The 105,000-nt window shown below is 43.6% G+C and overlaps 4 protein-coding genes across 10 annotated transcripts in view; 3 read left to right on the top strand and 1 right to left on the bottom strand.

Moving 5' to 3' along the window:
• Positions 1-1,545: 1,545 nt before the first annotated feature.
• s1pr3b (sphingosine-1-phosphate receptor 3b) lies at positions 1,546-12,295 on the top strand. Its single transcript, XM_036936878.2, has 2 exons — positions 1,546-3,855; positions 7,442-12,295. Exons 1-2 carry the CDS (start codon positions 3,209-3,211, stop codon positions 7,803-7,805), a joined length of 1,011 nt encoding a protein of 336 aa, XP_036792773.2. The 5' UTR covers positions 1,546-3,208; the 3' UTR covers positions 7,806-12,295.
• A 3,361-nt stretch (positions 12,296-15,656) lies between these two features.
• Positions 15,657-62,957, bottom strand: shc3 (SHC (Src homology 2 domain containing) transforming protein 3). Of its 2 annotated transcripts, none has more exons than XM_090191455.1 (12): positions 62,885-62,957; positions 37,991-38,061; positions 34,120-34,183; positions 31,779-31,898; positions 31,590-31,655; positions 30,938-30,989; positions 30,725-30,854; positions 24,670-24,811; positions 23,344-23,446; positions 18,897-19,094; positions 16,254-16,549; positions 15,657-15,868 (listed from the first exon to the last, which is right to left on the bottom strand). In XM_090191455.1, the coding sequence occupies exons 2-12, from the start codon at positions 38,029-38,031 to the stop codon at positions 15,740-15,742; spliced, it is 1,341 nt and encodes a 446-aa protein (XP_090047581.1). In that variant the 5' UTR covers positions 38,032-38,061; positions 62,885-62,957; the 3' UTR covers positions 15,657-15,739. The 2 variants fall into 2 exon arrangements, with proteins under 2 accessions (XP_090047581.1, XP_036792772.2); XM_036936877.2 differs by having other exon boundaries at positions 59,967-62,952.
• A 21,739-nt stretch (positions 62,958-84,696) lies between these two features.
• Positions 84,697-90,714, top strand: zgc:86839 (CDC28 protein kinase regulatory subunit 2). Its single transcript, NM_001165235.2, is given in 3 exon segments — positions 84,697-84,878; positions 88,021-88,148; positions 89,806-90,714. Coding segments are annotated over 3 exon segments (264 nt in total). The 5' UTR covers positions 84,697-84,786; the 3' UTR covers positions 89,850-90,714.
• Positions 90,715-96,023: 5,309 nt separating this feature from the next.
• Positions 96,024-105,000, top strand: part of sema4d (sema domain, immunoglobulin domain (Ig), transmembrane domain (TM) and short cytoplasmic domain, (semaphorin) 4D) — a 74,976-nt gene continuing 65,999 nt past the window's right edge. For 3 of the 6 annotated variants that reach the window (XM_036936875.2, XM_036936865.2, XM_090191445.1), the window contains exon 1: positions 96,094-96,250. The gene's annotated coding sequence lies outside the window, so the exon portion shown is untranslated. Of the gene's footprint in view, positions 96,251-105,000 lie in introns of all 6 variants that reach the window. The other 3 variants (XM_036936870.2, XM_090191453.1, XM_090191448.1) reach the window with 3 other exon arrangements.

The following is a 105,000-nucleotide window of genomic DNA, read 5'->3' as shown; positions in this document are numbered from 1 at the left end:
TACGGGTCTCGTCCCGTGTATTGTTGTTACAGGTCTCGTCCCGTGTATTGTTGTTACGGGTCTCGTCCCGTGTATTGTTGTTACGGGTCTCGTCCCGTGTATTGTTGTTACAGGTCTCGTCCCGTGTATTGTTATTACAGGTCTCGTCCCGTGTATTGTTGTTACGGGTCTCGTCCCGTGCATTGTTATTACGGGTCTCGTCCCGTGTATTGTTGTTACGGGTCTCGTCCCGTGTATTGTTGTTACAGGTCTCGTCCCGTGTATTGTTGTTACGGGTCTCGTCCCGTGTATTGTTGTTACGGGTCTCGTCCCGTGTATTGTTGTTACAGGTCTCGTCCCGTGTATTGTTGTTACGGGTCTCGTCCCGTGTATTGTTGCTCACTTGTTATTACGGGTCTCATCCAGTGTATTGTTGTTACGGGTCTCGTCCCGTGTATTGTTGTTACGGGTCTCATCCCGTGTATTGTTGCTCACTTGTTATTACGGGTCTCATCCAGTGTATTGTTGTTACAGGTCTCATCCCGTGTATTGTTGTTACGGGTCTCATCCCGTGTATTGTTATTACGGGTCTCATCCCGTGTATTGTTATTACGGGTCTCATCCCGTGTGTCGTTATTACCGGTCTCATCCCGTGTATTGTTATTACGGGTCTCATCCCGTGTGTTGTTATTACGGGTCTCATCCCGTGTATTGTTATTACGGGTCTCATCCCGTGTGTCGTTATTACGGGTCTCATCCCGTGTATTGTTATTACGGGTCTCATCCCGTGTGTCGTTATTACGGGTCTCATCCAGTGTATTGTTGTTACGGGTCTCGTCCCGTGTATTGTTATTACGGGTCTCGTCCCGTGTATTGTTGTTACGGGTCTCCTCCCGTGTATTGTTGTTACGGGTCTCGTCCCGTGTATTGTTACTCACTTGTTATTACGGGTCTCGTCCCATGTATTGTTACTCACTTGTTATTACGGGTCTCGTCCCGTGTATTGTTACTCACTTGTTATTACGGGTCTCGTCCCGTGTATTGTTACTCACTTGTTATTACGGGTCTCCTCCCGTGTATTGTTACTCACTTGTTATTACGGGTCTCATCCCGTGTATTGTTGTTACGGGTCTCCTCCTGTGTATTGTTACTCACTTGTTATTACGGGTCTCATCCCGTGTATTGTTGTTACGGGTCTCCTCCCGTGTATTGTTACGCACTTGTTATTACGGGTCTCCTCCCGTGTATTGTTACTCACTTGTTATTACGGGTCTCATCCCGTGTATTGTTGTTACGGGTCTCCTCCCGTGTATTGTTACTCACTTGTTATTACGAGTCTCCTCCCGTGTATTGTTACTCACTTGTTATTACGGGTCTCGTCCCGTGTATTGTTGTTACGGGTCTCCTCCCGTGTATTGTTGTTACGGGTCTCGTCCCGTGTATTGTTGTTACGGGTCTCCTCCCGTGTATTGTTACTCACTTGTTATTACGGGTCTCGTCCCGTGTATTTATTAGAGGTTTTACTTCGCTCATCCCTGTTGTTGTATACGTGTTTGTTTTGGGCTTCCTCCCTGTGTCTTTCATGGCATGTTGTATTTTTGGGTGGAGTATTAAAACCACCAATGACCTATTCCTGCGCCTGTCTCCAATCCTTTATACAACGTGACCACTTACTACTTTAGAAACAATGGTTTGAGCTGTGTTTTGTTTATACCTGATGAAGATCTGTTTTGGATTTAAAGTTGTCAATAAAGCGGTGAATTGCGAGCTTTAACCGTGTGAGAGCTTTAACAGTGTAATCTTCATTATAACTAGGCAATAACTAGAACAAGCTTTAACCATGTGAGAGCTTTAACAGTGTAATCTTCATTATAACTAGGCAATAACTAGAACAAGCTTTAACCATGTGAGAGCTTTAACAGTGTAATCTTCATTATAACTAGGCAATAACTAGAACAAGCTTTAACCATGTGAGAGCTTTAACAGTGTAATCTTCATTATAACTAGGCAATAACTAGAACAAGCTTTAGCCATGTGAGAGCTTTAACAGTGTAATCTTCATTATAACTAGGCAATAACTAGAACAAGCTTTAACCATGTGAGAGCTTTAACAGTGTAATCTTCATTATAACTAGGCAATAACTAGAACAAATTCTTATTTACAAAGACGCCTAAATTGTATCATGGTATCTGTATCCTACCATGATCAAAATACTGGACTCAGTATTGATCCAAATTACTTTGAGTAATGCATGTCTTTAATAATGTCTGCAGTCTTCTTGTCAATACAGCCCTCCCAAGTTTTCCCGTCAGTCTCTCTCTGGAAGGGAGGGGTGTGCCTTCAGCCATTAGTCAGAAATGGGAGACAGAGGGATAGGCTACTTCATTACACATGTAGAGAAATGTGTAAAGAAAAATAGTGAAACTTCTGCAAGAAGAACTTGGGGGTGAAGGAATAACGTTGCAGACTCGTATTATTACTAAATGAAGAGGATTTATCATCACCACTTGAAGAAATGTACAACTATGAAATTATATAAAAGAAGCTTGGATGAAGTCGAGTAACTGTCGCGCGCCGCTGGAAAGGATCTCTGAAATCGGCTCTAGACTAGAGCATCTTACGGCGAGTCTTTACTATTTACATATATAGCTGTACGGGATTCTAATTCGTTTCAATAGTCTATATTAAAAACTATGATTAAACATATATTTTGTTGGCTGTAGTCGCCGGTATAAACTATAGATAATCTTAAAATCACATTGTATGTGTATCTTTATTTGAAATGTAACATAATTCTGTGATATTACATTAATTAGATTAATTGTATTTTTTCTGGTTGTAAGTTATTTTGTGGTTAAACACATTAAGAACAAAGGGTGTGCTTGTCGAGACCCTTTGAATTGACACTAAGATTTAAATTACAGTATACTTCAATCATAGACGAAATCAAATGTTTTTCTAGAGCAGCAACTCTGGATAATTAACGTCTCAATTCCGGATAGATGCTACCCAGATGCATTCATTAATTTTCGATCAAGAGAGAGGGATCAAAAAAAAACTAAAGTGTTAATAATCAACTTTAGAAAAAAATCTAGCTGGTCCATCACTTTCAACTCAGCTGTAAAAGGTGGGATATTCGGCGATCTCACTCTAAACAGGACTTTTAATACGCCTCTTTACTGATCTCTGCTGGACATTCGTGGAATAACATCTTGACAACCAGAGACGATGAACAAGCAGATATATATCCACTATAACTACACAGGGAAGCTGGAAAACCGTCAGAATGGAAAAATCACAGGTGGTGGCGTCACCTTGGATGCTAAAACCATCGTGTTCCTCATCATCTGTTGCTTCATAATCCTGGAGAACCTGATTGTTCTTGTAGCAATATGGAAAAACCATAAGTTCCACAACCGCATGTACTTCTTCATAGCCAACCTGGCGTTGTGTGACCTTCTGGCTGGGGTGGCTTATATCGTCAACCTCCTCATGTCAGGGGAGAAGACCCTTCACCTGTCCCCAGTGTTGTGGTTTGTAAGGGAAGGGAGCATGTTTGTAGCTCTGGGGGCTTCCACATTCAGTCTCCTGGCTATAGCTATAGAGAGACATCTGACCATGATTAAAATGAGGCCCTACGACGCCAATAAGAATTACAGGGTGTTCTTGCTCATAGGGACCTGCTGGCTCATAGCGATATCCCTGGGAGCATTGCCCATCCTGGGGTGGAACTGCTTGGACAACCTCCCTGACTGCTCCACAGTCCTACCGCTCTATACCAAGAAGTACGTGGCCTTCTGCATCATCATCTTCATGGCCTTGCTGCTGGCCATGTCCGTCCTGTACATACGCATCTACATGTTGGTGAGGACCAGGTATGCATTGATGCTATCTTATGGTGATCGATCGGGTCCGGTCCGGTCCTGCCTGCCTGCCTGCCTGCCTGTCTGCCTGTCTGTCTGTCTGCCTGCCTGTCTGCCTGCCTGCCTGTCTGTCTGTCTGTCTGTCTACAGTGGCCTGCGAAAGTACTCACCCCCCTGGTATTTTTCCTATTTTGTTGCCTTACAACCTGGAATTAAAATCGATTTTTTTGGGGGGGGGTGGGTTTGAATCATTTGATTTACACAACATGCCTACCACTTTGAAGTTGCAAAATCTTTTTTATTGTGAAACGTACAAGACATAAGACAATAAACAGAACTTGAGCATGCATAACTATTCACCTCCCAAAAGTCAATACTTTGTAGAGCCACCCTTTGCAGCAATTACAGCTGCAAGTCTCTTGGGGTAATAAGTCTCTATAAGCTTGGTAGATCTAGCCACTGGGATTTTGCTCATTCTTCAAGGCCAAACTGCTCCAGCTCCTTCAAGTTGGATGGGTTCCGCTGGTGTACAGCAATCTTTAAGTCATACCACAGATTCTCAATTGGATTGAGGTCTGGGCTTTGACTAGACCATTCCAAGACATGTAAATGTTTCCCCTTAAACCACTTGAGTGTTGCTTTAGCAGTATACTTAGGGTCATTGTCCCACTGGAAGGTGAACCTCCATCCCAGTCTCAAATATCTGGAAGACTGAAACAGGTTTCCCGCAAGAATTTCCCTGTATTTAGCGCCATCCATCATTCCTTCAATTCTGACCAGTTTACCAGTCCCTGCCAATGAGAAACATCCCCACAGCATGATGCTGTCACCACCATGCTTGGGATTTTGTTCTCTGGTGATGAGAGCGTTTTCCTTGATGGCCAAAAAGCTCAATTTTAGTCTCATCTGACCAGAGTACCTTCTTCTATATGTTTGGGGAGACTCCCACATGCCTTTTGGCGAACAACAAACATGTTTGCTCATTTTTTTTCTGGCCACTCTTCTGTAAAGCCCAGCTCTGTGGAGTGTACAGCTTAAAGTGGTCCTATGGACAGATACTCCAATCTCCGCTGTGGAGCTTTGCAGCTCCTTCAAGGTTATCTTTGGTCTCTTTGTTGCCTCTCTGATTAATGCCCTCCTTGCCTGGTCCGTGAGTTTTGTTGGGCGGCCCTCTCTTGGCAGGTTTATTGTGGTGCCATATTCTTTCCATTTTTTTTTATAATGGATTTAATGGCGCTCCGTGGGATGTTCAAAGTTTCAGATTTTTTTATAACCAAACCCGTTATCTGTACTTCTCCACAACTTTGTCCCTGACCTGTTTGGGGAACTCCTTGGTCTTCATGGTGCTGCTTGCTTGGTGGTGCCCCTTGCTTAGTGGTGTTACAAATTCAGAACAGGTGTATATATACTGAGATCATGTGACACTTAAATTGCACACAGGTGGACTTTATTTAAGTAATTATGTGACTTATGAAGGTAATTGGCTGCACCAGATCTTATTTAGGGGCTTCATAGCAAAGGGGGTGAATACATCTGTACACACCACTTTTCAGTTGTTTTTTTTCCCCAATTTTTTGAAACAAGTCATTTTTTTCATTTCACTTCACCAATTTGGACTATTTTGTGTATGTCCATTACATGAAATCCAAATAGAAATCTATTTAAATTACAGGTTGTATTGCAACAAAATAGGAAAAATGACAAGGGGATGAATACTTTTGCAAGGCACTATACATGTTGGTGAGGACCAGGTGTGTATTGATGCTATCTATATGTTGGTGAGGACCAGGTGAGTATTGATGCTATCTACATGTTGGTGAGGACCAGGTGTGTATTGATGCTATCTACATGTTGGTGAGGACCAGGTGTGTATTGATGCTATCTATATGTTGGTGAGGACCAGGTGTGTATTGATGCTCTCTATATGTTGGTGAGGACCAGGTGTGTATTGATGCTATCTATATGTTGGTGAGGACCAGGTGTGTATTGATGCTATCTATATGTTGGTGAGGACCAGGTGTGTATTGATGCTATCTATATGTTGGTGAGGACCAGGTGTGTATTGATGCTATCTATATGTTGGTGAGGACCAGGTGTGTATTGATGCTATCTATATGTTGGTGAGGACCAGGTGTGTATTGATGCTATCTATATGTTGGTGAGGACCAGGTGTGTATTGATGCTATCTATATGTTGGTGAGGACCAGGTGTGTATTGATGCTATCTATATGGTGGTGTGGACCAGGTGTGTATTGATGCTATCTACATGTTGGTGAGGACCAGGTGTGTATTGATGCTATCTATATGTTGGTGAGGACCAGGTGTGTATTGATGCTATCTATATGTTGGTGTGGACCAGGTGTGTATTGATGCTATCTACATGTTGGTGAGGACCAGGTGTGTATTGATGCTATCTACATGTTGGTGAGGACCAGGTGTGTATTGATGCTATCTATATGTTGGTGAGGACCAGGTGTGTATTGATGCTATCTATATGTTGGTGAGGACCAGGTGTGTATTGATGCTATCTATATGTTGGTGAGGACCGGGTGTGTAGCTCTCTATATGTTGGTGAGGACCAGGTGTGTATTGATGCTATCTATATGGTGGTGTGGACCAGGTGTGTATTGATGCTATCTACATGTTGGTGAGGACCAGGTGTGTATTGATGCTATCTATATGTTGGTGAGGACCAGGTGTGTATTGATGCTATCTATATGTTGGTGTGGACCAGGTGTGTATTGATGCTATCTACATGTTGGTGAGGACCAGGTGTGTATTGATGCTATCTATATGTTGGTGAGGACCAGGTGTGTATTGATGCTATCTACATGTTGGTGAGGACCAGGTGTGTATTGATGCTATCTATATGTTGGTGAGGACCAGGTGTGTATTGATGCTATCTACATGTTGGTGAGGACCAGGTGTGTATTGATGCTATCTATATGTTGGTGAGGACCAGGTGTGTATTGGTGCTCTCTATATGTTGGTGAGGACCAGGTGAGTATTGATGCTATCTACATGTTGGTGAGGACCAGGTGTGTATTGATGCTATCTATATGTTGGTGAGGACCAGGTGTGTATTGGTGCTCTCTATATGTTGGTGAGGACCAGGTGTGTATTGATGCTATCTACATGTTGGTGAGGACCAGGTGTGTATTGATGCTATCTATATGTTGGTGTGGACCAGGTGTGTATTGATGCTATCTATATGTTGGTGAGGACCAGGTGTGTATTGATGCTATCTACATGTTGGTGAGGACCAGGTGTGTATTGATGCTATCTATATGTTGGTGAGGACCAGGTGTGTATTGATGCTATCTACATGTTGGTGAGGACCAGGTGTGTATTGATGCTATCTATATGTTGGTGAGGACCAGGTGTGTATTGATGCTATCTACATGTTGGTGAGGACCAGGTGTGTATTGATGCTATCTATATGTTGGTGAGGACCAGGTGTGTATTGATGCTATCTATATGTTGGTGAGGACCAGGTGTGTATTGATGCTCTCTATATATTTTTGTATTCTGTTTTGGATGAATGGGTGGCCGGTGTCTATGTGGTTTTATTTATCACTCTGTCGTTCTATCTATCCAGCAGTCGGAAGGTGACCAAACATTCCAACTCAGAGCACTCCATGACCCTCCTCCGTACTGTCATCATCGTGGTCGGCGTCTTCATTGCATGCTGGATGCCCGTCTTCGTCCTCCTCCTCATCGATGTGGCCTGCGAGCACCGCTGCTGTCCCATTCTCTACAAGGCCGACTACTTCATAGCCCTGGCCGTGCTCAACTCTGCCATGAACCCTGTTATCTACACCTTGGCCAGCAGGGAGATGAGGAGAGCCTTCTTTAGCTTGGTCTGTGGCTGTCTGATGAAGGGGAATGTCTCCAGCAGTGGTGAGCCCAATAAGCCCAATAACCTGGAGCACAGCAGGAGCACAGCAGGAGCACAGCCATAATAATCCTAACAACCACAGCAGGAGCACAGCAGGAGCACAGCAGGAGCACAGCCATAATAATCCTAACAACCACAGCAGGAGCGCAGCAGGAGCACAGCAGGAGCACAGCCCATAATAATCCTAACAACCACAGCAGGAGCACAGCAGGAGCACAGCAGGAGCACAGCCATAATAATCCTAACAACCACAGCAGGAGCGCAGCAGGAGCACAGCAGGAGCACAGCCCATAATAATCCTAACAACCACAGCAGGAGCGCAGCAGGAGCACAGCAGGAGCACAGCAGGAGCACAGCCCATAATAATCCTAACAACCACAGCAGGAGCGCAGCAGGAGCACAGCAGGAGCACAGCCCATAATAATCCTAACAACCACAGCGGGAGCACAGCAGGAGCACAGCCCATAATAATCCTAACAACCACAGCAGGGCAGATGAGCAGCAGAAGGACATGGACAGTAGTCTGAATATTATAGTGGCACAGACCTTGATAAAGAGTCCAACATCATTGTGCGCCAATGTGGCCAATGGGTTAAGGTTTTCTGCTGGGCCCTGAACCTCCATATCTGAATCCTTCTGAGTGAACACAAGAGACTATGAAGTGTGGCAACGCGAGACATTGTAGCCCTATGCTGTGCATAGGATGGAGAGACATTGAAGGCCTATAATGTAACTATACTGAAAAAATATATAAACGCAACATGTATAGTGTTGGCCCCATGTTTCATGAGCTGAAATAAGAGGCCCAAAATTTTCCATGTGCACAAAAAGCTTATTTCTCTTAAATTTTGCACACCAATGTGTTTACATCCCTGTTAGTGAACATTTATCCTTTGCCAAGATAATCCATCCACCTAACAGGTGTGGCATATCAAGAAGCTGATTAAACAGCATGATCATTACACAGGTGCACCTTGTGCTGGGGACACTAAAAGGCCACTCTAAAATGTGCAGTTTTGTCACACAACACAATGCCACAGATGTCTCAACTTTTGAGGGTAGTGTGCAATTGGCATGCTGACTGCAGGAATGTCCACCAGAGTTGTTACCAGACAGTTTAATGTTAATTTCTCTACCATAAGCCGCCTCCAACGTCATCATAGAGAATATGGCAGTATGTATGATGCGTTTCTATTTTTGTTCAGTATATTTAGCCAAATTACTTCATAACCACAAACAAGCACTTGGCTCTCCCTCTCTGTGAGGGTAGAGGGTCCAGAAACTGTCCAGACCAGATACAGACTGTGCCATCGAGATATAGGGCTAGATTAAATTTGGCACCTTTTAAAGGTAAAGTTTTCTGCAGTCACAGAGACTGCATCGTAGACTGCCACTATACTGTAGGCCCTGTAAAGCACGCATGGTGGGCTGGGATGGTAAACAGATGGCTATTTTACATTAATTGTAAATGTAACTCTTGAAAAAAGCTATTTATTATTTTTTAGTTTGTCCTACTTTGACATATGTGTACAGCTTTTCTAAATACTGTTACTCTACATTATAAACTGTGTGGTTCGAGCTCTGAATGCTGATTGGTCCGACAGCCGTGGTATATCAGACCGTATACCACGGGTATGACAAAACATTTATTTTTACTGCTCTAATTAAGTTGGTAACCAGTTTATAATAGCAATAAGGCACCTTGGGGGTTTGTGGTATATGGTCACTATACCACGGCTAAGGGCTGTATCCAGGCACTCGTCGTGCCTAAGAACAGCCCTTAGCTGTGGTATATTGACCATATACCACACCCCCTCGGGCCTTATTGCTTAATTATACAATGGTAGCATGCTATTTGTTTTATTGTGTAAAACGATTGTATTTAACCAGATGATTTGCTCAACATTATGCTACTACCTGTACTGTAGCATCATTTAACTGTTAATATGTCTATGAGCTCATGGAAGCTTCCTTGTAGCAGTGCTAAACCCGGTTGAAGTGAAGCTTCCCTGTAGCAGTGCTAAACCAGGTTGAAGTGAAGCTTCCTTGTAGCAGTGCTAAACCCGGTTGAAGTGAAGCTTCCCTGTAGCAGTGCTAAACCAGGTTGAAGTGAAGCTTCCCTGTAGCAGTGCTAAACCCGGTTGAAGTGAAGCTTCCCTGTAGCAGTGCTAAACCCGGTTGAAGTGAAGCTTCCCTGTAGCAGTGCTAAACCAGGTTGAAGTGAAGCTTCCTTGTAGCAGTGCTAAACCCGGTTGAAGTGAAGCTTCCCTGTAGCAGTGCTAAACCAGGTTGAAGTGAAGCTTCCTTGTAGCAGTGCTAAACCCGGTTGAAGTGAAGCTTCCCTGTAGCAGTGCTAAACCCGGTTGAAGTGAAGCTTCCTTGTAGCAGTGCTAAACCAGGTTGAAGTGAAGCTTCCCTGTAGCAGTGCTAAACCCGGTTGAAGTGAAGCTTCCTTGTAGCAGTGCTAAACCCGGTTGAAGTGAAGCTTCCTTGTAGCAGTGCTAAACCCGGTTGAAGTGTTGACTGGAGGTTGCAGGGCACCACCCTCTGCTGCTATGTACTAAAGCAGTGGTCAAAAAGGGAAAGGAAACCGCTCAGATTTTTTATTTACATGACTTAAAAAATGTAAGCCTATGCAACATCAACCAATTAAAAACAGTACTGTAGTAATGAGGTTTGTGCAGTAAGCTATAGGCCCAATACACTATCACTGTATATTGGCTAGGCTTGAATTGCCCTGCCAATGTTGTTTTTCAACAGGAGACTCTAAAATGATATTTCAACATTTTAGGTATATGATCAGACTGGTAATAGCTCATTTGATGTGTTACTTGAGAGGCACAGCTGAGTGACAATAATTATATATACTTTTTTTACTGTACTGATGTCCTGCATCTGATGGTCAGTCTGAGGGGAGGGAGGGAGCAGCCGTGAGGCTGGCTCTCACCTAACACACCATCCCTCTGCTAAGATAAGGGGACGTAGACATAGACATTTCTGCCTCATGCACCAGTTCATGTTGTTACTCCCATGACCAGAGAAAGTGAAATATTCCTTGATATTGAAAAAGACACAAGCTGCTAAAAATAACAACTCAAGCTTATTAAAACCCTTTGCTACTCATTCATTACAGCTGCAGTGCTGGTTGTAGGGTGAGTGGAAGTAGTACTATACATTACAGCTGCAGTGCTGGTTGTAGGGTGAGTGGAAGTAGTACTATACATTACAGCTGCAGTGCTGGTTGTAGGGTGAGTGGAAGTAGTACTATACATTACAGCTGCAGTGCTGGTTGTAGGGTGAGTGGAAGTAGTACTATACATTACAGCTGCAGTGCTGGTTGTAGGGTGAGTGGAAGTAGTACTATACATTACAGCTGCAGTGCTGGTTGTAGGGTGAGTGGAAGTAGTACTATACATTACAGCTGCAGTGCTGGTTGTAGGGTGAGTGGAAGTAGTACTATACATTACAGCTGCAGTGCTGGTTGTAGGGTGAGTGGAAGTAGTACTATACATTACAGCTGCAGTGCTGGTTGTAGGGTGAGTGGAAGTAGTACTATACATTACAGCTGCAGTGCTGGTTGTAGGGTGAGTGGAAGTAGTACTATACATTACAGCTGCAGTGCTGGTTGTAGGGTGAGTGGAAGTAGTACTATACATTACAGCTGCAGTGCTGGTTGTAGGGTGAGTGGAAGTAGTACTATACATTACAGCTGCAGTGCTGGTTGTAGCGCTGAGTGGAAGTAGTACTATACATTACAGCTGCAGTGCTGGTTGTAGCGCTGAGTGAAGTAGTACTATACATTACAGCTGCAGTGCTGGTTGTAGGGTGTGTGGAAGTAGTACTATACATTACAGCTGCAGTGCTGGTTGTAGGGTGAGTGGAAGTAGGGAGAAAGCGCATTTTATGCTTTATAAAAGTGTTGAACAAAGTGTTGCCGTTGCTGAATAACGACTTCAACATGAACTTAGTTAGTAAAAACAGCAGCTCTTTGCTGTGTTCAGCGAGTCTCTCGAGTCATGGTTTTAAGTGTTTTGAAATCTCACAGTATCAACTTAGCGCGTTCGAGGCTTCTTTTTACAGCCTATGGCTCGAGGAAACTGCAGACACGGTAAGCTGAGCTATCTGATTGGCCAGCGGTAGGCCTATAGGGGCACTTGATTTGGTCTCTGGGCCTGCTGGGTACGTGGAGTTCCACCTTCAGACACATGAAACGGTTCAAGATTGAAACACTTTTCCTTTCCGGCGCTAGGGCTGCGGAATCATGTGCACCTACCACCAACAGCGCTAAACAAACAAATGAAATAAGGATGAAGACTTTATCATTGTTTTTAACAGAAATGTTTGGTGATCGACTATGAATGCCTTGGAGATCGACCACTGAACTAAAGAGACTTTCAGTTCATCTCTTCAGCTGACAAATATAAACATAAACTTCTCAAATAAGACAAATACAGTACATTTTACACATTAAGTGGTTCAGTTGGAATGCAATTAATCGGAATGTATGTATGTAGAAAACAGCATTTGATATAAAACAATCAATTGATGTTATCACTGATGTTATCACTAATGTTATCCCTGATGTTATCCCTGATGTTATCCCTGATGTTATCACTACATACGTTTGCTGTGCATTGAGGCACATATACAGCTGCTTAAAGGGAGTCAGTGGAACTGCATGGAGAAGAGTATGACTGTTCATCAAACAAAACAAAAGGACATTCACGGTTTTATTGCCAACAGTCATACAGAATGATGAGAACTCATACAACCAAAGACTAAATCTGTAAACATTGTTTGGACTCATTTCTTTGTTTTTATTTATTTTTTTACTTGTTCCAAAATGTGTTTTTGTGGTCCTTCTGACAAAAAGACTCATCATATTCAGAATTTGGAAACTAGAGAGAGAGAGAGAGAGAGAGAGAGAGAAAAAAAAAAACGTTGAATCTCAAGCAGCAACACTCAAGCAGTACTGCGAAACACAACTCTTAGAATGCGTCCCAAATGGCACCCTATTCTCTATAGTGCACTACTTTTAACCAGGGCCCCCTGGTCAAAAGTAGTGCTTTATATAAGGATTAGGGTGCCAATGGGACGCACGCTAATGAACGGCAGGGCATGCCCATGAAGAAGTTCCAGCTATTGCACTTTGAAGAAGAAAAACACCATTGGTACAAAGAAAAGGCACATTTTCATCAACAGAAATCTGAAAAAGCCATGTTCTAGTGTGACTCCCTACTGTATACATGGGGATGTTGAGTTGACTCACAGTTCTTTGTTGAGCTAACGTAACATTATTTATGCCAAGCTAAGTACTGTAATGGTGTAAGATCGTTTGATTATTTGTTTAAACGTTTGAATAGCATGCGTGGACCTCCAGGATTTGTCCCTAGGAGTTCTGGGGAATCTATTCTTCAGTTATGGTCCTTTCCAAAAAAGTCACTGTACAGATCTGCCAAACCAAATGTATTACCATTCTCTTTTGTCTGTTCATAAACTGCCACAAAAGCAGTGGGCTGTCAGGAAATGTAAACAATCTAGACTAAAATGACATGAAGCTGCTTCAGGCTAGACAGCAACTGTATCATATCTTGATGGGGAGGTTATCATATCATAACATTGCCTTGATCCCCTTTAAAAATCAGAGTAAGACTTATTTAAAAGACAGTTCTTGGAGTAGATTCACGTACACTTCCTCTTGCTGCAAAATACAGGTATCCTACAGTATCGTAAATAACTGTCTTCTTGTCAAACAAATGAACTGGAAACACAGGTTCTGTTTTGGTTCAATCCTAAATACACATCGTTATCTAACAGTGAAATGCATCAGTGTCCCGTTTGTGTCACAGGTTTTTGTTAATGGTCATAATATTTAGTTTCTGTACTTATGCATGAACGTGAGGCTAAAACATATTTTCAGCTTCTCCTCCAAATGGCTGTTTTACCTATGCAATTACTGTAAAAAAAATTAAAAAAGTTCTAAATATGAATTTGTAAATGATTTAATGTATAGATTTCAAGTGGTTGAATTTAAATACAACTCCAATATTCATTATTTTAATTTTATTACAATGTTATTTCAATAGTTATAACAAATATGTAACATATGCTATATAACATGATAAATATAATTGAACTATTCCTAGTTATGTAAATTCAGTCTAAATGCATAGGTAAAAGGCCAATTTAAATGTTCCGTCAGTCAGTTCTTCTGACCATTCTGTGATGTCAATAGACCTATCGAAATCCATACATTGAGAAATGAGAATTAATTTATAGTCAATATTGTTACACAAGAGAAAGTGATGTCATATCCTTATTATCTAATTAAGAGTGCGCTAGGTGAAATCGAGAGGATTTTTCTAAACCTCCCCGTCGAAATAGTGATTTAGGTTAAAACACGTTGGTGAGTTGTTCTCAATACAATTAACACAGATAATCTTTTAAACTTCTGATTGTGCTATACATTTGTGATAATAATTTTGTCAAATAATACACTTTTAAAAATCCACTATAGAGCCATAAACGCTAGAAATGATGTGAAGAATATTCATTTGCATGATCGAAGCTCCAAACTAGTTGACTTACTACACACCCAGTTTAAAGAAGGATCCAGAAACCAATTATGAAATAATATTTTGAAAAGCAATAAATAGTTTTTTTTCTTCTTTTTTTCTTTTTTTTACAGTGTTAGCATTACACAAGTAACTCCCAAGGGGGTTCAAGGTCTATGAACAATGTCCACAGGAACAGTTAGATTTGTCAAGTCATGCGACTGCAGTGACACAAGAAGAGTACTTCATTATTAAAAAAAAAAAATGTCAGTGGGTCAATCTCAATAGTGATAACTTGATTCCTCATGCCCCTCCCTCCTTGTTTCCTTCTCAAAGCACATTGGAGCAGAAGATGTGAGGGTCCTCCCCTCGGATCTATATAGCCTCATGAAACCAGACTGACCGCTGAGCTCACATTTCGTGAAGTGAAACAGAATGTGACATTGTCACATTTTTACATTGACATTTGAGTCATTTAGCAGACGGTCTTATCCAGAGAGACTTACAGTTAGATCAGTCTGGTTTCATAAGGCTAATGGAAGGTTTTGGGGGCAAGGAGAGAGGATGCAAGGAATCAAGGGAGTACAACTGAGATTCACCCTGTATCTTTAAAGCCATGTTGACAGCACTATGAGGGGCCAAAGGTTGCGACCCCTGACCCCAACACACTGTGACTACTGTAAAGCAAAACACATTCACGTCTTTAGTTCTTATAAAGCAGATTCATTTTTAGCCTGGTCACAGACCCGTGTGTGCTGTCTTACCAACTCCTATGGGCTATGGTCATTGTCCCACCCTCAGGTGTTGGCAAGACATCACAAACAGGTCTGGGACCAGGATAGATGAATTAGTAACCCCAAGGGAAGATGTCGTCGCGCTATAGCTGCGATAAAGGACAAATAATCCTAAAATAGTTTCAATATAAACAACAGCATTTTCAAATAGTTGTTCTCCTCTATGTAAATCCTACTTACCAATGACTGTGTAAATCTGGTTGTGCTTGATAGACAAAACTCAAATTCAGGGTTTTATTCGAAAATACTATTTTCTTTCCCCTCTGATGTCGATTTGCGCTTCGTCATCTAAACTACTAACAGTTGTTTTTCTTTGTCTTTAAAACACCAAATCAACATATATGTCCCAAATGCACCTATATGTCTTCTCAAAAATATAGCATTTCAATCATCACCAGAAAATAATAACAGTTCTATAAATATTTTTTATATCAGCAAACCTTCTTCTTTCTCATCCTCCTTTTTTTGTGGCCCGGGAGTTTGCTCAGCCACAGACCACTTCCAAGACACTGTCATCATCGTTAAGTCACCTTTTTTTTCAACAATAATATATTCTCTATTTTCATCTTCAAGTTTCAGGTTTTCAGGAGGGATTGGAGGTTTAAGTTTCAGAACTCCATCTCCCAGCAGGTTTAGTGAGTGGATCGTCACTATTTCCTGTTGCCCACAGGCTGCTTCAGACAAAGTTCACTTCCTGCTGACACTATGGGCAAGCTGTTGTCACGGTGATGGCCTATCAGGTGACTGATGCTGTCAAATATGTGATCTTTTGTCCGCACCTTTTCAAAAGATACAAAGATGTAAAAAAAAAAAAAAAAGTTTAAAAGTGAGTGACATGGGAGATATTAATATTATTATTACAGGTAAACATATCTCTCTCTCTCTCTCTCTCTCTCTCTCTCTCTCTCTCTCTCTCTCTCTCTCTCTCTCTCTCTCTCTCTCTCTCTCTCTCTCTCTCTCTCTCTCTCTCTCTCTCACACACCCACTGGGCACACACTAGTTGAATCAACGTTGTTTCCACGTCATTTCAACAAAATTACATTGAGCCAATGAGGAATAGACCTCTGTGCCCAGTGGATATTCACTCAATCACTCACCCTTTCTCTTATTCGCCTTTTCACACTAGTGTAACTCTCTCCCCCCTGCTTCTCCCTCCCTGCTCACCGTGCCCTCAGGATTCACCAGCAGTAGGTGTTTGGCCAGTCCATTGTGCATGCCCGTCAAAACGTACGACCCAGGGTTGGTGGTGCTCTTCCTAACCAGGAAGTCTCCGTCATCAACCAGTAGTTTCTCTGCGTCTCGTCGGCTCATCTCGCCGTGGTACCAGGCCTGGCCTTCCAGCTCCTCCTGGGCCTTGAAGGCAGCAGAGCGCACCAACAAGGGGCTGGAGTTATCCACAGATCCAGCCTTGTGAAGGGCAGGGACCGCTGACTGGGTCAGGATGGCATCCTCAAAAGGCTCTGTGGTGGTGGGATAAAGAATATATGTAAGCAGGGAACACAATATGGTGAAAATAGGCCTATGCAGGTACAAAGGGGAGGATGGACAATGTAAGTTGTGTAATGTATGTTACACCATTGCATCGTTGAATACTAGTTTCTGATTGGCTTGAAAAGCATTCTATAGCATGCATTATTTAAGTGAAGAAGAAGCCGGTGTTTGGTGGATATATTGGCATGGGTGTTCTTAGGCCCGAGAAGAAGTTCAAGTAACAGACACATCTCAACATCAACTGTTCAGAGGAGTCTGCGTGAATCAGGCCTTCGTGGTCGAATTGCTGCAAAGAAATAGCTCCTAAAGGACACCAACGCGTCGTGGAACCCACCTTCCACATCGTTTCTACATTTTGTTTTAGAACGCATAGCCCCTGGTTGATTATAACTTCCATAATGGATGGTGAGATGTGTTACTATGCTATATGTCTGTGTAGTCATACATTAATACTTCCCTAGTTTTATTCCTGGAAATAATTACACTATGTGTAGGCACTCGGTAGTAATTGAAATATTATTCAGTATATTGTTCACATACTGTAAAGGAGGAGGAAGAACCTGGATGAAGGAACCTATTATAACCAAGATGTCACCTCATTCCCCGCCTCCATTAATACACACATGGTTCTTCATTAACCTCTACACTATATTCATAAGGAGCAACGTGGCATACATGTCATTTGTTTGACAGATATATCACCTATATCTGAATAACATGCAGTTTACATGTTACCCTCAAGTTGTGGGGAGGTGGTGGGAAGCCACGACAATCATAGTGTCTACAGCACAGGAGGCTGCTGAGGGGAGGACGGCTCATAATTACGACAAGAACAGAGTTAATGGAATGGCATCAAATACATGGAAACCATGGGAACCATGTGTTTGTTAACACTCCACTTATTCCGTCCCAGCCTGTACCACGAGCCCATCCTCCCAAATTAAGGTTCCGCCAGCCTCCTGTGGTCTACAGTGATATCTCCCTTTTGTTTTGGACCTGACACAATGTAATTATGGCACAAAGCAACCCCCTGGAAACAATCGCCAGATCACCTCTATAATTATAATCATGTCTTGTGGTTGGACTAGTGTTATTACTGTTAACAATTGGCGATTAGTGGTAAGGTTATTCTTATACAGGTTCAATAGGAATTATACTAGTGTTATTACTGTTAACAATTAGCGATTAGTGGTAAGGTTATTCTTATACAAGTTCAATAGGAATTATACTAGTGTTATTACTGTTAACAATTAGCGATTAGTGGTAAGGTTATTCTTATACAGGTTCAATAGGAATTATACTAGTGTTATTACTGTTAACAATTAGCGATTAGTGGTAAGGTTATTCTTATACAGGTTCAATAGGAATTATACTAGTGTTATTACTGTTAACAATTAGCGATTAGTGGTAAGGTTATTCTTATACAGGTTCAATAGGAATTATACTAGTGTTATTACTGTTAACAATTAGCGATTAGTGGTAAGGTTATTCTTATACAAGTTCAATAGGAATTATACTAGTGTTGTTAGCATAAACATTTTAGCAGTAAGGTTGAAGTATGTTCAGCCGGTCCTAAATCACTCCCTATCCATCCCCCTTGTTCCCTTACACCTCTATGTTAATATGTCTAAGGATAAGTATAAGCAGAGTAGTGGTAAAGCTACAGATCTGTAAACATTGAAGGGCTAGGGCCAAGGGGAGGGGTAGAAATCGTAATAGGACCGGATCATTGGATAGGATTATGCTAGTGTTATTAGCATGAACATTTTAGCAGTGAGGTTCTTCTTTTTATAAGTATGTTCAGCCGGTCCTAAATCACTCCCTATCCATGCCCCTTGTTCCCTTACACCTCTATGTTAATATGTCTAAGGATAAGTATAAGCAGAGTAGTGGTAAAGCTACAGATCTGTAAACATTGAAGGGCTAGGGCCAAGGGGAGGGGTAGAAATCGTAATAGGACCGGATCATTGGATAGGATTATGCTAGTGTTTACAGCAATTAGCGTTAGGCAGTTAGTTTCTTCTTCTTGTCGATGTTGAATGGGAATATTCTAGTGTGATTAGCGATCCGCGGTTAGTTCCTTCTTCTCATAGATGTTGAATAGGAATATGCTATTAGTTATTAGCATTAGCCATGTCAGCGTTGGGTTAGTTCTTCTTACTCATGTCAGACAGGTCTTTCCTGGGACTGTATTTTGCTACGCCTGCTGCCCCCTCTGCCATGCTGTACAATAATGTGAACATTGCTTACAGGCAAACATATCTATTTCTCTCTCGTTACTGTTAGCAATAAGCAGTTAGAGGTAGATATTCTTACTCATGTCGAACAGGTCTTTCCTTGGACTATCTTTGGCTGCTGTGCCCGCTGCCCCTTCTGCTGCCATGCTGTCCTGTTCAGCCTGCAGGACTGCCAGCACCTGGGCGTCGATCTGCTGGGTGTTCACGTACGTAGGCACATCCCCCGTTTTTGGTACTGTACTCTTCCCCTCGGGCAGACTGTAGATGTCACATGATCCTAGACATCAAAGCAAAAGTTAAAAGCAAGAAAGACTCATTTATATTTTCTGTCATCTGAAAATAAAATAGACAATAAAGAGTCTCTCTCTCTTCTTACCTGGGGGGGGGGTTATGAGTTAATAGAAACGAGGGATGCATATCTTTCACTTTCAAGACGCGATTAGATACGTATCTATGGGCTCTGACACAATACAGGAACGATACGTATCTACTAGATACATGGGCTCAAATACAATACAGGAATGATACGTATCTATGGGCTCTGACAAAATACAGGAATGATACGTATCTGAACTCATCAAAAAAAAGAAACGTCCCTTTTTCTGGACCCTGTCTTTTAAAAATCCAAATAACTTCACAGATCTTCATTGTAAAGGGTTTAAACACTGTTTCCCCATGCTTGTTCAATGAACCATAAAGAATGAATTAACATGCACCTGTGGAACGGTCGTTAAGACACTAACAGCTTACAGACGGTAGGAAATTAAGGTCACAGTTATGAAACTTAGGACACTAAAGAGGCCTTTCTACTGACTCTGAAAAACACCAAATGAAAGATGCCCAGGGTCCTGCTCATCTGCGTGAACGTGCCTTAGGCATGCTGCAAGGAGGCATGAGGACTGCAGATGTGGCCAGGGCAATAAATTGCAATGTCCGTAATGTGAGACGCCTAAGACAGAGCTACAGGGAGACAGGACGACAGCTGATCGTCCTTGCAGTGGCAGACCACATGTAACAACACCTGCACAGGATCGGTACATCCGAACATCACACCTGCGAGACAGGTACAGGATGGCAACAACAACTGCCCGGGTTACACCAGGAACGCACAGTCCCTCAATCATGCTCAGACTGTCCGCAATAGACTGAACTGAAGGCTTGTAGGCCTGTTGTAAGGCAGGTCCTCACCAGACATCACCGGCAACAACGTCGCCTATGGGCACAAACCCACCATCGCTGAACCAGACAGGACTGGCAGACAGGACTAGTCTTCACTGACGAGTCTCGGTTTTGTCTCACATGGGGTGATGGTCAGATTTGTGTTTATCATTGAAGGAATGAGCCTTACACCGAGGCCTGTACTCTGGAGTGGGATCGATTTGGAGGTTGAGGGTCTGTCATGGTCTGGGGCGGTGTGTCACAGCATCATCGGACTGAGCTTGTTGTCATTGCAGGCAATCTCAACGCTGTGCGTTACAGGGAAGACATCCTCCTCCCCCATGTGGTACCCATCCTGCAGGCTCATCCTGACATGACCTTCCAGCATGACAATGCCACCAGCCATACTAGTCGTTTTGTGCGTGATTTCCTGCAAGACAGGAATGTCAGTGTTCTGCCATGGCCAGCGAAGAGCCTGGATCTCAATCCCATTGAGCACATTTGGGACCTGTTGGATCGGAGGGTGAGGGCTAGGGCCATTCCCCCCAGAAATATCCGGGAACTTGCAGGTGCCTTGGTGGAAGAGTGGGGTAATATATCACAGCAAGAACTGGCAAATCTGGTGCAGTCCATGAGGAGGAGATGCACTGTAGTACTTAATGCAGCTGGTGGCCACACCAGATACTGACTGTTCCTTTTGATTTTGACCACCCTTTGTTCAGGGAAACATGATTCCCTTTCTGTTCATCACATGTCTCACGTCCTGACCATAGAGAGCCCTCTGGGTTCTCTATGGTGTTTTAGGTCAGGGCGTGACTCGGGGTGGTGTTCTAGTCGTTATATTTCTATGTTGGTGTTTTAGTATGGTTCCCAATTAGAGGCAGCTGATTATCGTTGTCTCTAATTGGGGATCATACTTAAGTTTTCCATTGTTCCATTGTTTTGTGGGATATTGTTTGTGTTAGTGTTTTGTGCACTACGGCTTTCACGTTCGTGTTGTTTATTGTTTTTGATAGTTTCACTGTGTAATAAAGTATATGGAACTCATTCTGTGCCTTGGTCCGTTCCCATCGACGATTGTGACAACATGTCTGTGGAACTTGTTCAGTTTATGTCTCAGTTGTTAAATCTTGTTATGTTCATACAAATATTTACACGTTAAGTTTGCTGAAAATAAACGCAGGTGACAGTGAGAGGACGCTTCTTTTAGATGTTTAGATGCATGGGATCCGATACGATACATGAACGACACGTTTTAGTTTGAAACGATTTGGTGCCGATTCTATTTGTTTAGAGTAACGAAGCGATTTGGTTCGATGCGATACGATGCAATGCACACATTTATTGAATAAACACATTCATTTTCCATTCTAAATGAAAATCTGCTGCTGATGGAGCTCATGAGCTGGGCCTCTGAGCTGGGCCTCTCTGAGCTGGGCCTCTCTGAGCTGGGCCTCTGAGCTGGGCCTCTCTGAGCTGGGTCTCTCTGAGCTGGGCCTCTCTGAGCGGGGCCTCTGAGCTGGGCCTCTCTGAGCTGTGCCTCTCTGAGCTGGGCCTCTCTGAGCGGGGCCTCTCTGAGCTGGGCCTCTCTGAGCTGGATCTGTCTGAGCTGGGCCTCTCTGAGCTGGAGCTGTCTGAGCTGGATCTGTCTGAGCTGGGCCTCTCTGAGCTGGGCCTCTCTGAGCTGGGCCTCTCTGAGCTGGGCCTCTGAGCTGGGCCTCTCTGAGCTGGGCCTCTCTGAGCGGGGCCTCTCTGAGCTGGGCCTCTCTGAGCTGGGCCTCTGGGAGCTGGGCCTCTCTGAGCTGGGCCTCTCTGAGCTGGGCCTCTCTGAGCGGGGCCTCTGAGCTGGGCCTCTCTGAGCTGGGCCTCTCTGAGCTGGGCCTCTCTGAGCGGGGCCTCTCTGAGCTGGGCCTCTCTGAGCTGGGCCTCTGAGCTGGGCCTCTCTGAGCTGGGCCTCTGGGAGCTGGGCCTCTCTGAGCTGGGCCTCTGAGCTGGGCCTCTCTGAGCTGGGCCTCTGGGAGCGGGGCCTCTCTGAGCTGGGCCTCTCTGAGCTGGGCCTCTGGGAGCTGGGCCTCTCTGAGCTGGGCCTCTCTGAGCTGGGCCTCTCTGAGCGGGGCCTCTGAGCTGGGCCTCTCTGAGCTGGGCCTCTCTGAGCTGGGCCTCTCTGAGCGGGGCCTCTCTGAGCTGGGCCTCTCTGAGCGGGGCCTCTCTGAGCTGGGCCTCTGAGCTGGGCCTCTCTGAGCTGGGCCTCTGGGAGCTGGGCCTCTCTGAGCTGGGCCTCTCTGAGCGGGATCTGTCTGAGCTGGGCCTCTCTGAGCTGGATCTGTCTGAGCTGGATCTGTCTGAGCTGGGCCTCTCTGAGCGGGGTCTCTCTGAGCTGGATCTGTCTGAGCTGGGCCTCTGAGCTGGGCCTCTGAGCTGGGCCTCTCTGAGCTGGGCCTCTCTGAGCTGGGCCTCTCTGAGCTGGGCCTCTGAGCTGGGCCTCTGAGCTGGGCCTGTCTGAGCTGGATCTGTCTGAGCTGGGCCTCTCTGAGCTGGGCCTCTCTGAGCTGGGCCTCTCTGAGCTGGGCCTCTGAGCTGGGCCTCTGAGCTGGGCCTCTGAGCTGGGCCTCTCTGAGCTGTGCCTCTCTGAGCTGGATCTGTCTGAGCTAACGTGTGTGTGTGTGTGTGTGTGTGTGTGTGTGTGTGTGTGTGTGTGTGTGTGTGTGTGTGTGTGTGTGTGTGTGTGTGTGTGTGTGTGTCAACGTTTCCCTTAGCCGGTAATAGCCGGCTTTTGACCAATAAAAAAAATAGAAAAGCTGATAAATAAAATTGCAGCAGGCCAATTGTCCGGGAAAGAAGAAAAAACACCATTGTGAAGTAACGCTTTTTAGCCTCTTCATTGATGGAAATACATACGTACAGCATACAGATACAGTCTTTGAGCGTAAAATCTGCAAAGGCACACACCACTTTGCAATGAGCTGGAGGCAGTATTAATTTTGAAAACAGATACTTAACGGTTTGAAACCTGAAAGTTTTAATTACATATTGTGAGGCATGTCTTACCTTGCTTCAAAGTAGCCTAGCCAAAATCTGACCGTACCTTGGCAATGTTCCTCAGGTGGTAAAAAGCTATTTTGGTCCTAAGATTATGTTTCGTTCAATTTGACTGGGACCGATACGTAATGGTCAATCGTAATGGTGAGCGAGAGAGACGGTGAGACGGAGAGAGAGCAAGAGACAGAGAACGACAGACAGAGAGAGAAAGCTAGAGACAAACAGAAAAAAAAGAGAGAGATTGTGACACGTCCAGAAAGATATCCAAAGAGAGAGAGCGAGAGAGAGAGAGAGAGAGAGAGACCAGAGACAGATAGATCCTCTTTTACCCTGTTGGACGAGTATCCCAGTAGGCCTCCTGTCCGCCCCCCAGATCTCGCCACAGTGTCTACCCTGGTAGTAAGTCTGGTCCACCCCAGCCCCTGGGGCCTGCTGCTCGAGGGACAGACACAGGAAAAACAACAGAATGAGTCAGAGAAAAATAAAGATAAAAAAACAGCAACTCTTCTGCAAGGTCTGTATTCCTTCCTTCCTCTGTCAGCAGGATCCATCTCATTCATGATTGGGAAGCAAATCAAATCCCAGAGGCTAACAGGATGTATTTCTAGACTGTGGTGACGTATGTAGGCCCTGGGTGCCTTAGGAAGAGGTAGCATGGATGAGGTAGGAAAGATAAGGTAGGATGGATGAGGTTGGTGTGGCTGAGGTATAATGGATGAGGTAGGTGTGGATGAGGTAGGATGGATGAGGTAGGTGAGGATGAGGTAGATGTCGATGAGGTAGGATGGATAAGGTAGATGTGGATGAGGTAGGTGTGGATGAGGTTGATGTAGATGAGGTAGGATGGATGAGGTAGACTCTAGATGAGGTAAGATGGATGAGGTTGGTGTGGATGAGGTAGGATGGATTAGGTTGGTGAGGATGAGGTAGGTGTGGATGAGGTTGGATGGATGAGGTAGGTGTGGATGATGTAGGTGTGGATGAGGTTGGATTAGATGAAGTTGGATGGATGAGGTAGGTGTGGATGAGGTTGGATGGATGAGGTAGGTGTGGATGAAGAAGGATGGATGAGGTAGGTGTGGATGAGGTTGGATGGATGAGGTAGGTGTGGATGAGGAAGGATGGATGAGGTTGGTGTAGATGGGGTAAGTGTGGAATGGACATCCTGGGAATTATATTTCTAACTGGTGATGACGTACCTACACATCATGTTGCTTTGTGGTACTGTGTGGCTCAGTTAGTGCAATGCCAGCGAAGCCAAGATAGTGGGTTCATGTCCCGCAGAGATCACATAAAACATGTATGTAGTCACTGTTCAAAACTGTGTTGAACTCTTTGCAGAATTTTATATATATATATATATATATTTATTTAACTCGGCAAGTCAGTTCAGAACAAATTCTTATTTATAATGATGGCCTACCCCGGGCCTATCCTGGGACAATTGTGCAGCGCCCTATGGGACTCCCAATCACGGCTGGATGTGATACAGCCTGGATTCAAACCAGGGACTGTAGTGACACCTCTTGCACTAAGACGCAGTGCCTTAGACCGCTGTGCCACTCGGGAGCCCTAAAGTGTAGTACTCTGTACTGGCTGTTGCTGCTGCATATGGTGAGATGTGGGGTGAGATGTGCGAGGGAACTGTCCTGTACCTCAGCCTGGATGCTCTGGCCTAGCCGGGTGTCTATGAATCCTCCAGGTGGTGGCATCTTCCCGGGGATATTGTTGTAGTACGGATGTTCGGCAGGCTCCTCCTCCTCCTCCTCTGTCCAGACTGACTCCATATTCAGAACCCTGTCATCACACAGAGGGTCGATCAGCTGTGAACTTCTGCTCACTAGAAAGCAGGATTAATATGTGCATCGTGAAGCTACAGCATATGTCTAGCAGGGTGGATGGGAAGGATGTACCAACATATGTCTAGCAGGGTGGATGGGAAGGATGTACCAACATATGTCTAGCAGGGTGGATGGGAAGGATGTACCAACATATGTCTAGCAGGGTGGATGGGAAGGATGTACCAACATATGTCTAGCAGGGTGGATGGGATGGATGTACCAACATATGTCTAGCAGGGTGGATGGGAAGGATGTACAATATATGTCTAGCAGGGTGGATGGGAAGGATGTACCAACATATGTCTAGCAGGGTGGATGGGAAGAATGTACAATATATGTCTAGCAGGGTGGATGGGAAGGATGTACCAACATATGTCTAGCAGGGTGGATGGGAAGGATGTACCAACATATGTCTAGCAGGGTGGATGGGAAGGATGTACAATATATGTCTAGCAGGGTGGATGGGAAGGATGTACCAACATATGTCTAGCAGGGTGGATGGGAAGGACGTACAATATATGTCTAGCAGGGTGGATGGGAAGGATGTACCAACATATGTCTAGCAGGGTGGATGGGAAGGATGTACCAACATATGTCTAGCAGGGTGGATGGGATGGATGTACCAACATATGTCTAGCAGGGTGGATGGGAAGGATGTACCAACTTATGTCTAACAGGGTGGATGGGAAGGACGTACAATATATGTCTAGCAGGGTGGATGGGAAGGACGTACAATATATGTCTAGCAGGGTGGATGGGAAGGATGTACAATATATGTCTAGCAGGGTGGATGGGAAGGACGTACAACATACAGTTGAAGTCAGGAGTTTACATATACCTTAGCCAAATACATTTAAACTCAGTATTTCACAAATCCTGACATTTAATCCTAGTAAACATTCCCTGTCTTAGGTCAGTTAGGATCACCACTTTATTTTAAGAATGTGAAATGTCAGAATAACAGTAGAGAGAATTATTTATTTCAACTTTTATTTCTTTCATCACATTCTCAGTGGGTCAGAAGTTTACAAACACTCAATTAGTATTTGGTAGCATTGCCTTTAAATTGCTTAACTTGGGTCAAACGTTACGGGTAGCCTTTCACAAGCGTCCCACAATAAGTTGGGTGAATTTTGGCCCATTCCTCCTGGCAAGAGCTGGTGTAACTGAGTCAGGTTTGTAGGCCTCCTTGCTCGCACACGCTTTTCCAGTTCTGCCCACAAATGTTCTATAGGATTGAGGTCAGGGGTTTGTGATGGCCATTCCAATGCCTTGACTTTGTTGTCCTTAAGCCATTTTACCGCAACTTTTGAAGTACGCTTGGGGTCATTGTCATTTTGGAAGACCCATTTGCGACCAAGCTTTAACTTCCTGACTGATGTCTTGAGATGTTGCTTCAATATATCCACATAATTTTCCTGCTCATGATGCCATCAATTTTGTGAAGTGCACCAGTCCCTCCTGCAGCAAAGCACTCCCACATGATGATGCTGCCACCCCCGAGCTTCTCGGTTGGGATGGTGTTCTTCGGCTTGCAAGTGTCATGACGTTGGCCTCTTTGGGTATAGCAAGCCCCATCTCCCTCTCCCTGCCCCCCCTTTCCTCCTTCAACTAGGTTGCTGTGGTCAGAGAGACGTCGTAAATTCCTGAGGATCTCCTCATGGACACACAGTATATAGAGAGGGTACATTTTCATAGAGAACAAAGGAAATCCTTCCACCTCACAGAACTTGAGGTACGAACAAATTTCATGTTCCAAAGAAAGTATGAAAAATCGGTGAAGAATCCAGCTACAAACTGGTCCATTTGTCACAACTTGGGGAAGCTCATGGGATACGGTGTGGCCACATTACCTTAACGCTGTTTATATAATAGCCTCAGATATGAGGTTTACATCTAATTGTTGTATAAGATGAATGAGTGAGGATGATACTGTTTGTATAATTGTGTAATATGATTTTGGACTGTTTAATGAAGAAAAATACAATTCCCTTTTGATTTGAACTAAATCAGAGGACTGCCCCTGAGCCCAGTTAGGGTCAGACATCCTGGGACCGCCCCTGAGCCCAGTTAGGGTCAGACATCCTGGGACCGCCCCTGAGCCCAGTTAGGGTCAGACATCCTGGGACCGCCCCTGAGCCCAGTTAGGGTCAGACATCCTGGGACCGCCCCTGAGCCCAGTTAGGGTCAGACATCCTGGGACCGCCCCTGAGCCCAGTTAGGGTCAGACATCCTGGGACAGCCCCTGAGCCCAGTTAGGGTCAGACATCCTGGGACCGCCCCTGAGCCCAGTTAGGGTCAGACATCCTGGGACAGCCCCTGAGCCCAGTTAGGGTCAGGCCTCCTGGGACAGACCTTTTTCGGCCCTTCCGAATAAAACTCCCACTCGGGTTTTCGATCAGCAGACCGAGCTTACCTCAATTACGAGATGGCTAAAGGTTGCAGACCTGGTTTTTCTCCATTAGGAGGACAAAGGTTGTAGACCATTGCTGAATCTTTTAACCAAACCACGTGGTTAAACTCTTAGACTATCGATACCGACAGAATAAGAACAAGTCTTTGATATTAATTACTAGTCTGCAGCTAGGAATTTGGTATCATTGAACACGAAGAACGACAACCGCCGAAACACCATTCTATAACGATGAATGTCACTCTGAACTATCCATTCTAAATACGACAGAGAGAGAGAGAGCAGACAAACTCTCCAACAGAAATGAACTTTTCAACAGAGATCCCGACGACACACTGAGCGTAAATATATATATTGATCGCAATTGTTCCCGAATGAGTGAGCGTTCATGTGTAAAGGATTAGCATTTCAATTGTTATAATTATCATTCTGTAGTGACTTCTTAGTCGACCCCCAGTTCCCCTTTTGTCTAACAAGCCGCCATGCCGGTTTAGCCCTCTAGGGCACATTCTCCTATCATTTCATGTACCCACATTTACCTTGTTTGTTTGTTTGTTTATGCATTTCTGTGAATTACTTAGTTAGTAATAAATAAATGATTTAAGACAATTGATGTATGGATGACTTATAGTGAAGACTGGGTTCGTGCAGATAACCAACAATTTACGATGTTTGGAATGAGACTAACGTGAGGTAAAGTAAATAATTCAAAAATTTGAATACTAATATATCAGATAAAATATCAGAAAAGTTATTTTAGGAAATGTTAACTTTGTAATCTGAATATTTTTCCTTGGTGCCCCGACTTCCTAGTAATTACGGTTACATGATTAATCAGTCTAATCGCGTAATAACTAATTACAGAGAATCTTTGATAAAAACTATCAGTCTTCAGTTAATGATAGTAAGGACTCGACACAAGCCCCCCCCTTTTTCCTCCAGACATAACGATGGTCATTATGGCCAAACAGTTCTATTTTTGTTTCATCAGACTAGAGGACATTTCTCTTTTTTATGGCGGTTTTGGAGCAGTGGCTTCTTCCTTGCTGAGCGGCTTTCAGGTCATGTTAATATAGGACTCATATTATTGTGGATATACAGTGCCTTGCGAAAGTATTCGGCCCCCTTGAACTTTGCGACCTTTTGCCACATTTCAGGTTTCAAACATAAAGATATAAAACTGTATTTTTTTTGTGAAGAATCAACAACAAGTGGGACACAATCATGAAGTGGAACGACATTTATTGGATATTTCAAACTTTTTTAACAAATCAAAAACTGAAAAATTGGGCGTGCAAAATTATTCAGCCCCCTTAAGCCACCTTTTGCTGCGATTACAGCTGTAAGTCGCTTGGGGTATGTCTCTATCAGTTTTGCACATCGAGAGACTGACATTTTTTCCCATTCCTCCTTGCAAAACAGCTCGAGCTCAGTGAGGTTGGATGGAGAGCATTTGGGAACAGCAGTTTTCAGTTCTTTCCACAGATTCTCGATTGGATTCAGGTCTGGACTTTGACTTGGCCATTCTAACACCTGGATATGTTTATTTTTGAACCATACTATTGTAGATTTTGCTTTATGTTTTGGATCATTGTCTTGTTGGAAGACAAATCTCCGTCCCAGTCTCAAGTCTTTTGCAGACTCCATCAGGTTTTCTTCCAGAATGGTCCTGTATTTGGCTCCATCCATCTTCCCATCAATTTTAACCATCTTCCCTGTCCCTGAAGAAAAGCAGGCCCAAACCATGATGCTGCCACCACCATGTTTGACAGTGGGCATGGTGTGTTCAGGGTGATGAGCTGTGTTGCTTTTACGCCAAACATAACGTTTTGCATTGTTGCCAAAAAGTTCAATTTTGGTTTCATCTGACCAGAGCACCTTCTTCCACATGTTTGGTGTGTCTCCCAGGTGGCTTGTGGCAAACTTTAAACAACACTTTTTATGGCTATCTTTAAGAAATGGCTTTCTTCTTGCCACTCTTCCATAAAGGCCAGATTTGTGCAATATACGACTGATTGTTGTCCTATGGACAGAGTCTCCCACCTCAGCTGTAGATCTCTGCAGTTCATCCAGAGTGATCATGGGCCTCTTGGCTGCATCTCTGATCAGTCTTCTCCTTGTATGAGCTGCAGGTCTTGGTAGATTTGCAGTGGTCTGATACTCCTTCCATTTCAATATTATCACTTGCACAGTGCACCTTGGGATGTTTAAAGCTTGGGAAATCTTTTTGTATCCAAATCTGGCTTTAAACTTCTTCACAACAGTATCTCGGACCTGCCTGGTGTGTTCCTTGTTCTTCATGATGCTCTCTGCGCTTTTAACGGACCTCTGAGACTATCACAGTGCAGGTGCATTTATACGGAGACTTGATTACACACAGGTGGATTGTATTTATCATCATTAGTCATTTAGGTCAACATTGGATCATTCAGAGATCCTCACTGAACTTCTGGAGAGAGTTTGCTGCACTGAAAGTAAAGGGGCTGAATAATTTTGCACGCCCAATTTTTCAGTTTTTGATTTGTTAAAAAAGTTTGAAATATCCAATAAATGTTGTTCCACTTCATGATTGTGTCCCACTTGTTGTTGATTCTTCACAAAAAAGTACAGTTTTATATCTTTATGTTTGAAGCCTGAAATGTGGCAATAGGTCGCAAAGTTCAAGGGGGCCGAATACTTTCGCAAGGCACTGTAGATACTTTTGTACCTGTTTCCTCCAGCATCTTCACAAGGTCCTTTGCTGTTGTTCTGGGATCGATTTGCACTTTTCGCACCAAAGTACATTCATCTCTAGGAAACAGAACGCGTCTCCTTCCTGAGCGGTATGACAGCTGTGTGGTGTTTATACTTGCGTACTATTGTTTGTACAGATGAATGTGATACCTTCAGGCGTTTAGAAATTGCTCCCAAGGATGAACCAGACTTGTGGAGGTCACAATTTTTGGCTGATTTATTTTCATTTCCCCATGATGTCAAGCAAACAGGCAATGTAGGCCTTGAAATACATCCACAGGTACACTTCTAATTGACTCAAATTATGTCAATTATCTTAACAGAAGCTTCTAAAGTCATGACATCATTTTCTGGAATTTTCCAAGCTGTGTAAAGTCAATTTAGTGTATGTAAACATCTGACCCACTGGAATTGTGATACAGTGAATTATAAGTGAAATAATCTGTCAGCAAACTATTGTTGGAAACATTACTTGTGTCATGCACAAAGTAGATGTCCTAACCGACTTGCTAAAACTATAGTTTTTTAACAAGAAATTTGTGGAGTGGTTGAAAAGTGAGTTTTAATGACTCCAAGTATGTAAACTTCTGACTTCAACTGTATGTCTAGCAGGGAGGATGGGAAGGACGTACAACATATGTCTAGTAGGGCACACACACACACACACACACACAAAACATAGGAAATAATGTCACTGTCGCCTATGATGGCAGACGGGCTCACCTGTCGTGTACAGAGGTCATCTTGCTGGAGGGACACTGGAGGTACTGCTGGAAACGGAGGTCAAAGGCCTGGCCAATGGTGCTGATCACATCCTGGGCCAGACCATCACAACACTCCAGAATATGACACGCTAGAATAGGAGAAGAGGTGCAGAGGTCAACTACCAGCAGGAGAAAGGTGAAGAAGAAGAAGGGAAATACAGGTAGGGCCTACCTCTTCGGTTGACAGGATCTTTTGCTACATAGGCAACATAATGAGTCGTGTCCTGGACCAAGGAAAGGAAAATTAGTGAATGGTGAACAGAGACGCCAAAGGGAAAGTCAACCAAGAAGGCATTCATACATCGACATCTACAGCAGTCCTAAGGAGAGTCTGCATACTAATGTATAGATGTGTTAATACACTGGATTGACATGAGAGATAAACAAAATAAACCGATGTGGGGTCCGGTAGCCTCGTGGTTAGAGCATTGGGCCAGTAACAGAAAGGTGGCTGGATTGAATCCCCGAGCTGTCGTTCTGCCCCCTGAACAAGGCAGTTAACACACTGTTCCCCGGTAGGCCCATCACTGTAAATAAGAATTTGTTCTTAACTGACTTGCCTAGTTAAATATAAAAACTAAACATCGATCTGCCCATATTAAAGACTTGGATGAGTCTCAGGATTGTCTATAGCCATAATCTACAGTCAGATTCATTCAACAGATAAAACGTGGCCCATAAATCTTCCTGTTTTTCCCCTTGTGTTTGTGAACCACATTTCCCATAAGCTCTCTCCCATTGTAAATAATAATTTGTTCTTAACTGACTTGCCTAGTTAAATAACGGTTCAAATAAAGGTTCAAATAAAAAAATATGGTTCTTACTGGATCACTCACTGGATCTCCTCCTGATGCAAAGGAAATGGACTGCATATGATGATTGGCTATGATCTGGCAGAGGCACACACATTGATCAGGAAATCAAATAACACTGTAGGCCTAACTGTTCTTGACATCTCTTACAGAAAGATATTTTCTTCACGAAAGGGAACTTTACATTGTTTGTAAACTGACCTGTTTGGAGTCTGGGGTCATCAGGTTGAGGCTGCTGGTGGAGATATTCAAATTGATGCTCATCCCAGCAAACTGAAGGTTACTCTTCCCCAAGATGCTGGACAGGGCTTTAGATGGAGGCTGGGGGGAGAGAAGAGAGGCAGGTAGGAGATGAGTTGTACATCATACACAAATAGAGCAATAATAATATGAATAATACATTTTGTTTGGTCATTTTATTCAGAAACCAAAAGTGCCAGGACACTGAAGCAGCTGATATACTCTGATAGTCTACAGCAGTTGTCACCAACCTTTTCTGAGTCAAGATCACTTTCTGAGTCAAAATGCATGTCGAGATCTACCCGCTCTGATTTTTTATTACCATGACTTAAAAAATGTAACATTAACCAATTAAAAACAGTACTGTAGCAATGAGGTTTGTTCAGTAAGCTATAGGCCAATACATTATCACCATACTGGCTTTGCCTGAATTCACCTACCAATGCATTGTTGTTCGGGACATTTATAAAAAAAAAAAATTTAACATTTTGAGGTAGGCTATATGATCATACCGGTAATAGATCCATTGTTGTATTACTTGTGAGGCACAGCTGAGTGAGCATACGTTTAAATAATCTGCTTTTTATTTTACTGGGCTGATGGTGCCTGCATCTGATGGTCAGTCTCAGTGGAGGGAGAGAGCAGCAGACTGAGGGTCAGTCTCAGCAGAGGGAGAGAGCAGCAGACTGAGGGTCAGTCTCAGCAGAGGGAGAGAGCAGCAGACTGAGGGTCAATCTCAGCAGATGGAGAGAGCAGCAAACTGAGGGTCAGTCTCTCAACATCCCTCCGCTCTCCCTTTCCTCCACTGACACTGACCAAAAAGGGACACGGTCATCCAGCTGATAGCGAAACTTGAGTCGCACCGCATTAATGCGCAAGTTCATGTTGTTCCTCCTATGAACAGAGAGAGTGAAATATTCCTCGATATTAAAAAAGACCCAAGCCGCTAATAATAACAACGCAAGCCTATAGAGACACTTTCCTACTCATTCATTACAGCTGCAGTGCTGGTTGTAGCGCTGAGTGGAAATAGGAAGAACACGCATTTTATGGGTTAAAAAACTGTTGAAAACAAAGTGTTGACAGTGCTGAGTAAGAACTTAAACATGAACTCACTCATAAAAACAGCAGCTCTTTGCTGTCTTCGTTGACAGTCTCTCTATTCATATGGATTTAAACGTTTTGAAATCTCACAGTATCAATTTTGCCGTAGCTTTCTTGTATGCCTGCTACGTTACTGCAGACTCGGTCATCTGAGCAATCTGATAGGCCAGAGATGGCGTAGTGCACTTGATTTCCTCTCCACGCCCACCGGGAAGGCAGAGTTTGTACCTTCAGACACATGAAATGGCAACAGTTTTCCTACCCGGCGCGCAGGGCAGCTGAATTGGCTGCACCTACCACCAACAGCCCGAGACTAATAAAACTATAGGAACACAAGGCTTTGTCGTTGTTGTTTTTTACAGAAATGTTTGGCGATCGACTAGAAATGTCTTGGAGATCGACAACCTGTTGGTGACCGCTGGTCTACAGTTTAAGGGCATCATATTGTTATATTATTATATTATTTCAGGCAGAGCCAGTTGTGATATGTGTTAGACACATATATACATTGGAAAGGCTAGCATGGAATCCAACCTGAATATTGCTCTGATTAAATGTATTGTAAGAGGACACGCTTCTCTCAGGCACATAGCTAGCTAGCATGGCTCCCCATATCCATCTCATTAATACCCCCCCCCCCCCCCCCCCCACACACACACACACACACACACACAACACCACAATGACACATACCCCATAGTATGAGGGCAAGCTTCTCTAAGACAGAAACATGGATCCACACAGTAACACATGTAGAATGGCTCTCCATCTTCAGGTCAAACACATGGCATGGATCAACACCCCACACTACGAGGATACAGACACATTGCATGGCTCCCCATCTCCAGCTCAGCCTCCTGATTAGTGATATTCTGCTCTACATGAGTCACTGAGCAGAGCTGACCATAGCTGAACACTCACTGTTCATCGTGGGCTGGATCTATGCCCACGCACACAGAGAACACAGTCCCACACCCCCATCCCTTCCCCTCTCTCTCACACACACACACACACGCACACACACACACACACACACACACACACACACACACACACACACTCCCTCTCAATCTCTTTCTCACTCTCTCACACACACACACACTCACACACACACACACACACACTCCCTCTCAATCTCTTTCTCACTCTCTCGCTCTCTCCCTCCCTGCCCAGATATGGGGAGTAAGTTCGGGGGTACCTTTCTCTTCCGCAGTGCTCCCTTGGCCCCCGGGACTGCCTCACACACCAAGCTGATGGCCTCTCTGGTGGTAGAGAGATAGAAGGACACAAGGACAGGATGGTGACTCTTCCATGCCACAGAAAATAGAGCTGGTAAAACAACGGGTAAGCTTAGCAATCATCAGTCTTATAGATGCAAGAGAAATACAGTGTCTTACATAAGTATTCAAACCCTTCGCTCCTAGGTGGCGTAGCTGTCTAAGGCAATACATCTCAGTGCTAGAGGTGTCACTACCCTGGTTCGATCCCGGGCTGTATCACAACCGGCTGTGATCGGGAGTCCCATAGGGCGGCACACAATTGGCCCAGCGTCACCCCGGTTAGGGGAGGGTTTGGCCGGGGTAGGCCGTCATTGTAAAATAAGAATTTGTTCCTAACTGACTTGCCTAGTTAAATAAAGGTTAAAATATATATATATATATATATATTTAAAAAAAATACTCAGTACTTTGTAGAAGCACCTTTCGCAGCGACGACAGCCTCGAGTCTTCATAGCCATGACGCTACAAGCTTGGCACACCTGTATTTTGGGAGGTTCTCCTATTCATCTTTGTAGATCTTCTGTCAGGTTGGATGAGGAACGTTGCTGCACAGCTATTTTCAGTTCTCTCCAGAGAGAGTGTGCTTAGGGTCGTTGGGTCGTTGTCCTGTTGGAGGATGAACCCTCGCCCCAGTCTGAACTCCTGAGCAGGTTTTCATCAAGGATCTCGTTGTACTTTGCTCCGTTCATCTTTCCCTCGATCCTGAATAGTCTCCCAGGCCCTGCTGCTGAAAAACATTCCCCTGCATGATGCTGCCACCACTATGTTTCACTGTAGGCATAGTGCCAGGTTTCCCCACAGCATGATGCTGCCACCACCATGCTTCACCGTAGGCATAGTGCCAGGTTTCCCCACAGCATGATGCTGCCACCACCATGCTTCACCGTAGGCATAGTGCCAGGTTTCTTCCAGACGTGACGCTTGGCATTCAGGCCAAAGAGTTCAATCTTGGTTTCATCAGACCAAAGAATCTTATTTCTCATGGTCTGAAAGTCCTTTAGGTGCCTTTTGGCAAACTCCAGCAGGCTGTCATGTACCTTTTACTGAGGAGTAGCTTCCGTCTGGCCACTCTACCATAAAGGCCTGATTGGTGGAGTGCTGCAGAGATGGTTGTCCTTCTGGATGGTTCTCCCATCTCCACAGAGGAAATCTGGATCTCTGTCAGAGTGACCATCGCGTTCTTGGTCACCTCCCTGACCAAGGCCATTCTGGCCCAACACTCCTAACCGCTAGACCACCTGCATTCTTCTACAACAGATAGAGGCAAGGGAAATATGTATTTGAATCCTGGCCCTCTGCTATAAGACAGCTTCCTCCTAGATTCTAGAGTGTTATCATGTCCCATCAATGAAATTTACCACAGGTGGACTCCAATCAAGTTGTAGAAACATCTCAAGGATGTTAGATGGAAACAGGATGCACCTGAGCTCAATTTCGAGTTCCATAGCAAAGGGTCTGAAAACTTATGTAAATAAGGTATTTCTGTTTTATTTGTAATACATTTGCTAAAATTTCTAAAAACCTGTTTTCACTTTGTCATTATGTGTTTTTGTGTGTAGACTGCTGAAGAATGTGTTTTATTTCATCCATTTTAGTACAAGGCTGTAACGTAACAAAATGTGGAAAAAGTCAAGGGGTCTGAATACTTTCCGAAGGCACTGTATGTCTATGGATTCTGGAGGACCTAGAGGACAGCCGGTTCACAAACGGTAGCATTTCACATTTGAATCATTTAGCAGACACTGACTTACAGGAGCAATGAGGGTTAAGTGCCTTGCTCAACGGCACATCGACAGATTTAGGTTACTGGCCCAACACTCCTAACCGCTAGGCTACCTGCATTCTTCTACAACAGATAGAGACAAGGGAAATACGTGTTTGAATCCTGGCCCTCTGTTTGAAGACAGCTTCCTTCTAGATTCTAGAGTGGTATGATGATAATGCACCTAATAATACAATAAGAAACAAAATAACAGGGTTATGCTACAGTACATTTATAGCAGTAGCTTTGGTGGTGATGAGAGAGAAATGTGTTTATTTTATTTTTATCACCGTCTTTAAATACATGCTCTCAATTATTTTAGAATAGGAAGTCTATTTATAGTATACCAAAAGTTGACTCTCTCTCTCTCTACCTTTCTCCCTCCCCCTCTCCATCTCTCCCACTCCCTCTCCCTCTCTCTTTCTCTCTACCTTTCTTCCTCCCCCCCTCTCCATCTCCCTCTCTCTCTTTCTCTCTCTACCTTTCTCCCTCTCTCTCTCTCTCTCTCTCTCGCTCTCGCTCAGAAGTTTGAAAACAACAAATGATTAAGGGTCTCTCTCTCTCTCTCTCCCTATCTCTCTCTCTCTCTCTCCCCCTATCTCTCTCTCTCCCCATCTCTCCATCTCTCCCTCTCTCTCCCTATCTATCTCGCCATCTCTCTCTCTCACTCACTCTCTCACTCACTCTCTCTACCTTTCTCCCTCCCCCTTTCCATCTCTCCCACTCCCTCCCTCTCTCCCTCTCTCTCTCTCTCTCTCCATCTCTCTCTCTCTCTCTCTCTCTCTCTCTCTCTCTCTCTCACACACACACACTCTCTCTCTATTTCTCTCTCTCTACCTTTCTCCCTCCCCCTTTCCATCTCTCCCACTCCCTCCCTCTCTCTCTTTCTCTCTCTCCCCCTCTCTCCATCTCTCCCTATCTATCTCGCCCTCTCTCTCTCACACACACTCTCTCTCTCTATTTCTCTCTCTCTCTCATAGAAAATACAGGCTTCTTCTAATGTTTCTATTTGTTGGGGACAGTGGAGATTAATTTAAATAAAGGGGGTCAGTTAGGTGAGTATAAGAGGTACAGTGCCTTCAGAAAGTATTCAGACCACTTGACTTTTTCCACATTTTGTTACGTTACAGCCTGATTCTAAAATGCATTAAATAAAACAAATGATTAATCTACACACCCTATAATGACAAAGCGAAAACAGATTTTTTTAAATGCTAGCAAATGAGAGGGGGGAGGGAGAAGCTCTCCAAATACAGGTGTGCTTCAACCAAGTACTGAATAAAGGGTCTGAATACTTATGTAAATGTGATATATCAGCTTTTATTTTTTTATAAACCTGTTTTTGCTTTGTCATTATGGGGTATTATGTGTAGATTGATGGGGGGGGGGGGGGGACAATTGAATACATTTTACAATAAGGCTGTAACGTACCAAAATGTGGAAAAAGTCAGTCTGAATACTTTCCGAATGCAATGGGGGTAAAACAGGTAATATGGATAAGATATGGGTAAAACATGGGCTCAAATAGGGATAAAATGGGGGTAAAACATGGGGTCAAATAGGGATAAAATGTGGGGTCAAATAGGGATAAAATGGGGGTAAAACAGGGATAAAATATGGGTAAAACATGGGCTCAAATAGGGATAAATGGGGGTAAAACATGGGGTCAAATAGGGATAAAATGGGGGTAAAACAGGTTAATATGGATAAAATATGGGTAAAACATGGGCTCAAATAGGGATAAAATGGGGGTAAAACATGGGGTCAAAAATAGGGATAAAATGTGGGGTCAAATAGGGATAAAATGGGGGTAAAACAGGGATAAAATATGGGTAAGATATGGGTAAAATAAAAACATTGGTAAAACAGGGGCAAAACCGGGGTAAAACATGAGTAAAATAGGGTTACATTTGGGTAAAACAGGGATAAAGTATGGGTAAGATGTGGGTGAAATGGATTACACAACACATAATAAATTGCTCCCACATAGTATCCATTTCCTTCAACAAAATACATGAATCTCTTACCTTGTTATTTGCGATCTCGTGTTGAAATCCAGTGATTTCATCGACCGAAGGACTTCAATGCAACCCAAATACTAGAAGAGAGAGAGAAGAGATTCAATTAGTTAATGGATGAATGTTAAAATGTGAAGCATTTAATTATGTCAAAACAGTGTGACTTTAACACCCAGGATATTTGCAATTCTACCTCTTATAATATAAGCAGCCATTCTATTTTTTTTATTTTGTTATTTTTTTGAAATGTACCCCGTTTTCTCCCCAATTTCGTGGCATCCAATTGTTTAGTAGCTACTATCTTGTCTCATCGCTACAACTCCCGTACGGACTCGGGAGACACGAAGGTTGAAAGTCATGCGTCCTCCGATACACAACCCAACCAAGCCGCACTGCTTCTTAACACAGCGCGCATCCAACCCGGAAGCCAGCCGCACCAATGTGGAAGCCAGCCGCACCAATGTGTCGGAGGAAACACTGTGCACCTGGCAACCTTGGTTAGCGTGCACTGCGCCCCGCCCGCCACAGGAGTCGCTGCCATTGTAGTCTGAGAAAGAGGACAAGGGCACAGATGACACAGTTGTTTATTCCTGTGCCTCTTCAGTGCAGCAGGCCATTTGTGACCTTCAGCATGATATTGACTCAATCCAAAAATCACTTACGGATGTTAAATCGGTGCTCATCGGCCACTGGACATAAACATTACACAACAAGTTGGAAATCGCAAATTCAACAATGAGTGGTTTGGAAGGAATAAGTGGCTAACTGCAAGCATCGCAAAGCTATCATTAGCTTGCTATTCAGTGGAGTGGCTGTGAGGTACCAAGTCTAAGATTAAGGGTCTCTTTTCCTAGCTTGAAATTATAAACATTCAACATTGGCCATGCTGTCAATGAAGCATGATTTGTGCCGCGCTCAAAACAACTGTTAACTCGGAACTGCAAAATCTGACTTCAGTGAGTTCAAGACAACTGGGAAAATCAAACTATGACTGTGAAAATACGTTTTTAACTTTCACCCAACTCGAGAGCTACGACCTGAAGATCTGTGATGTCATCATGATTCAATGTTTTGACTTGAAGGCACCAAAAATCCACGAAGGACCGCCGCGCTACCTTCCTTTTCAAGTGAGTCCAAAAAGGTGAGGTGAGGTGAGTGCAAAAATGTTTTGTATGCTGTAATATGCCAGGGAGATATGTATACAGTAGCTAAGAGAGTTAATATTGTAATATTAATAATACTAAGTGGATGTTGTGTAGTAAGCTGTTAGTAGCCCATGTGCTTCACCCTAATTATTTGGTCTATTTTCACCTTTTAATTTTGCCTACTGCTCTGACTTGGTGGGGCCCCTGTATTAGAGAAATGTAATCATCAAATATTGTAAGAGCTATCATTGTCTGCTTTATATGCCTCCTTTATTTATCCTACGGTTCTGACTTGGTGTACAGGGAGAACACTGGAAGAATGGCCCATATTCTGAATTCTGTGGCTGTACATTTCAAAAGTGCTGAACAAATAGTTATATTCACTACGTCCGTCCTAGCTCGCTCATTGATGTCTTAATCTAAATTACGGATTGCCAATTATCCGCTTGTCGTCGTCCCCTTATGCCATAGTTTGTAAATCTCAATTGTCATTAGAAACCACATTTGTTTAAACAAGTCAGCCATATCAGCTATGTTTTTTTTAATGGCAGTAAATGAGGCTGAATTAACTGTTTCACTGCCAGACAAGGCTTCACTGATAGCCATGTGGAGCAGTGGTAAGGTGTTGGTACTGCTGTTGGGACTCTGCTGTTGGAACAGCTTTATGTACTGTATGCCCTAACAGTTTGTTGGCACCGTTTGTCACCGTTATAATGCAATGAATGTATTGTTTAGTGTTGTGTGGTGTCTTTGCTGGCATACATCCCAATTTTTTTTGTTTTTCCCCACCAAGATTTACATGCTAAAATCATCACTGGACCTCTCTGTCTGTAAGAAGAGAGCTCTTATGTATTTACACAGTAGTCTTGCAGAAACTTCCTCTGTACATTACTTCATTGATTAATTTTAGATGTACAAATGACCAAACCCGTTCTAAGGGATAGATAACTCTGGAGATCCCTTTGGTCTCCACAGAATTGGGGAAATCTGGTTAGGTTTTTTTTGCCCCTTATGTGTGGAAAAATAACAGTATTCCTTTCAGGCATTTAACATTATTGATTGGAGACTTATATGTTACAGAATGTGATTGCTTTTCTTAAATATGTTTAATGATGTGTATTATAGTGTGTTTTATTGTAGTGTGTTTTATTGTAGTGTGTTTAATTATAGTGTGTTTTATTAGCTAGCTAGAGAGGTAGCTAAAAATGGTTGCCTAGCAACAAACATCTTACGAAGATTTGTAAGAAGATATTTCAGAAGTTCGTAAGAAAATCATTAAGTCTTAAGATATTGTTGAGGAATTGCATAAGAACCATCTTATGTAGTCTTCATTTTTGTTCTTAAGAACCTTCTTAAGTTCTTGCGAAATAAGTGTTTGGGGAATCTGGGCACTGAAACTAGATACACACTATTACTTTGAGACACTTCATCATAAATTCATATATTATTCCATATGATGATGAAGGAAAAACTAATCCTGGATCAGAATTCCAGTCTCAGACTCGTTGTGACTCAAACAACAAGTACAACAGCAGAGCTACAGTAAAGCAGCAGGACAGGGCAAGTTAGTGTCTGTCTGAGATATAGCAGCAGGACAGGGCAAGTTAGTGTCTGTCTGAGATATAGCAGCAGGACAGGGCAAGTTAGTGTCTGTCTGAGCTATAGCAGCAGACCAGGTGAGTGTCTGTCTGAGCTACAGCAGCAGGCCAGGGGAGTGTCTGTCTGCGATATAGCAGCAGGCCAGGATAATGTCTGTCTGAGATATAGCAGCAGGCCAGGATAATGTCTGTCTGAGATATAGCAGCAGGCCAGGTTAGTGTCTGTCTGAGATATAGCAGCAGGTCAGGTTAGTGTCTGTCTGAGATATAGCAGCAGGTCAGGTTAGTGTCTGTCTGAGATATAGCAGCATTTCAGGTTAGTGTCTGTCTGAGCTATAGCAGCAGGCCAGGTTTGTGTCTGTCTGAGATTTATCAGCAGGCCAGGTTAGTGTCTGTCTGAGCTATAGCAGCAGGCCAGGTTTGTGTCTGTCTGAGCTATATCAGCAGGCCAGGTTAGTGTCTGTCTGAGCTGTAACAGCAGGCCAGGTTTGTGTCTGTCTCAGCTATAGCAGCAGGCCAGGGAAGGTTAGTGTCCAGCTGAGCTATAGCAGCAGGCCAAGTCAGGTTAGTGTCCAGCTGAGCTATAGCAGCAGGCCAGGGGAGGTTAGTGTCCAGCTGAGCTATAGCAGAAGGCCAGGTTTGTGTCTGTCTGAGATGTATCAGCAGGCCAGGTTAGTGTCTGTCTGAGCTATAACAGCAGGCCAGGTTAGTGTCCGTCTGAGATTTAGCAGCAGGCCAGGTTTGTGTCTGTCTGAGACATAGCACCATTTCAGGTTAGTGTCTGTCTGAGCTATAGCAGCAGGCCAGGTTTGTGTCCGTCTGAGATTTAGCAGCAGGCCAGGTTAGTGTCTGTCTGAGATATAACAGCAGGCCAGGTTAGTGTCCGTCTGAGATTTAGCAGCAGGCCAGGTTTGTGTCTGTCTGAGACATAGCAGCATTTCAGGTTAGTGTCTGTCTGAGCTATAGCAGCAGGCCAGGTTTGTGTCTGTCTGAGATTTATCAGCAGGCCAGGTTAGTGTCTGTCTGAGATATAGCAGCAAGCCAGGTTTGTGTCTGTCTGAGCTATAGCAGCAGGCCAGGTTAGTGTCTGTCTGAGATTTATCAGCAAGCCAGGTTAGTGTCTGTCTGAGCTATAGCAGCAGGCCAGGTTTGTGTCTGTCTGATCTATAGCAGCAGGCCAGGTTAGTGTCTGTCTGATCTATAGGAGCAGGCCAGGTGTGTGTCTGTCTGAGCTATAGCAGCAGGTCAGGTTAGTGTCTGTCTGATCTATAGCAGCAGGTCAGGTTAGTGCCTGTCTGAGCTATAGCAGAAAGCCAGGTTTGTGTCTGTCTGAGCTATAACAGCAGGCCAGGTTAGTGTCTGTCTGAGCTATAACAGCAGGCCAGTGAGGGTTAGTATCTGTCTGAGCTATAACAGCAGGCCAGGTTTGTGTCTGTCGCAGCTATAGCAGCAGGCCAGGTTTGTGTCTGTCTGAGATTTATGAGCAGGCCAGGTTTGTGTCTGTCTGAGCTATAGCAGCTGGCCAGGTTTGTGTCAGTCTGAGATTTATCAGCAAGCCAGGTTAGTGTCTGTCTGAGCTATAGCAGCAGGCCAGATTTGTGTCTGTCTGATCTATAGCAGCAGGCCAGGTTAGTGTCCGTCTGATCTATAGGAGCAGGCCAGGTTTGTGTCTGTCTGAGCTATAGCAGCAGGTCAGGTTAGTGTCTGTCTGATCTATAGCAGCAGGTCAGGTTAGTGTCTGTCTGAGCTATAGCAGCAAGCCAGGTTTGTTTTCTGTCTGATCTATAGCAGCAGGCCAGGTTAGTGTCTGTCTCAGCTATAGCAGCAGGCCAGGTTTGTGTCTGTCTGAGCTATAACAGCAGGCCAGGTTAGTGTCTGTCTGATAGCAGTAAGCCAGGTTTGTGTCTGTCTGATCTCTAGCGGCAGGCCAGGTTAGTGTCTGTCTCAGCTTTAGCAGCAGGCCAGGTTTGTGTCTGTCTGAGCTATAACAGCAGGCCAGGTTAGTGTCTGTCTGAGCTATAACAGCAGGCCAGTGAGGGTTAGTATCTGTCTGAGCTATAACATCAGGCCAGGTTTGTGTCTGTCTGAGCTATAACAGCAGGCCAGGTTTGTGTCCGTCTGAGCAATAGCAGCAGGCCAGGGAAGGTTAGTGTCCAGCTGAGCTATAGCAGCAGGCCACGGGAGGTTACCGTCTGTCTGAGCTATATCAGCAGGCCAGGTTAATGTCTGTCTGAGCTATATCAGCAGGCCAGGTTAGTGTCTGTCTCAGCTAAAGCAGCAGGCCAAGGCAGTTAATTGTGTGCCTGAGCAACAGAGGCAGGCCAGGTTAGTGTCTGTCTGAGCTATAGCAGCAGGCCAGGTTAGTGTCAGTATGAGCTATAGCAGCAGGCCAGGTTAGTGTCTGTCTGAGCTATAGCAGCAGGCCAGGTAAGTGTCTGTCTGAGCTATAGCAGCAGGCCAGGTTAGTGTCTGTCTGATCTATAGCAGCAGGCCAGGTTTGTGTCTGTCTGAGACATAGCAGCATTTCAGGTTAGTGTCTGTCTGAGCTATAGCAGCAGGCCAGGTTTGTGTCTGTCTGAGATTTATCAGCAGGCCAGGTTAGTGTCTGTCTGATCTATAGCAGCAGGTCAGGTTAGTGCCTGTCTGAGCTATAGCAGAAAGCCAGGTTTGTGTCTGTCTGAGCTATAACAGCAGGCCAGGTTAGTGTCTGTCTGAGCTATAACAGCAGGCCAGTGAGGGTTAGTATCTGTCTGAGCTATAACAGCAGGCCAGGTTTGTGTCTGTCGCAGCTATAGCAGCAGGCCAGGTTTGTGTCTGTCTGAGATTTATGAGCAGGCCAGGTTTGTGTCTGTCTGAGCTATAGCAGCTGGCCAGGTTTGTGTCTGTCTGAGATTTATCAGCAAGCCAGGTTAGTGTCTGTCTGAGCTATAGCAGCAGGCCTGGTTTGTGTCTGTCTGATCTATAGCAGCAGGCCAGGTTAGTGTCCGTCTGATCTATAGGAGCAGGCCAGGTTTGTGTCTGTCTGAGCTATAGCAGCAGGTCAGGTTAGTGTCTGTCTGAGCTATAGCAGCAGGCCAGGTTAGTGTCAGTATGAGCTATAGCAGCAGGCCAGGTTAGTGTCTGTCTGAGCTATAGCAGCAGGCCAGGTAAGTGTCTGTCTGAGCTATAGCAGCAGGCCAGGTTAGTGTCTGTCTCAGCTATAGCAGCAGGCCAGGTTAGTGTCTGTCTGAGCTATAGCAGCAGGCCAGGTTAGTGTCTGTCTGAGCTATAGCAGCAGGCCAGGTTAGTGTCAGTATGAGCTATAGCAGCAGGCCAGGTTAGTGTCTGTCTGAGCTATAGCAGCAGGCCAGGTAAGTGTCTGTCTGAGCTATAGCAGCAGGCCAGGTTAGTGTCTGTCTGATCTATAGCAGCAGGCCAGGTTTGTGTCTGTCTGAGACATAGCAGCATTTCAGGTTAGTGTCTGTCTGAGCTATAGCAGCAGGCCAGGTTTGTGTCTGTCTGAGATTTATCAGCAGGCCAGGTTAGTGTCTGTCTGATCTATAGCAGCAGGTCAGGTTAGTGCCTGTCTGAGCTATAGCAGAAAGCCAGGTTTGTGTCTGTCTGAGCTATAACAGCAGGCCAGGTTAGTGTCTGTCTGAGCTATAACAGCAGGCCAGTGAGGGTTAGTATCTGTCTGAGCTATAACAGCAGGCCAGGTTTGTGTCTGTCGCAGCTATAGCAGCAGGCCAGGTTTGTGTCTGTCTGAGATTTATGAGCAGGCCAGGTTTGTGTCTGTCTGAGCTATAGCAGCTGGCCAGGTTTGTGTCTGTCTGAGATTTATCAGCAAGCCAGGTTAGTGTCTGTCTGAGCTATAGCAGCAGGCCTGGTTTGTGTCTGTCTGATCTATAGCAGCAGGCCAGGTTAGTGTCCGTCTGATCTATAGGAGCAGGCCAGGTTTGTGTCTGTCTGAGCTATAGCAGCAGGTCAGGTTAGTGTCTGTCTGATCTATAGCAGCAGGTCAGGTTAGTGTCTGTCTGAGCTATAGCAGCAAGCCAGGTTTGTTTTCTGTCTGATCTATAGCAGCAGGCCAGGTTAGTGTCTGTCTCAGCTATAGCAGCAGGCCAGGTTTGTGTCTGTCTGAGCTATAACAGCAGGCCAGGTTAGTGTCTGTCTGATAGCAGTAAGCCAGGTTTGTGTCTGTCTGATCTCTAGCGGCAGGCCAGGTTAGTGTCTGTCTCAGCTTTAGCAGCAGGCCAGGTTTGTGTCTGTCTGAGCTATAACAGCAGGCCAGGTTAGTGTCTGTCTGAGCTATAACAGCAGGCCAGTGAGGGTTAGTATCTGTCTGAGCTATAACATCAGGCCAGGTTTGTGTCTGTCTGAGCTATAACAGCAGGCCAGGTTTGTGTCGGTCTGAGCAATAGCAGCAGGCCAGGGAAGGTTAGTGTCCAGCTGAGCTATAGCAGCAGGCCACGGGAGGTTACCGTCTGTCTGAGCTATATCAGCAGGCCAGGTTAATGTCTGTCTGAGCTATATCAGCAGGCCAGGTTAGTGTCTGTCTCAGCTAAAGCAGCAGGCCAAGGCAGTTAACTGTGTGCCTGAGCAACAGAGGCAGGCCAGGTTAGTGTCTGTCTGAGCTATAGCAGCAGGCCAGGTTAGTGTCAGTATGAGCTATAGCAGCAGGCCAGGTTAGTGTCTGTCTGAGCTATAGCAGCAGGCCAGGTAAGTGTCTGTCTGAGCTATAGCAGCAGGCCAGGTTAGTGTCTGTCTGATCTATAGCAGCAGGCCAGGTTTGTGTCTGTCTGAGATATAGCAGCATTTCAGGTTAGTGTCTGTCTGAGCTATAGCAGCAGGCCAGGTTTGTGTCTGTCTGAGCTATAGCAGCAGGCCAGGTTTGTGTCTGTCTGAGCTATAACAGCAGGCCAGGTTAGTGTCTGTCTGAGCTATAAGAGCAGGCCAGGTTTGTGTCTGTCTCAGCTATAGCAGCAGGCCAGGGAAGGTTAGTGTCCAGCTGAGCTATAGCAGCAGGCCAGGGGAGGTTAGTGTCCAGCTGAGCTATAGCAGCAGGCCAGGTTTGTGTCGGTCTGAGATGTATCAGCAGGCCAGGTTAGTGTCTGTCTGAGATATAGCAGCAGGCCAGGTTTGTGTCTGTCTGAGCTATAACAGCAGGCCAGGTTTGTGTCTGTCTCAGCTATAGCAGCAGGCCAGGGAAGGTTAGTGTGCAGCTGAGCTATAGCAGCAGATCAGGGAAGGTTAGTGTCTGTCTGAGCTATAGCAGCAGGCCAGGTTTGTGTCTGTCTGAGCTATTGCAGCAGGCCAGGTTTGTGTCTGTCGCAGCTATAGCAGCAGGCCAGGTTTGTGTCTATCTGAGCTATAGCAGCAGGCCAGGTTTGTGTCTGTCTGAGCTATAACAGCAGAACAGGTTAGTGTCTGTCGCAGCAATAGCAGCAGGCCAGGTTTGTGTCTGTCTGAGATTTATCAGCAGGCCAGGTTTGTGTCTGTCTGAGCTATAGCAGCAGGCCAGGTTTGTGTCTGTCTGAGATTTATCAGCAGGCCAGGTTTGTGTCTGTCTGAGCTATAACAGCAGGCCAGGTGTGTGTCTGTCTCAGCTATAGCAGCAAGCCAGGGTAGGTTAGTGTCCAGCTGAGCTATAGCAGCAGGCCAGGTTTGTGTCTGTCTGAGCTATAGCAGCAGGCCAGGTTTGTGTCTGTCTGAGCTATAACAGCAGGCCAGGTTAGTGTCTGTCTGAGATATAGCAGCAGGCCAGGTTAGTGTCTGTCTGAGATATAGCAGCAGGTCAGGTTAGTGTCTGTCTGAGCTATAGCATCAAGGCAGGTTAGTGTCTGTCTAAACTATAGCATCAAGGCAGGTTAGTGTCTGTCTAAACTATAGCATCAAGGCAGGTTTGTGTCTGTCTGAGATATAGCAGCAGGTCAGGTTAGTGTCTGTCTGAGATATAGCAGCAGGCCAGGTTAGTGTCTGTCTGAGATATAGCAGCAGGCCAGGTTAGTGTCTGTCTGAGATATAGCAGCAGGTCAGGTTAGTGTCTGTCTGAGATATAGCAGCAGGCCAGGTTAGTGTCTGTCTGAGATATAGCAGCAGGCCAGGTTAGTGTCTGTCTGAGATATAGCAGCAGGCCAGGTTAGTGTCTGTCTGAGCTATAGCATCAAGGCAGGTTAGTGTCTGTCTAAACTATAGCATCAAGGCAGGTTTGTGTCTGTCTGATCTATAGCAGCAGGCCAGGGCGGTTAGTGTCTGTCTGAGCTATAGCAGCAGGCCAGGTTAGTGTCTGTCTGAGATATAGCAGCAGGACAGTTCATGTTAGTGTCTGTCTGAGATATAGCAGCAGGCCAGGTTAGTGTCTGTCTGAGATATAGCAGCAGGTCAGGTTAGTGTCTGTCTGAGATATAGCAGCAGGTCAGGTTAGTGTCTGTCTGAGATATAGCAGCAGGTCAGGTTAGTGTTTGTCTGAGATATAGGAGCAGGCCAGGTTAGTGTCTGTCTGAGATATAGCAGCAGGCCAGGTTAGTGTCTGTCTCAGACATAGCAGCAGGTCAGGTTAGTGTCTGTCTCAGACATAGCAGCAGGTCAGGTTAGTGTCTGTCTCAGACATAGCAGCAGGTCAGGTTAGTGTCTGTCTCAGACATAGCAGCAGGCCAGGTTAGTGACTATCCAAGCTATAGCAACAGGTCAGATTAGTGTCTGTCTCAGACATAGCAGCAGGCCAGGTTAGTGACTATCCAAGCTATAGCAGCAGGCCAGGTTAGTGTCTGTCTCAGACATAGCAGCAGGTCAGGTTAGTGTCTGTCTCAGACATAGCAGCAGGCCAGGTTAGTGACTATCCAAGCTATAGTAGCAGGCCGGGGCAGATTAGTATCTGTCTGAAATATAGCAGCAGGCCAGGTTAGTGTCTGTCTGAGATATAGCAGCAGGTCAGGTTAGTGTCCGTCTGAGATTTAGCAGCAGGCCAGGTTAGTGTCTGTCTGAGATATAACAGGTTAGTGGTTTGTTAGTGTCCGTCTGAGATTTAGCAGCAGGCCAGGTTTGTGTCTGTCTGAGCTATAACAGCAGGCCAGGTTAGTGTCCGTCTGAGATTTAGCAGCAGGCCAGGTTTGTGTCTGTCTGAGACATAGCAGCATTTCAGGTTAGTGTCTGTCTGAGCTATAGCAGCAGGCCGGGTTTGTGTCTGTCTGAGATTTATCAGCAGGCCAGGTTAGTGTCTGTCTGAGATATAGCAGCAGGCCAGGTTTGTGTCTGTCTGAGCTATAGCAGCAGGCCAGGTTTGTGTCTGTTAGCAGCAGCAGGCCAAGGACGGTTAGTGTCCAGCTGAGCTATAGCAGCAGGCCAGGGAAGGTTAGTGTCCAGCTGAGCCATAGCAGCAGGCCAGGTTTGTGTCTGTCGCAGCTATAGCAGCAGGCCAGGTTTGTGTCTGTCTGAGCTATAGCAGCAGGCCAGGTTTGTGTCTGTCTGAGCTATAACAGCAGGCCAGGTTTGTGTCTGTCGCAGCTATAGCAGAAGGCCAGGTTTGTGTCTGTCTGAGATTTATCAGCAGGCCAGATTTGTGTCTGTCTGAGATATAGCAGCAGGTCAGGTTAGTGTCTGTCTGAGCTATAGCAGCAGGCCAGGTTTGTGTCTGTCTGAGATTTATCAGCAGGCCAGGTTTGTGTCTGTCTGAGCTATAGCAGCAGGCCAGGGAAGGTTAGTGTCCAGCTGAGCTATAGCAGCAGGCCAGGTCAGGTTAGTGTCCAGCTGAGCTATAGCAGCAGGCCAGGGGAGGTTAGTGTCCAGCTGAGCTATAGCAGCAGGCCAGGTTTGTGTCTGTCTGAGATGTATCAGCAGGCCAGGTTAGTGTCTGTCTGAGATATAGCAGCAGGCCAGGTTTGTGTCTGTCTGAGCTATAACAGCAGGCCAGGTTTGTGTCTGTCTCAGCTATAGCAGCAGGCCAGGTTTGTGTCTGTCTGAGCTATAGCAGCAGGCCAGGTTTGTGTCTGTCGCAGCTATAGCAGCAGGCCAGGTTTGTGTCTGTCTGAGATTTATCAGCAGGCCAGGTTTGTGTCTGTCTGAGCTATAGCAGCAGGCCAGGTTTGTGTCTGTCTGATATTTATCAGCAAGCCAGGTTAGTGTCTGTCTGAGCTATAGCAGCAGGCCAGGTTTGTGTCTCTCTGATCTGTAGCAGCAGGCCAGGTTAGTGTCTGTCTGATCTATAGGAACAGGCCAGGTTAGTGTCTGTCTGAGCTATAGCAGCAGGTCAGGTTAGTGTCTGTCTGATCTATAGCAGCAGGTCAGGTTTGTGTCTGTCTGAGCTATAGCAGCAAGCCAGGTTTGTATCTGTCTGATCTATAGCAGCAGGCCAGGTTAGTGTCTGTCTCAGCTATAGCAGCAGGCCAGGTTTGTGTCTGTCTGACCTATAACAGCAGGCCAGGTTAGTGTCTGTCTGAGCTATAACAGCAGGCCAGGTTTGTGTCCGTCTGAGCAATAGCAGCAGGCCAGGGAAGGTTAGTGTCCAGCTGAGCTATAGCAGCAGGCCACGGGAGGTTACCGTCTGTCTGAGCTATAGCAGCAGGCCAGGTTAGTGTCTGTCTGAGATATAGCAGCAGGCCAGGTTTGTGTCTGTCTGAGCTATAACAGCAGGCCAGGTTAGTGTCTGTCTCAGCTAAAGCAGCAGGCCAAGGCAGGAAACTGTGTGCCTGAGCAACAGCAGCAGGCCAGGTTAGTGTCTGTCTGAGCTATAGCAGCAGGCCAGGTTTGTGTCTGTCTGAGATGTATCAGCAGGCCAGGTTAGTGTCTGTCGGAGATATAGCAGCAGGCCAGGTTTGTGTCTGTCTGAGCTATTACAGCAGGCCAGGTTAGTGTCTGTCTGAGCAACAGCAGCAGGCCAGGTTAGTGTCTGTCTGGGCTATAGCAGCAGGCCAGGTTTGTGTCTGTCTGAGATGTATCAGCAGGCCAGGTTAGTGTCTGTCTGAGATATAGCAGCAGGCCAGGTTTGTGTCTGTCTGAGCTATAACAGCAGGTCAGGTTTGTGTCTGTCTCAGCTATAGTAGCAGGCCAGGGAAGGTTAGTGTCCAGCTGAGCTATAGCAGCAGGCCAGGGAAGGTTAGTGTCCAGCTGAGCTATAGCAGCAGGCCAGGTTTGTGTCTGTCTCAGCTATAGCAGCAGGCCAGGTTTGTGTCTGTCTGAGCTATAGCAGCAGGCCAGGTTTGTGTCTGTCTGAGCTATAACAGCAGGCCAGGTTTGTGTCTGTCGCAGCTATAGCAGAAGGCCAGGTTTGTGTCTGTCTGAGATTTATCAGCAGGCCAGATTTGTGTCTGTCTGAGATATAGCAGCAGGTCAGGTTAGTGTCTGTCTGAGCTATAGCAGCAGGCCAGGTTTGTGTCTGTCTGAGATTTATCAGCAAGCCAGGTTAGTGTCTGTCTGAGCTACAGCAGCAGGCCAGGTTTGTGTCTGTCTGAGCTATAGCAGCAGGCCAGGTTTGAGTCTGTCTGAGCTATAACAGCAGGTGAGTTTAGTGTCTGTCTGAGCTATAACAGCAGGCCAGGTTTGTGTCTGTCTCAGCTATAGCAGCAGGCCAGGGAAGGATAGTGTCCAGCTGAGCTATAGCAGCAGGACAGGTCAGGTTAGTGTCCAGCTGAGCTATAGCAGCAGGCCAGGGGAGGTTAGTGTCCAGCTGAGCTATAGCAGCAGGCCAGGTTTGTGTCTGTCTGAGATGTATCAGCAGGCCAGGTTAGTGTCTGTCTGAGATATAGCAGCAGGCCAGGTTTGTGTCTGTCTGAGCTATAACAGCAGGCCAGGTTTGTGTCTGTCTCAGCTATAGCAGCAGGCCAGGGAAGGTTAGTGTCCAGCTGAGCTATAGCAGCAGGCCAGGTTTGTGTCTGTCTGAGCTATAGCAGCAGGCCAGGTTTGTGTCTGTCTGAGATTTATCAGCAAGCCAGGTTAGTGTCTGTCAGAGCTATAGCAGCAGGCCAGGTTTGTGTCTCTCTGATCTGTAGCAGCAGGCCAGGTTAGTGTCTGTCTGATCTATAGTAACAGGCCAGGTTAGTGTCTGTCTGAGCTATAGCAGCAGGTCAGGTTAGTGTCTGTCTGATCTATAGCAGCAGGTCAGGTTAGTGTCTGTCTGAGCTATAGCAGCAAGCCAGGTTTGTGTCTGTCTGATCTATAGCAGCAGGCCAGGTTAGTGTCTGTCTCAGCTACAGCAGCAGGCCAGGTTTGTGTCTGTCTGAGCTATAACAGCAGGCCAGGTTAGTGTCTGTCTGAGCTGTAACAGCAGGCCAGTGAGGGTTAGTATCTGTCTGAGCTATAACATCAGGCCAGGTTTGTGTCTGTCTGAGCTATAACAGCAGGCCAGGTTTGTGTCCGTCTGAGCAATAGCAGCAGGCCAGGTCAGGTTAGTGTCCAGCTTTGCTATAGCAGCAGGCCACGGGAGGTTACCGTCTGTCTGAGCTATAGCAGCAGGCCAGGTTAGTGTCTGTCTGAGATATAGCAGCATTTCAGGTTAGTGTCTGCCTGAGCAACAGCAGCAGGCCAGGTTTGTGTCTGTCAGAGCTATAGCAGCAGGCCAGGTTTGTGTCTGTCTGAGCTATAACAGCAGGCTAGGTTAGTGTCTGTCTCAGCTATAGCAGCAGGCCAAGTTAGTGTCTGTCTGAGCTATAGCAGCAGGCCAGGTTAGTGTCTGTCTGAGCTATAGCAGCAGGCCAGGTTAGTGTCTGTCTGAGCTATAGCAGCAGGCCAGGTTAGTGTCTGTCTGATCTATAGCAGCAGGCCAGGTTTGTGTCTGTCTGAGATATAGCAGCATTTCAGGTTAGTGTCTGTCTGAGCTATAGCAGCAGGCCAGGTTTGTGTCTGTCTGAGCTATAGCAGCAGGCCAGGTTTGTGTCTGTCTGAGCTATAACAGCAGGCCAAGTTTGTGTCTGTCTGAGCTATTACAGTTGGCCAGGTTTGTGTCTGTCTCAGCTATAACAGCAGGTCAGGGAAGGTTAGTGTCCAGCTGAGCTATAGCAGCAGGCCAGGGGAGGTTAGTGTCCAGCTGAGCTATAGCAGCAGGCCAGGTTTGTGTCTGTCTGAGATGTATCAGCAGGCCAGGTTAGTGTCTGTCTGAGATATAGCAGCAGGCCAGGTTTGTGTCTGTCTGAGCTATAACAGCAGGCCAGGTTTGTGCCTGTCTCAGCTATAGTAGCAGGCCAGGGAAGGTTAGTGTCCAGCTGAGCTATAGCAGCAGGCCAGGTTTGTGTCTGTCTGAGATATAGCAGCAGGCCAGGTTAGTGTCTGTCTGAGATATAGCAGCAGGCCAGGTTAGTGTCTGTCTGATCTATAGCAGCAGGCCAGGTTAGTGTCTGTCTGATCTATAGCAGCAGGCCAGGTTAGTGTCTGTCTGATCTATAGCAGCAGGCCAGGGCGGTTAGTGTATGTCTGAGATATAGCAGCAGGCCAGGTTTGTGTCTGTCTGAGATTTATCAGCAAGCCAGGTTAGTGTCTGTCTGAGCTATAGCAGCAGGTCAGGTTTGTGTCTGTCTGATCTATAGCAGCAGGCCAGGTTTGTGTCTGTCTGATCTATAGCAGCAGGCCAGGTTAGTGCCTGTCTCAGCTATAGCAGCAGGCCAGGTTTGTGTCTGTCTGAGCTATAACAGCAGGCCAGTGAGGGTTAGTATCTGTCTGAGCTATAACATCAGGCCAGGTTAGTGTCTGTCTGAGATTTATCAGCAAGCCAGGTTAGTGTCTGTCTGAGCTATAGCAGCAGGCCAGGTTAGTGTCTGTCTGATCTATAGCAGCAGGCCAGGGCGGTTAGTGTATGTCTGAGATATAGCAGCAGGCCAGGTTAGTGTCTGTCTGAGCTATAGCAGCAGGCCAGGTTAGTGTCTGTCTGATCTATAGCAGCAGGCCAGGTTAGTGTCTCTCTGATCTATAGCAGCAGGCCAGGTTAGTGTCTGTCTGATCTATAGCAGCAGGCCAGGGCGGTTAGTGTATGTCTGAGATATAGCTGCAGGCCAGGTTAGTGTATGTCTGATCTATAGCAGCAGGCCAGGTTAGTGTCTGTCTCAGCTATAGCAGCAGGCCAGGTTAGTGTCTGTCTGAGCTATAGCAGCAGGCCAGGTTAGTGTCTGTCTGAGCTATAGCAGCAGGCCAGGTTAGTGTCTGGCTGAGCTATAGCAGCAGGCCAGGTTAGTGTCTGTCTCAGCTATAGCAGCAGGCCAGGTTAGTGTCTGTCTGAGTTATAGCAGCAGGCCAGGTTAGTGTCTGTCTGAGCTTATGCAGCAGGCCAGGTTAGTGTCTGTCTGAGCTATAGCAGCAGGCCAGGTTAGTGTCTGTCTGATCTATAGCAGCAGGCCAGGTTAGTGTCTGTCTGATCTATAGCAGCAGGCCAGGTTAGTGTCTGTCTGATCTATAGCAGCAGGTCAGGGCGGTTAGTGTATGTCTGAGATATAGCAGCAGGCCAGGTTAGTGTATGTCTGAGCTATAGCAGCAGGCCAGGGCGGTTAGTGTATGTCTGAGATATAGCAGCAGGCCAGGTTAGTGTCTGTCTGAGATATAGCAGCAGGCCAGGTTAGTGTCTGTCTGATCTATAGCAGCAGGCCAGGTCAGTGTCTGTCTGAGCTATAGCAGCAGGCCAGGTTAGGTTAGTGTCTCTCTGAGCTATAGCAGCAGGCCAGGTTAGTGTCTGTCTGAGCTATGAGAGCAGGCCAGGGATGGTTAGTGTCTGTAAGCACGGTGACCTACACTATCCAGGGGACTAATTTCCTCTCACGGAGAGACACCTGTTAGTGCAGTATGATCCAATGAATGTAATTGTCTCCCAATCCCATTCAGTATAACATCCACCCACATACCCTCCTCTCTTCTAGCTGGCTAATGCCACTGGCAAGGAACATTTTGTCCCTAGGATAAAAAAAAAGAGCAAGATGGAGTTTCTCTCCTCCTCTTCACTCAGACAGACTCATAAAGAAGTGGCTCTAAACAAAACAGGGCAAAAAGGAGGAAGTGAATGAAAAACACTTCATAATAATCATGCACAGTGCCGCGTGTTTCCTGGTTGGTTGGTTAACCTCTGTAGCCTTTTGGTCACGGGTGATACAGAATGCTATGGATATAATACGTGCACAGAAACTATGATAATTAGAGCTGGAATATAATAGAAACAGATCTTTATTTATCGATTTGCATTGAAATGTTTTTGCTTTCAGAGTACCTTAAAGTGAGTACCCACAGTTGATCAAGTGAGGTGTCTGTCAATGTATGAGGTTTTGTAACCACAATGCAGGACCATATAAATGTGGTGGAAGGTAAATCAACAGTAGAGGGTCGTGAAGGGGTGGATACAAGCTACGGGACCTGCAGTGTTGCTATACTGTTTAAATGCCATGTTTTGCCGGTAAATAACAATACCTGTAAATAACAAACCATGTTTTTTGTATCATGGAGAGAGTGAAAGGGAACAAAGTCCAACTTACTTCAGGCAGTGGAGAGAGAGATGAGTGGAGAGAGAGAGAGATGAGTGGAGAGAAAGATGTGTGGAGAGAGATGAGTGGAGAGAGAGAGATGAGTAGAGAGAGAGAGAGATGAGTGGAGAGAGGGATGAGTGGAGAGAGGGGAGAACTCTAAAATATAGTCTAAATAATATATAGCTAGCCAGGACATATAAATAGCTATAAATATAGCTCACAATGCAATGGGCCTACAATATTTCAACCAGAGGCCCCATTCTTTACAGTGCATTTCCAATGTATGCATCACTGTTTATCAAATTACTGCATTTATTATACATAACAGAAACAAAGGCAGGTGCAGAGAGCTAATCCTATTTCAATCTAATCTGACACTGAACCATCATTGCATGTTGCAGGCAAAGTATCAACAGAAAGAGAAAGACTGTAATACCAAGCAACTACTGAACTCACCAGAGACACAGTAGCAAATGTAATCAGAATATTTTAGCAAGAATAACAAAAATGCAACATCCTACACTCTTTATCAATCAAGGCATATCTGGTATATTATAGCCCAACCTACATGTACCCACTGGCTATCCTCACTAGACCACACCTGAAGCTTTATATGAATATCCTATTCACTGTGTTGTGAGCTACGGAAATTGCATTTAATATGTAGCTACACCTTTTGTCAAGAATCAAACACTAACTTGGCCAGGGAGAGACACGAGGAGGATTGCTATGGTTACCGAGAAGTATGGAGAACAGCGTGTTAAAGGATTACTGGGTTCGGTTGCTCGTAAACTGAATTCAAAGTGTAATTTCTAATAAATATATATTTTTCATTGTTATTACACATTATCAACCAAACTAAACTGGTCATACCAGTATATAACAATAAATGTTTCCGAGTTGCGTCCAGAACACGGTTAGCATAGCCTATGTGTCAGTAACAATACACATGAAAGACACCACATAGCATCATAATACAATACACGATCAACAGACATGAGAAAATGATCTACTAGTGTAGCGTTAAAATAGACTTCTGTGTCTAGGATGTTCACCACGGCAACACGACTATGTCAAGAATAAGTGTCAGTCAAAACCCCGGCTGTGTGTCAATGCCAACCACTGCTCTGTTAACCTAATGGAGCATGGTGTGTAACCACGACCACATGACATTAATTAAAAAGGCCCAAGAGCAGAATAGCACCAATAACTCAATAAACAGGCACAGCAGATAGGGGTTTGCATCCCAAATTGCACCCTATCCCCTACATAGTGCATAGGGCTCTGGTCAAAAATAGTGCACTATATAGGGAATAGGGTTCCATTGGGAACGCATTAAGACCGGGGAAAAGTGCATGGGGGAGATGAGAGAGACCTATTTCCCCTTTCCCCTCTGTGGACACTTTCAATGTATTGATTCAACTGGCTGTGTGTGTCGGTCAAACTAACTCACTCTGACCCCACTGTTGCCTATTTGTTACTGGACTAACACCAGACAGGAAATGTGTCATGGGACATGAACATGCCTGATTCAGACATGTCAGACTCTATGAAATTCTGATCATACATTATGTGTTTTCTTTCTTGTTCTTTCACCTGACAAACTGTTACGCTGCATTTCTCAAAATCAATTCAAAACGTAGAAATTAGCAGATATGTATTCATTTAATGTACAGGAGAAAGTGCTATATAGATTCCCAGGGATCAGCATTGCTAATTATTGTATTGGAAAGAATCTGCAGATTCTGTTGTGGGTTTTAGTTGTTCCAACCACATCTTGTACAGGTCCTCTTCATTCATATTTCCTCCATTCATTTTCATAATCTGTTACTTACAACAACGATAGCCTACATTTGGTTAAACTTTGTGTAAATCTGTATTGCCTAAACGGTGTAAATTCTTGGTGACTGAATACACTTGTGCAGGTACATTGATATGGTCTGAGAACAGTAGGTGAGGACAAGCATTTTGCTGCCTGTCTGATTCTCTTCCTTGTATCACTAGCTAGAGCCACAGCAGTATTCAGTCTCCACATATACAATACAGTACATATACAGTACAGTACATATACAGTACAGTACATATACAATACAGTACATATACAGTACAGTACAATACAGTACATATACAATACAGTACATATACAGTACAGTACATATACAGTACATATGCAATACATATACAGTACAGTACATATACAGTACATATACATATACAATACAGATACAGTACAGTACATATACAATACAGTACATATATATATATACAATACAGTACATATACAGTACATATACATATACAACACAGTTCATATACAGTACAGTACATACACAGCACAGTACATAAACAGTCAATACAGTACAGTACATATACAGTACATATACAATACAGTACATATACAGTACAGTACGTATACAATACAGTACATATACAGTACAGTACATATACAATACAGTACATATACAGTACATATACAGTACAGTACATATACAATACAGTACATATACAATACAGTACATATACATATACAGTTGAAGTCGGATGTTTACATGCACCTTAGCCAAATACATTTAAACTCAGTTTTTTACAATTCCTGACATTTAATCCTAGTAAAAATTCCATCTTAGGTCAGTTAGGATCACCATTTTATTTTAAAAATGTGAAATGTCAGAATAATGGTAGAGATAATTATTTATTTCAGCTTTTATTTCTTTAATCACATTCCCAGTGGGTCAGAAGTTTACATACACTCAATTAGTATTTGGTAGCATTGCCTTTAAATTGATTAACTTGGGTCAAACGTTTTGGGTAGCCTTCCACAAGCTTCCTACAGTAAGTTGGGTGAACTTTGGCCCATTCCTCCTGACAGAGCTGGTGTAATTGAGTCAGGTTTGTAGGCCTCCTTGCTCGCACACACTTTTCCAGTTCTGCCCACAAATGTTCTATAGGATTGAGGTCAGGGCTTTGTGATGGCCACTCCAATACCTTGACTTTGTTGTCCTTAAGCCATTTTGCCACAACTTTGGAAGTATGCTTGGGGTCATTGTCCATTTGGAAGACCCATTTGTGACCAAGCTTCCTAACTTCCTGACTGATGTCTTGAGATGTTGCTTCAATATATCCACATCATTTTCCTACCTCATGATGCCATCTATTTTGTGAAGTGCACAAGTCACTCCTGCAGCAAAGCACCCCCACAAAATGATGCTGCCACCCATGTGTTTCATGGTTAGGATGGTGTTCTTCGGCTTGCAAGCCTCCCCCTTTTTCCTCCAAACATAACGATGGTCATTATGGCCAAACAGTTCTATTTTTGTTTCATCAGACCAGAGAACATTTCTCAAAAAAGTATGTCCCCATGTGCAGTTGCAAACTGTAGTCTGGCTTTTTTATGGCGGTTTTGGAGCAGTGGCTTCTTCCGTGCTGAGCAGCCTTTCAGGTCATGTCGATATAGGACTCTTTTTTACTGTGGATAGAGATACTTTTGTACCTGTTTCCTCCAGCATCTTCACAAGGTCCTTTGCTGTTGTTCTGGGATTGATTTGCACTTTTTGCATCAAAGTACGTTCATCTCTAGGAGACAGAATGCAGAATCCCATGGTGTTTATACTTGCATACTATTGTTGGTACAGATGAACGTGGTACCTTCAGGCACTTGGAAATTACTCCCAAGGATGAACCAGACATGTGGAGGTCTACAAAAAAAATCCTGAGGTCTTGGCTGATTTCATTTTTTTCCCATGATGTCAAGCAAAAAGGCACTGAGTTTGAAGGTAGGCCTTGAAATACATTGACAGGTACACCTCCAATTGACTCAAATTACGTCAATTAGCCTAACAGAAGATTCTAAAGCCATGACATCATTTTCTGGAATTTTCCAAGCTGTTTAAAGGCACAGTCAACTTAGTGTATGTTCTGACTCACTGGAATTGTGATACAGTGAATTATAAGTGAAATAATCTGTCTGTAAATAATTGTTGGAAAAATTACTTGTGTCATACAGTAGATGTCCTAACCAACTTGCCAAAATTATAGTTTGTTAACAAGAAATTTGTGGAATGGTTGAAAAACAAGTTTAAATGACTCCAACCTAAGTGTATGTAAACTTCCGACTTCAACTGTACAATACATATACAGTACAGTACATATACAGTACAGTACATATACAGTACAGTACATATACAGTACATATACATATACAATACATATACAGTACAGTACATATACAGTACAGTATATATACAGTACATATACAGTACATATACAGTACAGTACATATACAATACATATACAGTACAGTACATATACAGTACATATACAGTACAGTACATATTCAATACAATACATATACAGTACAGTACATATACAGTACAGTACATATACAATACATATACAGTACAGTACATATACAGTACATATACAGTACAGTACATATTCAATACAATACATATACAGTACAGTACATATACAGTACAGTACATATACAGTACATATGCAATACATATACAGTACAGTACATATACAGTACATATACATATACAATACAGATACAGTACAGTACATATACAATACATATACAGTACATATACAGTACATATACATATACAATACATATACAGTACAGTACATATACATATACAATACATATACAGTACAGTACATATACATATACAATACAGATACAGTACAGTACATATACAATACATATACAGTACATATACAATACATATACAGTACAGTACATATACAGTACAGTACATATACAATACATATACAGTACATATACATATACAATACATATACAGTACATATACATATACAGTACATATACAGTACAGTACATATACAATACATATACAGTACATATACATATACAGTACATATACAGTACATATACATATACATATACAATACATATACAGTACAGTACATATACATATACAATACATATACAGTACAGTACATATACAATACATATACAGTACATATACAATACATATACAGTACAGTACATATACAATACATATACAGTACAGTACATATACATATACATATACATATACATATACAGTACAGTACATATACAATACATATACAGTACAGTACATATACATATACATATACAGTACAGTACATATACATATACAATACATATACAGTACAGTACATATACATATACAATACAGATACAGTACATATACATATACAATACATATACAGTACATATACAATACATATACAGTACAGTACATATACAATACATATACATATACAATACATATACAGTACATATACAGTACAGTACATATTCAATACAGTACATATTCAATACAGTACATATACAGTACGGGCAAACATGTTTTAACCTAACCTGCGCCAAAACATATAAAGGCAAAAAAGGAGGAAAGGAATAGAAAATACAAAAATGAAAGGATGAAGATGATGAAGATGATCATAAACATAAAAGCATAAACACGTTGATAAACATAAAAGCATCCGGACGGTGGAGGCATGGCTACATGGCCTTTTGTTACGGCATCAAAGGGTTTTCTCTGGTTTTATCAATGATGACCTTCTCTGTTTGTCTGAATTATTCAATGATTATTTGCTGGTCTTTCTCTTCACAATAATCCCTGCTGTTTCTATCTACGCCCACACTAGGGCAAGATGATGATCACGATCTGGCGGTTAGGCTACCGTACATTTTCTCCTTTTCAGTCATTGAGGGAAAAGAGAGAATGGGGGGAGAGGAGAGAGAAAAAGGAAAAAAAATGTACGGATGAAGGGAGAGAGAGAGAGAGAGAGAGAGAGAGGAAAACCAAGAATCAACACCAACCTTTACAATGTACGTCACTCCGGGTCCAGAGATCTTCTCACTGGAATGCAGCCATCCCCTGGAACAGGGTTTATTCACCAGTCCACTGTTACCTCCTCCTCCACTAGGTCCCCAGTCCTCCCCTCCATGTCCCTGTCTCTGCCCAGCCTCCCTCTCTTCCAGCCCCAACCTGCTGCCCTTCTTTCCCCCTGCGTTGCTCATGGTGCCTGGCTCTTGCTGGGAGGAGTGGGAGTGGGAGCAGGGAGGGTGGTGGTGGTGGGAGATGCTGGAGGCTGAGCCACAGGAGGAGCCGTTACCACCACCACCGTTACCGCCACCGGAGGCTGCCAACGACACACTGGGGCCAGAGCCGCTACCAATGCAGCTGGATCCACCACCGGAGCCTCCAGCACCTTGCAACTTGGAGAGGGTCAGGTCCTTGACGTGGGAGGGGAGGCTCTTGATACCCAGCAGGCTGGAGCCTGAGTTGGTGAATTTCAGGTTGGACACTTTGTTGATGAGGGTGCACAGGGTGGTGGTTCCATCGTCTGAGGGGTCGGCAGCGGGGTGGTGGTGGTGGTTCACGCCGCCCTCGGATGGCGCTGCAGGAGGGGTGTACGGGGGCTCGGCGGAGGACGCAGGGGCTGCCGAGACCTTGGGGTTCATGGTGAGGCCGTGTAGATCATCGACGGACGTCACCGACTCATTCCTGAATCTGTTGTATTTGGTACGGTGAAGCATTCCCCTCTTCTCTGCCTCTGCCCCCTCCTCTGCCTTACAAACGCACCGGCAGGTGTAACGCCGCCAAGTAAATTATCCTTCTCTCCTTAAACATAGCAAATGCCTTATAGTAACCCCAGCAGGCCCTGTATGATGGTTGACTAGAATTTTCTCTGCTGCTGAGGAAGTCAGAGAGCTGGGTTAGTGCTGCTGCTACTGCTGTTATTGATGCTGAGGCTGAGGTTGCTGTTAGGAAAATCCAACGCCGCGATGATCCAATCCGTTGGTAGAAAATAAACAGAAAAGAAGAACACAATCCATGGAAATAGAACATGGAGGAAAGGTGAAAAAAAAGGTTCCAGAAGCTTCCAGAATGCAGAGAGAGAGATGGACGTGGTAGAGGAGGATATAGTTTTATTGCGCTGCTGCTCTCCTCTCACTGTTGCCTACCGGCTCAAAGCAGAAGCATGACTCACAGATCTGAACAGAGACCTTCTCAACAAAAGGCTCACTGAACACTGAAAATCACTTCCTGTTACAAAAAAAAAAAAATCCTCCCACTTACAGCACACTAGAACCAATCAATTCTCAAATTTCCCAGACGGATATTTCCTCTTCACCGCAGGAATGCTTTTCAATTTTATTCTGTGGTACGGTCGGTTGTGGGAAAAAGGGAAAGAGAATCGCAAAGAGAAAAATATATCCTGATGATAAAAGATAATAAATGATTATCAACTTGTCTCCCTTCATACCCCCTTCACACATTATCTGGTTAGAACATACTCCTCTACAGACTGGGATTATGTTCCTGTGAAGGGGAAAATCTAAGTAATTGATGCTGAATATAGCCTACTGATGACAGGTGATGAAAAATCAATAGGAAACAAGGAAAAATAACATTGATGTGAGTGATAGGCATGCAGCTGGCAATGAATCTATTCCATGTCCACAGTACTTCAGAAGAAGAGGACAATCTTCCTAGTGTCTGTATTTGCAACAAAATGTACAAGTTGACTGTTACATTAACATACTGTTCTCATTGCAGCGTGCAATTTTTTTTTTGCAATGACACGGACAAGGACATCAATACATATCTTCTATAACATCATAAAGGTGAATATTGTATTCTACCATGATGATGACACATGCATGAGATTAATACAAATATGTTAAACAAATGCAAAAATAGACCCTAATCTTATATTAAAATACATCTAGATAACACATCTATGTATTTGAACGCATCAGTACACTTCATGATAATTCTATCATTCAAAAAATATTGAACAACGTAGAATAGATATTTTCCTTCCTCTGTTGAATTTGCATTATCACTATTCTATTTACATTCTGAGACAAAGGATCAGTAGAATGATACTTCACCTCTCTGATAACAACCTGCCTGTCCTGAATTATCCCAGTGAATAATTCATAAACAGAATAAAAACACGTTTTCTAATTAAACAGATAACACTGACTCAGCGCAGAACAGAAACACAAGAAGACAGGCTCATCCAAACAGCAAGGCAAGGCATCAGTAGAACAGCAGTCTAGATCAGCAGTCTTTCTACATGAAGCCAAAAACCATTCATGTAAAATGTCCACAGGAGCGACACAACTAAGAAGACTGACAGTCATTCATAAGCTTCCGCTCTCTCTTATCCTGCTGCTGCAGATTTCGCACTGCACTGCAGTCCCTCCCAACATCTCTCTCTCTCTCTCTCTGTCTATCTATCTCTCTCTCTCTCTCTCTCTCTCTCTCTCTCTCTCTGTCTATCTATCTCTCTCTCTCGCTCTATCTATCTCTCTCTCTCGCTCTCTCGCTCTCTCTCTATCTCTCTTTCTCTCTCTCTCTCTCTGTCTCTGTCTATCTATCTCTCTCTCTCTCTCTCTCTCGCTCTCTCTCTCTCTCTGTCTCTGTCTATCTCTCTCTCTCTCTCTCTGTCTATCTCTCTCTCTCTCTCTCTCTGTCTCTGTCTATCTATCTCTCTCTCTCGCTCTCTCGCTCTCTCTCGTCTTCCTGCCTGACGAATACATAAAAAAAGGAAAGCACGTTTGCTTTCTCCTCAGAAACAAAAGCAAACAAAAAAGGAAGGAGAGATACAAGAAGCTTCTCTTAAATCAGAGAGGACAAGAGAAAGAAGACGATAGAAGAATCAGAACGATGAAGGCAAATATTATTTAGTCTTTATGTGAATGAAACAGCTAGGCTCACATACCAATGTTTCTGTGAATGGAGCAAGGCCTTTCTATCTCTCTCTCTGCAAGGAAGGCAGTCCCTCGGGATGGAATGGTCTTATCCAATAAGAGACGAGCTGGATGACTCATTCAGGGTAGGCTTGCAGAATAGTGGAAGAATCCATTCTGAACGCAGGTGCCGATTCTTCCGGTTATAATAACACTGTAAAAAATGTGAACAGTGAGGTATGTTATAATTTATATGTAAATATTGATATACATGGTGCAATGCTAATTTTGCAATGCTAATTTTGAATAACATGAAAGGAATTTGAAATATACATTTTTACAAAAGAAAATGTACCCCCCTTCTCTTTTGAGATGATTTGTCACCAAGGGCTATTTTTCTACATGCATATGAATGGTGGTCAGCTGCACATTCAGTTAATATGTCAAACGGAAACTACTGCAAAATGAACATGTATTATTGTGTTTCTGTCTAAATGTAATAATGTAGACATGTATTCTATTATAATAAATTGCTATAATAGTCCTCTGTAGCTCAGTTGAAAGGCCTTGCAACGCCATGGTTGTGGGTTCGATTCCCACGGGGGACCAGTACAAAAAAAAGTATGAAAATGTATGCGCTTATTACTTTAAGTCGCTCTGAATAAGAGCGTCTGCTAAATGACTAGAATGTCAATGTAATGTAATGGCTGGTGGTAGATTATCACGTTTAAGGTAAGACCCAGACTGTGTCGAAGTAACAATGTTTATTACAACAACAGGGGCAAAGGTACAGGACGGAAGGCAGGCACAGGGTCAGGGCATGCAGAGGTCGGTAATCCAGAGTGGGGTGGCAAAGGTACAGGACGGCAGGCAGGCTCAGGGTCAGGGCAGGCAGAAGGGTAAAAAGCCGGGAAAAACTAGAAAACAGGAACTTTGACAAGACAGGAGCAATGGGAAAAAATGCTGGTAGGTTCAACAAACAAAACTAACTGGCAACAGACAAACAGAGAACACAGGTATAAATACACAGGGGATAATGGGGACGATGGGCGACACCTGGAGAGGGGTGGAGACAATCACAGAGACAGGTGAAACAGATCAGGGTGTGACAGTACCCCCCCCCCCCCCCTCTAGGGACGCCACCTGGCGTCCTACCTGGGCGCATACCTGGTTAACAGGGGTGTCGGCATTGGAAATCCATGATGAGGCATGGGTCTAGGATGTCCCTGGCGGGGACCCAGCACCTCTCCTCCTCGCCGGTTGGCAGTCGATGAGATGGGGGAGAGGGGGTGCCAGGAAACAGGAGACAAAGGGCTGTGAGACATGGATTTAACTCTGGACACATGAAAAGTAGGAAGTATTCGGAGGGTACGGGGCAACAGAGGACGAATAGCAGAGGGTATAATGATCTTGGAGCAGGGGAGAATGGTCTCTACTTCCGGAGGTGTAGCCATGGGGCAATACCAGCGTGCCAGCGCATCAGGCTTGACATTCTAGGGTACCGGTCGGTGCTGCGGAAGCGAAGTGGCCCGGGCCTTACTGCACCCCTCCCGGAGGTCCTGGTACTCCACGGGAATGGCGGAGAGGTCCGAAGCAATTTCCAAGCCCCCAGGAAGACACCCCGGGGCAGACAGAGCTGACTTCAGGCAATGAGTGTGGCCAAATGGGCTCCAGCCCACAAGGGCAGCAGTAAACCAGTCAATAGAGGAATTGTGTTGCTGGAGCAAAGATAATCCCAATACCACGTGAACCTGCGGAGACTCAATTAGCAGGAATTGGATCGTCTCGCTGTGGTTCCCCGACACTCGTAGTTTGATGGTGGATGACCCGGCCTATAAAGCGCCCATCCAGCGCTCTCTAAAATCCATGGGAATGAAGAGGGGTTGAGTGGGGATGCCCAGCTCACGTCCATAAGACTCATATTGGCTCCTGAGTTGATGAGTATCTGGAGAGACTTGGACTGGTTGCCCCATAGCAGAATGGCATGGAGAGGGGGGTGAGTAAGGGGAGAAGCAAAATGATCCTTAAGACCCACCAGAATACTCACTCCTACAAATGAGCTGGTTCTCTTGAAAGGACAGGTAGACACGTAATGACCGACAGTAGTGCAATACAGACAACTCTGGGTGTTCAGTCTGCATGCCCATTTGGCTGAAGGCAGCCTAGCCCTGCTGAGCTGCATCAGCTCGGGAAGAGGTGAATCGGCAGTCTTCGGGGGCTCTTGGAGGAACTCGGGTAAGCTCGGATCTTCTTGGGGACGTAGACTTCTGTGTTCCAGGCACCCTCCTCTGCTAGCATGCGGAAATCCACAGCATATTCTGCTACACTGGGGGAGTTCTGCCAAAGCTGATAACTTCCAGGCAGCCTCTCTTCCGGACAACAGGGCCTCGAAAACTTTTTCCACCTCTGCAACAAATTCCTCCAGACTGAAGCATACTGCTGTTCTCAAATGGCCGTAGCCCAGGCGAGTGCCCTCCTGGGTATCAGCGTGATGAGGTACGCTATCTTCGAGCGGTCTGAGGGGAAGGAGGAAGGCTGCAGCTTGATGATGAGAGAACACTGAGTGAGGAACGCCCGACAGGTTAAGGACTCTCCATCAAAACGTTTAGGGGGAGGTAAGTGATGTTCCCGGGAAACCGGGGTGACGGCGCTGCTAACAGCCGGGTTATTGAGGGGCTGGGACGTTACCTTAGTAGTATGCTGCATAGTAGACAACCCAAGGAATTGCTCCAGCAACGTGTTCAATGCTTGGTCGTGGCGTTCGGCAAAGGTCTGGAGCCCTTCCATAAGACCACAAAGAAACTCCTCGTGCCTACAAATGGTGGCTACTTGGGAGGAGAGGGCGTTGCGGAGCTGGTCTGAGTCTGCTGGGTCAGTCATGGACAGTTTGTGCTATCACGTTTAAGGTAAAACCCAGATGCAGACTGTGTCGAAGTAACAATGTTTATTACAAAAACACGGGCAAAGGTATAGGATGGCAGGCTCAGGTTCAGGTCAGGCAGAAGTTGGTAATCCAGAGTAGTGGGGTAAAGGTACAGGATGGCAGGCAGGCTGAGGGTCAGGCAGAAGTTGGTAATCCAGAGTAGTGGGGCAAAGGTACAGGATGGCAGGCAGGCTCAGGTCCAGGTCAGGCAGAGGTCGGTAATCCAGAGTAGTGGGGCAAAGGTACAGGACGGCAGGCAGGCTCAGGTTCAGGTCAGGCAGAGGTCGGTAATCCAGAGCAGTGGGGCAAAGGTACAGGACGGCAGGCAGGCTCAGGTTCAGGTCAGGCAGAGGTTGGTAATCCAGAGTAGTGGGGTAAAGGTACAGGATGGCAGGCTCAGGTTCAGGTCAGGCAGAGGTTGGTAATCCAGAGTAGTGGGGCAAAGGTACAGGACGGCAGGCAGGCTGAGGGTCAGGCAGAGGTTGGTAATCCAGAGTAGTGGGGCAGGGTACAGGATGGCAGGCAGGCTCAGGTTCAGGTCAGGCAGAGGTCGGTAATCCAGAGTAGTGGGGCAGGGTACAGGATGACAGGCAGGCTCGGGTTCAGGGCAGGTAGAAGAGTCAAAGCCGGGAAAAACTAGAAAACAGGTACTTAGACAAGACAGGAGCAAAAGGGGAAAATGCTGGTTGTTTCGACGAACAAAACAAACTGGCAACAGACAAACAGAGAACACAGGTATAAATACACAGGGGATAATGGGGAAGATGGGCGACAACTGGAGGGGGGTGGAGACAATCAGGGTGTGACAGTAGATGATGACTCATATGTTCACACGTGTTGGCATTCAGAAAAATACCATATGTGGACTGCAAGTTTATTAGATTTTTAACAGTAATTGTAATAATTCAGGGACGTCTGTGCCTTATTATAGTGTCTGGACTGTGTACAGTACAATGTGTTGTTGTTGTTGTTTTGATTATGGAGTAAAACTCACATCATCAGCTGAAGGCCCTGAGTAAATTTGTCCATTATGGTTTAGCTACAGAAACAAGACAATAAAGTAATATAGAAGTTACATATAATATAATGATACCTAATGTTGGTTGAAATGGGGAAAAAGCTGTTAAGCTTGTGTTTAGTTTGTGTGCCATGAGATTTCACACAGAACCTAGTAATCTAAACGACTGCGGTCCCAGTCAATCCATACAGAATAATAAACTGTATGTTGTTTTGTTATGTTGTTACAAAACTGGACTGGAAAATGGCAAACACAGAGACCATTCAATGGCCACTACTCAGAGAGAGAGAGAGTGAAAGAGAGAGCATGAGAGAGAAAGAGAGAGTAAGAGAGTGAGAGAAACAGAGAGAGAGTGAGAGAGTGAAAGAGGAAGAGTGAAAGAGGGAGAGAGAGAGAGAGAAAACGAGAGAGAAAAAAAAGAAAAAAAAGAGAGAGAGCAAGAGAGAGAGAGAGAGAGAGAGAGAGAGAGAAAGAGAATAATTTCCTGTTGACTATAATAATCCACACAACCCTGACAGATCATCTCCATAATCATGACTCGAGTGTGTCAAGCCCTCTCTCAGACTGGTTCATTAAGACAGGAGCAACAGGAAGTGGAGGAGAGGAAATCGAGGCTGTGTGTGTGTGTGTGTGTGTGTGGAAGATAGGCTGGGGAATTGTCCTCTAAACCAGGAGCGCATGCAGAGTTAAAATATCCATATCAACTTACGATGGAGAAACAGACAATACAATTGTGGTTGATTTCATCCATGTGAAATACTGTGTATGTTACAGTTGTAATGACATTCAATTAATTCAAGATGGAACATGGTATTTAGAAAAGCTTTTCATTTGTTATTTTAACAAATTCATTTTATAGGAATCATAATAACACACATTTTAAAAACACAATAATTATTTATTTCTCAGGTACTGTATATGTTCTCTGCTTTTGTAAACGCAGTGCTATCCGGACACAGTTACAAGGTCATCATCTATCTGCTAGTCAAAGAAGAAGAATTAGATTTGGATTAAATCATTTTCCTAGCCCCATACCTAACAGTCATAAAATAACAGTTTATTTGTTTTCGTATTGAAACAGCCAGTCAGTCAGATAGTCAGTCAACCATGATTGGCCATATAAACGAGGTAAGTCAGCACAGGATGATCACTCCCTAAAGGCACCTTTGCCGTAACCATAGTTTCAAAGACAGCATAGCAACAAGAATGGGGTGAGGGGGCTGGCTAAAGAGACTGACAGCTCTAATCCAGCAAATGCCATGGCTGCCTGCCTGGCGGTGAGTTGTATTTGTGAGGGGAGAGATGCTCCACTGTATACTGGCAGGGATGGGGAGGCCATGCCTGTGCACACATGCCATCACAAATGTCACATTGACAAATGAGTTGTAGTAGGGTAGGGGGAATTTGGTGTATGCATTTGGAGGATAATGTTACTACATGGTTATTTTAATATTGTCATATGACGATTTAGTATTAATTAAAACATTTACTGAAGCAAAATGTGCACGATATTTTCAATCGTGTTTAAACTTTACAGTATTTCAAATCAAATCGAATCAAATTTATTTATATAGCCCTTCGTACATCAGCTGATATCTCAAAGTGCTGTACAGAAACCCAGCCTAAAACCCCAAACAGCAAGCAATGCAGGTGTAGAAGCACGGTGGCTAGGAAAAACTCCCTAGAAAGGCCAAAACCTAGGAAGAAACCTAGAGAGGAACCAGGCTATGTGGGGTGGCCAGTCCTCTTCTGGCTGTGCCGGGTGGAGATTATAACAAAACATGGTCAAGATGTTCAAATGTTCATAAATGACCAGCATGGTCCAATAATAATAAGGCAGAATAGTTGAAACTGGAGCAGCAGCACAGTCAGGTGGACTGGGGACAGCAAGGAGTCATCATGTCAGGTATTCCTGGGGCATATTTCTTCTTGACTGTATTTTCCCTTGACATTAACTTGACCTTTTTGTACAAAATGTTTTATTCACTGAAAATGAGTTGCAAAACTATGTTGCAAAACATACATTTGTGCAAAAATGAATCAAGAATAGTGTTAATTACTAATTCAATGTCCTTGTAGTTTTATTTAGATTTCAGAGTCAAAATGGAGAGTGGAAAAAAGGTAAAAATGACTTGTTTTTCGTTTCTGAATTTGAAAAATGAAAATCAGTAATCAACTTGTTTTCTAATTTATTGTGTTAAAATTGGACTTGGAACTACACAAAATAAATAACAACAAATAACAACAAACAATTTTTAACTTTTTAGTTTTGTTCATACCCAGAAGTACAAGGCCCCTCATAGAATATTCACAGGGCCTGGGGGGGGGGGGTTACAGCCTAGGTTGGCAGCACAAAAAAAAGGATTAGACTGTGTGAGTGTGACAGAAAGATAAAAACACTCATCAAATGAAATATGAAGTTCAAGAAACATTGGGAAACGGCAGCACACCAAAAAAGTTTTAAAAAATACATTTCATTTCACCTTTTAATTTTCGGTCCGGCAGTGCATTTCGTAATGCATTTCGGCATGATAATTACAATTGCCTACACCTGTGTGAGGGTGGTACATAGTGGTAATAAAAACATTAGTGATCCAACAATTGTTGCAATAAACAGTACATTCAGAAAGTATTCAGACACCTTGACATTTCCCACATTTTGTTACATTACAGCCTTACTCTAAAATTGATTAAATATTTTTAATCTACACACAATACCCCATGATGACAAAGCAAAAACAGGTTTTTAGACATTTTTACAAATTAATTAAAAATAAAAACAAAATGAGTTTGTTTACAGAAGTATTCAGACCCTTTGCTATGGGACTCGAAATTTAGCTAAAATCTCTTTGCTTTGTCATTATGGGGTATTGTGTGTAGATTGATCAGAGGGGAAAAATATTTTATCTAAACTATTCTAAACCATTTTAGAATAAGCCTGTAACATAACAACATGTAGAAAACGTTAATAGGGTTTGAACACCCTCCCGAATGCACTGTATGGGGCATGTCCTTTGCCTGAGCATCAAACTCTTTGAGTGTAGAGTAGATGCGTCTCAGGCGTAGAAACTGGCCATACTGGTACTGGGGAGGGGGGGGGGGGGGGGGGGGGGGGGGGTTCGAATGAACAACGGCGGATGCCGGAAGTGGAATGTTTACATTGTGGGATAATTAAGCTCTGCGGTGAATAGATACTTGTGTTCAGGTTTTTGACCCAGAGGATGATTGATACTGGTTTTGAGATGTCGCCGATGATTACTGTTGAAGTGGAGGACAGTAATTCCTCTCTTTTGGGTTCCGATAGATAGTAGTTTTGAATATTTTGAGATCTAGGAAGTTGATACTGTTGGAGTCACTTTCAACAGTGAATTGAAGGAAAGTCATTGAGTTGTTCAGGTCACAGACAAAGTCATCAAGATTGTCTTTAGATGAACCCCAAAATAAAATTAGGTCATCAATGTAGCGCTACCAAAACCAGGAGAGGCAGACAGAGCATGGGGCCCACCAAGGCGGTCACCAAGGACGTGCAAGTTCCTGTCCTGAACCTCTCCAAAATATCCCTGACACTGACGCAGGAGTCTATACTAAGTAAGGAAGTATTTTTCTCTACCACTCAAAATGTTTTCAAATTGAAAGTGGATACCTACAAATTCATGCGACAACTTCACCTGAAATGTTTATTTTCCACTCTAAATAGATCCAGCACAAGCTACGTATTGAAGACCCTACAAAGAACGAGGAACACCAATCCAGCGTCCCCTCCACGGTCCCCCGCACTTTTTCCAAAACCCTCATCGTTCATCACCCCATACCTTTCAAGCCCAGTTGTCACCACGTTTGGCAGACTGGTTGAAAAGGAATTGGACCCCAATGTCACACTCTTCCTCCAGCCGAAAGACGAGCACTAAGGAGAATAAAGACATCATCATAAAACCTGCGGATGAAGGTAGGGCAATAGTTGTTATGGACATGAACTATTACAATTCTGATATTGAAAAACATCTTCTGTCACGATCGTCGTCGGAAGCATAATCGGACCAAAGCGCAGCGTGATCTGGGTTTCACATATTTATTGAAGCGACACTTTGAACAAGGGAAAATAAAGAAACAACGAAACGTGATGTCAATGAAGTGCTCAAAGGCAACAACACAAAAACAAGATCCCACAAAACACAGTGGGGAAATGGCTGCCTAAATATCATACCTAATCAGAGACAACGATAAACAACTGCCTCTGATTGGGAACCATACCAGGTCAACATAGAAACAAACAACCTAGATAGGAACACCCCCCCTAGTCACACCCCGACCTAACCAAAATAGAGAATAAAAAGGCTCTCTATGGTCAGGGCGTGACACTGAACCTGTACTGTCCCTATCGACTTTTGCAAAGTGACCAATTTGCCTATATAACTATATAAAATCAGAAATTGATAGCTTGTTACAACATGCCTCGCCTCAGTCATTTTTTCCCTTCCGAAAGTGCATGAGAACCCTACTCAGCCTCCACCCAGACCTATTGTCGGTGGCATATGATCAGTCATAGAGCCCCTTTAGAAATGAATAGTTTTTTTTGTGAAAGATTTCCTTTTTTAAGTCGCCGTCCATTTTAAAAGACACAAAAGATTTACTCAACTGCTTAAATGACTGTCAACCTGAATCAGATGTACTGCTCATTACACTAGATGTGGCCAGTCTGTACACCTGCATGGGGCGGCAGAGTAGCCTAGTGGTTAGAGCGGTGAACAACCGGAAGGTTGCAAGTTCAAACCCCCGAGCTGACAAGGTACAAATCTGTCGTTCTGCCCCTGAACAGGCAGTTAACCCACTAGGCCGTCATTGAAAATAAGAATTTGGTTAAATAAAGGTAAAATATATATATATATAATTCCCCATGCTGAAGGTCTACAATCGATTGCCAAATTCCTAAAGTCATGTGAATCAGTGAATCTGCCTAATGACTTTCTGTCGGAGCTGTTGAACTTGGTACTTACAAATTACAATTTCAAGTTTGATGAGAAATTCTACCTACAAACCAAAGGCACAGCAAGCAGTAGGCTCAAATTACGCAAACCTTGTCGTTGGAGATTGGGAGACATGTTCAAAATATATGTTCAAAATAAAGACAATAACCCCTTTCTTCCTTACATTACGTTCTGGAAGGTGTTCCTAATGTTTTGTGCACTCGGTGTACGTTAACATTGCCAAAGCAAGGGGAATAAACTATCACAAATTAACAGTTAAGCCTCTCTTTCTCTCGATCTCGCTCTCTATATCTATCTATATCTCTTGACAATCAAAGTTCACTCACAGAGCGAGTGGTTGATGGTACCTGCATGGCTGTTTGAGGGATAACTGGACACAACATATCAGAATTGTTGGACTTCAGCTGAGACCCTCCTCTCCTTCCCCGTCTTTCAAGGAAAGAGAGGGTTAACTGTTAGCAGAGGGCTCGACATTAACTGTTTTTCGCTTGACCTGAGCAAGTTTTTAAAAAGCCAGACAAGCAAACTCTAGATTTAAGTTGTCCGAAAAAATCACGACATCAAAATCCTTTTAGGCTATTATGATCAGAATTGGATCAAAGTGTCCCAGGATGCGATGTGTTGCTCACTGTCCTCCCAATCGAAGTATAATTATTGTAGGCCTGCGTTGACAGCCACAAGCAGCCTTTCAATCATGCAGTCACAAGATGTGTTTTTGAGATCAAAGCGGGTCTAGCCGCTTGTACACATTTGTTGATATTCATTGGGAGTTTAGATCTTTATTTGCCCAGTTATAGCTCATTTTTGGTCAGCAATGAAAATCCTTGAAAATTAATGGTGTGTGCAGAGGACAAGTACATCACAAGTCCTCAACTGGCAGCTTCATTAAATAATACCCGCAAAACACCAGTCTCAACGTCAACAGTGAAGAGGTGACTCCGGGATGCTGGCCTTCTAGGCAGAGTTGCACAGAAAAAGCCATATCTCAGACTGGCCAATAAAAATAAAATATTAAGATGGGCAGAAGAACACAGACACTGGACAGAGGAACTCTGCCTAAAAGGTCAACATCCCGGAGGCACCTCTTCACTTTAGACATTGAGACGTTGAGACACTACATAAAGAGAGACCTAAGACAACAACATAGCATGGCAGCAACACATGAAAACCCAGCATGGTAGCAACACAACACAAAAAAACAACATGGTAGCAACACAACATGGCAGCAGCACAACAAGGTAGCAGCACAAAACATGGTACAAATATTATTGGGCACAGACAACAGCACAACAGGCAAGAAGGTAGAGACAATAATACATCATGCGAAGCAGCCAGAACTGTCCGTAAGAGTGTTCATGATTGAGTCTTTGAAAGAAGAGATGGAGATAAAACGGCCCAGTTTGAGTGTTTTTTTTTTCAGCTCGTTCCAGGCACTAGCTGCAGCGAACTGAAAAGAGGAGCGACCCAGGGATGTGCGTGCTTTGGGGACTTTTAACATAATGTGACTGGCAGAATGGGTGTTGAATGTGGAGGATGAGGGCTGCAGTAGGTGTCTCAGATAGGGGGGAGTGAGGCCTAAGAGGGTTTTATAAATAAGCATCAAGTGTGTTTTTTTTACTGAGAGTTGACAGATGGCACTTGTCTGGAAGGATGTGGGTGGAGAGTGTGGATAGATGGGTGTAGATGGGTTTGGTTGAAGAAATTCCCTCTTCCCCTACCCCCTCCCCCTAAAATGTAATGTAATTGCAACATTTTACCCTGTCATCCAAAATCAAATAAAATTGAATATTTTATAAGTGAGAAGCTAAGTCAAAATAAGATTGCATGATATTAATTTGTCTTTACACATCTTTTCACTACTGCCCAAACGTAGTCATCGTCCACTTATGCCAGCATTCCCTGTTTTTAGTTTTAAGATTTTAAGGTAAAGCACTTTGGATGAAGTGTCATAAATGTGACACAGGATGTATTATTGTGGTTATTTATGTGTTTGTACTGTACGTACAATAAGCTATCCAATATTCTTAAATCTGATATGGGTTGAAGTTACTATTATTAATCCTGAGTCAAGTCTTTGAGCTCCCGAGTGGCGCAGCGGTCTAAGGCACTACATCTCAGTGCTAGAGGCGTCACTTCAGACTCTGGTTTGATTCCCAGCTGTATCACAACCAGCTGTGATTGGGAGTCCCATAGGGCAGCGCACAATTGGCCCAGCGTCGTTCCCATTTGTTCTCTCTGGTATAAAATAAAGATGAATTTTACTCATAAAATAAAGATTGTCCACAGACATATGTTAAATACTCAGGCCCTGGCTCATTGGAAGAGAGGGCAGGAGTCAGAGAATTAAGAAGCAACGGCCTGAGGTTACAACCCACTAGTCTGACCTTCAACCTAAACCTAACATTAGATAAAGGGAACCCGAGTGAACAAATAACACAATTACATACTTATTTAATTTATTTCATAAAAGTTAAGCAACACCCAATGCTTCTGTGTGAAAAAAAGTCATTGCCACTTTACAGTCAATAACTGGTTGTGACTCCTTTAGCTGCAACAACTCCAACCAAACAGTTCCTGTAGTTGTTGATCTCACGTCTCTGTGGAGGAATTTTGTCCCTCTCTTCCATGCAGAACTGCTGTAACTCAGCGACATTTGTGGGTTTTCAAGCATGAACTACTCATTTTAAGTCCTGCCACAACATCTCAATTGGGATTAGATTAGGTCTGGACTTTGACTAGGCCAGTCCAAAACCTCAGATATGTTGCTTTTTAACCATTTCAATGTAGACTTGATTGTGTATTTTGGATCTTGCTGCATGACCCAGCTGCACTTCAGCTTCAGCTCACAGACAGATGACCTGACATTCTCCTGTAGAAGTCTCTGATACAGAGCAGAATTCATAGTTCCTTCTATTAAAGGCAATATAAATGTTATTTTGTTGAATATGTAATATAATGATACCATTTTTGTATATGCTTCAAGGGCATTGAAGTGGTAAACACAAGTTTTAAATATGATAAAATACATGTACAATGGTTCTTTCTGTATTAGCATGACTCACATCAGCCCATTAAAACACCTTGGTGGACCAGAGAGGACTGGTCATGAATAGACTGGTCAGGACGGTAGACTGGTCATGAAGAGACTTGTCAGGAAGGTAGACTCAGGAAGGTAGACCGGTCGTGAATAGACTGGTCAGGACGGTAGACTGGTCATGAAGAGACTTGTCAGGGAGGTAGACTGGTCAGGAAGGTAGTTTATATTTTATTAGGATCCCCATTAGCTGTTGCAAAAGCAGCAGCTACTCTTCCTGGGGTCCACACAAAACATGAAACATAATACAGAATGACATAACACAGAACATCAATAGACAAGAACAGCTCAAGGACAGAACTACAGTACATATATTTTTTTAAAGGCACACGCCTACATATCAATACATACACACAAACTATCTAGGTCAAATAGGGGAGAGGCGTTGTTCCGAGAGGTGTTGCTTTATCTGTTTTTTTGTAACCAGGTTTGCTGTGTATTTGAGCAATATGAGATGGAAGGAAGTTCCATGCAATAAGGGCTCTATATAAAACTGTACGTTTTCTTGAATTTGATCTGGATTTGGGGAATGTGAAAAGACCCCTGGTGGCATGTCTGGTGGGAGAAGTGTGTATGCCAGAGCTGTGTGTAAGTTGACTATGCAAACAATTTGGGATTTCCAACACATGATTGTCCCTCATAAAAAGAAGAAGTGATGCAGTCAGTCTCTCCTCAACTCTTAGCCAAGAGAGACTGGCATGCATAGTATTTACATTAGCCCTCTGATTACAATGAAGAGGAAAGTGTGCTGCTCTGTTCTGGGCCAGTTGCAGCTCAACTAGGGTTTTTTTGACGGCCGTGACAGAACTACCCACCACCAAAGGACCAAGCAGCGAGGCCAGGAGAGGCAGCCCTCCAAAAACATTTTTTGGGGGAGGCACACGGGACGGTCGGCAGAGCCGAGGATGGAACCAGAGCCTGTCGGGGTGAAATTGGATGGGAGCGAAGGGAGCGAAGCGTGTCCTCGGTTTGATGTCACCTGAGTCAGCTCTCCATACTTGTCCTGAGGTGCGTGCTAGCCGTCTGGTGAAGACTGTGCCAGCCCCACGCACCAGGCCTCCTGTGCGCCTCCCCAGCCCTGCACGTCTTGTGCCAGCTCGAAACCCCGTGGACAAACCATTCAGATTATTATTTTTTAGGTCACTGACTTTTCAATGGGTTTTCATTGCGAATCCAGATGTCTAAGGGACCTTCTTGCAGTTCCAACCACTTCCACCGGATGTCACCAGTCTTTAGAAATTGGTTGAGGTTTTTTCTTTGTGTAATGAAGAAGTAGCCCTGTTCAAAACGAGGGTCACTTCAAGTGTACTGTTAGATAGAGGTGCGTGACCAGAAAGGTAGCGTCAGTTTGTTTTCTTCCTGTATTGAACACAGATCATCCAGTCTTCAATTTGATCGATTATTTACTTTAAAAAAGAACTAAATCTGTATTACAAAAGTAGTTTGAAATGTTTTGGCAAAGTTTACAGGTAACTTTTGAGATATTTTGTAGTCACGTTGCGCAAGTTGGAACCGGTGTTTTTCTGGATCAAACGCGCCAAATATATGGACATTTTGGATATTTATCGACAAAATTAATCTAACAAAATGACCATTTGTGATGTTTATGGGACATATTGGAGTGCCAACAGAAGAAGCTCGTCAAAGGTAAGGCATGATTTATATTTTTATTTCTGCGTTTTGTGTCACGCCTGCAGGGTTGAAATATGCTTTCTCTCTTTGTTTACGGAGGTGCTATCCTCAGTTAATATTATCGTTCGCTTTCGCCAAAAAGCCTTTTTGAAATCTGGCATGTTGGCTGGATTCACAAGTGTAGCTTTAATTTGGTATCTTACATGTGTGATTTCATGAAAGTTTGATTTTTATAGTAATTTATTTGAATTTGGCGCTCTGCATTTTCACTGGCTTTTGGCTAGGTGGGATGCTAGCGTCCCACATATCCCAGAGAGGATAAGGGTTTCAGTGACTTCATTAGCTGTGGTTGTGATGAATATATAGTTGAATCATCAGCATACAAGGACACACATGCTTTGTTTAATGAAAGTGGCAGGTCATTGGTAAAAAATAGGAAAGAGGGCCTAGAGAGCTGCCCTGCGGTATACCACACTTTACATGCTTGACATTAGATAAGCTTCCATTAAAGAAACCCTTTGAGTTATATTAGATAGACCATCGATCACCACATTCTTTTGGAGAGATTGGAAACCCAAATTGGTCTACACGTACAAGTTCTGGCCTGGTTTAGATCTTATCTGTCGGAAAGATATCAGTTTGTCTCTGTGAATGGTTTGTCCTCTGACAAATCAACAGTACATTTCGGTGTTCCTCAAGGTTCCGTTTTAGGACCACTATTGTTTTCACTATATATTTTACCTCTTGGGGATGTCATTCGAAAACATATTAACATTCACTGCTATGCAGATGACATACAGCTGTACATTTCAATGAAACATGGTGAAGCCCCAAAATTGCCCTTGCTAGAAGCCTGTGTTTCAGACATAAGGAAGTGGATGGCTGCAAACTTTGTACTTTTAAACTCGGACAAAACAGAGATGCTTGTTCTAGGTCCCAAGAAACAAAGAGATCTTCTGTTGAATCTGACAATTAATCTTGATGGTTGTACAGTCGTCTCAAATAAAACTGTGAAGGACCTCGGTGTTACTCTGAACTGATCTCTCTATTGACGAACATATCAAGACTGTTTCAAGGACAGCTTTTATCCATCTACGTAACATTGCAAAAATCAGAAACTTTCTCTCCAAAAATGATACAGAAAAATGTATCCATGCATTTGTTACTTCTAGGTTAGACTACTGCAATGCTCTACTTTCCGGCTACCCGGATAATGCACTAAATAAACTTCAGTTAGTGCTAAATATGGCTGCTAGAATCCTGATCATATTATTCCAGTGCTAGCCTCCCTACACTGGCTTCCTGTTAAGGCAAGGGCTGATTTCAAGGTTTTACTGCTAACCTACAAAGCATTACATGGGCTTGCTCCTACCTATCTTTCCGATTTGGTCCTGCCGTACATACAGTGGGGCAAAAAAGTAGTTAGTCAGCCACCAATTGTGCAAGTTCTCACACTTAAAAATATGAGAGAGGCCTGTAATTTTCATCATAGGTACACTTCAACTATGACAGACAAAATGAGATTAGTTATTGCTCGTAAGAAGCATTTCAAGGTCCTGGAGTGGCCTAGCCAGTCTCCAGATCTCAACCCCATAGAACATCTTTGGAGGGAGTTGAAAATCCGTGTTGCCCAGCAACAGCCCCAAAACATCACTGCTCTAGAGGAGATCTGCATGGAGGAATGGGCCAAAATACCAGCAACATTGTGTGAAAACCTTGTGAAGACTTACAGAAAACGTTTGACCTCTGTCATTGCCAACAAAGGGTATATAACAAAGTATTGAGATAAACTTTTGTTATTGACCAAATACTTATTTTCCACCATGATTTGCAAATAAATTCATAAAAAATCCTACAATGTGATTTTCTGGAAATGTTTTTCTCATTTTGTCTGTCATAACCCCCCTTGGGTTGTGCCGTGGCAGAGATCTTTGTGGGCTATACTCGGCCTTGTCGCCGGATGGTAAGTTGGTGGTTGAAGATATCCCTCCAGTGGTGTGGGGGCTGTGCTTTGTCAAAGTGAGTGGGGTTATATCCTTCCTGTTTGGCCCTGTCCGGTATCATCGGATGGGGCCACAGTGTCTCCTGACCCAGCCTCCAATATTTATGCTGCAGAAGTTTATGTGTCGGGGGGCTAGAGTCAGTTTGTTATATCTGGAGTACTTCTCCTGTCTTATCCGGTGTCCTGTGTGAATTTAAGTATGCTCTCTCTAATTCTTTCTTTCTCTCTCTCGGAGGACCTGAGCCCTAGGACCATGCCTCAGGACTACCTGGCATGATAACTCCTTGCTGTCCCCAGTCCACCTGGCCGTGATGCTGCTCCAGTTTCAACTGTTCTGTCTGAGGCTATGGAACCCTGACCTGTTCACTGGACGTGCTACCTTGTCCCAGACCTGCTGTTTTCAACTCTCTAGAGACAGCAGGAGCGGTAGAGATACTCCTAATGATCGGCTATGAAAAGCCAAATGACATTTATATGTGCTGACTTGCTGCACCCTCGACAACTACTGTGATTCTTATTATTGAGGTAATATGTACATGTAGGTAGAGTTATTAAAGTGACTATGCCTAGATGATAACAACAGAGAGTAGCAGCGGTGTAAAAGAGCGGGGGAAATGCAAATAGTTTGGGGAGCCTTTTGATTAGGTGTTCATGAGTCTTATGGCTTGGGGATAGAAGCTGTTTAGAAGCCTCTTGGACCTAGACTTGGCGCTCCGGTACCGCTTGCCGTGCGGTAGCAGAGAGTGGCTGGAGTCTTTGACAATTTTTAGGGCCTTCCTCTGACACCGCCTGGTATAGAGTTCCTGGATGGCAGGAAGCTTAGCCCCAGTGATGTACCGGGCCATTCGCACTACCCTCTGTAGTGCCTTGCGGTCGGAAGCCGAGCAGTTGCCATACCAGGCGGTGATGCAACCTGCTCTCGATGGTGCAGCTGTAGAACCTTTTGAGGATCTGAGGACCCATGACAAATCTTTTCAGTCTCCTGAGGGGGAATATGGGTTTTGTCGTGCCCTCTTCGCGACTGTCTTGGTGTGCTTGGACCATGTTAGTTTGTTGGTGATGTGGACACCAAGGAACTTGAAGCTCTCAACCTACTCCACTGCAGACCCATCGATGAGAATGGGGGCGTGCTTAGTCCTCTTTTTCCTGTAGTCCCCAATCATCTCCTTTGTCTTAATCACGTTGAGGGAGAGGTTGTTGTCCTGGCACCACATGGCCAGGTCTCTGACCTCCTCCCTATAGGCTGTCTCGTCATTGTCGGTGATCAGGCCTACCACTGTTGTGTCATCGGCAAAATTAATGATGGTGTTGGAGTCGTGCCTGGCCGTGCAGTCATGAGTGAACAGGGAGTACAGGAGGGGACTGAGCAAGCACCCCTGAGGGGCCCCTGTGTTGAGGATCAGCATGGCGGATGTGTTGTTACCTGCCCTCACCACCTGGGAGTGGCCCGTCAGGAAGTCCAGGATCCTTAGCTTATTGATGAGCTTTGAGGGCACTATGGTGTTGAAAGCTGAGCTGTAGTTAATGAATAGCATTCTCACATAGGTGTTCCTTTTGTCCAGGTGGGAAAGGGCAGTGTGGAGTGCAATAGAGGTTGCATCATCTGTGGATCTGTTGGGGCGGTATGCAAATTGGAGTGGGTCTAGGGTTTCTGGAATAATGTTGGTGATGTGAGCCATGACCAGCCTTTCGAAGCACTTCATGGCTGCAGATGTGAGTGCTACAGGTCGGTAGTCTTTTAGGCAAGTTAACTTTGTGTTCTTGGGCACAGGCACTATTGTGGTCTGCTTAAAACATGTTGGTATTACAGACTCGGACAGGGAGAGGTTGAAAATGTCAGTGAAGACACTTGCCAGTTGGTCAGCGCATGCTCGCAATACACGTCCTGGTAATCCATCTGGCCCTGCGGCCTTGTGAATGTTGACCTGTTTAAAAGTCTTACTCACATCGGCTGCGGAGAGCGTGATCACACAGTCTTCCAGAACAGCTGGTGCTGACATGCATGTTTCAGTGTTATTTGCCTTGAAGCGAGCATAGAAGTTGTTTTGCTCGTCTGGTAGGCTCGTGTCACTGGGCAGCTCTCGGCTGTGCTTCCCTTTGTTGTATGTAGTGGTTTGCAAGCCCTGCCACATCCGACGAGCGTCAGAGCCGGTGTAGTACGATTCGATCTTAGTCCTGTGTTGACGCTTTGCCTGTTTGATTGCCTGTTTGATGGTTCATCGGAGGGCATAATGGGATTTCTTATAAGCTTCCAGGTTAGAGTCCCACTCCTTGAAAGCAGCAGCTCTAGCCTTTAGCTCAGTGCGGATGTTGCCTATAATCCATGGTTTCTTGTTGGGGTATGTACATACGGTCACTGTGGGGACGACGTCATCAATGCACTTATTGATGAAGCCAGTGACTGATGTGGTGTACTCCTCAATGCCATCGGAGGAATCCCGGAACATTTTCCAGTCTGTGCAAAACAGTCATGTAGCTTAGCATCTGCGTCATCCGACCACTTTTTTATTGATCTAGTCACTGGTGCTTCCTGCTTTAATTTTTGCTTGTAAGCAGGAATCAGGAGGATAGAATTACGGTCAGATTTTCCAAATGGAGGGCGAAGGAGAGCTTTGTATGCGTCTCTGTGTGTAGAGTAATGGTGGTCCAGAGGTTTTTTTCCCTCTGGTTGCACATTTAACATGCTGATGGAAATTTGGTAAAACAGATTTAAGTTTCCCTGCATTAAAGTCCCCGACTACTAGGAGCGCCGCCTCTGGGTGAGCATTTTCTTGTTTGCTTACGGCGGAATACAGCTCATTCAATGCTGTCTTAGTGCCAGCCTCTGGCTGTGGTGGTGTGTAAACAGCTATGAAAAATACAGATGAAAACTCTCTAGGTAGGTGTTGTGGACAACAGTTTATCATGCGATTCTCTACCTCAGGCGAGCAATAGCTTGAGACTTCCTTAGATATCGTGCACCAGCTGTTATTTACAAAAATACATAGTCTGCCGCCCCTTGTCTTACCAGACGCCGCTGTTCTATCCTGCCGGTACAGCGTATAACCAGCCAGCTGTATGTTGATAGTGTCGTCGTTCAGCCACGTCTCCGTGAAGCATAAGATATTACAGTTTTGAATGTCCCGTTGGTAGTTTAATCTTCTGCGTAGGTCATCAATTTTATTCTCCAAAGATTGCAAGTTTGCTAGCAGAATGGAAGAAAGTGGGGGTTTATTCAATAACCTACGAATTCTCAGAAGGCATCCCAACCTCCGTCACCTTTTTTCTCCTCGTCCTCTTCACGCAAATCACAGGGATCTGGGCCTGTTCCCAAGAAAGCAGTATGTCGTTCGCTTCGGCCTCGTCAGACTCGTTAAATAAAAAAAGGATTCGGCCAGTCCGTGGTGAGTAATCGCAGTCCTGATGTCCAGAAGTTATTTTCGGTCACAAGAGATGGTAACGGCAACATTATGCACAAGTAAAAAAAACAAGTTACAAACAATGCAAATAAACAAACAAAGAAACACAATCGGGTTGGGGGCACATAAAAGCAGATTGTGGGACTAACTTATGTCCACTAGCTACTACTAGCTAGCATGATTATAGCCAGTAACAAGGTAGTGAGCCTGCTAGCTAGTCAGTAGCCAGCCAGTTAGTTATATTTAGCTAGCTAGTGCAAGCTAACTTTGTTCAGTTGTTGAGTTTGTTCTATTGGCATGTTAACTACATAATAAGTTATGCATCTTAGCATAAGTACTTTTATCTTCCAGTCACACTCACAGTCTAATCCTTTCTTTGTGCTGCCAACCTAAGATGTAAACACCCCTCCCCTCTAATTCTGTGAATATTATATAAGGGGAATAGTACATCCGGGTATGAACAAAAGGAAAAACACAAATCGAACCAATTATAAATGTTGTTATTTATTTTTCCGTTATACCATGTCCAATTTGGACACAATAAATGGGAAAACAAGACTGCAGATTTCAGAAATGAAAAAAATAGCAGTTTTCTGTTTTTCCACTCTCTGTTTTGCCTCGGGAATTCAAAATATCAAAAGATATACGGACCATGGGCCTACCTGGATTTCCTTTTTGTTTTGGCCTTGTAGTACCACTGACATGTATTTCACCTTTATTTAACCAGGTAGGCTAGTTGAGAGTATGAGAGTATGATCTCTGTAATTGCAAACAAAGGTTTCTGTACCAAATAATAAGTTCTGCTTTTCTGATGTATCAAATACTTATGTCATGCAATAAAATGCAAATGAACTACTTAAAAATCATACAATGTGATTTTCTGGATTTTTGATTCTGTCTCTCACAGTTGAAGTGTACCTATGATAAAAATTACAGACCTCTACATGCTTTGTAAGTAGGAAAACCTGCAAAATCGGCAGTGTATCAAATACTTGTTCTCCCCACTGTATATCGGTGCATTTGCAACAACCTAACCGCAACTATGGACAGAACAGCTGGCAAGCACATTCACTGTCATCTTCAACCTCTCCTTGTCCCAGTCTGTAATCCCACGTCTAAAACTGATCACCATCATTCCTTTGCAAGAACTCTAAGGCTTCATGCCACAATGACTAGCGCCCCAACAGATCCATAGACGATGCAATCTCAATTGCACTCCACACTGCACTGATCCACCTACAGAATACCTACAGTAGCTAGATTTCCATCCAATTGGAGACAGATTTTCATGAATATTCTAAAATCTGCATATAAATAATATGCGCATTTTACCACCAGAGATGTGTTTGCATCAAATTGACTTGTTGCAGATAAAAGGAGGTGCGTGATGATGTAGTGCACATAAAAATACATTGAGGTAAAAAATTAGCATGTAGCGAATAAATATATATATTTTTAAGTTAAATTGGTTTCCATTGCATTTTACACTCTACTGATGGTTCTCGCAACTCAATATTGTGTTATTTAACAAGTGTGCCCACTCTGGTATTTGCAAGTGCGCTCTAGCCAACAGCACTATCTGCGCTCTGTTGGCTAACGCACGTATAGTCTATGTAACCGGTGTGAAATGGCTAGCTAGTTAGCGGGTGCGAGCTAATAGCGGTTAAATCAGTGACGTCACTCGCTCTGAGGCCTTGAAGTAGTCATTTTCCATGTTCTCCAAGGGCCGCGGTTTTTGTGGAGCGATAGGTGAGGATGCTTCAAGGGTGTCAGTAGTTGATGTGTGCAGAGGGTCCCTGGTTTGAGCCAATATAGGGGGAGGAGAGTAACGGAAGAAAAACTGTTACACTTACATCAGTGGTTCCCAAACTTTTTATAGTCCCGTAACCCTTCAAATATTCAACTACCAGGTGCATACTCCTAGCATCAGGGTCAGCGCACTCTCAAATGTTTTTTTTGTGTTGCCATCATTGTAAGCCTGCCACACACTCACTATACAATACATTTATTAAACATATGAATGAGTGTGAGTTTTTGTCACAACCCGGCTCGTGGGAAGTGACAAAGACCTCTTACAGGACCAGGGCACAAATAACAATAATCAATAATTTAACCATCTTATGGTGAAATAGGTTAAGGGTGTGCTTGGAAGCATGCACATAACTCTGCAGTGTCGGGTTGTATTGGAGAGTCTCAGTCTTAAATCATTTTCCACACAGTCTGTGCCTGTATTTAGTTTTCATGTTAGTGAGGGCCGAGAATCCACTCTCACATAGGTACGTGGTTGCAAAGGGCATCAGTGTCTTACAGCGATAACACATAATGAAAGGAAACTTTATTAATATCACACCTTTTTCTGAAGTGAATGGTTTCACGGTGGGCTGCCGCTTTGTGGACAACGACTCCCATTGTTAGGACGGAGAAATATGTATATTGTCACCATATCTATGTCTTTGGCGGAGTAAACCCTCTACCTTTGTCTCTTCCTCTCTGATGATAGAATATAGCTATTACTGCTAGGTGCTATCAGAGTTCTGCTGAAGTCGTACGTTCCATCATTCGTTACAATGTTGCAGGACGCAGCTGCAAAGTGTATGAAAACATAGCTATAAAAACTATCACAATTATTTGATGAAACGTAAATATATTGTTGTGAATGGTGTAATTTAGGCACTTGATTTGCCTAGTGTGGACATTTTCCCCTCATTGGACGTGCACATACTTAGTTATTGTCATGTGATCCCTTTTTATCCAATCAGTGGCTTGGTAAGGCTTTTTTTTTTTCCTCCCATAGGTTTGAATCGGTTAGCCAAACGTGTTGCAACGAAGCTAGCAGTGGGGACGTTCGTGGAATACTTTCTAACAAAGTGCAGTGGAATTGCATGTGTATACTGTCAAAGTTGTTTATTGGCAATATGTCACACAAACAAATCTACTACTCAGACAAATATAACGACGAACACTATGAATACAGGTATGTTCGCTTCCTGATCCTGTTATTAACTTGGCTCGCTAGCTAACGTTAGCTGGTAGCTACTATTAGCGTGTGTGGTTTAACTAACTAGCCAGGATCTGTAAGGACCAAAGTAGTGGGACGAGTTATATATCTACAGTTAGATGGTGATGCAATTTCTCTCCCCCATTAAAAAAGAAAAGTGGACAAAATGTAGCTAATTCACTTTCCGAACTGTGAAAGGCAGCAATACGCAAACCACACGAATAACTAGCTAGCCAACTTTATATTCTCTGTGCCGAAAATGGCGTAGCTACCAACGACTGTCGTTCGTCCTTTTTTATATTTAAAATTACTCCAGTGAACTGTTAATATCTAGCTAGGTAGTTAACATTGAGTTAAGTAGACTACTTCCATCTTTGCTGCTACTAGTAATACTACCATATATAGTAGTATATGGTATTAATCATAGTGGGCAGAGGCAAGTACGAGCTAGCGAGAGCCTATTGGCCCATTCTAATATATATTAGCTTATTTCCGTTAGGGAACGCCTACTCTAAAGTGCGCGTGTGCAACATCTCAATTTGCTCTTGAACTCCCTTCTAAACAACGCTTTTTTGTCCTCTTTTTTTCCCCTTTGGCAAAGGGTAAAGTCTACAAAAATGTGACCACTCTGTGTAACATATTCTAGTTTTAGAAACAGTAAACTGTTGAGAGCAAATGTTTTATTAAGAGAATAAGCAGAATATCGGCCAAAATCCATCTTCTCCCAATGCTGGCCAAAGAGCTTCCTCTCACCACCATATTTGGTGAGTGGAGATCCCAACCGGATGCTTCACACTTATACATCCGGTGAAATATCTGTCACATTGTTCTGTGCTACTACTTTGTTAGCTCTGGTCCAGGACGTTGTTCAGATGCATACTCACTATTCTCCCATTGAGGGAAATGTGTTTAATGACTAACTTCAATATACTTTCGTAAGTAGCCAATGTTAAGATGATGTCACTAGAGTAGAGACAAACATTTATCTATATTCCTGGTGTCAATTCTTCAAAATACAAAATGAGATGTATGAGCACTTTGCTTACCGCCATATCCATGCGCATGCGTCAGATCTGCACTTCAAAGCATGCGGGTGGATTGGCGCGCTGCAGAACGACGCCCTGCACCAGAGCTACAGCTTCTATGATATGGCGGTAGCAACAATCGTTTAAGTGCATTCCGCCACCTACTGTGCTGGAATGTACGACCACTCATGCATGATCTGTCCAATTCTGTACTACCATGAAAATAAAATTTAAAAAACAAATAAATTCCTACTAACTTCTACCACCCCCCCCCCCCCCCCCCCTACCCTATTAAACTTAATCTATATCATGCTGAAACACTCCACCCTTATGATTGTTCAGCATGTCAACAACCATTTCAACAGTTACATCTGTTACCCCAATATCTATTTTGCCATCTCCACCATAACCTTCAACCTGCCATTTCTGCTTTGCACAACCCAAAGTCATTTTTTTGATAACCTTACCAATAACAGCTATTAGGTCAACTTTATTCATTATCAAAGTGTCATTTGACACTGCACATTCATGAGCGCAAGATTTCTGAACATGCCTCGAAACCATGCCAGAATCAGCAGAAACACCAGCCCCGACATTAGGTAGTACAGGAGTAGCCATGGAAGAGCCATCATTTCCACACTGTAGTTCCACCAATCTGTCTTAAAGCCCCTGCATATGATATAGCATGACTGATTCTATATCTCTGAGCCTCTCTCTGTACTTGGCATCTACCAAATTGTTGCACTATGTCCCCCCCCCCCCCACACACACACAATTAGAACAAATAACCTTCACATTGCTCCCACATTCACCATAACCATGTTCCCTTCCACACTTGGCACATCTTTCCTTTCTTTACATTGAACAGCTACATGTCCCATTCTTTGGCATCTAAAACACCACAATGGGGATGGGACAAATTCTCATACATTGAAACTAAGGAATCCTATGTGTACTTTTCCAGGCAAAACCTTCTCAACCCTCAGCAACACTGATTGGCTTTCACTAGTTTGACCCTCTTTCCTACTGGTCAACCTTTTGGCCTCAATCACTCTGCCTTCCTTCCCATTCTCTTTATTATCATCTTTGGACCTAGATATTGGGACCCTATTGAAAGAGCTACTGCTTACCCTTGGTGTAAGTTAGGGGTAAATGACTGCCCCCCCTCGTTGAAGTCACAAAGTTCAAGGCCGACTGCGGTTATGCGGGCATTGCAGAAAACGGGATCCCCCATTCTAGTGAAGGGAAATCTTTGTGGTCAGTCTTGGGTGTAAATAACAATTTAGAAGACAATCACAAAACCAATAATTGCTTCTATTACACCAGATGTATGTCCTGATTATTTTAAAATCACAGAAAGCACCCCAGTCGGCCTTTAACTTGAGACACTCAATGAGAGCGGGCAGCACTGAGCTAGGCTGCAACAACATTTCCTGGAGTAATTTATTTAACTAGGCAAGTCAGTTAAGAACACATTCTTATTTACAGTGACGGCCTATGCCGGCCAAATCCAGACGAAGCTGGGCCAATTGTGCGCTGCCCTACGGGAATCCCAATCACGGCCGGTTGTGACACCGCCTGGATTCAAATCAGGGTGTGTAGTGACGCCTCTAGCACTGCGATGCAGTGCCTTAGACCGCTGCGCCATTCGAGTAGCTCAAACTAATAATTTTATGTCTACATAAATCTCCCACCTGAGATGCTTCAAATGAGCTATTGAGTCTTCACATAATGAAAGAATGGTGTCACGTGATCGATGGCTTTGTCAATTCATACAGTCTTTGATGAAAGTTGAAGTTTCAGCTTTCAATTGATAATTCCAGTGATAACCAGTTCATGATGATTGGAATTGGCTAGCTGCTTTAACTGTTACCTACCGATATCTAACGTTGAATCTTAGCCTCTTTTATTGTTCCGTTCAGTTGGATAGGCCTAGCTAGCGACAGTCTAAAGATGAACACGCACTGGTTTTAGGTTATAAAGTACATAACCACTAACCAGTACCAGAAAATATTCAAACTAAATAGATTTTGAAAACATTATTTACTACAGTAAAAATATGTTTATTGTTGCTCTACTTGCTCTTCCAACAGGCATGTTGTTTTGCCGCGGGAGATGGTGAAACAAGTCCCCAAATCCCACCTGATGTCTGAGGATGAGTGGAGGCGAATGGGAGTGCAGCAGTCTCTTGGATGGGTGCACTATATGATCCATGAACCTGGTTTGTACCCTATATTCTTTGTCTACACCACATCAATCATGTCTCAAGGCAAATAGCCTGGTCCCAGGGCTTGTTTTTTTTGTTGTTGCCAATTTTCTGTTGTCATGCTCAAAAAAAATAAAGGGAACACTTAAACAACACAATGTAACTCCAAGTCAATCACACTTCTGTGAAATCAAACTGTCCACTTAGGAAGCAACACTGATTGACAATACATTTCACATGCTGTTGTGCAAATGGAATAGACAACAGGTGGAAATTATAGGCATTTAGCAAGACACCCCCAATAAAGGAGTGGTTCTGCAGGTGGGGACCACAGACCACTTCTCAGTTCCTATGCTTCCTGGCTGATGTTTTGGTCACTTTTGAATGCTGGTGGTGCTTTCACTCTAGTGGTAGCATAAGACGGAGTCTACAACCCACACAAGTGGCTCAGGTAGTGCAGCTCATCCAGGATGGCACATCAATGCGAGATGTGGCACAAAGGTTTGCTGTGTCTGTCAGCGTAGTGTCCAGAGCATGGAGGCGCTACCAGGAGACAGGCCAGTACATCAGGAGACGTGGAGGAGGCCGTAGGAGGACAACAACCCAGCAGCAGGACCGCTACCCCCGCCTTTGTGCAAGGAGGAGCAAGAGGAGCACTGCCAGAGCCCTGCAAAATGACCTCCAGCAGGCCACAAATGTGCATGTGTCTGCTCAAACGGTCAGAAACAGACTCCATGAGGGTGGTATGAGGGCCCGACGTGCTCTTCACAGATGAAAGCAGGTTCACACTGAGCACATGTGACAGTCTGGAGACGCCGTGGAGAAAGTTCTGCTGCCTGCAACATCCTCCAGCATGACCGGTTTGGCGGTGGGTCAGTCATGGTGTGGGGTGGCATTTCTTTGGGGGGCTGCACAGCCCTCCATGTGCTCGCCAGAGATAGCCTGACTGCCATTAGGTACCAAGATGAGATCCTCAGACCCCTTGTGAGACCATATGCTGGTGCGGTTGGCCCTGGGTTCCTCCTAATGCAAGACAATGCTAGACCTCATGTGGCTGGAGTGTGTCAGCAGTTCCTGCAAGAGGAAGGTATTGATGCTATGGACTGGCCCGCCCGTTCCCCAGACCTGAATCCAATTGAGCACATCTGGGACATCATGTCTCGCTCCATCCACCAACCCCACGTTGCACCACAGACTGTCCAGGAGTTGGCGGATGCTTTAGTCCAGGTCTGGAAGGAGATCCCTCAGGAGACCATCCGCCACCTCATCAGGAGCATGCCCAGGCGTTGTAGGGAGGTCATACAGGCACGTGGAGGCCACACACACTACTGAGCCTCATTTTGACTTGTTTTAAGGACATTACATCAAAGTTGGATCAGCCTGTAGTGTGGTTTTCCACTTTAATTTTGAGTGTTACTCCAAATCCAGACCTCCATGGGTTGATAAATTTGATTTCCATTGATCATTTTTGTGTGATTTTGTTGTCAGCACATTCAACTATGTAAAGAAAAAAGTATTTAATAAGAATATTTCATTCAGATCTAGGATGTGTTATTTTAGTGTTCCCTTTATATTTTTTTGAGCAGTGTATATTATATTTATTATATATATTTATTATATATATATATATATATATATATATATATATATATATATATTTATTTTCTTTCAGAGCCTCACATTCTCCTGTTTAGACGACCATTACCGAAGAACTGATCTGGAACGTTCCTTCCTGTCAACATTCCGTGGTATTCATTGAATACTCGCTCCCCTACAAGTTATATTGTCTGCTGTGCATGAAGCTGTATTTGTCTCAGCAACCAAGCTCAGTCGGATTGTACGGAGGATGTGAATGTTCTGTCACTGTGGCATTTAATGAATATCATACATCACCAATATGTTGCTACTAGTACTACACTAATACCAAAGTGCCTACGATGAATATCCACCCTTTGATCAAGTGTTGAAATAAAGTATTGAGTAACATGTTATTGACATAACATGTTGTTTTTCCTATCGCTTGAATATAATTGTTGTATAACCTTCCCAAACGGCTGCATGTGCTCACTTTTCTATGACTAATGATATGTACTGTGTTTTTCTATTTTCTAACTGAATGGATTTATAAGTAGGTGCACCAGATGGTATTGACTAGCTTTTTGTACATAAAAGTCAACTCTGATTGAAAGCTCAGTAAAGATGGTGTTTGCTTGTATACTTTACTTGTTCCGGGTTCTCCAAAGTACCTGTTTTCTATCTACTGTCCACTGACATGCAGGCAGCACGTGTGGCACGACGAGTAGCCAGCCAGGCCACTTTCGGCGGCCAGTCAAACATGTTTATTTTTTCGGCTCGTGTATTTGTGATCATTAACTGTTGATAGAGCCGTACAGCCTCTAAACTGCACCGCTACTGAACGACTGAGGATATCATCAGTCTGTAATACGAACTTATCATTTGTGATTTGTCTACACCACATACACAATGGTATGAAAGAAGTTTGTCACTCTTGGTTGTTTGGCTGTTGGCTCTTTTTTTGAATGTCATTACTTTTGATGAGAATAAATATATTTTGAAATTGGTTACTTGGTCCTTCAGAAATTGTGTTTTAAGCTTTTGGCCATGAGATGGCGCTATAGGACATGTTAAAGTAGGGCATCGGCATAGCTGGAAATGTATTGGTACATACCTGTCCAATATTGAGGTGTAGGCCCACATAAAAATAAACAAACTGAGGGTTGGTGCGAGAGGGGGTATAATTGAAATACAGTCAAAAAAAAATGTAATCTATGAAGTAAACAGCTTTTACTTAACAATAAATGCCTTACCAAAATAAGGTATGTAGGCAATGCTTTGTGGTTAGAGGTCAACTGCAGATTGTGCAATACCCTTATGTGCCTGAGTAGGTCAAATATTGACTGGATTGATCATTTACTCTCTACCAAGGCCATTTTGGTTGTCTTGCTTTTTATGAACGTTGTGACTGTTGTTGTTCTGTGGGTGCAGTGCTCATGTTATTGAGAGCGATGGCATGCCGTGGCTGCAGGCAACATAGATTTAGCATGGTGTCTAGTTCATATCTGGAATACCCCAGATGGCTGTGGCAAAATAACTATTTATATTAAATATATACTATGATCCGTCTTTTAAACAGTGGAAAATATTTTAAAGAAAATTTCAAGTTTTTTCAGAGGGACCCTGTCATTACAGTATGAATAATCATAACCTACTAATCATATCGTTCTCACACACAAGCACTGCACACACACACTACATTTAACCTCATTTTCTGCACCAGACAATTTTGAGGTTCAATTCCATTAATAGAGCACGCAGTGCACAGTGACCTCTTGGTCTGCCCTAAGGTGCCCCAACATAGTCACACACGAACATAGTCACACACAAACATAGTCACACACTAACATAGTCACACACGAACATAGTCACACACGAACATAGTCACACACTAACATAGTCACACACAAACATAGTCACACACAAACATAGTCACACACTAACATAGTCACACACTAACATAGTCACACACTAACATAGTCACACACAAACATAGTCACACACAAACATAGTCACACACTAACATAGTCACACTTCCACAAACATGCCCTGATACAAACACCTTTCTGACATTTTTTGTCTGTGACACCACTTTACTTTGAAACCAGTTGACTTAAATGTTGTCTCTCTAAAAAGTGGAAGCACAATAAAAACTCTGAAGGACAGTAACGTGTGTCTGTAGTCAGCACATAATGATGCAGACACATTTTGTTTCCTGCATAACTTCTTCCAGTAGGGTTTATTACAGTGATGTATCTGTCTGCTCTGCAGCATGGACACACCAACAAGACTATATATTGCCTAGTTCACTGGCATATCTGAAGAGTGTGGCTCTGGCGTGGAGATCACACCCCCACCCCCCACCCACACTTGCTATCGAAGTATTTCCAAAGGTTAACAGAGCAAATGAAGGGTGACATTACTTTATCACTCATACACAGTACATTCAGAAAGTATTCACAAAGTTATTTCTTTCCCACATTTCTTTACGTTACAGCCTTATTCTAAAATGTATTCAATTGTTTTTTTCCTCATCAATCTACACACAATACCCCGTTATGACAAAGAAGAAACAGGTTTTTAGAAATGTTAGCCAATTTAAAAAACTAAATATTACATTTACATAAGTATTCAGGCCCTTTACTCAGTACTTTGTTGAAGCATCTTTGGCAGTGATTACAGCCTCGAGTCTTCTTGGGTATGACGCTACAAGCTTGGCACACCTGTATTTGGAGAGTTTCTCCCATTCTTTTCTGCAGATCCTCTCAAGCTCTGTCAGGTTGGATGGGGAGCGTTGCTACACAGCTATTTTCAGGTCTCTCCAGAGATGTTCGATCGGGTTCAAGTCCAGGCTCTGGCTGGGCCACTCCAGAACATTCAGAGACTCGTCCCGAAGACACTCTTGGCTGTGTGCTTAGGGTTGTTGTCCTGTTGGAAGGTGAACCTTCGCCCCAATCTGAGGTCCTGAGCGCTCAGGAGCAGGTTTTCATCAAGGATCCCTCTGTATTCTGCCCCGTTCATCTTTGCCTCGATCCTGACGAGTCTCCCAGTCCCTGGTGCTGAAAAACATCCCAACAGCATGATGCTGCCACCATCATGCTTCACCATAGGGATGGTGCCAGGTTTCCTCCAGACGTGAAACTTGCCATTCAGGCCAAATAGTTCAATCTTGGTTTCATCAAGCCAGAGAATCTTATTTCTCATGGTCTGAGCAAGTCTTTCGTTGCCTTTTGGCAAATTCCAAGCGGGCTGTCATGTGCCTTTGACTGAGGAGTGGCTTCCGTTTGGCAACTCTACCTATAAAGGCCTGATTGGTGGAGTGCTGCAGAGATGGTTATCCTTCTGGAAGCTTCTCCCATCTCCACAGAGGAACTCTAGAGATCTATTAAAGTGACCATCGCGTTCTTGGTCAATTTCGAGTCTCATAGTAAAGGGTCTGAATACTCTTTTCTTTTTTATACATAAAAAAATAATAATCTTAAAACCTGTTTTCACTTTGTCATTATGGGTATTGTGTGTAGATAGCTGAGGAAAAACATGTAATCCATTATAGAATAAGGCTGTAACTTAACAAAATGTGGAAAAATTCAAGGGGTCTGAATACATTCCGAAGGCACTGTATGTATCAATGCACCCAGTCACTACAGAGATAGAGGCGTCCTTCCTAACTCAGTTGCCAATGAGGGAGGCCAAAGAGTTACAGAGTTTAAATGAATGGCTGTGATAGGAGAAAACTGAGGATGGATCAACAACATTGTAGTTAATCCACAATACTAACCTAATTGACAGAGAGAGAAATAAATAAAAAATATTCCCATAAAAGCATCCTATCCAAGCAGATGATACATCTCCTTTAATTATTGAAATGTGGTGTGCTTTCTGGCCACGTGACTGCCATATCTTCACCCGTGGGTGCATCATTTTGGTAGTAGTAAAGGACCAGCTAGCTGGCTACACCTACTACGGAGTCCATGAACTGCAGTGGCTGAGCTACAACTTAATCAAAGTCCTTCTATGGAGAAGCCACACAGACGGCAAGGACAGCGAGACACCTTGATGACACCGTGCTGCCTGTCTTCCCCTGGACTTGCTCGAGACACCACCTTGATGACACCGTGCTGCCTGCCTTCCCCTGGACTTGCTCCAGACACCACCTTGATGACACCGTGCTGCCTGCCTTCCCCTGGACTTGCTCCAGACACCACATTGATGACACCGTGCTGCCTGCCTTCCCCTGGACTTGCTCCAGACACCACCTTGATGACACCGTGCTGCCTGCCTTCCCCTGGACTTGCTCCAGACACCACCTTGATGACACCGTGCTGCCTGCCTTCCCCTGGACTTGCTCCAGACACCACATTGATGACACCGTGCTGCCTGCCTTCCCCTGGACTTGCTCCAGACACCACCTTGATGACACCGTGCTGCCTGCCTTCCCCTGGACTTGCTCCAGACACCACCTTGATGACACCGTGCTGCCTGCCTTCCCCTGGACTTGCTTGCTCTCCCATTTGATCCCCTCCCTCCGATGATTACTCAAAGTCATGGACTTTCCAACCATTTTTTTGTTGTTTTAAAGCTCTTTGAGGTTCTTTATGTAATGAATAACGCTATGAAAGTTGAATAAATTATTATTATTATATGTGGAGGATAGACCTAGAATCTACAGGGAGAGATCTAGAATGCACAGGGAGGGATCTAGAATGCACAGGGAGGGATCTAGAATGCACAGGGAGGAATCTAGAAGGCAATGGGAGGGATCTAGAATGCACAGGGAGGAATCTAGAAGGCAATGGGAGGGATCTAGAATGCACAGGGAGGAATCTAGAAGGCAATGGGAGGGATCTAGAATGCACAGGGAGGAATCTAGAATGCACAGGGAGAGATCTAGAATGCACAGGGAGGGATCTAGAATGCAATGGGAGGGATCTAGATTCTAGAATGCACATCTGTACAAATCAGCAGACTCCTAATTGCGTTTGGGGACTGGTTCCAACAAACATTCCATAGTCACCTGTTTTCTCTTAACCAACACATGTCACATAGTGAATGAAGATTACCACAGCTGCTTTTTATATTCATTTTGGGCAGCACTTACGGTACCACTAACACAGGGAGTCATTTAAAGTAAGCGCAAGATCAGAGGAGGCTGGTGAGAGGAGCTATAGGAGGATGGGCTCATTGTAATGGCTGAAATGGGATACATGGAATGGAGTCAAACTTGATTCATGTGTTTGATGTGTTTGATACTTATCCATTTATTCCATTCCAGCCATTACAATGATCCCATCCTCCTATAGCTCCTCCCACCAGCTTCCTCTGCTCTAGATACTACAGGGGCTGATAGGACTGTGATTGGACTAGGTTCTATGACTTACTGTATATCTCAATGATAGTGTGTAACAGAAGGGTTACATCTTACCAACAACGTACTACAACATACTACAATTATCTTCAAGGACCTAAGTCTGAAAGATAAAGGTGAAGAAAGATAAAGTGACATTTACGTTTAGATGTATGTCGTGAAGATATAGCTGAAAAATCAATGTAGAAGGAAAACATGTACTGTATATTCTGACCATTAAACTAAAAGATATGTAGGAATACTATGCCATTATACAGATGGAGTGCATGGAATTGAAGTTAGACTAAGGGACGAGGAAAAATCATCATTCATTTAGATAGGCTATTGGAATAATGGATATATTTCAACAGTACTTTGTTCACACTTCACAACCACATTTCATCAAGACTAGAGAAGCTCCACGGCTGAAAGATGTGATTGTGTTTAGCCCGAGCCACCACTTGAAGGAGTCTGGGGTTGGAACCCCCGGCACTCTGCCCTTTCCACCCCCTTCATTGGACCATAAGACAAGGGATGGTTTGTCTGGCTTTACTGTGTTTTTGATTCACTGCTCCATTTGAGGAAATGTTGCATAACCTTTGACCCATAACAATGACCTTTCCAACCCCTTCAGTAGAATGTCTGTGAGTAGATGTCCAAGGACCCCCCCCCCCCCCCCCCCCACACACACACACAAAGTTTTGGTCAAAAGTAAAGTCTAGACATTAGTGAGTCCATTAGGAGGTTTGAGTCTGTTCTATTCTATTATAAATTGAGTGTGCCAAAACATTTAAATTCCTCTGCCTGTCCTCAATTATCTTTTTATAAAGGTGTTAAATAAACTGCATTATCTGCTAGGCCTATGTATCATAATAACTTTCAAAGATAATATTATTTGTAAATACCATATAGACTGTATAAAATGGGTAACAACAGCGGGCTTTGTGCCACTCTCTCACACAAGCGCCATCAGTGCCCTCTGGAGACCTACCTTGCTTGTTTGCATATTGCTTTTCTCTGTCCCACCCCCCTCTCTATCTCGACTGATATCACTGCTGAGAAAGGATTTTTGAATTCGCAGCAGCACACACAGGTCACACCCGCCATGCTGTGAGCCACAGCGACAAACTTGACAAGCTCCGGCAACCACGGTCAACTATTTTAACGACCCAGACAAAGAGGATATTTTTTTCACCAAGTAAGTCAAAGATTGATTTTATGTTTAGGTCAATGCACCGTTTAATTCGTGATACGGATATTTTTTCTTGAACATTTGTTGAGAAACTTATCTGCTGTGGGTTGTTGCATGGCTGTCTATCTGGTATCTGAGCTTGCCTTGCGGTCATGCATGCTGCTCACTCAAAGAGTAGGGTTGGATAAATGTCTGTATTTGAGGGGTTGGAGCTTTTAGTTCGCCTTACACTTGTTACAACAGGTTGTTTATTTTGTAAGGAATTTACTACAGCTTTACTATGTTTATTTTGAAGTTTGCGATCTAGTTACGTTAATACGTTTCTTAAAGATCGATTTTCCTGTAAAATAAAAGTGCACTTTTTGTTGACTTGCCTTTTTACCAGACTAAAATTGTGTGTAGGTTGTCATCACCACCTAAATAATTTCAAAGGAAGGCTTGTACATTTTATTTCGTGCTTTTTTTTTTTATATAAAAACTTTTGCAAATACACGTTTGTTACTGTAGCCATAGCAGCGTCTCACCTCATATAAATGACAAAGTTGGCGTAAAATAGTTTCAGTTAGAGAATTATTATTTAGTCAAGAGACTTTTAAAGATTAAAATATCTCCATGTTTAATGAGTTCTCAGGGTCATTCCGGGGTTGCTAGCGATGCACGTATAAATGAAGGGCGCTCATTCATTTGAACAACAAAATATTTGTATTGAAATGGGAGAAAAATGAAAGCCTATCCACGTAACAGTTTGAGATTACAGTGGTTGAATTGAATGATTTTATATAAATAGATACACTAGATGACTGGGGGGGGGGGGCTGTGTTGAAGCTACCGTGCCTCCATCTTGGCACCCATCACCATTGTAAAACATCTTGGAAGCTACAGAAGTGCATTTATTAATGCCTACATTCGTTTTTGCCACGTTTATTCTATTAAAGACTCATTAATGCATACTTTTGAATTATATGTGAAAAACACAAATTCATTTTAAAGTATACAAAAAATTACAATTTTGTAATTGAGACATTTAATTGAAATGCTGTAAAATTCCATTAATTCCTATGGAGGACTGCTCCTGTGGAGTGCCAATATGGCCAACCGGTGTCTTCAAAGCCTCACAATGGCCAATACATAGCATCAGCAATCCAGGGTTTATGTACATAATTGGTTGAACTAGCCTGGAGACCCGGCGTTGAATTGTATTGAATTCAATGCCTGGCATAAATTAGCGGTTGGATCAGGAACGTTTCCTCTCACAACCTCTACAAGCCAGAATGTTGAATACAATAATATTTTAACTTACTTTACAGCAGGTATTGAGTTCAGATTTATATCACTTGAAGCATGCGCAGAACCATGTAAACACGTGCACGAACTCTGCAAGTATTCATGAGTCTCATGTAGGTATTTTCATGTTGGCCATGCTTCAGGCGACAGCGATCTGAACGCACTACCTGTAAAAGAGAGCGGTGCTCCAGGGACTCACTGGCAGGAATAAGGCAACTCCCAGAGGATCTATGAGATGGATGTGTATCTTTACAGAGAAATTGTGTGAATTCATATACTGTCCATAATAAACAGCATGAGACTTAATGAGAACTAGCACAAGAGCAATAATAATGTTGACTGTATAAGGAGATGGTGGCCTAATTAAAGGACTGTAACACATAGCATCAACTACTACTCTCTTGTCCACTTGGAGAGACTGAGGAGGCTCTGACCTGAGCAGGCAGAAGGACTGTCAGGTATCCTGCCCCTTGACGTAATTATACTTTCCTGTTGTCTTACATTCTTACCTGCAAAAGGACCAACCACATTGACAACCAGTAAAGTTCAAATGTAATTTTATTGAACATTCTGGTTTGTAGAGGTTGTGATCCAAATACTTATTAATGCCCGGTGTAGAATTCATTGAATGTCATTGTCAGGCTAGGGTCAAACCAAAGAGCATACGCGTTGGAATACTCTCAAACAGAGAACACTGCGTTCGTTACCTGTATATCGTGTTGCTGTGACACACACATCAATCATAGTTCTCTTAATGATAGTCATTTTTATTACTGGGAAGGCTTGATCTTGTAACTCGTTCAGCAGATCTCCTGGGTGATATGTAGAGAAGTAGTACAAAGAGAGGAACTTATCCAGTTCAGACATATCAATGCAAAGCCATTAAAATTAATGTCCTCTATAGCAGTAGTTCCCAACCTTTTTTGCTTACTGTACCACCAACTGAATTTTGCTCTGCCCGTAGTACCCCCCGGGTGCATTCCAAGTACCGATGGATAGATTAAGCACCCCTGGTTGCTTGTCCAGGAGCCTGCCAGCAAATTTAGGAAAATGTGTTAGTTAAATTATTGTAATTTAGCAGATACTCTTAACCCTAATTGCTCTTGTAAGTTACTCTGGATAAGTGTCTTGCTCAAGGGAACATCTACAGTTTTTTTTTCTCTCTCTCTCACCTAGCCAGCCCGGGAATATAAACCAGCAAACCTTCGGTTACTGGCACAACGCTGTTAACCACTAGGCTACATGCCACCCAGTTGACTGTGTTGCTCTTAGCTTCTTGTCAAATGTGAAGCCTGTGGAGATATTGATAGTAGATAACATTGGCCACTCTCTGCCAAATACAAATAGTCATACAGAATGTTAGGCCTATATGACATCCAGAAGGTAACCTACCTTGTGGATGAGCTATCAAGTGTGAGAAATGCATCCTTGCATTGAGGACAGATACGCAGCTAAATGCTTTTGTTGTATGAACACATCTGTTATGTACCTAATTAATTTCATGTTTCACTAAATTATTATTTTATACATCAAAGGTTCATTACTCTGAACATTGATTTATAATGCTTGAAGACCCACTGACGGAATGCTATGCTCTGCCTGTCTGTTTGGAAGTCCTCCCCTGAGGCCTCAATATAGTAGTTATTCTGCCTCATCAAATTAGATCCCAGTCCTGTGTTGGGTCATGTGAGGCATGGCAGCCACCCGGACCTTGTCAATATAATGGTGGACTCGCACTTCACTCTGGTTGTCCCTCTGGCCCTGTGCCTCTGGCTCTTTGTTAGAGCAGGACCGGAAATTGCTGTGAACATTTACCAGCCAGCAGACAATCATAAAACAGTTTCTGAGGTGGTAGTATTAATGTTCAGTAAAGCTGTATGTGTATAGCTGTTCATAAACAGTGGAGGTATAATACCAGTCAAAAGTTTGGACACACCTACTCATTCAAGGGTTTTTCTCTTTTTTTTACTATTTTCTACATTGTAGAATAATAGTGAAGACATCCAAACTATGAAATAACACATGGAATCATGTAGTAACCAAAAGTGTTAAACAAATCAAAATATATTTTATATTTGAGATTCTTCAAAGTAGCCACCCTTTGCCTTGATCACATCTTTGCAAACTCTTGGCATTCTCTCAACCAGCTTAATGAGGTAGCCACCTGGAATGCATTGAAATTAACAGGTGTGCCTTGTTAATTTGTGGAATTTCTTTCCTTAATGTGTTTGAGCCAATCAGTTATGTTGTGACAAGGTAGGGGTGGTATACAGAAGATAGCACTATTTGGTAACAGACAAAGCCCATATTATGGCAAGAACGGCTCAAATAAGCAAATCAAAATGACAGTCCGTTTACTTTAAGACATGAAGGTCGGTCAATGCGGTAAATTTCAAGAACTTTAAAAAAGTTTAAGTGCAGTCGCAAAAACCATCAAGCGCTATGATGAAACTGTCTCTCATGAGGACCGCCACAGGAAAGTGAAGTGTGATGGTTTGGGGATGCTTTGCTGTTGACATTGTCAGTGATCTTATTTAGAGTTCAAGGCACACTTAGCCCTACCTTGCTGGTTGTCTTCTGTATATCTCCCTTATTTGGTAAAAGACTAAGAACTTATGTCAAGAACCGCTCAAATAAACAAAGAGAAATGAGTATCATTGACCTTCATGATTTTTTAAATTTTATTTTACCTTTATTTAACTAGGCAAGTCGGTTAAGAACAAATTCTTATTTTCAATGACTGCCTAGTGGGTTAACTGCCCTGTTCAGGGGCAGAATGACAGATTTGTACCTTGCCAGCTCTGGGATTCAAACTTGCAACCTTTCAGTTACTAGCCCAACGCTCTAACCACTAGGCTGCCGCCCCATGTCTTAACTTCTTATGGGCAGGTGGGACGGCAGCGGGACCTGGCCAACATCCGGTGAAAATACCAAATATTGAACCTTGAAAATATGTGTTATACATCAAAATAAAGCTTAACTTCTTGTTAATCCAGCCGCTATCAGATTTCAAAAAGGCTTTACGGCGAAAGCAAACCATGCGATTATCTGAGGACAGCACCCCGCATACAAACACATGAAAAACATATTTCAACCAGGCAGGTGTGCCACACAAGTCAGAAATAGCGATATAATTAATGCCTTACCTTTGATCTTCTGTTGGCACTCCAAAAGGTCCCAGATACATCACAAATGGTACTTTTGTTTGATAATGTCCTTTATGTCCCAAAAATGTCCATTTATTTGGCGCATTTGATTCAGAAATACACCGGTTTCAACTCGCCCAACATGCCTACAAAGTATCTAATAAGTTACCTGTAAACTTGGTCCAAACACTTCAAACAACGTTCCTAATCCAACCTCCGTTACCCTAAAACTTTACTTTACAAATTACCTTGACTAACCTGTACTCCCACATTGACTCGGTACCGGTAGCCCCTGTATATAGCCTCGTTATGTAATTTTCTTGTTACTTTTAGATATAAAATGTTTCTTCTCACTTTAATTTATTTAGTAAATATTTTCTTAATTCTATTTCTTGAATTTCATTGTTGGTTAAGGGCTTGTAAGTAAGCGGTTCACGCTAAGGTCTACTCCTGTTGTATTCGGCGTATGTGACATGTTATTTAACTGCACCTCAGATTGCAGTCCCAATAAATGCTTCACATAGTTCAAGTAACCAACACATGTCAACATCAACTGTTCAGAGGAGACTGCATGAATCAGGCCTTCATGGTTGAATTGCTGCAAAGAAACCCCTACTAAAGGACACCAATAAGAAGAATAGATTGGCTTTGGCCAAGAAACACGAGCAATGGACATTAGTCTGGTGGAAATCTGTCCTTTGGTCTGATGAGTCCAAATTGAAGATTTTTGGTTCTAACCTCTGTCTGTGAGATGCAGAGTAGGTCTCAGCTTGTGTGGTTCCCACCGTGAAGCATGGAGGAGGTGTGGTGGTGCATTGCTGGTGACACTGCCAGTGATTTAAAACTTGAGGCACACTTAACCAGCATGGCTACCACAGCATTCTGCAGCGATATGCAGTCCCACTGAGAGCGAACCAGATGGGATGATCATGTGTTTTTCAACAGGGCAATAACCCAACACACCTCCAGGCTGTGTAAGAGCTATTTGATCAAGAAGAAGAGTGATTGAGTGCTGCAACAGATGGCCTGGCCTCCACAATCACCCGACCTCAACCAAATTGACCTCAGATTAAAGGAAAAGCAGCCAACAAGTGCTCAGCATATGTGAGAACTGGAAAGACTGTTGGAAAAGTATTCCTCTTGCAGCAGGTTGAGAGTGCCAGGAGTGTGCTAAGCTGTCATCAAGGCAAAGGGTAGCTACTTTGAAGAATCTCAAATATAAAAAAATATTTTGATTTTTAACACTTAAAAAAAAAAAGACTACATGAGTCCATATGTGTTATTTCAGAGTTGTGATGTCTTCACTATTCTACAATATAGAAAATAGTAAAAATAAACTCTTGAATGAGTAGGTGTCTACTTTTGACTGGTACTGTACACGAAACCAACATCTGACGAGCCAAGTCTAAGGCATTGGAAAACAGACTAATCAGCTGGTTATGGACAGTATATGATAGCTTTTGGTAACTTTGGTTTGAATGGGGAACTGTCTACTCAAACATCTAGAATATCGATGACGACTTATGATTCTCAGCACACCCGGTGAACCCAACTAGACAATGTAGGACCCTGTCTGTCAACAGACAAACTAGTGACATAAGGGCTGTGTTGACTCCTGCCAACTTGTGTGTGCCAAGTTCTTTCAGAGCTCATCAATAGTGTCAGGTACTCCAGGGAAGAGAAGAGTCTCTTATCGGACTCTGCCTCCATCAGAATACAGTGCTGCCATTTTAAAGGAGAAGTTCTCCTGATTTGAATCAAGTCTAATTTTTTTTCACTTGGGTTTGGGAAATTTATCCCACCAACAGTAGACTTCCTCATAGCTTGTTCTGCAGTATGGCGGCCACGGATGATCAAAGACTCCAAGAACAGACGTCATTTTAGAAACATCTAATCTCTCCGTATAGTGGTTCAGGTTTTTTAGATGTTGTACACACGATATTGTGTAATTCCGAACTGTATCCGCAACATTATATGTGTGTGAACTTCTACTTTAATCCTCCCAGCGGGAGAAGAGGCTGATGCCGCTTTAACATTGAAATGCATGCTGGTAAATTATCTAGACTCGAGAGGCTACTTCAAAACAACACGCACGTAGTCATCAAATGATGGATCAATAAATGGATTTCGGCTATATTACATTGGTAATTCACTGCAGTGAAGAAGTCATGCAAGAACATTGATGCATAAATACGTTACTTTGGTATTTTGTTTCACTTCTTGAATTCCAATATTAAGTTGCTTTCCCGAGGTCTTGTTATTTCAGAGTAAAGGTCAGGAAAGGTTATTCTGGGTCTTCATTGTAGTAGGTTGTTTTGGTTTATTCAGTGACTCCTTAATTCAAGCACGCTGATGATGTTTTGAACGCTTGCAATCCTTTCATTGACTAAACATCTGTGTGTCTACTGCGTGTTGTGGAGGTCGACCGATTAATCGGAATGGCCGATTTAATTGGGGCAGATTTCAAGTTTTCATAACAATCGGAAATCGATATTTTTGGGCGCCGATTTGCAGATTATTATTTATTTAATTAATATATATATATTTTTTAAAACATTTTTATATACCTTTTATTTAACTAGGCAAGTCAGTTAAGAACACTATTTTCAATGACTGCATAGGAACGGTGGGTTTACTGCCTTGTTCAGGGGCAGAACGACAGATTTTAACCTTGTCAGCTCGGGGGATCCAATCTTGCAACCTTGCAGTTAACTAGGCCAACGCAACAACGACCTGCCTTTCTCTCGTTGCACTCCACAAGGAGACTGACTGCCTGTTACGCAAATGCAGTTAGCCAAGGTAAGTTGCTAGCTAGCATTAAACTTATCTTATAAAAAACAATCATAATCACTAGTTAACTACACATGGTTGATGATATTACTAGATATTATCTAGCGTGTCCTGCGGTGCATATAATCTGACTGAGCATACAAGTATCTAAGTATCTGACTGAGCGGTGGTAGGCATTCAAACAGCACTTTCGTGCGTTTTGCCAGCAGCTCTTCGTTGTGCGTCAAGCATTGCGCTGTTTATGACTTCAAGCCTATCAACTCCCAAGATGAGGCTTGTGTAACCGAAGTGAAATGGCTAGCTAGTTAGCGCGTACTAATAGCGTTTCAAACGTCACCTGCTCTGAGCCTTCTAGTAGTTGTTCCCCTTGCTCTGCATGGGTAACGCTGCTTCGATGGTGGCTGTTGTCGTTGTGTTGCTGGTTCGAGCCCAGGGAGGAGGGACGGAAGCATACTGTTACACTGGCAATACTATAGTACCTATAAGAACATACAATAGTCAAAGGTTAATGAAATACAAATGGTATAGAGGGAAATAGTCCTATAATAACTACAACCTAAACTTTCTTACCTGGGAATATTGAAGACTCATGTTAAAACCACCAGCTTTCATATGTTCTCATGTTCTGAGCAAGGAACTGAAACGTTAGCTTTCTTACATAGCACATATTGCACTTTTACTTTATTTTCCAACACTTTGTTTTTGCATTATTTAAACCAAATTGAACATGTTTCATTATTTACTTGAGGCTAAATTGATTTTATTGATGTATTAACTTAAGTTAACTTAAGTGTTCATTCAGTATTGTTGTAATTGTCATTATTACAAATAAAAAATAAATCTGCCGATTAATCGGTATCTGCATTTTTGGTCCTCCAATTATCGGTATCGGCGTTGAAAAATCAAAATCGGTCGACCTCTAGTGTGTTGTCTTGACTTTGAGGTTAACGTTGTTAACAACATCATTGGAAGCACAGGACTCGCAAACGAGTTGATCGAATTACGTAGGTTCTATTCACAAGCAAAAGTATTCTATTGAAGCACGCGACCCAGACTTCAGGGACTTTTCACCGGTAATTGATTTACGGCTAGTTGGAATAAGACTGAAATGGAATGCTCTATATCACTCAAAAACATCTTAGTTCCAACTAGACAAATGTGGGGGAAAAAATGGCGTTTGTTTTTGCTTGTTAGGAGTTATGTATTCCTTGTCTGTGAGACCAGACTATTTGTCAGAACTTATGAGTGCTCAAATTGCCTCTGACAGAGGGCTTGTGCAGGGTTGCATGGATATGCCATTGGCACACAAGGGTTTTCTATGTCACTGCTACCAGTGAGGCAAACCGCAATAATGTAATTACCTCAAAATCAGAGGACAAGGTCATGTTTATTAGGGTACAAGACTGAAATCACTTTTAAACATTTTGCAATGGAAAACAGAAACAAGGGTCTTATTGGACAAGTTCAGGTTTTAGTATTTTCTTCTGCTTGGTACTTAACACGGCCAAGTTGGATCACAGGTTTGTGTTTCGCAAG

Source organism: Oncorhynchus mykiss, chromosome 12 (genome assembly GCF_057628025.1).
Source record: "Oncorhynchus mykiss isolate SJ-2025 chromosome 12, ASM5762802v1, whole genome shotgun sequence".
In the NCBI taxonomy this organism is placed as follows: domain Eukaryota; kingdom Metazoa; phylum Chordata; class Actinopteri; order Salmoniformes; family Salmonidae; genus Oncorhynchus; species Oncorhynchus mykiss.
This window is presented reverse-complemented; position numbering and strand designations above follow the sequence as displayed.

Coding starts and splice junctions, on each gene's coding strand:
- s1pr3b (XM_036936878.2), top strand. CDS start 3,209: ATGAACAAGCAGATATATATCCACTATAACTACACAGGGAAGCTGGAA. Junction 3,856..7,441: donor TACATGTTGGTGAGGACCAG/GTATGCATTGAT, acceptor CTATCTATCCAG/CAGTCGGAAGGTGACCAAAC.
- shc3 (XM_036936877.2), bottom strand. CDS start 60,686: ATGCTTCACCGTACCAAATACAACAGATTCAGGAATGAGTCGGTGACG. Junction 24,812..30,724: donor ATGACCTCTGTACACGACAG/GTGAGCCCGTCT, acceptor GTGTGATGACAG/GGTTCTGAATATGGAGTCAG. Junction 15,869..16,253: donor TGGTGAATCCTGAGGGCACG/GTGAGCAGGGAG, acceptor TCTTTTGAAAAG/GTGCGGACAAAAGATCACAT.